Here is a 144,179-nt window from a genome sequence, read left to right on the forward strand (position 1 = left end):
TTATATTTTAAGACTCATTTCAAAGTAAAAGCTGAGTTTATTGTAAAATACATAAACTGATGGTGCAATAAAAAATCTTACAGTTGCGTCACAGGCACATAGCATTAGAGAGACGGTATCCACAAGCAAAACGTAAATTAATAAAAATAGATACTAATTGATACTTTCAGAAAGCCTTTGATAAAGTCCCACATAAGAGATTAGTGGGCAAAATTAGGGCACATGGTCTTGGGGGCAGAGTACTGACATGGATTGAAAATTGGCTGGCTGACAGAAAACAAAGAGTAGCGATTAACGGGTCCCTTTCGGAATGGCAGGCGGTGACCAGTGGGGTACCGCAGGGTTCAGTGCTGGGACCGCAGCTGTTTACAATATATATTAATGATTTAGATAAGGGAATTAAAAGTAACATTAGCAAATTTGCCGATGACACAAAGCTGGGTGGTAGTGTGAGATGTGAGGAGGATGAAATGAGAATGCAGGGTGACTTGGACAGGCTGGGTGAGTGGCAGATGCAGTTTAATGTGGATAAATGTGAGGTTATCCACTTTGGTGATAAGAACGGGAAGGCAGATTATTATCTAAATGGAGTCAAGTTAGGAAAAGGGGAAGCACAATGAGATCTAGGTGTTCTTGTACGTCAGTCACTGAAAACAAGCATGTAAGTATGGCAGTGAGGAAAGCTAATGGCATGCTGGCCTTCATAACAAAGGGAATTGAGTATAAGAGCAAAGAGGTCCTTCTGCAGCTGTACAGGGCCCTGGTGAGACCACACCTGGAGTACTGTGTGCAGTTTTGGTCTCCAAATTTGAGGAAGGACATTCTTGCTATTGAGAGAATGCAGTGTAGGTTCACAAGGTTAATTCCTGGGATGGCGGGACTGTCATATGTCGAAAGACTGGAGCGACTGGGCTTGTATACTCTGGGATTTAGAAGGCTGAGAGGGGATCTTATTGAAACATATAAGTTTATTAAGGGATTGGATACGCTGCAGGCAGGAAGCATGTTCCCGCTGATGGGTGAGTCCAGAACCAGAGGCCACAGTTTAAGAATTAGGGGTAGACCATTTAGAATGGAGTTGAGGAAAAACTTTTTCACCCAGAGAGTGATGGATATATGGAATGTTCTGCCCCAGAAGGCTGTGGAGGCCAAGTCTCTGGACGCTTTCAAAAAAGAGATGGATAGAGCTCTTAAAGATAGCGGAATCAAAGGTTACGGGGATAGGGCAGGAAATGGATACTGATAGTGGATGATCAGCCATGATCACAGTGAATGGCGGTGCTGGCTCGAAGGGCCGAATGGCCTACTCCTGCACCTATTGTCTATTGTCTATTGTCTAGAAAGAACACTGCTAGAACAATAAGAAAACAAAGTCCATTGTAGTGTAAAGTGGTCAAAGTAGTTATAGTGTTGCTATTCTGAAGTTGAAATTAGGATTGTGCATGTTGGTTCAAGAACTGAATAGATGAGGAGAAGTAGCTGATCTTGAACCTGATAGTGTGGAACTCCAGGCTTCTGCACCTTCTACCCAATGGTAGCTGTGAGAGGATGGCATAGCCTAGACAGTAGGGATCTATGATGAAACGAGTTGCATTTTGAGGTGCGCCTTGGGTAGATAGTACCATCCGTGGGGAGGGATGTGCACATGATACATTTTCAGTCAGTGCCTCATGAAAGTAAACAGCTTGCTCCAGGTTTATGAGGCTGGTAGCTGAGCCGTGTTATTAGCACTTACATAGTACTTTGATTACACAGGCATAAATAACTGTGTGGTACTTGAGACGCAGGATGAAGTATGCAATTGATCTTTGCACTTCCCAAACCTTGTACAACAATTGATTACACGCTTAGTCTAACTCATTGTCAACACACCAGTTCGATCTGCAGCTTGGCCACAACAGTTTATCTCTTTCACTAGAAACCAAAAAGCGGTCTGCAGCTGACACCTGTGAGAAATGATACAGAATCTGAAGTGACCCTTATGCACTTGATGTCACTTTCAAGATCAATTTACTGGAAGTGAACAGACATGAAAGCAAGACCCACAACAGTAATGAGCAACACTGTGTTTTGTCCAGTTTATCTAACGTGGGAATGCAACGAGTGTACCCATCAAGGAAATTCTGTCTGCTTCCTTGTGTGTTAAATTACATTGTATCTCTACCTCATCAATGATTTGAGATGCCATAATAATTATATCCAAGGTGTGCTCACTAGAAGGTATGACAAGTTTCAGGGTGGCCTCTCCTAATTTTTTTATTGTGTGTTAATTTCTCCTCAAACATGTTTAAACCAATCAGAATGAGACGAGCAGTTAAAGCCTGCAGGTGGAGAAGTTGGAAATTTGGAAATAAACAGAAATGAAATATGAGAGTTTAACTCCTTTAAAACAGAAGAAGGCAATGCAGGGCAATGAATGTAAGAAATAGATAAGAAAGAGAGAGAGAGAGAGAATGAAAGAGAGAATATCAGGGTTACTGCTCCCTTAATTAACTAAGATGTATTCTGAATGGTGGCATTGGAGGGGTTGAATGTGCTTCCAATCACTATCACCATGTCCTTCTGGTATTCACCATCTCACCATCACCTTCTGGTATTCTATCACTGACATGCAGAACTTATACTCATTCTATAATGTTTGCAGATCAGACCCTATGAAAAATGTGATGCTTTCTCTGTTTCTGTGCTGCGGACAGTCACCTTCACTGATGGCTGCATCTGTAAGCTTCCCCTGTGTTAAGTCATTCTCACAGGTTGGCATAAAAAGCATCATAAGATGTCCACTCAAGACTGCTGACACAAAACTCACTGAACTAAGCACTGTTCCATTCTGTTGCTTATTCTGCCAGCTAATGAAATCGTCTGCTACATTGGCTTTTTCAAGGCTGCTGTCTAAATTTACATCAGTTTAGTACCAACCACATCAAAGGATATGCAAATAAACTGATCCAATGAATATATATATATTTTTTTGCCAAGCCCAGGATGTAACCCACCGTAATGTATAAAATTAGTGCAATTCATCATTTGTTATTTCCAATCTATATAGTACTTTACTACAACTCTTAACATCTGCACATGCTTCCTCTCCATATTTACTCAAAATAATTTCCTCTCCTCACTTTAATTCTGAAAATTGCCTTTTTATACTTGTTACACTTCAATTACAGGCTTCTTTCAGAGATAGTGCAAAACTGCCTTGATTTTGTAGCTTTCAGCTCTTCATCCGAAACCCCAAGGAAATACTGTAACACCTTATGTGATAGTCTTGAATTGTGAACTTAATCCTTTCAATGTAAGTGCTATTGTATCTAACATAAATGCAAATGGATTGGAATATAAGTGAATTGATTCATTCCTTTTGCATTGGTAATGTAGCCATAAGAACAAATATAAAAAAGTAAAAAAAAATCTCTGATTAGCTACAGATTGAAATTGCTGAGAAACTCTAAGTTGCTGCAAATTCACTTAAGTAGTCAACATCCCAGAATTTTTAACTTATTCCTAAACTTTTTTCTTTCTTTCTAACATTACATTCATGAATGAAAGATATCGCTGATCTGTTTTAAATGTGTGCAAAACTTAGTCATTTTTCATTCAAATAATGTCATCTGTGAATCTACTAACAGCAATGAGAGCAATTTGCAAGATGAATTGGTGGGCAATGTGCCACTTTTAAACGATGAAACAGCTGTGCCCCTGCATTTATTTGATATTCCACATAACCCTGGCAACAAATCAAATAAAACATGCTCACTTCATGCATCATCTGCTATCTTTTTAACATTTATTCATGTGTATCTCCTTCCAACTTTGTACTCTTGACTTAGATGAGATTACTTCTCAGAGTCGCAGTAAACTTATTTATCAACCCAATTTATTCAAATAGGATCATATGCATTCACTCTCATTATCTTGTTGTGTGGAGTCTTCCACAAAAGACAATTTAGATGTTCAGCTTATATCTAAATGATCGATTAAAAACTGAGAGAATTAATGATTACTTTATTCCACCCTTTGATTAACAATTCTTTTTATTCTCTCATTTTCCAAGTCTGCTCTAATGCCTAATGAGGATACTCTCCTGCATTGCACCATTCATATATTATTATACGTTTCCTTTGGGTTGTTCTGTTCTGGCTTTAATCTTTTTATACCCAAACCTTCTTCTTTAATGCATCATGTCTTTTTCCATTTGTCTCACTGCTCACAACTTTTAATCTGTGTGGCAGAGTGACAGCTCTTACATCAGACCTAGCTCTCTCTATAGCCCATTGGAATTGCAAGGACAACGTTTCAGGTTCCACTGATTACAACCCAAATGATCCAGGAATGAAATGTCATTATATTGTGATACAGTCAGAGAAATGTGTCAGTGCTTGCACAAATGAACATTCTGGCCATTAGCATTTTGCTTGAAAATGTCACTGACGAATAAAAATAAACTAATTAAAACATTACCATTTACAAGCATTAAATATCTGAAGGTACATTTCCTCTATTGATTGTATTTCCTTAACTACTCGACATTAGCAGGAGAAAGATATTCATACCTGCGCCATCATTCAATAGTTGATCTTATATCTCAGAGCTATTTTCTTGCACTAATGCCATGTATCTTGATGCACTTTATGTTTAAAAATCTACGCAGCTCTGTAATTAATATTTCAATGACAGCATTGACACAGCTCTTAAAGAGAGAATTCCGAAAGATTCACCATCCTCTGAGTGAAAACATTATTTTCATCTCTGTCCTTCTGAATACTCCCTTATTTTAATAATTTGATCCATAGAAACATCAAAAACATCTTCTCATCTCTCCAGTTTAGCTCTGTAAGAACTTAGTATGTTTCAATGAGCTCAACTATATTCTTATGAACATATGAAAGTATAGTCTAGTCCACACAGAGTCTCCTCATACAATAAGTTTGCTATTCCAGAAATCAACCTTTGAACCTTCTGTGAACTCTAGATTTCCTTCATGTGAGAGATCAGACATACACATAATAGTGCATGTGCATTCTCATCCAGATATTAGATAAATGAAATGAGATATCCTCGCTCTGGTGCTCAAACCTTGCAACAAAAACTAGCCTATTTTTGTCTTCTTAATGGGCACATTAACATAAGAACAAACATATCTACTCATGTGGAATATGACTGAGCAACATCTCAACATTTTCTCTGCTTTTTATTCATGTACTTTGATGCTCCAACCTAATTTAATCTATTGATCCTGGTCTTAAAAATTCCAATTGACTCAGCATCCATAAAGTTCTGTAAATTATGGAATAAAAATACTCTTCACACAAACCATGTGCATTCTCACAGAAGCATTTCATTTTCATCATAACCAGTGCTCCAAGATTGAATGGGACACATACTGGAAATGGTAGGTTGTTGGTTAGAGTGGTATGAGAGTGGGAGCGGGTGTGCCTTGGTACAGGGAATTTGTGAAAGGTTTGCGATGTGTAAGTGTAATGATAGAGTAAGGAATGAAAGCTGCTCAGGTTACTGGTCTTCTGTCTAAATGGTGATTCTGCATGTTAATGGAGGTCTTTACATTAAGTGTATTGCCAGTTCAATCTGTCTGGGTTTTGGGAATCCCTTTAGGCATCAGATTATTCTCCAAGACTTTGGTAATCAGTTCCCTCGCTGGATGAGTACATGACCAGGGACAAGCTGTCATATGGGAGCACTGGGAGCGAACCCAAATGCAAGATGCAGTCATTGAAGTTCAAGGAACAGGACTAGGTTTGTCAAGAAAGCAAGGGAAGTGGGGAAGAAATGATGCTGGACATTGACACAGGCCCTGGACGAGACTAGGATACAGGAAACAACAGGAATTCTGCAGATGCTGGAAATTCAAGCAACATACATCAAAGTTGCTGGTGAACGCAGCAGGCCAGGCAGCATCTATAGGAAGAGGCGCAGTCGACGTTTCAGGCCGAGACCCTTCGTCAGGACTAACTGAAGGAAGAGTGAGTAAGGGATTTGAAAGCTGGAGGGGGAGGGGGAGATGCAAAATGATAGGAGAAGACAGGAGGGGGAGGGATGGAGCCAAGAGCTGGACAGGTGATAGGCAGAAGGGGATACGAGAGGATCATGGGACAGGAGGTCCGGGAAGAAAGACGGGGGGGGGGTGACCCAGAGGATGGGCAAGAGGTATATTCAGAGGGACAGAGGGAGAAAAAGGAGAGTGAGAGAAAGAATGTGTGCATAAAAATAAGTAACAGATGGGGTACGAGTGGGAGGTGGGGCCTTAGCGGAAGTTAGAGAAGTCGATGTTCATGCCATCAGGTTGGAGGCTACCCAGACGGAATATAAGGTGTTGTTCCTCCAACCTGAGTGTGGCTTCATCTTTACAGTAGAGGAGGCCGTGGATAGACATGTCAGAATGGGAATGGGATGTGGAATTAAAATGTGTGGCCACTGGGAGATCCTGCTTTCTCTGGCGGACAGAGCGTAGATGTTCAGCAAAGCGGTCTCCCAGTCTGCGTAGGGTCTCAGACTGGGAGACCGCTTTGCTGAACATCTACGCTCTGTCCGCCAGAGAAAGCAGGATCTCCCAGTGGCCACACATTTTAATTCCACATCCCATTCCCATTCTGACATGTCTATCCACGGCCTCCTCTACTGTAAAGATGAAGCCACACTCAGGTTGGAGGAACAACACCTTATATTCCGTCTGGGTAGCCTCCAACCTGATGGCATGAACATTGACTTCTCTAACTTCCGCTAGGCCCCACCTCCCCCTCGTACCCCATCTGTTACTCTTTTTAATGCACACATTCTTACTCTCACTCTCCTTTTTCTCCCTCTGTCCCTCTGAATATACCTCTTTCCCATCCTCTGGGTCACCCCCCCCCCGTCTTTCTTCCCGGACCTCCTGTCCCATGATCCTCTCGTATCCCCTTCTGCCTATCACCTGTCCAGCTCTCGGCTCCATCCCTCCCCCTCCTGTCTTCTCCTATCATTTTGCATCTCCCCCTCCCCCTCCAGCTTTCAAATCCCTTACTCACTCTTCCTTCAGTTAGTCCTGACGAAGGGTCTCAGCCTGAAACGTCGACTGCGCCTCTTCCTATAGATGCTGCCTGGCCTGCTGCGTTCACCAGCAACTTTGATGTATGTTACTAGGATACAGGGCCTGGGCTAGGACTTGACTAGGAAAGCGAGACCAGGACCAGGAACTAGGAACTAGGAGCTAGAGACTGGACAAGGACTCAGAACCTGGGTCTTAACTCGGACTCGGACCCCGGAACTAGGCGAGGACATGATGTGGCTACAAGACTGGACATGGCTTGGGTTCTTCAAGGCTTTCCTGGGCAGGACAAGGTACTCCTGGGCTGGGCAAGAACACGAAACCTTGACTTGGTCTTGGCAGAACAGGAACACAGAGACTTGGTCTTGGGAGACTGGATGCTTGGAGCTTTGGATGAGGACTGGACGCTTGAAGCCTTGGACGAGGATTGAACACTCGGAGCCTTGGACGAGGACTGGACGCTCGGAGCCTTGGTCTAGACCATGGGAGCACAGAGCCTTGGACTTGAGAGACAGGAACATGGAACACAGAGCCTTGGTCTTGAGAGACAGGAACGCAGAACACAGAGCTGGGACCCCTCCTTGGGAACAGGATGTAGGGTCGGAACTCATACACAGAATGCTGAACACAACGAGCCGGTTCCCAACACTAGGTAGTGGCAAACAGCCGGACCTACCTAGTGAAGGTGAGGACACAAAGAGACAGTTCCAAACAACAAAAGACAGTTTCTTATCTAGACACAGCAAGGCTCCAGTCTTGCTCTGGCGATAGAACTTGATAACAATACAGGCCAAGATGCAGGCAAGGGAACAGTCCAGCAAATGAAGCTGAACCAAGGAGCTATTTACGTAGCCAGCCCAAAATGTGACAGCACTGGTGAGTGTAATACTGACAAACCCCTGGACTTGGCAGGTGATCTACTATATTATATTCACCCTATTTTACATTCATTGCTGGAAACTTGATTTGCTGAGAATAAAATAGATCTGACTATTTTCACAGTTAGTCAAGAGAAGCAAAAAATGAATGGTAGCAGATAGAATATCTGAGGACGTCAGGTAGAATATTTAACTCATTTTCAGCACTATTCTTTAGAAAACAGATGTCAAAGCTTTATAGGAATTAATAGCTCAGTATCTCACTTAAGGGACTGAAAAATATGGAGAGACTAAGTACTAAGCTTATTTTTAGAACAAAGGAAATTAAGAGATTTTATAGTATAGAAGACCTGTGTGACTTTGATAAAATAAGGATAAAGAAATCTTTTGTGGCAGAAAGATCAGTAGCCAAGAAGACACAGATTTAAGATTATTAGCAAAAGAATCGGGGCAACATGAGGGAAAGGAACTTACGGTGATTTGCTGTGATCTGCAATAGGTGTAGAATCTGATTCAATAATATCTTACAAGTTAGAACTGGATAAAAGGTTAAAAGAATACTATTCATGTAGCTATGGGGAAAGACTACTTTATTGGACTAATGGTTTGAATGTCTTTCTAAGAGTCAGTCAATCCGGTGAAAAAAAATCATTATAAAAAATATTTGAAAATTATTTGTCTTACAGTGCCAATTCAATAGGCTGTTCCTCAATCTAACCATCATTTCCCAAAGCTCATCTTGATCTGCCTAGCAAAACATTTAGATAAGAAAGATCTATACTTCCAATTCCTTACACCATAGCAAAAATTATGGATAATGAAGTGAGAAAATTAACTTGGCTGCACTGTTGAATTATTCACATTGATCATTTCCCACTATTCAATTGCTTCTGGTAGATTTTTCAATAAACGCAAAGGCATTTTTCAATATTTGCATGCTGAATTTTTGTTTGGTACCAGCCTTGATATAAAGGTGTCAATTTTTTATAAAATGTAATGGTCTGAAGGAACCTACTTGGAGATCACAGGAGGCTCTGAAACAAGCATTATTCAATAGATACTAGTTCCTTAAGGTTGTTGTTATAGGCGGGTTGTGGGGCAGGGCTGACAGTGAGGATTAACACCCACTACCTATTAAATGCTCTCAATGGCGTGCATTCTCAAATAGTTTCTGACAATCAAGTCCAGCTCCTGACCTTCATGTGTGGCTTAGCTACTAAGCCCAGCGGAACCATTTCTACTGACAAGAGGAGGGGCAAAGGCGAGTTACTGGTGCCTTAAAACAGTTGCTTTAGGCAGATGAGACTCATCAGCCATGGTTGGTAGGTCATCTATGAGAAAGACTGTTATGATCTCAACCCTCTGCTGCCTTGTGGCTATACCCATTCATGGGGAAAGCTTTGGGACTAAACTCAGAGGAAAAATCCAATTTTGAGTTCAATACTGACTGGCAACTCCTGTAATGCAGCTGGTGCCAAACTGTATTGGTTTCTGCCGGACTTTCAATTCATCAGTTGTATGGAGTGTGGGAGCCTGCTACATGGGCAACAGCTTGCTCTCCACATCTACTGCCCTGGCTTGCGTATCACATAGACAGCTGGAAGGCAACATCCACAATCGTCCCTCACCATTGGACGGCCTCAATAGCTGCTGTTGGGCCTCATACAAGCATTTGCTTTATTGATGTCATTAATGAGAGGCTCACAGACTAATTTCAATAGAAAGCCTATATTCTTGCTCAGCATTTGCTTCAAAGGTCTTTAGTTTGTTCATTTGTCAGTTCTTGCAAATGAAACCCGTGAGTCTAACTGAAACATTTGCAAATTCCTTGTTGTTTAAATAAATTATATTTAGTTTTTATTTGGTCTCTATTCCCTTATATTTAGTTTTTATTGTGGTCTCTATTTCCTTAACCCGGCTGGTGGCATAGAGGCATCAGCGTCGGACTTTGGGACGATAGGTCCCGTGTTCGAATCCAGCTCCAGCCGGCTCTCCTGAACGCTTTCCGTCCGTGCTGGGTTACTAGCTGGTGATCTCCTTGGAAACTGACCCGGCAGAAGGCAATGGCAAACCACTGCTGTAACTTACCTTGTACACGGTTCCCCACTATGTCAGAGAGGTGTGGAGGGAAATCATCCGCTAATCAGAGAAACTCCGGATGCGACGTTCCTTTCTTATTTCCCTAACCTCAGCTCTTCCAATTGACATGGTTGAGTGAGAATCTGATAATCAAAGTTATGTTTTGCTGTGTTATTAGCTAAAGATGATGTTAAATAGCTTGCTTACTATTCACATTGGGATTAGCTTTCCATGAACAAATTAATGTTTTTCAGACTTAAAAAGAAGTGTGGTGATAGCTTGTCAAAACAGTGCATTCAACATGGTATATCAGCCTGAGGCTTTTCACAGGAGTATTAACAGACAGAATGTAACATCCGTCCAAATAAATAGCTATTGGCATATGTGGCCAAAGGTTTAGCCACGCAGAATTGTAACCTGAGGCTTCAGGAGCAGAATGAACTGGCCACTGATTATGAAAGAAAGAAAAATATGTTTATTTGATTTTACTTTAGTTAGTGATACAGCATGGAGTGTGCTCTTGTGGCTCATTCAGTCATGTTGCCCAAGCAACTCCACATCCCCGATTAAAACTAAACTTGTAAAATTAGTCAGCTCTATCATGGGTACCAGCCTCCATAGTACCCAAGACATCTTCAAGCAGTGGTGCCTTAGGAAGGTGGTGTCCATTATTAAGGACCCCACCACCCAGGACACGTCCTCTTCACTCAGCTACCATTGGAAAGGAGGTACAGGTGCCTGAAGGCACACACCCAGTGATTCAGCAACAGCTTCCTCCTGTCTGCCATCCGACTTCTCAATGGAACACTGAATCCATGAACACTACCTCACTACTTTCCTATTTCTGTTATTTTGCATGACTTATTTTAACTTTACTATTTAATAGACAAATATATACTTAATGTATCTCAGTTTTTTTCTCTATATTTACTTATCATGTAGTTCATTGTACTGCTGCCCATACAGAGAGCAAATTTCACGACATATGCTGGTGATATTAAATCTGATTCTAATCATGGGATAATTTACAGTGAACCGTTAGTCTGCCCAATATGTCTTTGGACTGTGGGAGGACACCAGATCACCCTGAGAAAACTCATGCGTTCTACGGGGAGAACATACAGAGACTCCTGAAAGAACGGCTTCGGAATTGAACTGTGAACTTTGGAACACCCGGAGCTGTAATAGCACTACACTAACTATCACATTACTGTTGCACGAAAACTAGGGAACACAATCTAGGAGTGACAGATTGGTAAATAGTACAGTCATTGGTAATTGGTTTGTTATTGTCACAGACACTGAGACACACTGAAAAACTTCATTTACTCTGTTAACAGAATGCAGAATATTATGTTACAGTTAGTTACAGAGAAAATACAGTGCAAAGGTCAAGAAAAGGTAGATCGTGAGGTCAAGAATTCATGAATAAACTCTTCTTAGGCTTCCAGCAGGGTACAGTTATCAATTTTAACTGACGTTTTGATGATTAACTCTGATATCTTCATCAGGGATGATGGCAAAGCATGTCTAGTTTGGTCGTATTTATACCTCTATCGTCCATTCCTCCTGATTGGTTATTCCTCATCCAATCAGGTTTACGCTGTCCCACTTTGTTTACAATCTTACTTACAGCGAGATTTTCATCTTTGTTAAAATTCTTTTTCTCTGGTTTTCTTTCAATGGCTCTTTCTCCAGGCAGTCCCAAAATCCATTAGTGTCTCACAATAACTTTGTGCTGTTGAAGTTAATCCAATGGTCATACTGTAAAGATGAAGCTACACTCAGGTTGGAGGAACAACATCTTATATTCCGTCTGGGTAGCCTCCAACCTGGTGGCATGAACATTGACTTCTCAAACTTCCGCTAATGCCCCACCTCCCCCTTGTACCCCATCCATTATTCATTTATTTATATACACACATTCTTTTTCTCTCCCTCCTTTTTCTCCCTCTGTCCCTCTCACTATACCCCTTGCCCATCCTCTGGGCTTCCCCCCTCCCCCTTTTCTTTCTCCATAGGCCTCCTGTCCCATTATCCTCTCATATCCCTTTTTCCAATCAACTGTCCAGCTCTTGGCTCCATCCCTCCCCCTCCTGTCTTCTCCTATCATTTCAGATACCCCCCTCCCCCTCCCACTTTCAAATCTCTTACTAGTTTTTCTTTCAGTTAGTCCTGACAAAGGGTCTCGGCCCGAAACATCGACTGTGCCTCTTCCTAGAGATGCTGCCTGGCCTGCTGCGTTCACCAGCAACTTTTATGTGTGTTGCTTGAAATTCCAGCATCTGCAGATTTCCTCGTGTTTGCGTCATTGTGAATGCAATGTTCTGCTACTGCCAATTTCTCTGCGTAACCCAAACAGATATACCTCCTGTGCTCTTGATACAGGTGTCTACTTTATGCCCCATTTGGAAAATATCCACTGCTCAGCATTCACAGAGAATCCTGTAAATGCTAGTCTTCCTGAGTCCCAGATCATCTTTGACCTGCATAAGCTGTGATTTGAGATTCCTTACGAATTTGTGAATGGTTATTAATCCGGTATGTCTCCTGGATCCTGGCGATCCTTCCAGAAACCATGGAAATATAGTGAAGACAGACAGTAGCAATAGATTCCTCCTCGTTGTTAGGTTTCCTGGTTTTTCCATTGGCCTTTTTAAGGGCCCAATTGACTTCCTTCTCCTTGTAGCCATTCTGCAGGAACATCATGCATAGTCATCTTATTTCCTCGTGGAGACGCTCTGGGTCTGAAATAGATTTTTTCACAGTTAATCAAAGCAGAAAGAACCATGTTACATTGGAAGCTGTGATGGTGGCTGTTATTGTTGAGGTATAAGTCCTTGTGAGTCAGTTTGCGATAGACGCCATCCCCGAGGTTACTATCCAGTTTCTGTTGTACTAGAATGTTCAGGAACGGGAGGCAACCATTTTTCTCTATCTCCATCCTAAATGTTTGGGTGTATGCTGTTCAGATGGTCATGGAACTGCCGGAGTGCCTGGCCACTCTACAAAGGAGTCATCAAAGTGGGGTCAGTTTCGATCTGGTGTCCTTGCTCACGAGCATTCTTATTAAGGACATCATGGTCCTCCTGTAGTTAGGGTTTGATAAGGGTACCATTGTCCTTTTTGAACACATCCTTACATCAACGTACTTCCTCTATACATGGATGGAGTGGCCATGGGATCGCTTTTGTCACTGGCTATTGCTAACTTTTACATGGAGGACTTTGAGGAGAGGGCACCGAGTTCATCGCCCTTATATTCCAAATGCTTCTTCAAGTAGGTTGATGACCCTTTTGTAGCGTGGCCTCATGGACTTCAGGCATTCCAACAGTTTGTACCAAGCTATGAAGCATTTGGATATGATACTTTCAAAATAATAGGAATAGCTGCATAAATAAATACTGGTGTATGTGAACAGAGCATGTTTACAGTGGAGGCTACTTAAATATAAGCTTTGGAAGCTAAAAAGTCAGTATTCGGCCTCTCAGTGGATACTTGTGTAATAAAGATCTCTTTTAAATATTTTACATTGTGTTCAACAATTCTATACTAAACACAAGAGATCTGCAGATACTGGAGATCCATAACAATACACACAAAATGCTGGAGGAAGTCAGCAGCTCAAGTAGCATCTATGGATAAGGATAAATGGTCGACAAATTTTACACGAAACACAGGCAAGCTATTTTAGCAGGTCAGATGTCTGTTGAAAAGGAAAAGGTCTCATTAACAGAAAAAGACTTGATGGGCCTAATGGCCTAATTCTGTCCCTATGTCTTATGTCTTGTGGTATAAATATTGGGACAAAGCAAATATAACATGGCCATGGGCAGTCTCGCATGTTTTGGTCAAATACACACACAAAAAAAACATTCTTAGGTATTTTGCACCATTGTGATATGAGAAAGGGCAGTGGGTAGTGGCAGGGTGGTGGGGAGCTGGCAGCTGGAAGGTCTGCAATAACAGATTAGCATCAAGGAAAGTTCTAAACTGGAAATTCTATCACTTGACATATCAGCAATAGTCACTGTCAAACTTGTCTTGATTGGGAATACTGGGAGTTACCCCATTGCACTCCCAAGGTACAGGAAAATCATAGTTTATAGTTCAGATAGAGTCTGGGTTTATTCCTAGAGGTTTTCAGAACTTTGATGTGAATTAATTGTCTTGACAATTGTGTTTAGTGGTCTTGTCACCTAACTTGTGCTCCCATTGTAAACCTGTACTCTATCAAGTGATTTGTGCGCACCCAGAACCTTGGTCGAGGGAGAAGAGGAACGTGGAACATAGAGCCAGGACCCCTCCTTGGGAACAGGACTTGGGGCCAGGACTCTACACAGAGTCAGGACCCCTGCTCGGGAGCAGGACATAGGGCCGGGACTCATACACAGAATATTGAGAGACAGATCTCCACTCAAGGTAGCGGCAAATGGCCGGACATACCCAGCAGAGGTGAGGGCACAAACAGATTGCTCCCAACACAAGGTAGCGGCAAACAGCCAGACCTATCTAGCGAAGGTGTGGACACAGAGACAGTTCCCAACACTAGGTAGCGGGAAATGGCCGGACCTACCTAGCAAAGGCATGGACACAGAGACGGTTCCCAACTTAAGGTAGCGGCAAACGGCCGGACCTACCTAGTGAAGGCGAGGACACAAGGAAACAGTTCCAAACAACAAAAGACAATTCCTTATCCAGACACAGCAAGGCCCCAGTCTTGCCCTGGCAGTTAAACCTGATGGTGTTACAGGTGAGGACACAGGTGAGGCTTCAGAAGGAAGGAGAAGGGAACAGTCCAGCAACTGAAGCTAAACCCAGGAGCTGTTTATGTAGCCAGACCAAAATAGGAATCATGTGCCTCAATTAAGACACACAACAGGGCAAGGGAAAACCGGGAATAAGGAACAATGGACCAGAACATGAACTGGAATGTGGATTTCATGGGCCGGATCATGACACACTGATATACACACAATGGCCTCTTTATTCTGTACTTCCTGTCTGAAATAAAGTGGCCACTGATTTTATGTTTGTAGTTTTCTGTTGTTGTAGCTCATCCACTTCAAGGCTTGATGTGTTGTGCATTCAGAGATGTTCTTCTCCACTCCACTGCTGTAACGCATGGTTATTTAAGTTACTCTCACCCACCTGTCTGGTTACTCTTCTCTAACCTCTGTCATTAACAAGGCAGTTTTGCCTACAGTACTGTTGTTCTGGATGTTTTTTCTTTAGAGTATCATTCTCTGTAAATTTTAAAGAACGCTCTGGTGAAAATCCCAGGAGATCCGCATTTTCTGAGATACTCAAGTCACCCTGCCTGGCACCAGCAATCATTCCACGGTCAAAGTCACTTGAATTACATAACTACATATCCTCCCCATTCTGATGTTTGGTCTGAACAACAACTGAACCTCTTGACCAAGTCTGTATGCTTTTATGCATTGTTGCTGCCACATGATTAGATGATTAGATATTTACATTAACAAGTAGGTGTAAAGCTGTATCTCATAACGAGATAATTGAGTGCATGTCATGCAATTTGTTGATTTTCAGCAGTAGTATGGTGCAAGACATAAAAGTACTATATAGGTTATGATAAGCTACAAAACAAATAGTGCAAATGACGATCAATGAATTTGTGTTCAAAGGTTAATGAAGCATTCAGAAAGCTGATGATGAAGCGTGCATCTAGAGCTCCCTACTGTGAAAGGTACTTTCAGCCACAACAGAGTCTAGAATTAGGGTTTTATGAAGTTGCAACATAACCTCCTGACCTTTAAACTCAGTGCCTCGACTAATAAAAGCAAGCCTTCTTAATCATTTTATTGACTGGTGTATCCATTTACAAGGAGCTATGAACTCGGATCCCAAGATCTCTCTGCTTAGTTATACTGTTAAGGACTTTGCCCTTAGCAATGTACTGTCTCTTTGCATTTGCCCTACTGAAGTGCAACATCTCACATTTATCTGGGTTAAACTCCATCTGCTATTTCTCTGCCCATATCTGCAAATGGTCTATACTTTACTCTGTCCCACCCTGTTACTTGTAAAAATGCCATCCCCTTCTCTCAATTCCTCCATCTCTGCCACATCTGCTCTCAGAATGAGGCTTTTCATTCCACGAAGGAGACATCTTCCTTTTTTAAAGAAAGTGGCTTCCCTTCCTCCACCATCAACTCTGCCCTTAAATGCGTCTCTCCCATTTCACGCACATCTGCTCTCACCCCATCCTCCCACCACCCCATTAGGGATAGGGTTCCTCTTGTCCTCACCTACCACCCCACCAGCCTCCGTGTCCAACATATAATTCTCTGTAACTTCCGCCATCTCCAATGGGATCGCACCACCAAGCACATCTCTTCCTTCCCCCCACTTTCTGCTTTCTGCAGGGATTGCTCCCTACGGGACTCCCTTGTCCATTCGTTCCCCCCATCCCTTCCCACCGATCTCCCTCCTGGAACTTATCCTTGTAAGCGGAACAAGTGCTGCACATGCCCTTACACTTCCTCCCTTACCACCATTCAGGGCCCCAGACAGTCCTTCCAGGTGAGACAACACTTCACCTGTGAGTCTGCTGGAGTGATATACTGCGTCTGGTGCTCCCGGTGTGGCCTTCTATATTTTGGTGAGACCCGACCCAGATTGGGAGACCGCTTCACTGAACACCTACGCTCTGTCCATCAGAGGAAGCAGGATCTCCCAGTGGCCACACATTTTAATTCCACATCCCATTCCCATTCTGATATGTCAATCCACAGCCTCCTCTACTGTCAAAATGAAGCCACATTCAAGTTGGAGGAACAACATCTTATATTCCGTCTGGGTAGCCTTCAACCTGATGGCATGAACATTGACTTCTCTAACTTCTGTTAGTGCTCCTCCTCCCCTTCTTACCCCATCGCTGATTTATTACTTACATATTTATTTATTTATTTGTTTGTTTGCTTATTTGTTTATTTATTTTTCTCTCTCTCTCACCTTCTCACAATAACTCCTTGCCTGTTCTCCAACTTCCTCTGGTGCTCCCCTCCCACCTTTCTTTCTTCCAAGGCCTTTCAACCCATGATACTCCCCCTTCTCCAGCCTTGTATCCCTTTTGCCAATCAACTTCCCAGCTCTTGGCTTCATCCCGCCCCCTCCTGTCTTCTCCTATTATTTTAGGTATCCCCCACCCCCTCCCACTTTCAAATCTCTTATTATCTCTTTTTTCATTAGTCCTGACGAAGGGTTTCGACCCGAAACATGGACTGTACTTCTTCCTATAGATGCTGCCTGGTCTGCTGCGTTCCACCACCATTTTATGTGCGTTGCTATACTTTACTGTGTTCTCTGTCAGTTTTCTACACTACCCAGAACTTCACCAATCTTGGTATAATCCGCAAATTTACTAACCCATCCATCTATATTTTCATTCCAATCATGACAAGCAGCAGAGATCCCAGCACAGATCCTTGCAGATCTCCACTAATTACAGACCTCCAGCTCAAATAAGTCCCTTCAACTACTACCCTCAGTCTTCCATGTGTGAGCCATTTCTGAATACAAACAGCCAGTTCACCATGGATCCCATGCATCTTAATCTTCTGGATTAGCCTCCCATGAGGGACTTTGTCAAATGCCTTACTAAAATCCATGTAGATAACATTCTCCAGCATAACCTTAGCAATCTCCCTCTTCCCCGTGTCAAAAAACTCAATCAAGTTGGTACGGCATGACCAGCTCTGCATAAAGCCATGCTGGCTCTCCCTAATTAGGCTCATATATCCTATCCCTAAGAATTTTCTCCAGCAATTTCCCTGCAACTGATGTGAAGCTCACCGGTTTACAGTTTCCAGGATTTTCCCTTGTTCCCTTCTTAAATAGAGGTACAACGTTAGCCACTCGCCAGTTCTCTGGGACTTCACCTGTGCCTAGAAGGAACACAAAGATACTGGTTAAGGGCTCATCAACATTGTATCTTGCCTCTTTCAATAACCTGGGGTAAATCCTATCAGGCCGTGGGGCCTTATCCACCTTAATACTCCTTAAGAGGCCTCCACCTTGACCTCTAAATATCCTAACGTATTCATAAACACACCACTGATCTCCTGGTGCTCCACATCCTTTTCCTTGGTAAATACTGAAGGAAATCATTCATTAAATACCGCACTCATATTCTCTGCATCCAAGCAAATGTTACTCCCTTTATCCTTGACATCCTCTCCCTAGTTACCCTCTTGTTCTTGATATATGAATAGAATGCCTTGGGATTCACTTTAATCATACTTGCCAATCACTTCTCATGGTCCCTCCTGGCTTTCCTAACTTCCTTCTTCAGTCCTTTATATTCCTCATGTGCTTTGTTTGTTCCTGACTTCTGAAGCTTTACATACTTCCCTTTCTTTTCTTGACTAAATTCATCACTTCTCTGGACATCTATCTTTCCATCCGCGTCCTTTCTTCTAACAGGAGCATACCTTTCCTGTACTCTGTGCAATTGATCTTTCAACACCCTTCACATCTCTGATACGGACTTGCCAGAATAAAAGTGTTCCCAATTAACTCTTCTTAATTCCTGCTTAATGTCAATTTAGTTTGCCCTACTTCAATTTAAAGCTTTCCTACAAGGACCATACATATCTTTATCTATAGATAAGGAGTTATGGTCAGTGTTCCTAACTGTTCATCCACTGAAAGATCAGTCACCTGCCCAAACTCATTACCCAACACAGAGTCCAGTCCAGCCCCTCTTCTCATTGGATTATCCACTTACTGATTTAAGAAACCATCCTTGATACACTTAACAAATTCAGCCCCATTTGAACTGCTTACACTACGAAGGTCCCAGATTATATGAGAGAAGTTGAAATCCCTCATGCCAACAACCCTATTTTTTATACATTTCCTTTATCTGATTACATATCTGTTCCTCAATGTCCTTGTCGTTATTAAGGGGTCTGTAGTACAATCCCATCAGTGTGATGCATCCCTCCTGTTCCTGAGTTCCACCCAAATGGACTCAGTGTCATTATTTCTCCTCTGAGTGCAGCTCTGATATTGTCCCTGGATAGTAGTGCAACTCCACCCCCTCTTTTACTTTCTCCTCTATCTAAGCACTCCAGCATGTGGCGAAAACTGCTCAGCAGATTACCAGCACCCAATTGCCCACAATTGAGAACATCTACTATAAACGCTGCCTGGACAGGGCGAAAAGCATTATCAGAGAAGCATCTCACCCTAACCATGGACTTTTTACTCTCCTCCCATCCGGTAGGTGCTACAGAAGCCTCCACTCCCGCACCAGCAGGCACAGGAAGAGCTTCTTCCCTGAGGCTGTGACCCAGCTGAACCTCACATCACAGCGCTAAGCAGTATTGCACCCATATTGTACTGTCTCAGTACTTTTATATTTGTGTGCTGTAGCACTTACTTTTTATTCGCAGTTATTTTGTAAATAACACTATTTTTTGCATTTCTGGTCAGATGGTAACTGCATTTTATTGGTTTTGTATCTGTACTTGGCACAATGAAAATAAAGTTGAATCAAATCAAATCTAATCTAATCTTTTCTAAAACTTCAAAAAAAGTTATATTAATCACCCATTCCTGCCCCTTTCTCAACCAAGTTTCAGTAATGGCTACAAAGTCATAGTACCATGTATCGTTCCAAGCTCTAAGTTCATCAACCTTACCCATAATACTCCTAGCATTGAAATATACACTCTTCAAACTATCTGACCCATCATGTCTGTTATTTCGAATGCACCTTAATAGTTTTCCTGACATCCACCTTCTGGTCCGATCCATCCCTTTCTGGCCTAGGGCTCTGTTTCCCGGCCCCATGCAAAATTAGTTTAAACTCTCCCAAGTTGCATCAACAAACCTTCTGGCCAGGATACCGGATCCCCTCTAGTTCATGTGCAACCCGTCCCTCTTGCACAGGTTACCCCTTCACCAGAAAAGGTTTTAATGATCCAAGAACTTGAAGCACTGTCCTCTGCAGCTACTCATTCATCCTTGCTGTCACCCCATTCCTACCTGCACTAACCTGTGGCACAGGAAGTAATCTGGAAATTACAACCTTGGAGATCCATCTCTTCAACCTCTTTCCTAATGCTATGCACTCACTGCATAGGACCTCTTCCCTTTTTCTGCAAATGCCATTGGTGCCAATATGCATCTCAAACTCTAGCTGTTCCCCCTGCCCTTCGGAATATCCTGCAGCCACTCCAATACATCCAAGAGGCAACACACTACTCTGGTGAATCTTTTGCAGCCACAGAATCTCCTTTCTGTCCCTCTACCTACAGAGTCCCCTATAACTACTGCACGGTCTGACTTTACCCCTCTCTGTTGAGGCTCAGAGCGCCACCAACCTGGCATCTGCTGCCGTGATCTGATGGGTCATCTCACTCCATCCCCCAACAGTATCCAAAGGGGTATACTTGTTGCTGAGCGAATGGCCACAGGGAAACCCTGCACTGACTTCTTCATTACCTTTCAGCTCCTGGTAGTCACCCATCTACTGTCTGAACCCTGTACTCTGGGTGTTACGATCTCTTCAAAAGTCTTGTCCATAATATCTTCAGCCTCCTGAATGATCCTGAGTACATCTAACTCCTTGACCCGGTCAGTGAGCGCTCAAGTTAGGTGCACTTCCTGCAGATGTAGCAATCAGGGAAACCGTCAGCTATCCTAAAACCCCACGCATGACAGGAGGAGCATTCAACCATACAGGAATATTCATGCAACCAAAGGAATTGTGTTACTTCAGGGCCAAGGTGCAAAACACAGTACCAACAGTCATACACAATACAAGGCACATATAAGATATCAGTCAAATAGAGTCACAGAGAAAAAATATATTCCAAGACCCTGAATCCATGAATGTTGCAGCAGTCTGCAGTTGAGCATAATACAGCTTGTCTTCTGCTGAGCGAACACTGGAGGGCAGCACCAACTCCAGCTTGGATGCTATGCCACTCCACCTCCGGTGGAGAGTATCGGCTCTGACACCTCTCTCCTGGACAGCTGTAAACAGAAGTCACTGTGACTTGAAGGCTAGTCCTCACTATAACCGAAGCCTCATAGCTCCCCAGCCATCTGCCAATAAATCAGTGAACTGGATGTGCAGCATTCCACATTAGCAACATCCAACAGGGTCTTACGATTACAGGAAAAATGACTAAGACAATCACTCGCTGTTAGAAGGGTGCTGCAGGGGGAGAGGGACCAAGTGCACACTTTAGATAAGTATTTGTAACTGGGTGTAACTGGGTCTTGTCCTATAAATAAATTGTTAACAGTGTTGTCGTGTGACCAAGTAGTTAAGGTCTAGTGATTTGAAGGTTGCTAGTTTGAGCCTCAGCTGAGGCAGCGTTTTGTGTCCTTGAGCAAGGCACTTAACCACACATTACTCTGCGACGACACTGGTGCCAAGCTGTATCGGCCCTAGTGTCCTTCCCTTGGACAACATCGGTGACGTGGAGAGGGGAGACTTGCAGCATGGGCAACTGCTGGTCTTCCATACAACCTTGCCCAGGCCTGTTCTTCTTTTATAAAACATATGTGGGACCAAAATCATATCAATGGGTTGCTACTGTCTATTTTTTGCTATAAACAATAAACACTTTTAGTTCTGCTGCACCTGAATCCAAGTTATACTCAATACTTACAGATGTTTCCAAAATAGCTAATCACAGATTTAATTTTTATTTTTATTTCAAGGATAGTCTTAAGCATGAAAAGTCAAAAGACTAGTATCCAAGTATGGCAAATAAACAGAAAGCTGATAGAATTTTATTGTTTAAGGCTGGGGGAATTAAATGCAAAAGCAGCAAGGATATGGTCCAGTTACCTACACATCGGAAGTATTGTGCAGAGTGCTGACATTCTGTTTAATAATTTGGAAAGTTTGAGTAGTTTTATGAGAAAAAAGATTAGACAGGTTAGGCTTGTATCCACTGAAGATTAGAATGATGAGAGTGGACTTGACTGGAATTTTGAACCCTGAGTGATCCTGATGGACTGGATATCAGGAAGATATTTCTTCTTGTAAGAGAATCTGGAAGTGAGAATTTCTGGTTAAAACCAAGGACTTGTTTGTGGGGGAGATGTATCATTCAGATACTGTACATGAATCTTTGGAACTCCTGTCTTCAAATGGAGCTGAAAGCACAAATCCCGAATATTTTAAAAACAATAATAGATACACTCAGTGGCAACTTTATTAAGTACACTTGTACAGCTGTTCATTAATGCAAATATCTGATCAGCCAATCATGTGCCAGCATCTCAGTGCATAGGAGCCTGCAGACATGATCAAGAGTCCTGCTAAAGGGTTTTGCCTCAAAACGTCAACTGTACTCTTTTCCTGGATGCTGCCTGGCCTTCTGAGTTCTTCCAGCACTTTTGGTGTGCTGCTTGGATTTCCAGCATCTTCAGATTTTATCTTGCTTGTGATCAAGATGTTCAGTTGTTGATCAGTCCAAACATGAGAATGGAAGAGAAATATAATCTAAATGACTTTGACTGTGGAATAATTGTTGGTGCCAGATAGGGTGGTTTGAGTATCTCGGAAACTGCTGATCTCCTGGTATTTTTATGCTCAGCAGTCTCGAGAATTTATCAATAATAGTGTAAATAACAAAAAATATCCAGTGAGCGGTAATTTTGTGGGTGAAAATGCCTTGTTAATGAAAGGGGTCAGATGAGAATGGCCAGACTACTTCAACCAAGCACACATTTTTCACTGGAGTGTGCAGAAGAGCATTTCTGAATACACAACACATCAAACCTTGAAGTGGATAGGGTACAGCAGTAGAAGACCACAAACATACACATGGTGACCACATTATTAGGTATCTAATAAAGTGCCCACTGAATGTCAATTCTTGATATGCAACAGGGTGAAAGGTTACTATCAACCTTCCCTCTAATGTGTAATGACCCGTGTGCACGAAAATCTTGTGCTGCGCTAATTTTTGCCCAGTGACAACAACTTATGCACTCTAAATTTTTAAGTGGAAGTAAACCTGAAGCTATTCTAAAGATGATGAACTACCAAGTCCAGTTTGTTGTTTATTGTTTCAAAAAACTTTGCTCTCTTCTGATTTTATTCATTTTCACACTGGTTCATTTGCACTCTCACAAACATATGTAGCAGGCCTGCTGTGGGTAATGAAGGATTTTCTCATCAGAGCTTCATATGTCCATATGTGATTTGCCTGTTAAATGACGCTTTAAAAAGTCAATTTTCCAAATATCACTCCACTTCTTCCCACTTGCAAATTCTCCAGCAAATTTTGCATCTCGCCAATACACACAGGTAACAGCAGTTTCTATATTGTACATAAATATTTCTCATAGCTGCACGGTCCAGACCTCATGAGCTTTCAGTGTAGCAGTTTCTACTGTTTCATTAAGCCATTCTGCTTTAAATGAACTGGCAGTTTTTTTGCGCTTCACGCCCTTTGCTTCTTTGGAATCCAACATAGTGAATCAATAACTTCTTCAATAAAAACAGTATGAATAAGCCAGTTCTAAAATCTGCAGACAAATCATCACAAACTCCAGGTTGTCAACACTGACCACATTAGAAACTAGAAAACTATGTGATTGTGTATGGTTGTGAAATATACTTAACATGCCAACAAGGTAGAGAGTGACAATCTTTTGAGTTCCGTTAAAATTCGTTTGTGCACTAGTAGCAAGGCCGGCTGGTGGTGCAGCGACATCAGCACTGGACTCCGGAACGAAGGTCCCCGAGTTCGAACCCAGTCAGGCTGCTCCCGGGCATGCTTCCCATCCATGCCAGGCTGAATGTCGAGATCACAACTCAGCCTCGTAAAAAAAAAGACTGCGCTGTGAGAAGGACATGGGGGACCACTCACAGGATCTTTCCTTCAAGACAACCTCTTGGAAATTGGTCGCCGACGCTCTGGTAGAGTATAGCACACAAAAAAAACTAGTAGTAAAATATATGTGCATGTGCGCGCGTGCACACCTCAATAGGTTCAATAGGTTCAATTCAATGTGAGAGAAATGTATACAATATACACCCTGAAATTCCTTTTCTTCACAAACATCCACAAAAACAGAGCAGTGCCCTAAACAATGAATGACAGTTAAATGTTAGAACCCTGAAGCCCCCCAGCTCCCCCCTCCCTACACATAAGCAGCAGCAAAGCATCGACCTCCCCCACGAGCAAAAAAACATCTGAACCCCCCACCGAGCACTCAAGCATGCAGCAAAGCATCAATAAGGACACAAACTTGCAGTACCCCAAAGATTACTTGTTGACCCAGTAATTCTATATACCACATGCTCTCTCTCTCTCTCTCCCTGATAAGGGAAAAAGAGACGCCACCATTTCACAGCGAGAGGGAATAATGGTTACCATATATAGATATCAACATAAAGTTGAGGGTATGATCAGGATTAGTATGATCTTATTAAATGGTGCAGGATTAAGGGGCAAAGTAACTCACTCCTATTCATAGTTTGTATGTTAAAATTAATTATTGAATTCTTTATCGTTTTCTCCAAATGTTTAAATGGAAAGTAAAGATGTTAGAAGAATCTTACTTAAGCGCTATAGATTGGTGCTTGATTTATATATGACTTCTTTCTTTGTTTTTCTTTTACTTGACACAATATTTGGATTTTGTAGGTTCAGGTGCATTGGGCTTATTAATCTGCTCAGCCAACAACCTCTGAATGTGATGCTTTTCCTGTGGCTTTGTCCAGTATTTGCTTCATGTGTTTTAACATCATCAAAGACTTTGACAAGACTCTAAGCTGCTCTTGTCTGACAGTTTGTGCTTCACTGCATCTGTTGTTGGGTAGGATAACTTTCTTAATGGCTTTTCTACATCAATAAAATTGAGTAAAGTGGTAGATTTAGGAGATCAAAACCCTGAGATTTAAGCAGTTTACTGTACAGTTACATTTGTTTTATTCTACTATGATTACATTTGTGTAATGGGAAGACACATTACAAAATGGAATATGTTATCCTAGACTTTCCTCCTGAATGTGAAATAACCAATTATGATAATCAAACATCTTTCCATGAAAAGTCCATCAATAATAACAATTTTGAAGAAAAATCATTTGACTTTCTAACATCATCATAAGCTGCATCATTGAGGTTAACCTGATATCTCCCTGAGTAAATCTGTGACAGTGTTTGCTGTCACCTGTTGAATGATGTACATTAGCTAAATCTCTTTCTGAATATATTCAGTATCATTTTTTCTCAATCATGTGATATGCTGTGTGTCAGAGGCTGCTATCTCAGTCCTTTTACGAATACATGCACAGACAGCTGAATCTGCTTATGTTGTTTTATTACTAAATCTAGCCTTTAAATATCACCCTACTTGTTGTAACCAGATGCATTAAATTCCATCTTTCTCTGTGATGTACCTATGCCCATTCCCACTCAAATACTGCTCCTTCATTACTCTGCTCCTGTTAAAGACATTCAGTTGTCAATCAATTGGCCTGCACTTCGTGATCCTTTTATTCCCCATGCAGAGCTTCGTATGGGAAGATGTGAAATTCTTTTAAGCTAAATTATTTCAACTACAGTAATTGTACATCAAAAACCTTTAATTTTGTCCAGTGAAAATGTAATAACTGCACTGAGATAGATCAGTTACATTGTGCAACTTGGTATCATTATATATTTTTTGTTATGCAGGAAGAAGCTGGATACTAAACTTAAATTTTTAACGATCTGAATCTTGATAGTGCAGGCATTGGGAAGATTTCACTTAAATGTTAAAAGTACAAAGTACAAAGTTATTAACATATACTATTAAGTTATTAACATTCTGTACCTAATAAAATGGCTGGTAAGTGTATGTTCATGGTCTTCTGCTGCTGTAGCCCATCCACTTTAATATTTGAAGCATTGTGCGTTCTGAGATGCTTTTCGACAACCAAAGTGTGATTATCTGAGTTACTGTCGCCTTTCTGTCAGCTTCAAAATTCAAAGTTCAAAGTAAATGTATTATCAAAGTACATATACTGTTTGTCACCATATGCAGCCCTGAAATTCATTTTCTTCCGGCATCCTCAATAAATCCAAGTAATAATACAATCAATGGAAGACTGCACCAACAGGATAGATAAGCAGTATGCAAAAGATAAACTGTTCAAATACAAAAAGAAAGGAAAAATAATAATTAATAAATAAATAAATAAGCAAATAAATATCGAGAGTATGAGATAAAGAGTCCTTGAGTGGGAGTCCACAGGTTGTGGGAACATTTCAGTGAGGGGGCAAGTGAAGTTTAGTGAAGCTATACCCTTTGGTTCAGGAGCCTAATGGCTGAGGGGTAATAACTGTTCTTGAACCTGGTGGTGTGAGTCCTGAGGCTTCTGTACCTTCTTTTTGCTGATAGCAGCAAGAAGACAGCATAATTTTGGTGGTGGGGTCCCTGATGAAATGGATACTGCTTTCCTGCAACAACACTCTATATAGAGGGGATGTGGTGGGGAGGTCTTTAGCCATGATGCACCAGGCGGTGTCCACTAGATATTGCAAGATTTTCCATTCAAAGGCATTGGTGTTTCCATACCAGGCTGGGACGTAAATATACTCTCCACCACACATTTATAAAAGTTTGTCAAAGTTATATATGCCATGCTGAACCTTCACAAAGTCCTAAAGAACTAGAGACACTGCTGTGCTTTCTTTGTAAATGCACTTATATGTTGGGTCCAGGACAGGTCCTCTGAAATGATAACACTGAGGAATTTAATATCACTGACCGTCACCACCTCTGAATCGCTGGTAATGACTGGCTCATGGACGACCAGTTTTGTCCTCCTGAAGTCAATAATCAGGTCCTTGGTCTTGCTGACATTGACTGAGAAGTTGGTGTTGTAGCACCACACAGCCAGATTTTCAATCTCCCTCTTATATGTTGTTTCTTCACGACCTGTGATTCAGCAGCTAGAACCAGTCTGGTCATTGACCTTTCTCATTAACAAGGCATTTTCACTCATAGAACAGCTGCTCACTGGATATTTTATGTTTTTCACCATTCTCTGTAAACTCTGGAGACTGTTCTATGTGAAAATCCCAGGAGCTCAGCAGTTTCTGAGATGCTCACACCACCTGTGTGGCACCATCATTTCTCACTCAAAGTCACTTGGATCACATTTCTTCTGCATTCTGATGCTAGGTCTGAACAACAACTGCAAAACTGGGCTGAGAAGTGGCAGATGGAGTTCAACCCAAATAAGTGTGAGGAGGTTCATTTTGGTAGGTCAAATATGCTGGCAGAACATAGTATTAATTGTAAGACTCTTGGCAGTGTGGAGGATCAGAGGGATCTTGGGGTCCGAGTCCATAGGACACTCAAAGCTACTGCGCAGGTTGACTCTGTGGTTAAGAAGGCATACGATGCATTGGCCTTCATCAATTGCGGAATTGAATTCAGGTGCTGAGAGGTAATGTTGCAGCTATATAGGACCCTGGTCAGACCCCACTTGGAGTACTGTACTCTGTTCCGGTCGCATCATTGCAGGAAGGATATGAAAGCCATAGAAAGGGTGCAGAGCAGATTTACAAGGATGTTGCCTGACTTGGGGAGCATGCCTTATGAGACTAGGTTGAGTGAACTCGGCCTTTTCTTCTTAGAGCGATGGAGGATGAGAGGTGACCTGATAGAGGTGTATAAGATGATGAGAGGCATTGATCATGTGGATAGTCGGAGGCTTTTTCCCAGGGCTGAAATGGTTGGCACAAGAGGACACAGGTTTAAGGTGTTGGGGAGTAGGTATAGAGGAGATGTCAGGGGTAGGTTTTTTACTTAGAGGGTGGTGAGTGCGTGGATGGGCTGCCGGCAACGGTGATGGAGGCAGATACGATAAGGTCTTTCAAGAGACTTCTGGGTAGGTATATGGAGCTTGGAAAAATAGAGGGCTATAGGTAAGCCTAGTAATTTCTAAGGTAGGGACATGCTCAGCACAACTTCGTGGGCCAAAGGGCCGGTATTGTGTTGTAGGCTTTCCATGTTTCTATGTTAACAGGTGAACCTCTTGGCCATGTCTGGATGCTTTTATACATTCAGTTGTTGCCTCATAATTGGCTGATTAGATATTTGCATTAAGGAGTAGGTGGACCTAATAAAGTGGCCACTGAGTGTAAGTTTGTGGTTAATAAACTAGATAAGGCATCTGAAGAACCTTCTTTATTTTGTGAAATTTTAGAATGTGATTGGCAGAGGTACACTGCAGAGGAATTGAGCTGTTTGTAGACGTTTATGTTAATGGGGCAAATCAAAGATATCTGACAGGAGGCTCACGCAAAACATGAACAGTGACAGGGTTCAGTTGATTTGTTTCAATACTTCATGTTCCAAACTATTCTGCGAACAATTGAAAGCAAATATGAAGTTAAGTTAGATCAGGTAACCGATAATTTTATACTAAGATACACACAGTATTCAGTCACTGAGTGACTTTTGAAAATTTTCTGCCATCGAGTAAATTCTTGGTTGATTTGTGCTTGAATGCATTTACTTGTTTTGTACCCATATCTCTCAGTGCCATCTCTAAACAAGAACTAGTAAAAGCTCTGCCATTCTCTGTCCTTAACAGACCCCAGCAACAAAATTCCTTTGGGAGAGAGAGTTTTAATTCTTATTATTTTGTGGTGGTGGCATCCGTTAGTCTCGCGAGACCATGGATTTGCGCCTGGGAAGTCTCTGTGCCGTCGCAATGAGGCGACGCTGGAGTGTCCTCTCCAGGGTGCAGGCCTGGGCGAGGTTGTATGGAAGATCGGCAGTTGCCCATGCAGAAAGTCTCCCCTCTCCGTGACACCGCTGTTGTCCAAGGGAAGGGCAAGGGCCGATACAGTTTGGCACCAGTGTCCCAGAACGAGGTTGAAGGCAACGTTGGACTGCCTTAGGGACTCCAGCTCCGGATTTGTCCTCAGGGTTTACTCCCGAAGCCTTTCCCATGAGCGGGAGTGGCCACAGGGCAGCGAAGGTTTTAATTCAGAGTTTTCCCTCTCTTAGATGGACTGCCTTCCCAGGCTGACGAGCTCCATCAACCTGAAGCACTGGTTTTAAGATGCCAGGACCTGCTTTCACCTCTTCGTCCCTTATTATTTTACATTATGCTTTTAATTAGTTAAAACCCTCATAATATAGTACTTGTCCTAAATGTGCAAATGGCAATGGATTACCCTACAGCTATGTTTTATTTGAAGAAAACAGTGATTACTGTAACTTATTAATAGCTTTTTAAACCAGTCTCAACATTTCTTAGATTAGGTTTAATGAAAGTAAACTGACTAATTTAGTTTAAATATTTTAAATTGATAAGGTTAAAGAAGGAGCAGACACTAATAAATAAACTAATTTTACTACTTCTATGTCTTTACCAACAGAAATATTAATCTCATTTGCCTTTTGAAGGAAGCATGATACAAACTCTTGGAATATTTCTGGTATCAGTGGCTCTGAGCAGGGATGTGGGTTTGTTTGCAACTGCAAGCTATTTCAATACAACGGGCTCTGGTGTTCTTCGGTGCTTATGAACCATAATGGATGCCACCTTTTCTGGATACTTCGAGAAGGTAGCATCCATCGTGAAACATAGAAACATAGAAAACCTGCAGCACAATACAGGCCCTTCGGCCCACAATGCTGTGCCGCACGTGTCCTTACTTTAGAAAATATCTAGGGTTACCCATAGCCCTCTATTCTTCTAAGCTCCATGTGCCTATCCGGGAGTCTCTGAAAAGACCCTATCGTATCCGCCTACACCACCGATACCGGCAGCCCATTCCACGCACTCACCATTCTCTGTGGAAAAAACTTACCCTTGACATCTCCTCTGTATGGACTTCCAAACATCTTATAACAGTGCCCTCTCATGTTAACCATTTCAGCTCTGGGAAAAAACCTCTGACTGTCCACACAATCAATGCCTGTAATCATCTTATACACCTCTATCAGGTCACCTCTCATCCTCCGTCGCTCCAAGAAGAAAAGGCTGAGTTCACTCAACCTATTCTCATAAGGCATGCTCCCCAATCCAGGCAACATCCTTGTAAACCTCCTCTGCACGCTTTCTATAGTTTCCACATCATTCCGGCAGTGATTCATTATACTTCATACTTTATACTTCATTGTCGCCAAACAATTGATACTACAGCGTACAATCATCACAGTGATATTTGATTCTGCTTTTCGTGCTCCCTGGAGTACAAATCGATAGTAAATATTGAAAATATAAATTATAAATCATAAGTAGAAAATAGAAAAGAGAAAGTAAGGTAGAGCAAAAAAACCGAGAAGCAGGTCCGGATACTTGGAGGGTACGGCCCAGATCCGGGTCAGGATCCGTTCAGCAGTCTTATCACAGTTGGAAAGAAACTGTTCCCAAATCTGGCCGTAAGAGCTTTTAAGCTCCTGAGCCTTCTCCCAGAGGGAAGAGGGATGAAAAGTGTGTTGGCTGGGTGGGTCGTGTCCTTGATTATCTTGGCAGCACTGCTCCGACAGCGTGTGGTGTAAAGTGAGTCCACGGACGGAAGATTGGTTTGTGTGATGTGCTGGGCTGTGTTCACGATCTTCTGCAGCTTCTTCCGGTCTTGGACAGAACAATTTCCACACCAGGTTGTGATGCACCCCAGAAGAATGCTTTCTACGGTGCATCTATAAAAATTAGCGAGGGTTTTAGGGATCAGGCCAAGTTTCCTTAGCTTTCTCAGGAAGTAAAGGCACTGGTGGGCCTTCTTGGCAGTGGATTCTGCTTGGTTGGACCAAGTCAGGTCATTTGTGATATTGACTCTGAGGAACTTAAAGCTTTTGACCTGTTCCACTTGTGCACCACCGACGTAAATGGGGTCGTGCAGTCGGCTACTCCTTCTGAAGTCAACAACCAATTCCTTTGTCTTGCTGACGTTGAGGGATAGGTTATTTTCTTCGCACCATGCCACAAGGTTCTTAATTTCCTCTCTGTACTCAAACTCATCATTACCCGAGATACGGCCTACAATTGTTGTGTCATCAGCAAACTTATATATTGAGTTCAATGGTAACTTGGCTACACAATCATGGGTGTACAGTGAGTACAGCAGGGGGCTGAGTACACAGCCTTGTGTGGCACAGGTGTAGAGGAGAGCTTGTCCCCTATGATGCGACCAGAACTGAGCACAGTACTCTAAGTGGGGTCTGACCAAGGTTCTGTACAGCTGTAACATTACCTTTCGGCTCCTAAACTAAATCCCATGGTTGATGAAGGCCAATGCACCATATGCCTTCTTAATCACAGAGTCAACCTGCGCAGTAGCTTTGAGTGACCTATGGACTCAGACCCCAAGATCCCTCTGATCATCCACATTGCTAAGAGTCTTATCATTAATACTATATTCTGCCATCATATTTGACCTACCAAAATGAACTACCTCGCACTTATCTGGGTTGAACTCCATCTGCCACTTCTCAGCCCAGTTTTGCATCCTATTGATGTCCTGCTGTAACTTCTGACAGCCCTCCACTCTATCCACAACACCGCCAACCTTTGTGTCATCAGCAAATTTACTAACCCATCCCTCCACTTCCTCATCCAGGTCATTTATAAAAATCATGAAGAGAAGGGGTCCCAGAACAGATCCCTGAGGCACACCACTGGTCACCGACCTCTATGCAGAATATGACCCGTCTAAACCACTCTTTGCCTTCTGGCAAGACAACTCTGAACCCACAAAGCAATGTCCCCTTCGATCCCATGCCTCCTTACTTTCTGAATAAGTCTTGCATCGGGCGCCTTATCAAATGCTTTGCTGAAATCCATACACACTGGATCCACTGCTCTACCTCCATCAATGTGTTTAGTCACGTCCTCAAAAAATTCAATCAGGCTTGTAAGGAACGACTTACTCTTGACAAAGTCATGCTGACTATTCCTAATCATATTATGCCTCTCCAAATATTTATAAATCCTGCCTGTCAGGATCTTTTCCAACAACTTACCAACCACTGAAGTAAGACTCACTGGTCCATAATTTCCTCCCTTTCTCAAATAAGGGAACAACATCCACAACCCTCCAATCCTCCGGAACCTCTCCTGTCCCCATTGATGATGCAAAAATCATCACTAGAGGCTCAGAAATCTCCTCCCTTGCCTCCCACAGTAGCGTGGGGTACATTTCATCCGGTCCCAGTGACTTAACCAACTTGATGCTTTTCAAAAGCTCCAACATATCCTCTTTCTTAACATCTATATGATCAAGCTTTTCAGTCCACCGTAAGTCAACCCTACAATCGCCACTATCCTTTTCCGTAGTGAATACTGAAGCAAAGTATTCATTAAGTCCCTCTGTTATCTCCTCCAGTTGCATTCACACTTTTCCACTGTCACACTTGATTAGTCCTATTCTCTCACATCTTATCCTCTTGCTCTTCACATACTTGTAGAATGCCTTGGGGTTTTCCTTAATTCTGCTCGCCAAGGCTTTTTCATGGCCCCTTCTGGCTCTTCTAATTTGATTCTTAAGCTCCTTCCTGCTAGTCTTATAATCTTCTAGATCTCTATCATTACCTAGTTTTTTGAATCTTTCGTAAGCTTTTCTTTTCTTCTTGACTAGATTTACAACAGCCTTTGTACACCACGGTTTCTGTACCCTACCATCCTTTCCATGTCTCATTGGAATATACCTATGCAGAACTCCATGCAAATATCTCCTGAACATTTGCCACATTTCTGCTGTATATTTCTCTGAGAACGTCTGTTCCCAATTTATTCTTCCAAGTTCCTGCCTGATAGCCTCATATTTCCCCTTACTCCAATTAAACGCTTTCTTAACTTGTCTATTCCTATCCCTCTCCAGTACTAAGGTAAAGGAGAAAGAATTGTGATTACTATTTACAAAATGCTCTCACCATACAGGATATGCCCTTTTACTACCAATGAAGAGGGTTATTGTTAAGGAACCTGAAGATACACACTCAATATTTTAGGAGCCATTTCTTCCCTCTGCCATCAGGTTGAATCATCCATGAACCCATGAACAAAACCCAACTATTTTGCTCCCTCTGTTTTTCACTTTTGCAATATTTATTTACTTATTTTTTACATTATTTTTGTAACTTATAGTAATTTGTATGTGTTACACTGTGCTGCAACTACAAAACAACAAATTTCACAACATAAGCCAATAATAATAAAATTGATTATGATTCTGATTTAAAAGTCAACTTTTCTTCGATAATTAGCTTATTCATTGTAATTATGCTCAATCTGGCTAATAGAGAGGACACGTTTTGAGAGAAAACTTTACTTGACTAATTTATTCAATTAGGTTATTGAATTTAACAATCTAACAAAATAAATATGGTTTTCAGCTTATATGATTAAATACTTCATTTCCAGAAAGTCACATGCTTAAATTCAGATCACTTTCAAAGAAACAAATTCCTTTTTATCAATTAAATGATCTTTTCCAGTTCTCCAGAAGATCTGCAGTAGAGAAGTGAAAAGCATTCATCTGCAGAAAGCTAATAACTGAATAGCCTGGCTAACTGAACCGCTCTCAAAGGCCTTCCCCACACTCCTTGTCAACTATACCTACACTCAGAGATCTTAAATTTCATGTATCAATGTTGTTTGCCAGATCTTCTTCACTTTGATAATAATTATATATTAATTAGATGTAATTTTTTACATTTTGTGATTAGTCATTCATTGCAAATGTTCTAAATGGCAATGGTGGCGTTTAAATGCCGAGCATCTTAAGGCACCAAAATAGATGGTTTGGGGCTTGGTCACAAGTTAAAATTGAACAAATATAATGTAGGAACTATAGTTTTATTTCTAATATGGGTGGTTCCAATGATGGACAATAAATCAGATCTAATGTTGGCTCGTATTTTAACAATGGCCTATGATCATCAAAGATCAAAGGACCTAGTAAGTATTAATACTTTGCCACCGCACTTACATCATTGTGATGCTAGAATATTTTAACATTGGGTTTATAAAATCTGTCATGTACCCCGTGATGGGTTAAAGAACCAGCAGAAATGAAAAACACCTTGGAGTCCGGTATTGCTGTTAACTAATGCTATTTTATTAGTCACTACGCAATACAGTAATAACATTCAGATATATCAAACAGGTTAACAATGATTTTACATATATATATGTGTGTGTGTGGGTGTGTGTGTGGGTGTGTGTGTGTGTGTGTGTGTGTGTGTGTGTGTGTGTGTGTGTGTGTGTGTGTGTGTGTGTGTGTGTGTGTGTGTGTGTGTGTGTGTGTGTGTGTGTGTGTGTGTGTGTGTGTGTAAATATAAAAACCAAGCCTCTTCAAGCCTAAGGGTAAATGGATACAGTCTTACAATGATGAGTAAAGTTCAGTTCAGTTCGTGGTATTGAGTTGAGTAGTGATGGAAAGAGAGAGGTGCTGTGGTTGTTCAAGTAAGCCAATGCTGTTGATTCTTCCCGTTATCCTCCAAAATCCTTTAGAAGTCACTGAATGTGACCACAATAAGTGGACTGTTTTCTGTGGTGGAGTTATCAACCCAGGCGAGGGTTAGACATACTAATAACTTCCCACCGGTCACACCTTTTCCACACTGAGAGAGACACTGATCGATCCTCCAAAAACCCACCTTTTTGTGGGCACAACAAAGCTCATCCAGTGTCCAAAATCATGCTGAACACCAGCTGTCCAAGTAGCTCCTCCCTTCTCTCTCTGTAGGAACTCAGAAACTGGCAGTGTTTTTGCGGAAATTCCAAACAAACTGTGAGCAGTCTTCACCTCTCTCTTCTTTAATAACAAGATATTTGTGCTGTACAGCTCTCTTTCTCTTTTTAAAAGCACAGTTCATAAGGGATAATTTAAAATCCCATCACACCTCCGTCCTTGTAGAAAAAATTTTGATGTAGGAGCAAAATTTTTAGTTTAACTGTAGATTATAAAGTTTGAAACAATACATGTATAATTTTCAGATAACAGAGCAAAACGTGTACAACTTCTAATTTAACATCTAGATAAACAATCAGCTATAATGTTGTCAGTACTTATTACACGTTTTATTTTCAGGTCATATTCTTGCAAGATCAGACTCCAGTTTAGTAACCTTCTATTCTTATCCTTCATCTTCGTTAAAAACACTAATGGATTATGGTCCGTGTAAACCACAAGTGGTTTCTGGGCAGGACAAACATAGATTTCCAAATGTTGTAAAGCCAGAATAAGTGATAACCCTCCTTTTCAACAGTGGAATAATTTTTCTGGTGCATATTAAATTTCTTTGAGAAACAAACTACTGGATGTTCAATGTCATCATCATCCTTTTGCAATAATACTGCCCCAGCAGCTCATCACTAGCGCCTACCGTGATTAAAAATGGTTTAGTAATATCAGGTGCTTTGAGCACAGGGTGATAACACAGAATAGATTTCAGAAGTTCAAATGCCTCCTGGCAAAGGTCACTCCATACAAGTCTTTCACTCTTCCCCAGGAGTTTTGTTAGGGGAAGAGAGATGTCTGCGAAGTTCTTACAAAACTTACGGTAATGCCCAACCATTCCTAGAAACCTTCTTAGAGCTTTCTTGCCCATCAGAACAGGAACCTCAGCAATAGCTTGAACCTTGGCCTGTACAGGAGCCAGTTGGCCCTGGCCTACTACATAGCCCAGATATGTAACTGTGGCATGGTCAAATTCACTCTTATCGAGGTTCACGGTAAGATTGGCCTTGGAAAGTCTGTCAAATAGTTTTTCTACTGCTGCAATATGCTCTTCCCACTTGTCATTCCAGACTACTAAATCATCAATATAAGCCCCTGTATTTTCCAAACCCTGACTTACTGAATTCATCATCTTTTGAAATGTCCCTGGAGCATTTTTCATTCCAAAGGGTAAACCATTGTACTCATACAGTCCAGATGGCAACTCAGATGCAGATATTTCTTTAGCCCTCTCCGTCAAAGGAACACCCCAGTATCCTTTTAATAGGTCACTCTTTGTGAGGTATTTAGCCTTCCCCACTCTATCAATAGTTATCCACTCTCTTTCCTTGTTCTTTCCTATTTCCAATTTCTTGTTCAACCATTTTACTTCTTTCTAAATTCATTCTGTAAGGATGCTATTTGATCGGTTCGGATTGGCCTGCAACTACGTCATGCACTGCAGCTGTGCACTGTCTTGGAATGTCAGGGAATAAATCTTCATAAATACCAATTAATACTTTCAATTGTTTATTTTCTGTGCAGGCTCCAAATGATGGACCTTGTTATTAATATTTTTCAAAACAATAATGTTTTTGAGTTTTTTGGAGACTACACTGAGTACATTAAAATTATCTGGTATCTCGGTACCAGGCCCTACAGCTTCATTTGTTTTCATAACAGTACTCACAGGTGCTATCCTATCAAACCAGTGTTCCATTTTAATTTGGGAGTGTTGCAAATTCTGCTTTGCAAGGTCACAAGCCTTGTTAAGCTTTTGTCGAAATTTCAAAACCTAATCCAACATACTGACACGTATTTTCAGATCAGACCACTGTTCTCTGAGTAGCGTCAAAGGTCCTCTGGGCCTGTGACCAAAAACAAGCTTAAATGGACTACACCCCAATGATTTTGAATGAAATCCCTAACAACAAATAAGAGTAGAGGAATCCTCTAATCCCAGTTGTTTCCATTTTCCACACAAATATGTTCTAATCATGGTCTAAGAGTGGAGTGGAACTGTTCCAAGGCTCCCTTGGACTCTGGGTGATATGCAGATGACACAATGTGCTTAGCTTCCAGTTCTCCAATTATCCCCTGGAATGTTCTCGAAGTAAAGTTACTACCCTGGTCATATTGAATTTCTTTGGGCAGACCTACCAGTGTGGAAAACTTGATGAGTGCTTTTATCACAGACTTTGCCTGGATGTTTCCGAGAGGCACTGCTTCATGGAACCTAGATGCAGCACACATAATTGTTAACCAGTACTGAAGACCAGCTGCAGTCTTTGGCCATGGGCCAACACAATCCACTATGAGCCTAGAAAAGCTTCACTGAAAGCAGGTATCGGTTTAAGTGGTGCTACTTGAATAACCTGATTAGGTTTCCCCACAGCCTGGCAGGTATGGCAAATTTTGCAATAATTCACAGTATCCTTTCTTAAATTAGGCCAGTAGAATTCATTCATAATCCTGTTCACTGTCTTTCTCTTTCCAAAATGTCCACCTAAAGGCATACTATGAGCCATGTTTAAAATTTCAGCCCTGAAAACCTTTGGAACCACCACCTGGTGCACAATAGCCCAATCCTCACTTGCAGGCACAGTGGTTGGTCTCCACTTCCTTATTAACACCCCATCCTTAAGATAATATCCTACTGACTCTTTCTGAACCTCCTCTTCTGTGAGAGCTGTCTCCTTTAAAGCCACAATTTCAGAATCTCGCTTCTGTTCCTCTATAAATTCCTTCCTAGATAAGGACAAACCTTTGTCATCAACCTTACTACCCAAATCCTGTTGTAACATGGAAGGTAGAGAAGTCTGTGACAAATCATCAGGATTTGAACCCCTGTTTTTGCTATCATGGGCTTCAAAATCCCCCTGCCCTGAACTATTTGCATCAGCAGACTTTTTAGCCATGCTTCGAGTGACTACGCAAGTAGGGTAAATATCAGCCTTTCTGTGTGGGTCATTAGCAGCAGCTTTGCTCGTTAGCTGAACTGCTGAATAAACATCACCTTGGATAGGTGTTAACCTCCCCCCAATGTTTACTAAACACAGCACTACCACCAGACTTACGAAAACCATGTGTATATTGTGAAAGATCCCAAACAATCAGTTTATTCCATTCCTGCAACCTTTATCTCAATTTGTCTCCATAGTAATCTCTGCAAATGGCCTCTCAAAACTAAACAATCTTTTTTCTCCACATCACAATCGTGAAAAGCGACTTCATAACCTTGAAGGTGTTTACATCAAATGTTAAAACAGAATTCAACAGAGTGGCACATACTTCTTTAGTAGGCCATTGTCCTGAAAGCAAGGTCAAAGGTCACAAAACCAATCCAACCTTCCCAGTACTTTATTCAAAAGTACAAAAACTACACTTTTCTCAATATCTTTAGTAACACTTACTTCACCAATTTTCATCTCATCACTAACTTTTAGAACACTGTCTAATACAAGTGACTGAGAATCCTTAATTTCCACTGGTAACAAGGTTAACCCCTTATTCACTGAAGCAAGCCCATCTGACGCAAAAGGACTACATTTCTTTTCAACTGAGTCAGATACCTCAGACCTTAAGTGAGCTTCAACACAAGGTTTAATACCCTGTGAATCCACAGGAACTTCAACAACTTGAACACAGGCAATCGGGACAGCTGCCTCTTCTAGGCTTTCATCACTTGTCCCAGTTTCAAATTCAAGGTTACTCTGATCCTACCAGCTACTCTCTGGGAAACTCTCATCCGGAGTAAACTCGACCTTGTAGGCTAAAACAACCTTGTCTCCTGTCTTAGCAGACCTCCGCAGGGTGACGGCATCCTCTCCATCTAGGAATGCCCTTACATCATCGGGGACACAATTTTAAATTCATCAATCAACACAAGCTCTTTCAAGCTGCAAAAATCAGCAGGGTCCAGCACTGGACCTCCCAGCTGCCACATCTCCCTCTCGAACTGTCTCTGTTTTGCTGCTTCTTCTCTCTGTTTTGCTGCCTCTTCTCTCTGTTTGTCTGCTTCTCTTGCCTCTCTCTTGAGCTGTTTTAATTTCAATTCATGCTGCCTTTGCTCTTCCTCAGCCTCCAGCCTGATTTGCCCTACCTGAAGCTGAATCTCAGCCTTAGTAAGTTTACCTCCATTGAATAACTCTAACACCTCCTCTTCAAACTTTCCCTTAGCTATGTAATGCTGGGCTATTACCGTCTGCATCCGAGCTTTCCTCATTTTAGTGGTCACCTTAACTTTTAACTTTTGAGCGATTGCCAAAAGTTGTCCTCCAACGCTTCAGGGGTTGGTTCCAACAGAAACCTCTCAACTCTAAAGTTTATTTTTGCTGTTTATCCACACAAACAAATCAAAAAGGATTTTCCCCAATCAATTCAAATGAGCCCCCACACAATTTGTTCAAATCCCGGACGCAGGCCCGAATTTTGTCACGTACCCTGTGACGGGTTAAAGAACCAGCAGAAATGGAAGACACCTTGGAGTCTGGTACTGCTGTTAACTAATGGTCTTTATTAGTAACTACACAATACAGTAATAAAATTCAGATGTATCAAACAGGTTAGCAATGATTATATATATATATATATATGTGTGTGTGTGTGAGAATATAAAAACCAAGCTTCTTCAGGCCTAGGGGTAAATGGATACAGTCTTACGATGATGAGTAAAGTTCAGTTCAGTTCGTGGTATTGTGTTGAGTAATGATGGAAAGAGAGAGGTGTTGTGGTTGTTCGAGTAAGCCAATGCTGTCGATTCTTTCCGTTGTCCTCCAAAATCCTTTAGAAGTCACCGAATGTGACCACAACAAGGGGATCGTTTTCTGTGGTGGAGTTATCAACCCAGGTGAGGGTTAGACACATTAACAACTTCCCACCGTTCACACCTTTTTCGCACTGCGAGAGCCAGTGATCGATTCTCCAGATCGATCCCCCAAAAACTCACCTTTCTGTGGGCACAACAAAGCTCATCCAGTGTTCAAAATCATGTGTCTATCTGTCTACCAGCTGACCTTCTATTTATCTCAGCATGCTGAACACCAGCTGTCCATCAAGTAGCTCCTCCCTTCTCTCTCTGTAGGAACTCAGAAGCTGGCAGTGTCTTTGCAGAAATTCCAAACTGTGAGCAGTCTTCACCTCTCTCTTCTTTAATAACAAGATGTTTGTGCTGTACAGCTCTCTTTCTCTTTTTAAAAGCACAGTTCATAAGGGATAATTCAGGATCCCATCACAGACCTCCATGGTATATTTGAGATTCCATACTACAGGCATTATGTTTCATACAATACATAAATGAATTACAGCCAAGTAAGCATTATGGGTTAGGTTGTGTTGTCAAAGTTACAATGTACATTTGGGTCAAGTTCAAGATCAAGTTTAATTATCATTCAAACATACATGAATACCCATGAATACAGCCAAATGAAACAACGTTACTGCAGGGTCAAGGTGCAAAACACTGTACCAACAGTTATACACAGCACAAGGCACAGATAGCATATACAAGATATCAGTAAAGTACTATCACACAGTAAAGCTACAGTCCAAGATCCTGAGTCCATGAATGTTGCAGGAGTCTGCAGTCGAACACAGTACAGCTTGTCATCGGCCAGTGAACACTAGTGGGAAGCATTGACTCAAGCTTGGATGCCAACCACACCACCTCCAGTAGAGTGCACTGACTACAACATCTCCTGCCTGGGCGGTGGCTTGAGGCGTAGTCCCCCCTACGACCGAGGCCACTCAGATCCTCTGCCATCTGCCAATAAATCAGTGAATCCAAATTGCAGCATTCCACATTAACAACGTCCAGCAGGGTCTTGCAATCACAGTAAAAGTGACTAAGATGATCACTCGCTGTCAGCCTGCACACTGCCTTCATGCACTAGTTTCTACAAAGCCCCTCTGACATAGGGAGTAGCATGATCCACACTGAAGCCAATGAGCAACTCACTGATAAGGTAGACCTGCAGTACTTTAAATTCTTAATGTCTAGCAGGGGTCTTGTGATCATAGAAAAAATATTAAAAAGGACAATAACACCTTAGGTTGACCCCATAGAAGCCACTGAGATTGAATGTTCCATCTTACTGAAAGCAATGTCTCTTGCCATTGCTGATGTCCAACAGATATAGAAACTTTTACTTTTGTTCCATTAGTGGGCATGGACATTGCTCACAAGTGTAGCATTTATTGCCCATCCTTTAGCTAAGTGGCTTGTTATATTATGAATAAATGAGTTTACACCTCCATTATGTTTCTGGGTGTTTGTTTTTAATATTCTTCCATCTAATCAAGTAAAGTGATATTTTGTTCTTTGACCTGTTCAATTAATGCGCAGCTGTCCACTACTCCTTGATGGGGAACTTTCAGCTTCCACGTAAACAAAAGATCAACCAAAGTAATTAAAAATCCAAATGAGCAAGAGAAAGTCTGATGCACAGATGAAGTATTTTATTGATAATTTTCTGCCAAATTTCCATTTTTTTTCCAGTAATTATATGAAATGATAAGTCGCTGTTGGCCATTGGTACAACAAAGTACAATGAGTCCGGTTCAATGGTTTGTTGGCGACACTGAGAGTAGAGGAGTTGCTTTGGTGCGGGTTGTTGTGCGACCAGGACTTCATGCTGCTGTTTCGTTGTTGTAGACACCCAGGAGAAGAGGTGCCGGAGGTAGTGTGGGAGAGGACAGAGGCTCAGTGGGCAGCCTGTAATCCATGCTGGGTTGGGAACTGGCTCTCCTGTCGGTGCTACTCCCCAGTGTTTGTTCCCTGGTAGAAAAGCTAGACTGCCTTCATCTGCAGCTGACCCAGCGTAAGATCAGAAATTGCTGCATGCTTTTTTCTTGCAGAAACATGGCTCATGTTCTCATTGCTACAATCAGGATGGAGGTATAGAAACCGAAAGGCACTCACTCAAAGATTTAGGAACAGCTTCTTCCCCTTTGCCATCTGATTTCCGAATGAACATTACCTCACTACTTTTTATTTCTAGTTTTGCATTACTTATTTAAATATATATATATACACACACACACTTATTATAATTTATGTTTTTTCCATTATTATGTATTGCATTGTACTCTGCCACAAAGACAACAAATTCCATGACATATGCCAATGATAATAAACCTGAGTCTGATTCTGATTCAGATTCAGTACAACATCCCCATGCACCATCAATCTTCCGGCCGTGTCATTCAGGGACTTATGCTAACATTAATTTGTGACTGTATGTGCTATTGTAACTTTATATGCTGTATATACTGTTTTGCAACTTAGCGCCAGAGGAATGATATTTCATTTAGCTGAATTAAGCTTTTTAAGTATATGGTTGAAAGACAATTAAACCTGATCTTGAACTTGAACTTGAATTGAACAGGTGAAAGATCATAAAGCAAAGGAGCTTAGAAATTGCTAAAGTAATCAAAACAAACTACCTTTAGAAAGCCTTTCGGTTGTTTTCAGATACTGAATGGACAATTAATGCCAGAATAGCAATTAAACATTGGAAATAAGCTAGAGAATGTTATCCAATAATTGCCAAGGTCTCCTGGTTTATATATATATATATATTCAATTGTCCTGTGATAAAATATGCAGTCATACTACATTCAGTGGCCACTTTATTAGGTACACTTGTATCTCTGCTTGTTAATGCAAATGTCTAATCAGCCAATCATGTGGGAGCAATTCAATTCATAAAAGTATGCAAACATGGCCAAAAGGTTCAGTTGTTGTTCAGACTGAACATCAGAACGGGGAAGAAATGTGATCTTAGTAACCTTGACTATGGAATGACTGTTAATGCCAAACAGGCTGGTTTGAGTCTCTCACAACTTGCTGATCTCACGGGATTTTCAAGCACAACAGTCTTTAAAGTTTAGAGAGAATGGTGCCACTATGTTTTGTAACTTCAAAACATTGAACTAATTCAAAGGAAAATGCGGGACTACAGGAATGTGGGTCCAACTGCGTGTTTACTTTAAGCAAGGTGTGCAGATGTAGCGTGTGGTAACGTGATGACGTATGCAATTCACGTATTATACATATAACTTGCAAAGAATGCTTAATCAAAAACATAATTTTAAGATTACTCAAATATTATTGAATTATTTAATATACAACAGGTGCTAAAAACAAAAAGTACTCTGAGTAGCAGTTCTGTGGGTGAAAACACCTCATTAAAGAGGGAGCTCAGAGGAGAATGGCCAGACTGGTTGAGCTGACAGGAAAGCAACAGAAACTGAAATTGCAGTGCAATACAACAGTCGTCTGCAGACGAGCACCTCTGAGTGCACAACACATCAAACCTTGAAGTGGATAGGCTACAACAGCAGAAGACCACAAGCATACTACCTTCGTTAGGTACAGGAGGTATCTATTAAAGTGGTCACAGACTGCACATGATGGTTGTATGTGGCAGAACAAACATTTCCATTATGGACCAGCCATGGGCGACTATTTATGTGATCTGAAATATGTGAAGGAAAATACAACACTAAAATCAAGAGTGGGCCAAAAGACTTAGAATAGAAGGAAGACCAGCAATCGGCGTTTTAGTCATTACTGGATGTAACCTGTCAGGGATTGCTGTTTGGGCCCTGAGAAGGTCCTAAGTCTTTGGTGGATCATGACTGGGGTCTGCTATTAGGCCCTAAAGATTTGGCTACTAGGGTGATCTTGGTCTCAGTCCATTAGTGAACTTTGCAAATATGATGCCAGTGCAAGGACAAAATGAAGTGTCAATCAAGAATATCGGGCAGTTGGGTTGGAGATTTAAGTAGGGTCAGGGGCCATGACATGGGCTGAAAAGGTTAGGTTTGAAGTAAGGTATTGGAGGGCAATGTGAAAGATGTTTGGTTGAGGCAGCAAGTGTGGTGTGTTGGGACAGTTAAAGGAAGAGATTGGAATGGCTAACACTGTGTGTGGGAATCCTGATGGATAGATAACTTCAGCCTAATGAGTTTTCTATAAAGCGCTGTCCTCAGAGAATTTGGTTGGCACTATGAATACAGCTGTGTTATAAATCATGCCATTTAGTGTCTGTGTGAGGTGGAAATTCTGTTGTTTGCAGGGTAATGCAAAATGGCTCTGAATGTGTTCAGTAACACGTTTAATTTCATCCAGACTGAAATTCAGCCACCTTCAACAGGACCCCACAACTAAGCACATCTTTCCCTCTCCACCCCTCTCCACTTTCCGCAGGGATCGTTCCCTCCTCGACTCCCTGGTCCACACGTCCCTCTCCACGGATCTCCCACCCGGCACTTATCCCTGTAAGCGTAAATGCTACACCTGTCCCTACACCTCCTCTCTTGCCACCATTCAGGGCCCCAGACATTCCTTCCAGGTGAGGCAACACTTCACTTGTGAGTCTATTGGGGTCTTCTATAGCATCTGGTGCTCCTGGTGCGGCCTCCTCTACATCGGTGAAACCCGACGCAGATTGGGGGACCGCTTCGTCAAGCACCTCCGCTCCGTCCGCCACAATAGACAGGATCTCTCGGTTGCGACCCACTTCAACTTTGCTTCACATTCCAATTGGGATATGTCCATTCGTGGCCTCCTCTACTGCCATGATGAGGCTAAACTCAGGTTGGAGCAGCAACACCTCATATACTGTCTGGGTAGTCTCCGGTCCCTTGGTATGAACATTGAATTCTCCAACTTCTGGTAATTCCCTCCCCCTCTCTTCCCCTATCCCTATTTCACTCTGCCCCCTCCTCCAGCTGCCTATCACTTCCCTCTTGGTTCCGCCTCCTTCTACTACCCATTGTGTTTTCCCCTATTCCTTCTTCAACTTTCCAGCCTATCCCCTCCCTGCTTCCCCTCCCCCACCCTTTGATCTTTCCCCTTACTGGTTTTTCACCTGGCACCTACCAGCCTTCTCCTTCCCATCCTCCCCCCAGCTTCTTTATAGGGCCTCTGTCCCTTCCCTCTTCAGTCCTGACGAAGGGTTCCGGCCCGAAACGTCGACTGATCGTTTCCACGGATGCTGCTCCACCTGCTGAGTTCCTCTAGCATGTTGTGAGTGTATTTTCAATCATACAGTATAGTGTTGCAATAAATAGTCTGCTTAATAAAATAATCAGGCCACTAAACAAGAGAAAGGACAAAATATAAGAATGAATATTCCCACAACCTGTTCTCAATTTACTCCTAAATCTTCCTCTTGCCTAAAACCTTTGCTTTTTGGTTATAGGCACCAAAGCAAAGCAGATGTGTTCATTATTATCTTTTCTTTCAACACTGTTCATATTTTCTTGTCTCTTCACAGACTTCTCTGCTCTTAGGAAAACAAACCCAGTCACTCAAATCTCTCTTCATGGCTGAAATATTCTATCCTAGGCAAATAGTATGAATGTTCCAAAGGCATTCAGCAGCATTCAAAAGACATTTGTAAAAGCATATAGATTGGAGGAGTTCAGAGGGTGACTGGCCAAACACAGGTAAATGGGCTTCGCATGGTGGGAACCATGGTCAGCAGAGACAATTTGGGACAAAGGGACTGTTCGCATTCTGTATTACTCAATTACACTATGGCTCCATTACATCATTATAATGTATTATCAATGTATAGTTTATATTGAAAATACTTAATTCTTTTAGAATGTATCTTCTGTTTCTTCTTCAACTGTTTTCAACATTTTTTCCTCACTGGCCCGGTGTTGCAACACCCAGAGTTGATATGAATTTCCACGATTGTTTGTTCTGGACATACTTAAAGATATTATATGGTTTGAAAATCTGTACTTACAAACGTTTGTAGATACGGTGTTGATTTTGAGTCCCAGAGAGATGAGTTTGAGCATTTTCTGTTTACTTCACGAGGTATCACAATTTTGGCTCATGGTCACTCATGCAATGGAAAAATCCAGCTGGTTTGTAAATGGTCTGGTTTATGGAAATAATTAAATAGCCTTTTAGACTTTTCAATTCAGTGGAGTATAGAAATTAATTACTTTCCACCAAAATTTACTCTTTTGAGAAATGTTATTAAATGGAAATATCCACTTGAGATAGATAGCCAGTCATTACTTTTAAAACTGAAGTTATACAATTACTACTTGACGTAGGTTTTCAGCGGTAGTTTTATATTGCACTGATTTTGAAAGATATGTCACTCATTTCTTGCAGGTAGTTTACTGCAATTGTCCTGCATTTCTAGGTTTCAGCAAGAAAAACAAACTAGTGAGAGTTTCTTCTGCTGTCTCTTAAAATGTTAAATTCAGTCATATCAGCTTGAAAGAATCAATCATTTCAAAGGTTAAAATGACTCACTTTTATAACTTTCTATTAACTAATCTGCTGAAAATTTTAATATTAGTTTGATTTTTATTTGACATTTATTGCTAGTACAAGTGTCATGTTATTAATAGTTTCTTCACTGTTCATCACAGATGAACAGTACCTTTAACCGTAGCTTTTATTAATCCTGCATTCCTTACCAGTGATCAGCATGATGGAATGTAAAAAAGACATCAAAACAAAAATTATTTCTGAGCTGTCAAATGCCAGTTGGATCCAATAATACTCAAGGCAAATGCCTGGCAGAGATGTGATCAATTTTGTTTCAATCTACTGTATGTTATCTGATTTTTTTTAAAGAAAAAGATATTGAAGTTTTATTTGTTACACCTACATTGAAATAGACAGAGAAACGCTTTGTTTGCATCAAATCAAACCAGCAAGGATTGCGCTAGGCAGACCACAAGTGTCACTACATGCCTGCAAATCACTACCCTAACCAAACTTTTTTGGAATATGGGAGAAATCAGAGCATCTGGAGGAAAGCCACATAGTCATGGGGAGAATATACAAACTCCTGACAGAAAATAGCAGGAATTGAAGACCAATCTTACATCTGGCACTATAAAGCATTACGCTAACCGCTACGCTACCAAGCAGCAGAGTGAATCTTCTGGCTACATTTTTCCTACCTTAGCTCCTGAGCAGATTCCATGAGCTGCATTTATGCAGCCATAATTTAATCCACCTGGACCTAATACTTTGGAATACTCTGCTAAAGTTCCCAAGTACCTCTCAATCATTTACCTCCTCTTAGAACCACTATGAAACCAACCTCTATTATCTAGACAAGGGTCACCTTTCTTAATATCTGCATTGTCCAGTTTATTCTTGTGATCTCATGAAGTAGAGTTTTCATTTCAGGGCTATGGAAAATTGCTTTTGATGACTGGGATGTTGGAATAAATGCAAGTTGCTGAAATTTAGTTATGAGTAGATACACTCAGCACTAACCCAGCACAGAGAACTAAGCATAAAAAAACGAAACTGATTGGCCCTCATTTCCCTCGGCTATCAGCCTCTGCATCAATTTAATAATGCTGAAAGTTTGGCAGGAAGGTCTCTGCTCAATTTCTGATAAAGATGAGTATCACTGTCAAAGATCATTAGAGGAGATTAAGCTTTATAATACCACAAGTGGAATGCCTCTGACCTCCTGGGGTAAAATTCCACCTCTATTCCTGCATGTAATTTAGTTTTATATAGTAATACAATTAAGTTATGTAGTGGTCAGAGATCATAGTTCCATCATCTCTTGTACTGTATATGTATGAGATACAAGCATCACTCGTACAGAGTTTCTTGCTGATGCTGCAGAATAATGTATACTCGATTGTATGTAGATCCTGTGATCATTGACTGTTGTTGTAGTTGAACATTTCTGTTAACAGTCTCTGAAGATATATTCTGGACCAGACATATTGATGCAATTACAAAGAAGGCATGGCACTGGCTACATTTCATTAGGAGTTTGAGGGGACTTGGTCTGTCATCAAAGGCTTTCCAAATTTCTACAGATGTTCTGCGGAGAGCATTCTAACTGGTTGAATCACCATCTGGTATTAAGGGGTGACTGCACAAGATCAGCAGTTTGTAAACTCAGCCAGCTCCATCATGGGCACTGGCATTCCCAGTATCAAGGACACTTTCAAAAGGCAATGCCTCAAAAGAGCAGCATCCATCATTAAGGACCCCCATCATTCAGGCCATGCCCTCCTCTGTTTGGTACTATCAAGGAGGAGGTATAAGAGCCTCACGACACACACTCAATGTTTTTCTCATTGTCCGGTCCGTTAACTACTCATTTCAGTTAATTTCCTTTTCCCCGTGTTCCACCGGGCTCCTTGATTAGGGCAGCTGATCTTCATCCGAACCGGCAGGATAAAAACCCCGGCTTACACAGAGGTGCAGAGCTGCCGGAACTCACCGGAACGCCGCTCTGGCCCCTCTGTAAAAAAAAAGTCAAAATAAACAAGCGGGGAATTTAACAGTGGCGGCATATTAGATAGAGTGAATTTTACAGAAGCGGGGGTTGGGGAGAGGAGATGGTGGTTGGTGGGGAAAATACCACTAATAACATTAGGATATTTGATCATTTTTGGTGAAATCCTGGAGCTGTGACTGTTCTGTGAAGTTCCTCCTTGCCCGACCCGTTGTCCCAGCATACCCTGCTGTAACCTCCGGCTATTTCACAGATCCTCGATCTCTCTCCAGCACTCGTTGTTTTAGCATTGTTCGCCGAGAAAATAAAAATCTTAGATCTTTTGCAAAGTGGCATGTCGCCTGCCGAAGTGGGCCGTCAGGTCGGTAAGAATGAATCGAGCATTCACACAATAAAGCAGAAGGAAGCTGAAATTCATGGAAGTGTTAGTGCTACCCCTACAACGGCAAAAATGGTCTCTCTGGTTTGTGATAAAGTGCTTGCAAAGATTGTGAAAGCATTAAGCGTGTGGCTAGAGGACATGTCACAGAAGCATATCCCTGTTGATGGCAAAATTATGCGTGAAAAAGCTCTTAGCCTCTATGAGCACTACTATGAGGGGGTTGAGGAGAGCGAGAGGAAGGAGCTTAAGGCTAGTAAGGGATGGCTGGCTAGCTTCGTAAAGCGCCACAGCCTCAAGAACTTAAAGATCACCGGAGAATCAGCATCGGCTGATGTACCAAGTATCCGATTATGGAGCCGATCAAAGTACACGCTTGAAGTCTCTCAGAAAGAAAATTGTTGATCACAAACTATCAAAAGCTCATACTGCTGCTCTAAGTGTTGAAAATATAGCTAGTGAAGATGCTGTTGGAAAATTATGTGACCATGAATGCTTCGTGTCTAAAGGCAAGTTGCTCAAATTTTTGCTCTGCATATTATTTAACTCAAAATAACAGACCATACACTGATCACTTTGGTTTATTGAAACTTCAAAAAAAAAATGGTATTGCCATTGGAATTGGACTGCATTCCCATACTAGCACTACAAAGATAATTAATCACATAGCCATTAATATGAAAAAGAAAATTTGTCAGCATATCAAGCAGATAAGTGGCAAATTTTCTGTTCTCATTGATGAATCAACAAGCCTGAGCATTATGACCACCTTAATAGTTTATCTGAAATGTGAAAGTGATGAGGAAGGTGATCCCTATTTTATGTTCTTAGATCTAATTGAACTGCCTGATCAGAAAGCTGCAACTATTGTTACGCATCTATTGATCTGTCTCAATAACCATGGATTTGATGCCTCTTAGTTGAAACAGAACCTTGTAGCATTTGTTAGTGACGGGGCGAGCGTAACGCTTGGTGTCAAATCTGGTGTTGCTACAATTCTCAAGGAACATTACCCTGATGTGATAATTTGGCACTGTCTAAATCACAGATTAGAACTTGCAGTAGGTGATTCGGTGAGAGAAGTTTATGGAATAAATCATTTTCAATCATTTATGGACCAATTGTACTCTGTTTGCAGGAGATCACCTCTAAATCAAAAGGAACTGTCTCTCAACTAGAACAACATATTTGCAAAATAGGCCATGTTCTGGGCACCAGGTGAGTAGCTAGCTCATTTCGAACAAAATTATGAAGCACTGTGTTTTCATTTTGAAAAAGCAATGAAGGGTGAAACAAGATCTGGGAGTGACAGGAAAACCTATGAAGGTTTGTTGAAAAGACTGTCTTCAGAACAGTTTCTATTGGACTTAGCCCTAATGTATGACACGTTGTATGAACTTGGTTTACTGTCAGAGTGTTTACAGAAACGCACTACTATGATTGTTTATGCAGACAAACTGATCCAACGGAGCCTAAGATCACTGCATGGACTGAAAGAACAACCTGGTACAAAAACTCTAGAAGCTCAAGAGGCAGTTGAAAAGGGGAAGTTTGGAGAAATTAAATTAGATTAGATTGGATTAGATTATGAGGACACTCAGTCCTCGTTTATTGTCATTTAGAAATGCATGCATTAAAAAATGATACAATGTTCCTCCAGAATGATATCACAAGAAACACAGGACAAACCAAGACTAAAACTGACAAAACCACGTAATTATAACATATAGTTACAACAGTGCAAAGCAATACCGTAATTTGATAAAGAGGAGACCATGGGCACGGTAAAAAAAATCTCGAATTCCCAATAGCCTCATCATCTCACGCAGACTGTAGAAGGGAGAAACTCTCCCTGCCATGAACCTCCAAGCGTCGCAAACTTGCCGATGCAGCACTATTGGAAGCACCCGACTGCAGTGGACTCTGAATCCGTCCGAAAACTTCAAGCCACAGACCAGCCCTTCGACATCGAGCACCGAGCACCATCCTCTGCCAAGCGCTTCGACCACGCCCTGGCTGCCGAGTAACAAGCAAACCTGAGGACTCGGGGCCTTCCCCTCCGGAGATTTCGGACCACACGGTAGCAGCAGCAGCGAAGCAGACATTTCAGAGATTTCACCCGATGTTCCTCTGTGCTCTCATGTCCGTCTCCACCAAATCAGGATTGTGCACAGCAACCTACTTGACAAATAACAGACATCACCACCAGAGTGGCAGCTGAAAGCTACATCGGGCCGCCATCTTCTCCTCTCCTCCAGTGGTGATTACTTTAACAAGCAACAACAAAATTGTCTCCATTAATTATCTACAGTTTCCTACTAGTCTTATAAATTATTTGCAGCACCGTATGTTCACGGCAACATCCTTGAAAGGTTCTCAAACTTCTAAACCTCAAAGTAAGTATAAATTGCTGCGAAATGAAATGTGTGTCTTTGATAAAGATAAGACCATAAGACATAAGACCGTAAGACAAAGGAGAAGAAGTTGGTCATTCGGCCCATCGAGTCTGCTCCACCATTTTATCATGAGCTGATCCATTCTCCCTTTTAGTCCCACTCCCCTGCCTTCTCACCATAACCATTGATGCCCTGTCTACTCAGGTACCTATCAATCTCTGCCTTAAATACACCCAATGACTTGGCCTCCACTACCTCCCATGGCAACAAATTCCATAGATTCAACACTCTCTGGCTAAAAAAGTTTCTTTGCATCTCTGTTCTGAATGGGCGCCCTTCAATCCTTAAGTCATGCCCTCTCGTACTAGACTCCCCCATCATGGGAAACAACTTTGTCACATTCACCCTGTCCATGCCTTTCAACATTCGAAATCTTTCTATGAGGTCTCCCCTCATTCTTCTAAACTCCAAGGAATACAGTCCACGAGCGGACAAACGTTGCTCATATGTTAACCTCTCATTCCCAGAATCATTCCAGTGAATCTTCTCTGTACCCTCTCTAACGTCAGCACATCCTTTCTTAAATAAGGAGACCAAAACTGCCCACAGTACTCCAAGTGAGATCTCACCAGCGCCTTATAGATCCTCAACATCACATCTTGCTCCTATACTCTATTCCTCTAGAAATGAATGCCAACATTGCATTCGCCTTCTTCACCACTGATTCAGCCTGGAGGTTAACCTTAAGGGTATCCTGTACAAGGACTCCCAAGTCCCGTTGTATCTCAGAACTTTGAATTCTCTCCCCATTTAAATAATAGTCTGCCCGTTCATTTCTTCTGCCAAAGTGCAGAACAATACACTTTCCAACATTGTATTTCATTTGCCACTTCTTTGCCCATTCTTCCAATCTATCCAAGTCTCTCTGCAGACTCTCTGTTTCCTCAGCACTACTGGCCCCTCCACCTATCTTGGTATCATCAACAAACTTAGCCACAAAGCCATCTATTCTGTAATCCAAATTGTTGATGTACAATGTAAAAATAAGCGGCCCCAACACGGATCCCTGTGGAACACCACTGGTAACTGGCAACCAACCAAAATAGGATCCCTTTATTCCCACTCTCTGTTTCCTGCCAATCAGCCAACGCTCTATCCACGTATGTAACTTTCCCGTAATTCCATGGGCTCTTATCTTGTTAAGTAGCCTCATGTGTGGCACCTTGTCAAAGGCCTTCTGAAAATCCAAATATACAACAACCACTGCATCTCCCTGGTCTAGCCTACTTGTAATTTCCTCAAAAAATTGTAATAGGTTTGTCAGGCAAGATTTTCCTTGAAAGAATCCATGCTGAGTTCTGACTATCTTGTCATATGCCTCCAGGTACTCTGTAACCTCATCCTTGGCAATTGACTCCAACAACTTCTCAACCACCGATGTCAAGCTAACAGGTCTATAATATCCTTTTTGCTTCCTTGACCCCTTCTTAAATAGCAGAGTGACATTTGCAATCTTCCAGTACTCCAGAACCATGCCAGAATCTATTGACTTTTGAAAGATCACCGCTAATGCTTCCGAAATCTCCACAGCTACTTCCTTCAGAACACGAGTGTGCATTCCATCTGGTCCGGGAGATTTATCTACCTTTAGACTATTGAGCTTCCTGAGTACTTTCTCTGTCGTAATTGTGACTGCACACACTTCTCTTCCCTGCCACCCTCGAGTGTCCGGTATACTGCTGATGTCTTCCTCAGTGAAGACTGATGCAAAATACTCGTTCACTTCCTCCGCCATCTTCTTATCTCCCATTACAATTTCTCCAGCATCATTTTCTATCGGTCCTATATCTACTCTCACCTGTCTTTTACTCTTTATATACTTGAAAAAGCTTTTAGAATCCTCTTTGATATTATACGCTAGCTTCCTTTCATAGTTCATCGTTTCCCTCTTAATGACCTTCTTAGTTTCCTTTTGTAAGCTTTTAAAAACTTCCCAATCCTCTGTCTTCCCACTAATTTTTGCTTCCTCGTATGCCCTCTCCTTTGCTTTAACTTTGGCTTTGACTTCTCTTGTCAGCCACGGTTGCATCCTTTTTCCATCCGAAAATTTCTTCTTTTTTGGAATATACCTGTCTTGCACCTTCCTCACTTCTTGCATAAACTCCAGCCACTGCTGCTCTGCCTTCCTTCCCGCCACTGTCCCTTTCCAGTCAACTTTGGCCAGTTCTTCTCTCATGCCACTATAATTTCCTTTACTCCACTGAAATACCGACACATCAGATTTCGGCTTCTCTTTTTCAAATTTCACAGTGAACTCAATCATGTTATGAACACTGCCTCCTAAGGGTTCCTTCACCTCAATCTCTCTAATCACCTCCGGTTCATTACACAATACCCAATCCAGTACAGCCAATCCCCTAGTGGGCTCAACAACAAGCTGTTCTAAAAAGCCATCTCGCAGACATTCTACAAATTCTCTCTCTTGAGATCCAGTGCCGACCTAATTTTCCCAATCTACTCGCATGTTAAAATCCCCCACAATTATCATAACACTGCCCTTCTAACAAGTCTTTTTTATTTGTTGTTGTAATTTGTAGTCCACATCGCTGCAGCTGTTTGGAGGTCTATAAATAACTGCCATCAGGGTCCATTTACTCCTGCAATTTCTTAGCTCAACCCATAAAGATTCTGCACCTTCCGATCCTATATCACCTCTTTCTAATGATTTATTATCATTTCTTACCAATAAAGCCACGCCTCCCCCTCTGCCTATCTTCCTATCCTTCCGATACACCACGTATCCTCGGACATTCAGCTCCCAGAGACATGCATCTTTTAGCCACGTCTCAGTGATGGCCACAATATCATACCTGCCAATCTGTAGTTGTATGACAAGATCATCCACCTTATTCCTTACGCTGCGTGCATTTAAGTATAAAACCTTAAGACCAGTATAAGGTACTTTTTGCTTTGATTTCACTGTAACTTTATTGCACTGCAACTCATCCCAATGGCTACAAATTTGCCCCATCACCTGCCTATCTTTCCTGACATCTTTGCTGCTCACTATCTTAGATTTATTTCTATTTTCCCCTTCTCCGCTCTATCATTCTGGTTCCCATCTCCCTGCCAAATTCGTTTAAACTCTTCCTAACAGCTCGATTAAACCTTCCCGCCAGGATATTAGCCCCCTTTGGGTTCAGGTGTAACCTGTCCATTTTGAACAGGTCATACTTCCCCCAGAAGAGATCCCAATTATCCAAGAATCTGAAGCCCTGCCCCCTGCACCAGTCTCTCAGCCACGTATTCATCTGCCTAATCCTACTATTCTTACCCTCACTAGCATGTGGGACAGGTAGCAATCCCGAGATTACTACCCTGGAGGTCCTGCTTCTCAGCTTCCTTCCTAACTCCCAGAAATCTCTCTTCAGGACCTCCTCCCTTGTCCTATCTATGTCATTGGTACCAACATGTACCAAGACAACTGGCTGCTCGTCCTCTCCCTTCAGAATATTTTGGACCCGATCTGAGACATCCCGTACCCTGGCACCTGGGAGGCAACACACCATGCGGGTATCTCTATCAGGCTCACAGAATCTCCTGCCTGTTCCCCTGACTATGGAATCCCCTACGACTACCGCATTCCTCTTCTCCCTCCTTCCCTCTTGCACGACAGTGCCAGGCTCAGTGCCAGAGACCTGGTCACTGTGGGCGTCCCCTGTCAGGTCATCCCCCTCAACAGCATCCAGAACAGGATATTTGTTGCTGAGGGGGACAGCCACAGGTGTGCTCTCCACTATCCGGGCATTTCCCTTCCCTCTCTTGACAGTGACCCAGTTTTCTGATTCCTGTAGCCTAGGGATGACTACCTCCCTGTAGCTCCTGCCTATCACCTCTTCACTTTCCCTGATAAGCAGTGCTGCAGCTTGAGATCCCTAACACGGTCTCTGAGGAGCTGCATCTCGGTGCACCTGGCACAGATATGGCCATCAGGGAGGCTGGAGTTCTCCCAGGATTCCCACATCTGACACCCTGAACAAAGGCATGCTACCTAATTCTACAGGAATGAAACAGGAAAAATAAGTCCACTCACCCACTTACCTCGCCATACAGATGAACTTTTTAAACTGTTAGCTCGTACCATTAGCTGTCAGAGCCTTGCTGCTCCTGTCTGTGCGGGCCAATTCGCGAAGGGGGGAGGGGAGAAAAAAAAGAGTTGGTGCCTCACTCTCGCCTCTTCCCGTTTACCGCTGTAGCCCGTTGAAGCCAAAGCCCTACACTCTGCTACCACTCACTCCGCTGCCTGCTCTGACAGCTGCCCTCTGTATGGGGTGGCCTCCTTTTGAAACTCTCCACGCTGTCCTGTTACATCACGCGCCTGCGCAGTCTCGTCCTTCTTGCACTCGAAGAAGTTTTTTAAAAAACTGCCTTCCTTCAGAATACAGCTCCCACGCAGCTCTGTTATCCTGATCCACAAGAAAGCCGTTGGAAGTAACCTTCCTTTTTAAACTCTCCGCGCTGTCCTGTTACGTCATGTGCCTGCGCAGTCTCGTCCTTCTTGCACTCAAAGAAGTTTTTAAAAAAACTGCCTTCCTTCAGAATTCAGCTCCCACGCCGCTCTGTTGTCCTGATCCAGATCAGATAACTGGCCTGCTGAAATACCGCCTAATTATGGAGAAGCTGCAATATCATCTCTCTGTAAGAGGTTTAAGCTTTCTCCTTGCTCTGTAAAAAAATGCATTCAGAGGTCATGTGGAGGATCGTGGATGTTGCGTCCCCCAAGATTTACGCCCATTACTGAGCTGTTAACAAGTTATTCCTATTAGTACTGCTGAGTGTGAGAGAGGATTCAGTACATGAACTTGATAATAACAAGAACACGCTCAAGAATTCTCATAAATCATGTATCAGCACTTAGGTTTGGTAAACTACATGGACCTCTTCTAGTTCAGTGGAATCCTGAGCCATATGCCACATTATGGCTGCAGTACCACAGATCAGCAGATGACACCAGGACAAGAGTTGCTTCAGACCCCCGAACACATATTACGCCTGACCCTTTTGTGGAAATTATTGTTAAACTTCTCATTGGTGACATCTGGTAAGTAGGTAATTACTTTTAAATTGGTAAAATACATGATTACCATCTTTTTCTTTACTTGCTTGATAATTATATTTATGAAAATTAGTGAGTGCAACGGTACAATACTTTGTCATATTATTAAATTAAGTATTATATGTTTTATTGTACCAATTATACACTGAAATGTAGTGATAGGCTATAATCTTGTTAATGTCTTAACTATCGCTATATTTCTCTGGAGCTCTGGAATTCATATATTTCTTTCATCTTGGTTAAATGCTTGACATTATAAGAAGCCCTATTCATATATATATATATATGTCACATCCAATTTGTGTACCTGCTCATTACATGAATCGGGCAAGGAAGTTACCCAGTACATGAAATGAAAAGGTATATAAATTGGGTGTGACATATATATAGAGAGGATATAGGAAATGGCAAGCATTTTGTCAACTCTGGTACCTAAAAAATTAGCACTGCACCCCTGGGCTTACAGCTACTTGGGACTGGTCCATCACTGTAGCCAGGACGGCGATGAATGTTCCAAGCCGCCAAGAATAAGGGACCGTCTTCATGAACTTCTCCATGTCAAGATTCGTATTGTTTGTTTTTGTCGTCTTGTGTCCAGCTGAGTGTGGTCGGCTGTTTTGCCGCTGCTCCAAGCTGGGATGCGAGTGGTCTGTCATCGTTTGTTTTTATCATCTGGTGTCCAGCTGAGTGTTGCCAGCCGTTTTACTGTTGCTCCGAGCCGGGATGCAAGTGGCCTGACGTTGTTTTATTTTCAAGGCTCCGAGTCCCAGTCCAAGTCAAGGCTTCGAGTCCCAGTCCAAGTGTAAGCTTCGTGTCCAGTCAAGTGATTGCTGGCCGTTTGCCGCTTCATGAGCTTCTCCATGTCAAAATACGTTTTGTCTGTTATTGTTTGGTTTAGTCGTCTCATTTCCAACTGAGTAGGTCCGGCCGTTTGCCGCTACTCCGAGTTGAGAATTCTGTCTCTTCGTGTCCCAGTCCAAGTCCATGCTCTGTATTCCAGTCATGTCCAAGTCCAGGCTCTGTGTTCCAGTCATGTCCAAGTCCAGGCTCTGTGTCCAAGTCAAGTCCAAGTCCGTCTTCGGGCCTGTGTCCCGCACTTGGGTCCGCTCCCTATGCCCCACTGCAGCAGTTTTAGGGACAGCTTCTTCCCCTCGGCCAACACAGAGCTCTGAATGGAAAATGAACCTATGTACACTACCAGAGCATTTTTGTGCCCTCTTTTGCACTACCTGCTTTAATTTATTTTTATATATTCTTCTTATTATAATCTTTAGTTTTCTTTTATATTATGCTTTGCATTGTACAGTGATTGTAAAAAAACAGATATCATGACATATGCCAGTAACATCAAACCTGATTCTTATTCAGATTCCGAACTTGCCAGCAGAACCCAAAGTCTACCTCAGGATACATTGCTATTGTCCACACGGTTTCTGGAGTTTTCTAACACACACTGACAGTGCAACAGGAGAAAACTGAGGGAAAGTATATGTTTCCTCCTTTCAAGGTGCTGATTCTCCATTTAAGAAATTGTGATACCCTCCAAAATGGAAGGACATATGGCCTAGAACATTATAGCTTACCAACGTTTGATCTGCCTGTTTATTAGTGTGAGACTTCTTCACCCACCAGGTAGAAATAATGAGTGACTGGGTCATTAAATGCATAGGAATTAGTTTTAATATAAAAGTGAAGTAAGAAAGATAATGGAAATATGGAAATAGTGGAATCAGCTAAGAACATAAATGTAAATATATAGGTTGCTAAGCACTGTGCGTGTATTGACAGCAAAACAAAGGAAATGATGACTCAGGCACAAACAGGCATCAAAGGTAGATGAAGGGTGTGTTGCCAGCTGTGTGAATCATTCACATCCCAAATGGACAGGATGGTTTTCCTGCCTGATGAAATCCTTGACATGGAAGGCAATGGTAAAAATGTGCAGACATTGAAGCAGCACTACAGGACCATATAAAAGCAATATTACAGTAATCAGTAGAGTATTGCACACTCACTAACTTCAAAGCTCTGCTGAAAGCTATGGATGTTTTGCTTGCAGAGGTAGCTCAGAATACTTCCACTTAGTCATTTCAAAGAGCTGAGAGCTATAAATTCAGAACACACAATAAAAATCATCGCTCTCAAACAGCTATCAAGTTTTTATGACTTTGGAAAGCTTTAGATTGTACACCGAGAAGTATACTCTTCTGTGCCCCAAGAACAAAGAGAAGCAGGCAAATTTGTTAAGAACAGAAATAATTAAATTGGAAAATTGGAGATGACAGCTGGGAATGGAAGCAAATTCTCACATATGACAAGATATAAGTCAAAGAACCAAAATTTTGTATCAGATACAAGGGTAGCATCATGCAGCCTTAAATAGATGTACCACTGCTGTAGATATACTGAGGTAGACACTCTTCATAAATGTGTCCTCTTAACTTCTTTAAGGAAGAGTGCTATTGCAGGAAAGCAGCATCCATCATCAAGGAGCTCACTATCCAGGCTATGTCCTCTTCATGCTGCTGCTATCAAGAAGAAGATACACGAGCCTCAGAACTCGCACCACCAGGTTCAGGAACAGTTACTACCCCTCAACCATCAGGCTCTTGAATCAGCGGGGATAACTTCACTCGTCCCATCATTGAACTGTTCCAACAACGTATGTATTCACTTTCAAGGATCCTTCATCTCATGTGCTTGACATTAATTACTTATTTATTTAGTACTATAAGAGCATTAGATATCGGAGTAGAACTAGGCCACTTTGGCCTATCGAGGCTGCTATGGCATTACATCATGGCTGATCCATTTTTCCTCTCAGCCCCAGTCTCCTGCCTTTCCCATGTGTCACTTCATGTCTGACTAGTCAAGAATCTATCAACCTCTGCCTTAAGTATACATAAAAACTTGGCCTCCACACCTGCCTGTGGCAATGAATGCCATAGATTCACCACTCTCTCGCAAAATAAATTCTATTTATCTCCACTCTAAAAAGATGGTCCTATATTTTGAGGCTGTGACATCTGAACTTAGACAGCCCTACCATAGGAAACACCCTTTCCGCATCCACTCCATCAAGACCTTTCACCGTTCAATAGTTTTCAATTAGGTAACCCCTCAATCTTCTAAATTCCAGTAAATACAGGTCCAGAGCCATCAAATATTCTTCATATGACAAGCAGTTTAATCCTGGAATCATTTTTGTGAACCTCCTCTAACCATCTCAAGTTTCAGCACTTCCTTTCTGAGATAAGGAGCCGAAAACTGTACACAGTACTCCAAATGAGGCCTCACCAGTGCTTTATAAAGTCTTAACATTACATCCTTGTTTTATATTCTTGTCCTCTTGAAATGAATCAATTCTATCATCCAAATCATTGACATATAACATAAAAAGAATCGGCCCCAACACATACCCCTGTAGTCACCGAGCACAGCCAGAAAAGGCTCCCTATATCAGAGAAGTAATTCATTAGATGTTAAACATTATACTGCCACTTTGCATGTTTGCCATTTAGATGTAAAAGATCCTCCAGTATATTTTTAAAGAACAGTAGAACAGGCATTTGGTATCAACGTCTCCATGCATTTGAACAAGATCAATGGCATTCATTAAAAGGTTAAATTCAGGCTAAGATTTTGTGACTTCTTTATTTCACTCTATATTTATGACATGTAAAATAATTATTCACAGTAGTTATTTTTTCATTTGTCAAGCAAATATGAACTGCTAATTAGGAAGGAGATTTAGCATTGCTGTGGTATAGAAGCCTTTTCTCTGCTTGCTTTCAGCTGTCTGGGCACTAAGTACAGCAGCTGGGACATTATGTTACAACTGTACACAGTGTTGGTGAGACCATACTTTGAGTATTGTGTGCAGCTCTGGTCACCCAACTACAGGAAGGATGTCATTAAGTTGAAAACGGTGCAGAAAAGATTCACCAAGATGTTCCTGACTCTGGGGGGCTTCAATTATAAGGAGATTTGCTGAGGTTTTTTTGCCCAATGCTTGAGAGTTTGAGGGGTGAATTTATAGAGATCTATAAATTCTGAGGGGCATAGAAAAGGTGAGTCTTCACGGTCTTTTTCCCAGGAGAGAGGAATCTAAAACTAGAGGGCATTAGTTCATTGTTGTTGCAGTAAACTGAAGTAAGCACCTTTGTATGTAGAGCCTGGGATCTATGACTAAATTAAAATGAGAAGGCAAAGATTTAGACCAGGGGTTCCTTACCTGGGGTCCACAAAACCCTCATTGATGGTAAGGCTCCATGGCATAAAGAAGGCTAGGACCATAGATCATAAACAATAGGAGAATTGTAAAAGAGATATGAGGGGCAACTTACTCACACAGATGGTGGTAATTATATACAACGTGCTGTGGCAGGAAGTAGTCGAGTCAAATACAATTTACAATGTTTAAAAGGTATTTGGACGGTATAAGCACAGAAAAGGTTTAGCAGGACATGGGACCAAATGGGACTAGCTTAGACAGACATCTTGATCTGCATGGATGAGTTGGGCTGGTTGCCATGTTGTATAACTCTATTCTCTTTACAAGGACTTGATGTCGAAGACCATCAGGATGGCTTTGAGATCAGAGCTTCAGGGTACCATGTTCCTGATGCCTGGTCACCACTTCTGGCCCTCTCGGCCACTCTGAGTACAATAGATCCCAGGAGTGTTGCAGTGGGTATCAGCAGGATGATGGAGAGAGTGGAAATGAAAAAGTGTGGACAGTGGATCTGATCAAGCAAGCACAAGACAGATTTTCACTTTGCTGACCCTGGGATCTTGCTTTGTGCTCTTGAGCAACGGTATTTTGTACCACACAGCCTAGAGATCAAATAACTTGGCATTATCTATAAAATGCACTGGAAACCCCCATAGGTTTAAATCTTTCTTTGTTTTATGCACTTCTGCAGCACATTCTTTATCTTTTTATTCTCTGGATTCTGCAAGAGTATAAGAAAATCCAAAAGGGACTTTGGATTAACTTCTCTTTTCTTAACTATTAGTATTTGGAACAGGATAAATAACTGCTGCAAAGATCATCTGAAGTTGTTGCATAGACACCTTGTCATGAATACAAAGCAAATCCTTGGTCTGCTTTAAGATTTTACCTTCTTGTGACACCAAAATACGTTCCCATTTGTTTTAATTGGTATTCAATTTCTGTTATTTTTCAAACAATTGTTTTACATATGATAATTAAATCTTGCCATTTGCTCCTCAATCTTTTTTTTCATTTACTTGGTTCCAGTTATTTTTATTTTTATTCCGCTGTGTCATGTTTAACAGGGAAAATTCTCCACCTTCTTCACTATAGCTGTGAGTTCTCATATGTTGAACAAATGTTCACTGTGAAGATTCAATTAGGGGTCATGTACCCCAAGTACAGTTTAACACTGAGAACACAATAAGAGTAACAAGATATATCAGTTCAGCTAAACAGAGGGAAAGCAATGCAACAAAATATATCTGCCTGTCTCATAATTTTCACAAAATGCCCAACCCAGTGAAGAACTTGTGTCTCCCCTTGTTAGGCATATTCATTTGAGATGGAGACACTGAAATTATAATGGCTCATTTGCCAGGTAATTTTGTACTATATAAAGGAAGGTTTACCAGGTGAGGATTTAACTTCCAGATGAAGAGTTTCAACCCAAAATATCGGTTATCTATTTCCCCATAAAAATGCAGCTTGATCTGCTGAGTTCTTCTTCCAGTTTGTTTTTGCTCCAGATTCAGATATCTGCAGTTTCTTTTGTCTCTGAGGAGTTCACTTCTAACCAGTTTGCCTATTTGAAGGCAATGTATATTGTACCTTGGGCTGATGTGAAATAAAACTCTTAAGAGACTGCAGACACTGGTATCTGGAGCAACATGTGAGAAGGTGGAGGAACACTGTGGCTCAAGCATCTATGGAGGAAAATGAGCAATTAACATTTTGAGTTGAGACTGATTATCTCGACCCTTCCTCTGATATGATGTAAGTATGTCCTGGAGCAATGCAATGTATTGAGCAATTACTAAAGCTTGAAGCTTTGAATAGCAGGAAAACAACAGAGCATATGCATGCCAAGAACCATTAATACCCTTGTCACGGAAATACAGTGTATATTCTTGGTAGAATGTAACATCTTGAAGTATAGATTTGTTTGCCTCAACTCCTCTGAACTGAAATCTTCTCCTACAGCAGTCAACAGTTTTGCTTCAAGGGTGCTTTCAGAATGATGTTTGGCTCAGTGAAAAAGAATAAAAGGAAAATCTGATATAGACGATCCTGAAGGTCTGCACATTGACAGAGACAATAATTTATCTGGTAACCTTGAAGGGGAAATAATCTGATATCTTCAAGCAGTGCTCAGACAGAAGAAAGTATTTCCCTTACATATTTAAAATAGTATGTCCAACAATAGCCTCACATCTTGTCAGGGTTTTAATGAAAAGAGCTCAATGCTCCAAGTGTTCAAATTAGTTCTGAGGATCAAAATCCGCCAAGCTATTACAATTTTTCCACTTGCTACCGAAACATTCATTACTAAGGATTTGTATAGAAGATGTAAACCGTTGGCTCCAATAAAGTCTGACTGAAGTGCTTGGAATCATTTCCCACAAAGCAGATTAACTAGGGGTCCTTCTGAGGCCCATCTCATTCTGACCACAGCAAGATAAGATTTTTAAAATTACTTATTTGAATATACCGTAGAATTCGGCAGTGCTTAGCAGGGCTTCTCTTTGTCCTGCTTAAAATGATTTAACACTGTCAGCTATCATCTTCATCCATCCCTCTGCTGCTTTCTGTCCTGTCTCCCCGCTTTTCCTAATTTTCCCTCTCCTCCCATTTAAGATGCTGTCATCTCATGTGTCACCTGATCACCTCTGTACCGTTGGTTCAATACTGATATGGCCATCATCTTCACATTGCCTGCAGGCAGACCACAGATGTTTGCAATTCATTAATCCTGTTCTGGTTCAAAGATTTATCTGCAAACCAATTTTTAGTCCATATTGGACTAGAAATATTGTATAGGCACCCTAGCACTTCTAAGGTATTTGAACAAAAGTAATTGTCAGTGCTTATTATTAAGTGAAGTTTAAATCAGAAAGGCTCGCTACTAAAAGCCAGAGGGATTAGGGAAGAAGATGGGAGATCAATGAAATTTTCAGTGATGTTTCTGTCATATGGAAAAACAAGTGATATGGATCAAAGGTGTATAGATGAAGTCAGTGCAATTAAATTCTAATCTGATAGATTGGCAAAACACACTCAAGGGTATAATTGCCCACTCTGTAAAACCCTACTGAGGTCGCTGTGTCTCAGAGAGAAAAGTGATTATATAGATTTAGCACAAAACAGGAGCTGCTTGGGTTACAGTAAGTTGTGAAAGGTTTTAAAATTGAATAATTGCTTTGGAACTACATGCAGGCAGTGTTTACCAAATGAATATGTTAAAAAGTTGCCTGAATGATAATTGCATTGCAGTGAGTCAGGATGAATTGAATTTACATGTGAAATAAATTATGAAAATATATTGGTAGCATTAATCATGAGACTTAATATTTGCCAGTTCATCAATTGTGACTTTCTTTACAGCAATTTTCTTCAAAAATATTCATCCATGACTTACTGTCAAGCAACAGTAGGGCTAAGTTATTTATGCCCAATCTTAATAGGAGCTTCAGATAATCATTCAGTTCTCTATTAAATTTGCTCAAAGTTTGGCTTAAGGAATGAGAAAATCAGAGCGGGAGTATTCACTAAGCCCTTCAAGTTTGACCCAACATTTAAATGTGATCATGGCTGATCTATACTGGCCACAACTCTGCTTCTATACCAGTTCACCATAACATGTAATTTCTTGGCTTTCATATATTTTTCTCTCTCCAACTTAAGTATATCTACTAATCTGGAATCCTCTGACCTTGAGTTTGGAAAATTCCAAAGGTTCATGAACTTCTGGCTGTAGAAATTACCTCCATTCCCCATCAAAGGCCTCAAGGACCTCCATTCCCCATCAAGAAGGCCTCAAAGCCCTTCGCTACTTTCTGGATAATAGACCTCACCAGTTCCCTACCACCACCGCCCTCCTCTGGTTGGCGGAACTGGTTCTAACATTCAATAACTTCTCTTTTGGCTCTTCCCACTTTCTTCAGACTAAGTGTGTAGCTATGGGAACTCGAATGGGCCCTAGCTATGCCTGCCTCTTCATTGGTTATGTGGAACAGTCTGTGCTCCAAACCTATTCTGGTACTGCTCCCCAGCTTCTCCTTCGGTACATTGACGACTATATTGGTGCTGCTTCCTGCACCCATGCTGAGTTCGTCAATTTCATCGACTTTACTTCAAACTTCCACCCAGCTCTTAAATTCACTTGGTCTATCTCAGACACTTCTCTCCCCTTTCTCGATCTCTCGGTCTCCATCTCTGGAGACAGACTGTCCACTGACATCTCCTACAAGCCCACTGACTCTCATAACTGCCTCAACTATACTTCTTCCCACACCGCCACATGCAAAAATGCCATTCCCTATTCCCAGTTCCTCCATCTCCGCTGCATATGCTCCAAAGATGAGGTTTTCCGTTCCAGGACATCTCAAATGTCCTCTTTCTTTAAGGATCGTGGTTTCCCTTCTGCTGTGATCAATGATGCCCTCACCTGCATCTCTTCCATTTCCCGCACTTCGGCCCTCACCCCATCCTCCCGCCACCACAACAGAGACAGAATTCCCCTTGTCCTCACCTACCACCCCACCAGCCTCCGGATCCAGCACATTATCCTCCGCAACTTCCGCCACCTTCAACAGGACCTCACAACTAAGCACATCTTTCCCTCACCACCCCTCTCCGCCTTCCGCAGGGATCGGTCCCTCCATGACTCCCTGGTCCACACGTCCCTCCCCACGGATCTTCCACCTGGCACTTATCCCTGTAAGTGCAAGTGCTACACCTGTCCCTACACCTCCTCTCTTGCCACCATTCAGGGCCCCAAACAGTCCTTCCAGGTGAGGCAACACTTCACTTGTGAGTCTGTTGGGGTCATCTATTGCATTTGGTGCTCCCAGTGCGGCCTCCTCTACATCAGTGAAACCCGACGCAGATTGGGGGACCGCTTCGTCAAGCACCTCCACTCCATCCACCACAACAGACAGGATCTCCCGGTAGCCACCCACTTCAACTCTGCTTCCCACTCCCATTCAGATATGTCCATACATGGCCTCCTCTACTGCCGTGATGAGGCTAAACTCAGGTTGGAGGAGCAACATCTCTAGGTAGTCTCCAGCCCCTTGGTATGAACGTAGAATTCTCCAATTTCCGGTAATTCCCTCCACCTCCCTTCCTCTATCCCTGTGTCACTCTGCCCCCTCCCCCAGCTGCCTATCATTTCCCTCATGGTTCCGCCTCCTTCTACTACCCATTGTGTTTACCCCTATTCCTTCTTCACATTTCCTGCCTATCAACTCCCTGCTTCCCCTCACCCACCCCTTTATCTTTCCCCTTACTGGTTTTTCACCTGGAACCTACCAGCCTTCTCCTTCCCACCCTCCCCCCACCTTCTTTGTAGGGCCTCTGCCCCTTCCCTCTTCAGTCCTGACGAAGGGTTCCGGCCCGAAACGTCGACCGATCTTTTCCACGGATGCTGCCCGACCTGCTGAGTTCCTCCAGCGTGTTGTGAGTGTGGCTGTAGAAGTTTCTAGGCATCACAATTCTAAATTGCAAACCCCTGATTTGTAGCACCTGCTCCTTATTCATCCACTGGCGAAAACATCCCAACATCGACCCTGTCTGGCCCCTTATGTTTGAACACGGTCAACCATCATTCTTTTAAACTTCAAGAAATGCGGAACAAACTGTTTAGCCTCTCTTAATAGGCTATCCCTTAACTTACTCTGTGAATCTCCTGTGCCTCCCATGCTGCTATGTTCATTTTTAGGCAAGGGGGATCATTATTGTGTACAATGTTCAGGACTGTCCTGACCAACACCCTGTACAATTGTCACAAAACTTCTCTATTCTTAAATTCCAACCCCTTTCAAATGAAAGCCAACCTGCCATTTACCACCTTAGCAAATTGCTCCCCATGCTTGCTGACATTTTGTGATTCACGTACTAGAACAGCTAGATCCCTCTAAACTTTACTCATTTGCATTCTCTCTATTTAGATAATAATCTACCCTTTTTGTCCTCTTATCAAAGAGTATGCCTTAATTCTTTCCCAAATTAAATCTTGTTTGCCTGGTTTTCACCCACTCACTCACTCTAGCTATATATCATCTTGCATATCACAATATCCTCATCACAAAATGCCCTTCCACTTGTTTTCATTGAATTGGCAAACTTGGAGACTTTACACTTCATTCCCTCCTCACTTTCCCCTCCTTCTGGCTCACTGTTGAAATACATGAGGTTGACAATTTTTCAGAGCAGGAAACTTTAAAATTGCCACAGAAAAATGCATTCTGCCTATTTCTGTCTTAATACTCTGGAATCTGAGTGTTATTTTCTGTCAGTTAATATTGCAGGTCCTTAGAGTTAACTACTTAACATTTCATTCTTGTTTTAATTGGAGGGAGGAGAAGATGGTGGCTGTATGCAGCGCGCACGGCCTGTCCGGTGAAACGATATCATCTTTGTTAAATAGGGGCCGTGCACAATCCTGATTTGATGGAGACGGACGTGAGAAGCACAGAGGAACATCTGGAGAAACTTCTGAAATGCCTGGATCACTGCCGCTGCTACTGTGCGATCGAGAATCTCCGGAGGGAAGGCCCCAAATCCTTGGTTTTGCCTGTTGCTGGCAACCGGGGCTGGGGTCGAAGTGCTAGCAGAGATGGTGCTCGGTGCTCGGTGTTGGAGGGCTGGTTGGAGGCTCGAAGTTTTTGGACGAACTGAGAGTCAGACTGTGGTCGGGTGCTTCCAAGATGCTGCATCGGCAAGTTTACGGCACTGGAAGCTCATGGCAGGGAGAGTTTTCTTCCTCCTACCATCTGATGAGATGTTGGGACTTTCGAGAGACTTTGAGACTTTTTTTACTGTGCCCATGGTCTGTTCTTTTATCAAATTACAGTATTGCTTGCACTGTTGTAACTATAAACAACAGGAATTCTGCAGATGCTGGAAATTCAAGCAACATACATCAAAGTTGCTGGTGAACGCAGCAGGCCAAGCAGCATCTATAGGAAGAGGCGCAGTTGACGTTTCAGGCCGAGACCCTTCGTCAGGACTAACTGAAGGAACGCAGCAGGCCAAGCAGCATCTATAGGAAGAGGCGCAGTCGACGTTTCAGGCCGAGACCCTTCGTCAGGACTAACTGAAGGAAGAGTCACTCTTCCTTCAGTTAGTCCTGACGAAGGGTCTCGGCCTGAAACGTCAACTGCGCCTCTTCCTATAGATGCTGCTTGGCCTGCTGCGTTCACCAGCAACTTTGATGTATGTTGACTGTTGTAACTATATGTTATAATAATGTGGTTTTTGTCAGTTTTTCAGTCTTGGTCTGTCTTGTGTTTCTGTGATATCACACTGGAGGAACATTGTACCATTTCTTAATGCATGCATTACTAAATGACAATAAAAGAGGACTACGTGTCTTCATAATCTAATCTAAAAATTGCTGGTAGTAATCTCACAAATTGTAGAAATGTATACAAAATTTAGTGTGTATCATATTTCTTTTGCTAACCTTGAGTTGATAGTTGGCAAGTACAAAATGACATTGAATCAATGGTCTAGGAACACTTATGTAAAGAACAGTGAGTTTAAATGTATATTTAAAACAATAATCAGAATCAAATTTAATATCATTGGCACATGTGGTGAAATTCGTTAATTTCACAGCAACAGTAGAATGAAATTAATGATAGATAAATGTAGAGAAAAAAAGCTGAGTTACATTAAGTATATATATCTCTATTAAAGAGTTAAGTTAGATTAATTATACACACACACACACACACACACACACACAGATGGATAATTGTATATAAATAGATAGATAGAGAGAGAGATAGATGCTGCCTTTTTGAGGCAACACTTCCTGAAGATGTCCTCAATGCTGGAGAGGCTGGTGCTCATGATGGAACTGGCTAAGTCTGCAGCCCTCTGAGACTTCTTCCGATCCTGTAAAGCGGCCCCTACATACCAGATGGTGATACAACCAGTTAGAAATGTTTCCACAGTACATCTGTAGAAATTTGCTAGAGTCTTTGGAGACATACCAAACTTCCTCTGTGGATATGAGAAAGATTGTTATGAAATGCCACAAATTGGTTAATGATTAGTTCTTTTCCACAGTCAGTGTTTCATCTATAGGAACTTAACATCTGTCTCAGAGTCAAACACGAAATTGCTGAATGTGTGTCAGAAGTTTCAATTAAATTTTCCATGTATAATTTTATCACAAGGACCGTATTAATGAGTTTATTTATACACCTGATATTCCACTAAACCTGGTAGAGACAGATAGGCAAAATTTAAACCATCTCTTTATGTGGTTAACAATTTCATAAAACTTCTAGTTATTCAGAAATACGGAACAGTAACAAGTCTTTTTGGCCTAATTACACCCATGTGACAAATTAACCTACTAGCCTATGCATCTTTGTAACATAGGAGGAAACTGGAGCTGGTCACATGGAGGACAGACAAACTCCTTACGAACAGTGGTGGGAATTGAGCCCCCATTGCTGGCGCTGTTACACTCTTATGCTAACCACTGTGCTAACAGGCAACCTTAAAAGTTCAATATGTTAAGTTTAAATTTTGACATTTAACTTATTTCTTTTTCTCGCATTTAAAAAACATTTTTTTTTGTTGTTCCTATGTGTGTCATATGGAGGTGGCTGGGAACGGACCCAAGTGCAAGACACAGACACTGAAGTACTAGGGACAGGACTAGGATACAGGGCGATGGCAAGGATATGGACAGGAACACCAGGAACCTGGAACAGGACTGAACAAGAGAGCTAGGAGCCCAGGCTTGGACTCCGAGCCAGAGACTGGACAAGGACCCAGTACCTGGGTCTTGCCTCTGGATCGGACCCCAGAACTGGGCAAGGACGAAACTTGGCAGGCAGGCAGGACGAGGCTGGAATCTTCAGGCTTGAGGCTAGAGACTAGAGACTTGGCTTGGCAGGAGGCAGGAGGCTGGAGTCTTCAGGCTTGAGGCTAGAGGCGAGAGACTTGGCTTGGCTTGGCAAGAGGTTAGAGGCTAGAGACTTGGCTTGGCAAGAGGCAAGAGGCTAGAGGCTGGAGTCTTCAGGCTTGGGGCTAGGCAGGAGGCTAGAGTCTTCAGGGTCAAGGCTAGGCAAGAGATGAGGCGAGGCTTGGCAGGAGGCTGGAGGCAGGAGACTTGAGGCGAGGCTGGAGGCTGGAGGCAGGAGACTTGAGGCGAGGCGAGGCTGGAGGCTGGAGGCAGGAGACTTGAGGCGAAGCGAGGCTGGAGGCTGGAGGCAGGAGACTTGAGGCGAGGCGAGGCTGGAGGTTGGAGACTTCAGACGAGGCTTGGCAGGCTACTCCTGGGCAGGGCGCAGTTCACCTGAGCAGGGCGCGGATCGCCTGGGCAGGGCGCAGATCGCCTGGGCAGGGTGCGGATCACCACCCGACAGAGGCAAGGGACAGGAAGAGACAGAACCAATCCCAGGTAACGGCAAGACGGCCTGGCTTACCTGGGTCGAGGCAAGGGACAGGAAGGGACAGAACCAACCCCAGGTAACGGCAAGATGGCCTGGCACACCTGGGTCGAGGCAAGGGACAGGAAGGGAGCTAGGTACAGGGTGGCTCCAGGACAAGACTACAGGTGAGATGAGGCGAGAGTTACCGGCAAGACAAGGCAAGGCTTCTGGCAAAGCAAGGCGAGACGAGAACTTCAGGCGAGGCAAGAGTTACCGGCAAGACAAGGCAGGGCTTCAGGCGAGGAAACAGAAGGCAGAGCAAGGGATACAAGGAGAAAGGACAAGGACAATCCAGCAGCCATGCCTGGGTCTCTGAAGGTATTTATGCAGCCAGCCCCAATGAGCATCAGCTGCCTCAATTAGCTCAACAAGAACAGAAACAGGGTAGATAGGAAAACCTGGAGCAAGGGTCGATGGACCGGACCGTGAACCGGAATACGGACTTCATTGACCGGACCATGACAATGTGGCAACAATCAGCCAAGTGAATTTACATTTTCTTCTCACCCATGCACTGATAATATTCAAACCGATTGGGAAAGATTAGCTTAATTCATTCATATTTATCCCAGATACCCACCTTCCTTTGCAGTTTCAACAGATTCTCACTGCACATATATTACAAACCTTTATGTCAACGTAAACCTGAGAAGTAGAAGCAGGATTAGGCCATTCAACCACTTGTGCCTTCTCCACTAATTGATGATAACAGGAATGGACTAGTTGGGTTGAAGGTCTTTTTTCATAGCAATAATGCTCAATAAGTTTGAAGCTGATGGTTTATCTCTGCAGCCCTTTCCAGAACTAATACTATATCCTTTGATTGCTTCAGTGTTCAACATTCTGTTGGAGGCTGACAGAGCGGGTTTGAATAATGGGAGACACAGGTAGATGTCCTACCTCAAAACTTTATGATGACAAACAAAAGCAGATGCTGGTTCAACAATTTATGATGATATACACGGGTAAGTACCCTGCCACAGAGGTTGGTGTTGGATCCATTGTGTTTCTCATTATATGTTAATGATCTGGAAGACAGAATTGATGGCTTTATGGCCAAGTTTGTGGATTATACAAATGTACTTGGAGGGGCAGTTGGTTTGACGAAGCAAGGAACCTGAAGAAGGACATGAACATATAAGAAGAGTATTGTAGAAAAGTTTATCGTCATGTATTTTGCTAGAAGTGATAAAGGCATAAACTATTCTTTAAATGTAGAGTTAATTAAGACATCAGAGGTGCAAAGAGGCTTAGGAATCCTTGTGCAGGATTTCCTTAAGGTTAACTGCAGGATGAGTCGGTGGCAAGAAAGACAAATCCAATGTTAGCATTCATTTCGAGAGGACTAGAATATAAGAGCAAATATACAATGTTGAGGTTTTATAAGACTTTGGTCAGATCGCACTTGGAGTATTGTGAGCAGTTTTGGGTCTCTTACCTAAGAAAAGAAATGCTCGCATTGGAGGTTCATGAGAACGGTTTTGGGAATGAAAGGGCTAACATATGAGAAGCTTTTGATGACTCTGGGCTTATACTCACTGGAGTTAGAAGAATGAGGGGAGATCTTACTGAAACTTATCGAATATTGAAAGGCCTAGATAGAGTGGATGTGGAGAGGATGTTCTCTATAGTCGACCAGAGGGCACAGCCTCAGAATAAAGGGATATCCAGTTAGACCAGAGATGAGGAAGAGTTTCTTTAGCTAGAGGGTGGTGTTTCTGTGGAGTTAATTTTCACGGATAGCTGTGGAGGACAAGTCATTGAGTATATTTAAAGTGAAGGTTGATAGTTTCTTGAATAGTTGAAATGTTATGAAAAGATGGTTGGAGAATGAATGAGGAATAATAAATCAGCCATGATGGAATGATGGAGCAAACTGATGGGCCAAATGTCCTAATTCTGCTCTTATGTCTTATGGTCTGAACACATCGTGATGGCATTCACGGATGAATGCCCTGTTCTAATAGATTATGACCAATTTTGTCTATTTGTTTCCTTAATTGTACTATCCTTACAATACAGTCCTAATACTTGCTTACATTGTTCCCTTTATTTCTATCTTGAGCTTATCATCCATCTCTCCTTTCTTTCCCTGTGTGTTGCATATTTTTGTTGCTTCTTCGTATTTTTCAGAGTACCTTGTAATTTATAGCAATAAAAATGAATTCTAATTTTTTTAATGTGACTGCAACTGTTCTGTATGCTTTTCTATTTTTAGTGAATAGACCTCTGGCTTGAGATTTGTCAGGTTATCATCATTCTCCTTTCAAAATAAATATGAGATATTAAACTGACAGCATCGCTTTTCACGGGCCATTTGCTTAGGCACTATTAATGACTATAAATGTTTAAATACCCAACTTCAATTTGCATCTTTGTAAATTATCTAACACTGTCTTTGTGAAATTTATTTCATTTGCACATTTTAAAATGAATGAAAATTGTTTGAAGACCTAATGTATTTATCAGTGCAGGGACTGACATAGTCTGAGTCAAGGCTGCATTACAGGTTGACCTTTGAGAAATTGTTTGTCTTCGTTAAGAAGATATGAAGTGAGTCAGATGATGGAGTAGTCACAGGATCTCAGAATTAAGGTCAGTGCTGGCCATGAAAGAAGCTATATCAGGCAATAGGCAACTAACAGTAGAAATAGAAGGTACAGTATAGAGGTTGAAGTCCAAATGGCAAGAGAGTGTACCTAAGTTGAAGGCTGTCTGTACTCCAGTGGGAAAGAGGTCAGGACAGACCAATTGGACAATGATATTATGTTATAGTAAGGCTGCCCTTGTTAGCTGTTAAGGATTATTATACATTTTTTTCTAGGCATGTATGAATAGAAGGAATGAATAACTCTCTTAGTGAACACATAAGTGTGGAACTAATAGTGAAAGTCCTTAAGAATAATTTTGATTTGTATAAATTAAGAATGGAGGTGCAGAACAACTTCAGAATTGTAATACATTGAACAGGACAAAGTTGTTGATCAAAATTCACATATTAATTAGTGAACAACAGGAATTCTGCAGATGCTGGAAATTCAAGCAACACACATAAAAGTTGCTGGTGAATGCAGCAGGCCAGGCAGCATCTCTAGGAAGAGGTACAGTCGACGTTTCAGGCCGAGACCCTTCGTCAGGACTAACTGAAGGAAGAGTGAGTAAGGGATTTGAAAGTTAGAGGGGGAGGGGAGATCCAAAATGATAGGAGAAGACAGGAGGGGGTGGGATGGAGCCAAGAGTTGGACAGGTGATAGGCAAAAGGGGATACGAGAGGATCATGGGACAGGAGGTCCGGGAAGAAAGACAAGGGGAGGGGGGGGAACCAGAGGATGGGCAAGGGGTATATTCAGAGGGACAGAGGGAGAAAAAGGAGAGTGAGAGAAAGAATGTGTGTAAAAAAATAAGTAACAGATGGGGTACGAGGGGGAGGTGGGGCATTAGCGGAAGTTAGAGAAGTCAATGTTCATGCCATCAGGTTGGAGGCTACCCAGACGGAATATAAGGTGTTGTTCCTCCAACCTGAGTGTGGCTTCATCTTTACAGTAGAGGAGGCCGTGGATAGACATGTCAGAATGGGAATGGGATGTGGAATTAAAATGTGTGGCCACTGGGAGATCCTGCTTTCTCCGGCAGACAGAGCATAGATGTTCAGCAAAGCGGTCTCCCAGTCTGCGTCGGGTCTCACCAATATATAAAAGGCCACATCGGGAGCACCGGACGCAGTATATCATCCCAGCCGACTCACAGGTGAGGTGTTGCCTCACCTGGAAGGACTCTTTGGGGCCCTGAATGGTGGTAAGGGAGGAAGTGTAAGGGCATGTGTAGCACTTGTTCCGCTTACACGGATAAGTGCCAGGAGGGAGATCAGTGGGGAGGGATGGGGAGGACGAATGGACAAGGGAGTTGCATAGGGAGCGATCCTTGAGGAATGCAGAGAGGGAGAGGAGGGAAAGATGTGCTTAGTGGTGGGATCCCGTTGGAGGTGGCGCAAGTTACGGAGAATAATATGTTGGACCCGGAGGCTGGTGGGGTGGTAGGTGAGGACCAGGGGAACCCTATTCCTAGTGGGGTGGCGGGAGGATGGAGTGAGAGCAGATGTACGTGAAATGGGGGAGATGCGTTTAAGAACAGAGTTGATAGTGGAGGAAGGGAAGCCCCTTTCTTTAAAAAAGGAAGACATCTCACTTGTCCTAGAATGAAAAGCCTCATCCTGAGAGCAGATGCGGCGGAGACGGAGGAATTGCGAGAAGGGGATGGCGTTTCAACCGTCTCGACTTCACCGCACCTTGTCCCCATTCCAACCTCACTCCTTCGGAACGCTCTGCTCTCCACTCCCACCGCACTAATCCTAATCTTATTATTAAACCCGCTGATAAGGGGGGTGCTGTTGTAGTCTGGCGTACTGACCTCTACCTTGCCGAGGCACAGCGACAACTCGCGGATACCTCCTCTTATTTACCCCTTGATCGTGACCCTACTAAGGAGCACCAGGCCATTGTCTCCCACACCATCACCGACTTTATCCGCTCAGGGGATCTCCCATCCACTGCTACCAACCTTATAGTTCCCACACCTCGCACTTCCCGTTTCTACCTCCTACCCAAGATCCACAAACCTGCCTGTCCTGGCCGACCTATTGTCTCAGCTTGCTCCTGCCCCACTGAACTCATTTCTGCATACCTCGACACGGTTTGATCCCCCCTGGTTCAATCCCTTCCGACCTATGTTCGTGACACTTCTCACGCTCTTAAACTTTTCGATGATTTTAAGTTCCCTGGCCCCCACTGCTTTATTTTCACCATGGATGTCCAGTCTCTATATACTTCTCTCCTCCATCAGGAAGGTCTCAAAGCTCTACGCTTTTTTTTGGATTCCAGACCTAATCAGTTCCCCTCTACCACCACTCTGCTCTGTCTAGCGGAATTAGTCCTTACTCTTAATAATTTCTCCTTTGGCTCCTCCCACTTCCTCCAAACTAAAGGTGTAGCCATGGGCACCCGTATGGGTCCTAGCTATGCCTGCCTTTTTGTTGGCTTTGTGGAACAATCTATGTTCCGTGCCTATTCTGGTATCTGTCCCCCACTTTTCCTTCGCTACATCGACGACTGCATTGGCGCTGCTTCCTGCACGCATGCAGAACTCGTTGACTTTATAAACTTTGCCTCCAACTTTCACCCTGCCCTCAAGTTTACCTGGTCCATTTCCGACACCTCCCTCCCCTTTCTAGATCTTTCTGTCTCTGTCTCTGGAGACAGCTTATCCACTGATGTCTTCTATAAGCCTACTGACTCTCACAGCTATCTGGACTATTCCTCTTCTCACCCTGTCTCTTGCAAAAACGCCATCCCCTTCTCGCAATTCCTCCGTCTCCGCCGCATCTGCTCTCAGGATGAGGCTTTTCATTCTAGGACGAGGGAGACGTCTTCCTTTTTTAAAGAAAGGGGCTTCCCTTCCTCCACTATCAACTCTGCTCTTAAACGCATCTCCCCCATTTCACGTACATCTGCTCTCACTCCATCCTCCCGCCACCCCACTAGGAATAGGGTTCCCCTGGTCCTCACCTACCACCCCACCAGCCTCCGGGTCCAACATATTATTCTCCGTAACTTGCGCCACCTCCAACGGGATCCCACCACTAAGCACATCTTTCCCTCCTCTCCCACTCTGCATTCCTCAAGGATCACTCCCTATGCAACTCCCTTGTCCATTCGTCCTCCCCATCCCTCCCCACTGATCTCCCTCCTGGCACTTATCCGTGTAAGCGGAACAAGTGCTACACATGCCCTTACACTTCCTCCCTTACCACCATTCAGGGCCCCAAACAGTCCTTCCAGGTGAGGCAACACTTCACCTGTGAGTCGGCTGGGGTGATATACTGCGTCTGGTGCTCCCGATGTGGCCTTTTATATATTGGCGAGACCCGACGCAGACTGGGAGACCGCTTTGCTGAACATCTACGCTCTGTCCGCCGGAGAAAGCGGGATCTCCCAGTGGCCACACATTTTAATTCCACATCCCGTTCCCATCCTGACATGTCTATCCACGGCCTCCTCTACTATAAAGATGAAGCCACACTCAGGTTGGAGGAACAACACCTTATATTCCGTCTGGGTAGCCTCCAACCTGATGGCATGAACATCGACTTCTCTAACTTCCGCTAAGGCCCCACCTCCCACTCGTACCCCATCTGTTACTTATTTTTATGCACACATTCTTTCTCTCACTCTCCTTTTTCTCCCTCTGTCCCTCTGAATATACCACTCGCCCATCCTCTGGGTCCCCCCCCTCCGTCTTTCTTCCCGGACCTCCTGTCCCACGATCCTCTCGTATCCCTTTTGCCTATCACCTGTCCAACTCTTGGCTCCATCCCTCCCCCTCCTCCTATCATTTTGGATCTCCCCCTCCCTCTCCAACTTTCACATCCCTTACTCACTCTTCCTTCAGTTAGTCCTGACGAAGGGTCTCGGCCTGAAACGTCGACTGCACCTCTTCCTAGAGATGCTGCCTGGCCTGCTGCGTTCACCAGCAACTTTGATGTGTGTTGTATTAATTAGTGAAGTCATTGCCAGTGAAGTGGTTAACCTTTCGTGCTGCTGTAGACAAGACTTAGAAGAAATGAAGGAAATAGTTTCAAACAACAGTTTATGAATTGTTTATTTTAAAATTTCCCCTCTATCCAATAGAATAGTGGTCCCCAACCTCTGGGCCGCGGACCGATACATTGCTGCGAAGCATTCAGGGGTGCAGCGGTAGCTGAAACGCACCCAGCACATCTTTAAGAAAGAAGCCAAAGTAAACAAGCTAATTAATTACATGCCATTAGCTTGTTTATTTCGCCTTTTTTCTTAAAGATGTGCTGGGTGCGTTCTGGCTACCGCTGCACCCCTGCATGCTTTACGGCCCGGAATTTGGGGACTACTGCAATAGAGCATAGAAGATAGAAGCACAGGAACATGTCCTTTGGCCTACAATGTTGTGCCAAACCACTTAAATCAAGTGATTTATCTATCTATTTATATATTGATTGATTGAGATATGGTGTATAATAGGCCATACCGGACCATTGAGCCATGCTGTCCAGCAATACACCAATTTAATCACAGCCTAATCCAGGGACAATTTACAGTGACCAATGAACCCATCAACTGGTATGTCTTTGGACTGTGGGAGGAAACCGGAGCACCCAGAGGAAACCCGTACAGTCACAGGGAGAACGAATAAACTCCTTACAGGCAGTGGCAGGGATTGAACCTGTAGTATAAAGCGTTATGGCTAACCACTCTTGTACCATGCCGCCCTGGTGGTGAAATGACCAACTGATCGCTTCTGCCTAACAAAACCTTCCTGAACACCGTTGTCAAACTTTATTCCATCTATTCCTTTTACAGCATGGGAGTCTCAGTCAATATGTGGAAAGTTAAAGTCACTTATTATAACAACTTTATGTTTCTTTCAACAATCTATGGTCTCTCTACAAATGTGTTCCTCTAATTCCTACGGACTGTTGGGTCTTCTGTAATATTGCCCCATTAACGTGGTCATACCTTTCTTATTCCTTGGTTCCACCCATAATGCCTCACTAGTTTACAATATATATTAATGACTTGGATGAGGGAATTAAATGCAGCATCTCCAAGTTTGCGGATGACACGAAGCTGGGTGGCAGTGTTAGCTGTGAGGAGGATGCTAAGAGGATGCAGGGTGACTTGGATAGTTTGGGTGAGTGGGCAAATTCATGGCAGATGTAATTTAATCTGGATAAATGTGAAGTTATCCACTTTGGTGGCAAAAATAGGAAAACAGATTATTATCTGAATGGTGGTCGATTAGGAAAAAGGGAGGTGCAATGAGACCTGGGTGTCATTATACACCAGTCATTGAAAGTGGGCATGCAGGTACAGCAGGCGGTGAAAAAGGCGAATGGTATGCTGGTATTTATAGCGAGAGGATTCGAGTACAGGAGCAGGGAGGTACTGCTGCAGTTGTACAAGGCCTTGGTGAGACCACACCTGGAGTATTATGTGCAGTTTTGGTCCCCTAATCTGAGGAAAGACATCCTTGCCATAGAGGGAGTACAAAGAAGGTTCACCAGATTGATTCCTGGGATGGCAGGACTTTCATATGAAGAAAGACTGGATGAACTGGGCTTGTACTCGTTGGAATTTAGAAGATTGAGGGGGGATCTGATTGAAACGTATAAAATCCTAAAGGGATTGGACAGGCTAGATGCAGGAAGATTGTTCCCGATGTTGGGGAAGTCCAGAACGAGGGGCCACAGTTTGAGGATAAAGGGGAAGCCTTTTAGGACCGAGATTAGGAAAAACTTCTTCACACAGAGAGTGGTGTATCTGAGGAATTCTCTGCCACAGGAAACTGTTGAGGCCAGTTCATTGGCTATATTTAAGAGGGAGTTAGATATGGCCCTTGTGGCTACGGGGGTCAGGGGGTATGGAGGGAAGGCTGGGGCGGGGTTCTGAGTTGGATGATCAGCCATGATCATAATAAATGGCGGTGCAGGCTCAAAGGGCCGAATGGCCTACTCCTGCACCTATTTTCTATGTTTCTATGTTGCTATGATTTCTCCAGTCTGCCGTGACTGAGCACTGCCATGGTATTTTTCCTGACTAATAATGACACCCCGCCCCCTTTAGTTATTCCTGATCTGTCAAGTCTAGAACAACTGAACCACGGAATATTGAGCTGCCAGTCCTGCCCCTACTGCAACTAGTAAGTCCCACTAATAGCTAAAATATCATAATTCCAAGTGTTGACCCATTCTCTAAGATTATCTTCCTTTACTATAATACTTTTTCCATTGAACTATATACAGCTCAGAACATTAGTCACACCATGCCCAACCTTTTGATTCCTGATCTTGCCTGGTGTCTTTCCATTTTTCGCCACAACCACTCCACTATCTGTTCTGGTGCTGTGGTTCCCACCCCCCAAAGCTCTAGTTTAACACACACCCCTCAGCCCGCCCGGTGGGATTTGCACTAGCAAAACTTTCCGTTAGGATATTAGTCCCCCTCCATTTCAAGTGCAAGCCATCGCTCCTGTGCAGGTCTCACATTCCTGGGTAAAGAACCTAATGATCTAAAAAGTCAGGCATCCTCCCTCCTTCGCCAACTCCTTAGCCACATGTTAAACTGTATGACCTTCCTACTTCTGGTCTCACTAGCACGTGACATAGGTAGCAAGCCCGAGTTCACAGCCCTAGAGGTCCTGTCCTTTAACATACCACCTGAATCCCTGAATTCACTTTGAAGAACCTTATCATTTTACCTACCTGTCTCATTGGTAAGTACATGGACCATGACCTCTGGCTACTCACCCTCTCATTTAAGAATGCTGAGGTCTCGATCTGAGATGTCCCAGACCCTGGAACCAAGGAGGCAACATGCCATCTGGGAATCTCATATATGTCCACAAAACCTCCTTTCTGTTCCCCTAACTAAAAAATCCTCTATTACCACAGCTCACCTCTTCTCTCCTCTTCCCTTCTGAGTCACAGAGCTAGACTTAGTGCCAGAGACCTGACTGCTGTGTCCTTACCCCAACCATATCCAACTTGTTGAGGAGGAAGGCTACAGGTGTTCTCTGCACTGTCTGCTTAACCATTTTCCCCTTTTGACTACAATGCAGTTTCCTATGTCCTGCACCTTGGATGAAAAAACCACTGTGTCCTATCTATCACCCTGTCAGCCTCCTGAATGATCCAGAGTTCATCCAGTTCCAGCTCCAACTCCTTAACACGGATTGTTAGAAGCTGCTGCTGGACGCACCTCTTGCAGGTGAGTTTGTCAAGGACACTGAACGCCTCCTTGCCTTCCCACATCACGCAAAAAGAATATGCCCGGCACCCCTACTGTTCTAACCGTGCAAATATAAAGAACGAAACAATGTCTAAACTGGAAAGAAAATCTACCTATAATCTACCTCTCACTCAATCCTTTCCTTGCTAAAGCCTCAAGCGACCACTGTAACGCTGTCCACTCCAGCAATGGCCGCTCCACTTGCCCCTGCCTTATTTCTATTTGTTCTTGCCAATCAATTTCAATCACTGATTGGCCACTGTTCAAACACCATACGGGCATGAATCGATGCCTTATGTACTCAGTCGGCAAAATGGAGCGAGCTACATCCTCTCACACTAACAATCACTGGTTGGCTGTTCAAGCACCACGCTGCCACGAATCAACAGCCTCTACCATTCCACATGTAACCTGTCCTCCTTAGATTCTGATTATTGACATCAAGACTTATGGCATTATTCTATCACTTATTTATTGGACGTGAACGTATGTGAACTGATAAATAAATCTGTTGATGATATAAAAAGATGGTGCAACTGTAGGTAATGACAAAGCATACATAAGGACATAGATCAGTTGAAAAGTTAGATGGAGTGAAAGGAGATGGAGTTTAATCCAGACATGCTTCAGGACGTCAGGTGCAGTAAATGACAGAGACCTCAGGAGTATTGATGTTTCGAGGAACCTTGGGTATAAGTTTATAGAGCACTGAAAATGGTGTTGCTGCTGGATTGTGTAGTGAAGCAGGCTTTCAGGATACTTGTCTCCATGGGCAGTGGCACTAAGTATGAGCTGAGATATGTATAGAATGGAGGGCTTTACTTGTAAGAAGAGATGGAATAGGTTGGGTTTATTCTTTTCTCACTGGAATATATGAAGCTGAGGGGTGACATGATAGAGGTTTATAAAGGTATGAGGGGTACAGATAGGATAGATAGTCTGAGCAACATTCACTAGATTCTAGAGTTCTTCTAGCACTTAGTGTGTGTTGCTCAGCATTTCCAGCATCAGCAGATTCTCTGGTTTAGAGATAATCAGAGCCTTTTTCTTAGGGTGGGGAAGTTAGAAAGAGGAGCCAGGTTTAAGGAGAAAGGGGAGAGGTGTAAACAACATCTGAGCATCCAGTTTTTCAGGCAGATGGTGAGGACTGTATGGAATGAACTGCTAGAGGAAGTGGTAGAGGCAAACATGATTATGGTGCATAAAACATATTTGGATAAGTTCATAAATAGGAAACTTGAGGGATTTGACCTTAATGTGAGCAATTTGGATTAGCATGGATAAGTATCATGATTGGAAAGTATGAGTTAGGTCTCAGAACCCATCTCTGTGCTGTATAATTCCATGACATTTTCATATTTTATACCATATTTCAACAAAAAATGTTTTGATATGTATCTGTAATTTTGCAGCTGTAGTTCTGCAATTGGCTACTTCAGTTTGTAGCAACACTTTATTGTGCTCAATTAGGTCAGGGGAAGCAATACGCTACTGGTGCAAAGGATTGTTTAACTAGGTTGACTCTGCAGTGAAGTACTGACAAATCTCTGAGCAGCTGTAGGTGCGGTACTGGAGAAGAGATGCTAAACTGCTTGTTCTCTCAGATGTATGAAAGAGATGTCATAACACTATTGAAGAATAGGTGGGATCCCTTAAATCCGAGACTAATATTAACCTTGTAAATTACTTCACGAAAACAGATTAACTGGTTACTCATCTCAATGTGATTTGTGACATCTTGCTGTTCTCGAATTAACTCTGTATTGTAGCAATGCTTTAGAAATACTTGACATAATATGATGATGCAGAAATGCTATATAAATACAAATTGTTTTCTACACCTTACAGAATATTTTAGCCAACATAATGTATTTTTGTCTTTGCTCATACATTGAACCTTTTAGACTTAGTTTTCATTGAACAGTTGAAATATTTGGAGGTGCTGAATGTCTGCAGACTTTATAATTCCCGATTGAGATAATCATGCCGTATTTCTTGACCTTTTTATCGTTCTCTCAGAAATCTATTCATTAGCTATTAATTGCCAAAATGCTAACCTGGCTTTTCCCTTTGCAGATATGCGATGCATTTTCAGCAATTTCCTCTTCAAAGTAAAGTTCCCAGCATTTTCAGATTTTCCTTTTTATCTTACAGACCATTAAATCAATTAAGTGGTTTTACATAATGTCTGCATCATCCATCTCTTCTTTTGTGGAAGTGACTCATGATGATTGCTCCCATCTTATAAAAGAATTTGTTTTTCCCTTGCTTTTCAGAGGTGATTGGAAGTTCCGAACATGATATTAACTTGTCTCATTTCTCTACAACTCACAGCCATTGAAATAGGATTTTCATCATTTTCTGCTTTGTTGTACTTTGTCCTGAAAGACATTCAGAATGATCCAAAGAAATGCAGAATAACATAATTTTCACTTGGGTAAGAATTCAAAGTTATCTTTTTTGATTATTTAAAAATGCAAGGTACATTGGAGATATCTAATTCATTAGGATAGGTAGAACTACTGTGGTCATTCGAGCTGAGTATGATATTCTCTTAATGAGTTGTCTATTTATCGGTCCTCAGGTGGCTGTCGAATCTGACCTGGGCTCCACATAACTAGAATGTTAGAGTGGATTACCTTAGTGGAGAATGTCTGTGTATGACATTGTTTAACATGGGGAGCCTGATGCATGGGCAGCCACCACAGAGGGTGGTCCCCTGAGCAGACCGTCCAGTTCATCTGGTAAATTGTCTCATCGCCAGACCTCACCAACAGGCACCAGGACCTCGCCTGGCTGGCAGTGAGAGGGGCCCTCCCAGTCAGAGCCCTCCTGTACGCCCGAAATGTCACCTCCACAGCCCGCTGCCCACGGGAGGACTGCAGTGAGGAGGAGTCTGTGACCCAACTCTTTGCACACTGTCAGTTCGCAGAGAGGGTGTGGAGGAGGATGGATGGGCTGGTGTCACATTTCATCCCCAGTAGCTGCGTAACAGAGGATTCCGTGATCTACGGGCTGTTCCCGGGGACGCATACGGAGACCAACATCCGGTGCTGCTGGCAGATCATCAACTAGGTGAAAGATGCTCTTTGGTCGGCCCGAAACTTGATGATCTTCCAGCACATGGAGACGTCCGTGGCAGAATGCTGCTGACCGGCACATTCTCGGCTGCAGGAGTATGTGCTGAGGGACGCGCTGAAACTTAGTGCAGTCACCGCAAGGGCCTGGTGGGGAAGGACCACAGTTTAGGGTTCTTCTCCCGCAGGAGTGGGAAAAGTTGGATGGCGGGGAGTATACCCCTCAACAATGGTGTGGTAAGGTGAACCAATGGATTGCCACGTGGGTGGCCAAAAGTATGGATATGTAGAGACCATAAGGGAAACATATGTAAGGGCTTGAGAGTCATTGAATGGTTTATTGTATATAATTTTATTTTTGAATAAAGTATATTTTGGAAAAAAAAAGTCTTTGACAGATTGGGCTCAGGGTCCAGTGGCATAGAATGCAGGATAAATGGGGACCCTCCACTACTGTAACCTTCCTCTGCCTTCATACTCATTGTTATGTGTCATCATCTTCTGCCACCTCCAACGTTGATGTCTTTGTTGGATCTCTCTTTTGTCTGGAAGCTCCCCCTTCACCTTACTGCCATGGTTGACGCTACCAAGAGCTAAATGGCAGATGGTAAACTCCAGGCAGCATTGCTGTCAGGACCTTAGGAACTCACAAATCTCTCCACTATGACAAGGTGACGATCCTCAGGGGTGGCACAAGCAGCTTATTTTCAAAACATCAATTGTAGTCTTTCATTCAATGTGCAAATCCACCTCAGTTTGTGTTAAATGCTGCAATAAATATCTTGTTTGAAATTCAGGAAGTTTGTGTGCTGAACTTAAATATTCTTATTGTCTTTGAAACAGTAATGCAGAATCTTCTCTGTGTGGGTTGATTTTGAATTATGAAAGCTTTTTGTTATGTAAAACTAAACATAAGGACATCACATTGTGGTGAATTGCTGGAAGTTGTGATAGGTATTGCACAGTTTCCTCATGAAGCAGCCTACATGATTGGAATTCCTATGCAAACCTGGAAATCCTAATCATCTGATCTTTGCCGGCAATTTAGAACTGCAGTCTGATTTTGGATTTTTCTTGGAGCTCCCAGGATTATTCTGAACTTGTACTGGGAAATTTGCCTGCAGAAACTGAATTGGCTAGACCACTGCCAGAATAAACTTTGAAATGGAAGAAGGAAGAATGTTTCCTTTCATTCATATAGATAGGAAAGGCTGCAAAGGAGCAAAGTCTGATTTTCAAAATAACTAATTTTATTTAAATTGTTTTAATTAGTTAAAATAGTTCATCAGTATTTTAGATTATTTTTGAAAGCAATGAATGTTTTAATTTTAATTGCTTGATTTTTAAATGTTTTGATTTCTTTTATTATTCATTTTCTGGGGTCTGTGCATGACTAGCAAGTAAAGCATTTAATACCCATCCTCAATTACAACTAAGAAGGAGCTGAAGAACTAAGATCTTAAATGGCTGCAGTTCTCCTTTCGAAGATTCAGTGCCTGTGCTGTTGGGGAAGGAGTTCCAAAACGCCACCCAGAGGCAACAAAGGACCAACAATACATCACAGTATCTGGATGGCCATTGAAACTTGGAGGCAGGGCTGCAGGAGTTGGTGTTCTTATTGGGAGAGGACAGGATTTTGGATGTTGCTGTTAGTGTAGCCTGTGTAAGTAACTGTGTATTTTGTATACAATCATCACTACAGCTACCCTGTGGTGGATGGGGTGCCAGTCATGCAGGTTGTTTTGATCTGGATGGTATTAACCATGTTGAGAATTTTTGGAGCTGCTCTCTTCCAAGCAAGTGGACAGTATTCTAGTCTGGCATACTGGTACAAGTATATCAAATGGTTTCACACCAGATTCCAACAGGCTTTCGTCTTATTCCTTGTAGAAAGTGGAAAGGTCTTGTGGTTTCAGGAGGTGAGCCACCTCAAGCCTGTTCTTGAATTTACGACACTTATATGGCTAGACAATGGTGACACACAAAATGTTAATGCAACATTTGGGCTTTGTGATTGTCATTGCCTGACACTTGTGCTCCAAATGTCGTTTGCCACTTCTCAGTGAATCTAGGTCTTGCTGCTGACTTGGACTGATTCATTTGCTGAATATCTGAAAACTGAATTGATAATGTAATCATCAGTTAACATCTCCATTTCTGACCTTATGAAAGAAGGACTGTCATTGTTGAAGCAGTCGAATATAGTTGGACTAAGGAAACAACCCTAAGGAAATTCTGGGGCTCTGATGATTGACTTCCAACAACCAAAAACATTTTCCTCTGTGTTGGATATGAGTCAGCCTGATCACTAGAGCTCTTTCTCTTTGATGCCTATTGACTTCAGTTTACCCATATGCGGGGGATTGTTGCCTTGACACCAAGAGCATTTTCTCTTCAGTCACCAGTGAAATTTAGCTCTTTAGTCTGTGTTTGGATCAAGGTTATAACAAGGTCTAGTTATTGATGGGTAAGTGACATTTGATAACTCTGTGGAAAACTGTGTGGTTACCATGGTAGCGTAGCAGTTACAGGCTCGGGGCACCTGAGTTCAGAGTTCAATCCTGGTGTCCACTATAAAGAGTTTGTATGCTTTTCCTGTGGAATCCATGGGTTTTCTCTGGGTGCGCCTGTTCTCACCCTCAGTCCAAAGGTGTACTGGTTCATAGTTGAATTAATCATTGTAAATTGTCCTGTAATTTGGTGAGGTTAAATCGAGGGATGCTGGGAGATTCAGCTGGATGGCTGGAAGGGCCTATTCTGCACAGTATCTCTAAATAAATAAATTAAACAGTCACTACTTTACTGATGATTTAGCATCAGTTAATTCAGCAGTAATTAGCTAGATTGGATTTCTCCTGTTCTTTTTTGCACAAGATATGCCCTGAGAAAAACTTCCATGTAAGAATTACGATTTTTTTTTATTGTCATATGCACTGAGGTTCAGTGAAAATCTTGTCATGCATACTGTTCATACTGATCAGATCATTGCACGGTGCATTGAGATAGAACGAAGTAACACAATAATAATGCAGAATAAAGTATTATTAGTAATTCTTAGAGACAGAGTATTTAGATTTAAAAGTGCAGAATGATTCTAATAGAAGTAATGAGTGGATCTGCAGGCAGCAGCTTACAAATAGTTGTCATGCTCTAGCACCATCTTGCCACAGCATCTGTCGGGTAGATTCCGATATTATAATCTTATGGGACAGCTTGGCCAGAGGCAATGCTAGTTTTGGAATCCAAATTTTTGTAGTACAGCCGGAAAATTGTCCAGTCCCAAAGTGCTTGGTGTATCTAGTGCTTTTAGCCATTTCTCGATAGCACCCATATCAATATTTCATTCAGCGAATTCCGAAAATGTTCACATTTTTGACAGGTTTTACGGCCAGTGGTAATGTTTAGGTTGTAGGTAGAGTGACGAACAAGGCATATGAATATGAAAGTTGATATTTTATATTGCAATTTAAAAACAACAGTGATTAGACTGGTCTTGGAGTGCTATGTGCAATTCTGATTGTACACTAGAGGAAGGAGTTGGTTGTACTGATGACAGTGCAGAGGAGATTCACTAGGATGTTGCATGAATTGGAGGACATTGGTTATGGGGATAGATCAGGGAGGCAGGAGTTTTCCTTGGAGCAAAGGAGGCTGAGGTGTAATCCAGCAGAGGTATACAAATTTATAAGGGGCATAGATAAAGAAGACATTTAGAATCTATTTCCCATGGTTGGAGTAGCAACAGGGAGACATTTTAAAGATCAAAGGATGAAGATTTTTTTAAACACTGTATGGATGATATCTGGAATGTGTGGCCAGAGGAACTGGAGGAGTCAGGTATGATTTCTATGCTTTGGTATCATTTAGATACGTGCTTGAATAAGTAAGGCACTGAAGAATATGGTTCTAATGCAGGCAAATGGAATTAGTGTAAATGGACAGAAAAGTTAACATAGATGTTACTAGCTAAATGGCCTGATGCTATGCTATATATATCCAAGTTTTTTTAAAATCTTTCATGGGCCGTGCTTGCTGTAACAACAGCATCCACCATTATTCACAAGATGACGAAAATCAGGTAGATACGTGCCATTACTCAGTGAACAATAGCAGATCATCAGTACTTGAAGCCTAGCACAAACTAGCCAGAATGTCTGATATTTCAAAAACACTGTGGCTCGTAAGTAGAAAATGTCAAAAGTTACAAGCAGAAATTGCAGCACTTTTCAACACATACTGCAGCTCATCACCAAGTGCAGACAGCACTCTGCCAGCAGAAATTCCAGACCATTACTTTGCTGTTAATTCTTATTCCTTCCATCTCATACTAATTCTTATGCTTTTCAAAAATAAAGAAGTAACGATATTTTTAAAAAGTTAAATAGATTACTTTAAATAATATTTCTTAATTATTTCTGCAATCTATTGCTTCCCATATGAGTTTTTCATTCTTGTATCTCTGGTGTATGACTTGCAGTTCTCAATTGAACATCTAGAGCAAATATTCTGATCCCCGAACAGCAGGACATGATTAAATAGCTACTCTCCTATCACCTGGTCTCAGGGTAATTCTGTGTTCACAGAGAGGATTGGTGAAAGAAATGTATCACGTAAGTTGAAATGGATAGATAATGAGTGGTTGCGGGTTGTACACTCCCTGTGGATGATCCCTGCAACACTCTCCAGCGTCCACTTGGAACTTTTCAATCGTATTGAGATTTTTCTATGAAGATCACGTAACAGCCTTTTTCAAAATGACCTTTTTAGACAGCTTAGTTTAGCCAGGTCTTAGCCTTTGTTAAAATATTAGAAAAGAAATGTGCGTTTTGATTTCCTGAGGAAATATCCCACACACACTTTCAACGCTTTAGAAATGTACGAGCATGAGAAAAGCCATTAGGTAAAATGATCTTGGTTGTGATTAGGGTTGGGGTTAGGAGAATTCCCTGGTAAGCATATTAGCTGGAATTTGACAGACAATCACTCTTTATTTATTCCCAGGATAAAGACCACACTTATTATCAGAGGCAGGTTGATTTGTCATTTGTTGCATTAGGGATATTATGTGTGCGAAGATAGTGGTGGATGCGCAAAATACCAAAGTCAAAGTTAAGAAGACTTGCAAAGTACAGAAGACAGGGGTTGAGGCCTTTGAAAGATTTAATTATGAAATTTAATTTTGAGACCTTGGGAGACCTGAAACTGATGCACATAGGTGATGGCAGAAGTGATGTATGATAGAATATTGAGAACAGAACTTAGAACGGGTTCCAAAGGGAGGGAATGGATGGGAAGCAAACCACAAATGCTTTCAAATTATCAAGCCAGCGGGTAACAGAAATATAGATTTTAAAGAGAATGGAAATATCGCTTCCTGTAATGGGGAAACATATTACAGCACTACTATGGCAGTGTTGCCATACTTTTTGCAACACAATCATTAACAAAACTTCATTAGACACACATAACAAAAAAACCTCTTGACACTAAGAGGAACATGAATCCGGATCTCCAAATTGGCATAACTCCCTCATTAAACTTTAGAGACTGGTCAACTTGTCATGTGGCTCTTTCGAGTTATGTGACCATAACCGTGCAAATTGCCTGCTGCATTTCCCCTCACATGTAAAGTAGCTGGCACTGGTTGTACACTGGTACTCCGCTTAATGATATCTTGTAGATTGCTCTTGATCCTCTAATCTGAACATTCACTGTTTCCATTTTCACATCTGCTCAAATTTTCTGTTGCTGTGCTAGGAACTCAGCATGATCTCTGCTGTCTGCCAGAACTCCCCCAGGATGGTTTATTTTTTGTTGCGAAATTTCTGGGTTGGGGAAATCCGTGAAGCCAAACAATTTGTTTTTTTTTTCCTAAATGGTTTAACTTTTTGGGCCAAGAAGGGAAATTTTGAAATTGTATTTGTGCTGATAGCATAATTTCAGTCCATGATGAATGAGAATTGAAATCTCTCCCTGCACGCGTTCCCTCGCATGCGTTCCCATTTGGGTCTTCTCACCTGTCCTTCGTCACTCCTCCAGCAACACTTATCATTGACCTGTCTTTGAACCCCAGCTTGACCAGAGATCCAAAACTTGATCTCTTGTCCTTACTCGGTTTTCAGAATCAGAATCGGGTTTAACATCACTGGCATATGTCATGAAATGTCATAAATTTCTTTTGGGACAGCAATACATTGCACTATATAATAATAAAAACTATACATTACAATAAGAAGTAGAAGTATAGAAATTAAATTAAAAAAGTAGTGCTAGAAATACTGAGGCACTGTAATGTTCACGGGTTCATTGTCCATACAGAAAATTGATAACAGAGGAAAAGAAGCTGTTTCTGAAACATTGAGTGTGTGCCTTCAGGCTCCTATACCTCCTCCTTAAAGGTAGCAATGAGAAGAAGGCACGTCCTGGATGATGGGGGTTCTTAATGACAGACATCGCCTTATTGATGCATCACCTTTTAAACGTGCCCCAGGTGCTGGGGAGACTACAGACCCTAATGGAGCAGACTGAGCTCACAACTTTCTGATGTCTCTGATCCTGTGCAGTGGCCCCTCCACAGCAGATGGCGATGCGACCAGTTAGAATGCTCTCCATGGGACATCTACAGAGATTTGCAAAAGTCTTTGGTGACCCACCAATTCCTCTCAAACCTCTGATGAAATATAACTGCTGTTGTGCCTTCTTTGTAATTGCATCAACTCTTTGGGACCAGAATAGATCCTCAGGGATGCTGACACCCAGGAACTTAAAATTTCTCACCCTTTCCACCGTTGATCCCTTGATGAGGATTGATGTGTTTTCCCTCGACTTTCCCTTCCTGAAGTCCACACTCAATTTCTTAGTCTCGAGTGCAAGGTTCTTGTTGTGACACCATTCTACCAGCCGATTTTCCTGACTCCTTGTCACCATCCGAGATTCTGCCAACAGCGCCTGTGTCATCAAAGTAGAGGGCATTTGAGCTGTGCTTCATCATGCAGTCATGGGTGTAGAGAGAGCAGAGCAGTGGGCATGCATCCTTGAGGTGCATGGGGAGGGGATATTACTTCAGTTTCCCCATCCAACTTTAAGGCTATGTCCTTTAGTATTTGACAATTCTACCCTGGGAAAAAGACTACCCCATTTATACCCTTCATCATTTTATAAACATTTACCAGGTTGCTTCCTCAGTCTCTAATGTTCCAGAGAAAACAATTCAGATTTGTGCAGCCTTTCCCTATAGCCAATAATCTTTAATCCAGGTAATAACCTGGGGTACACAATGAATAAACTCTTCTTGAGCTTTCAGTCAGGTGCAAGTATTGATCTTAACCATTGTTTGGATGACAAACTGCCATCTTCATCAGTGATGATGCCCGGGTATGCCTAGCGGTGGTACTTACACTCCAGTCGTCTGTTCCTCCTGATTGGTTAGTCCTCATCCAATCAGGTTTCCGCTGTCCCACCTTGCTTACAATTGAATTTCAGTTCTTACTTAGAGTCAGTCCTTCGTCTTTGTTAAAGTTCTTTTTCTTTAGTTTTATTGCAATGGCTTTCTTCACCAGACTGTCCCAAAACCATAGGTGAGGCACAGTAGTTTTGTGCCATGAACGTCAATCCTATGGCTATTGTGAATGTAATGTTTTGCTACCATCAATTTCTCAGGTTGCCCAAATGGATACACCTCCTGTGCCCCTTGATGTGGGTTTCCATGGTGCGTCCCATCCGGCTGATGTACACTGACCCCAGAGCACATAATGGTCTGTTGTGACATGGCGTCCCTGTTCACGACAGTTCCCATTCAGGACAGCTTGGTCCTCCTACAGTCAAAGGTTGATAAGGATACCATTGACCTTTTTGAATACACCCTTAAATTAACATACTTCCTCTTAAGGGGAACTAATACGAACAAACGGATAGAGCGGCCATGGGGATCACCCTAATCGCTGGCTATTGAGTTCATTGCCATTACACCTGAAATGCTTCTTCAGATATATCGATGGCACCTTCGTAGTGTGGCTTCATGGACTCCAGGCACTCGAAGAGTACCACAACCATCTAAAGAGCATATATCTAAGCATTCAGTTTACAATGGAGATGGAGAAGAATGGCTGCCTCCCATTTCTGGATGTTCTAATGCAATGGAAACCTGATGGTAGCCTTGAAACCCTCTCACTCAGACTTATACCTCATTAACAGCCACCATCACGCATCCCAATGTAGGGAGATACTGGTGGGGTTGACGGCAGAGCAGAGGTGGCTGGAGTTTCTGGGAGTAATTAACAATGCTCAGGATTGTTATGTCCCACAGAAGAAGAAGTATTTAAATGGCAGGGGAAGGCAACCGTGGTTGACAAGGGAAGTTAAGGATTGCATAAAAGCCAAGGAAAGGACACATACTGTAGCAAAAGTGAGTGGGAAGTTGGATGATTGGGAAGGCAAATAAAAAAAACTATAGGAAGGGAAAAGATTAATTATGAGAGCAAACTAGCCAAAAGTATAAGCCAGGATTCTATAAGTTTTTTCAGTTATATAATGAGTAAAAGGAAGGCAAGAGTTGATATTGGATCACTGGAAAATGATGCTGGTGAGGTAGTAATGGGGTACAAAGAAATGGCAGATGAACTAAACAAGTACTTCGCATCAGTCTTCACTGTAGAGGACACTAGCAGTGTGCCAGAGGTCCGAAAGTGTCAGCGAGCAGGAGTGAGTGCCACCTCTGTGTGACAGGAGAGCACCCATCATAGTACAATAGCCACTGATTTATTATTTCGTACATTATTATTGTACAGTATTGCAAATGATTGCACATTGGTAAATTATCATTGTGTATATTATTCTGTACGGTACTTTATTATTAGTTAAGTCTGCACACTGCTGTGTGGTTTTAAATGTTTTAAATGTAACAAAAGAATTTCTCATTTGGGGTCAATAAAGTACTTACTATTATTATTATTAATAATATATGAGGAGCGTTTGTCAGCATTGGGTCTGTACTCGCTGGAATTTAGAAGAATGTGGGTGGATCACATTGATCCCTACCGACTAGATAGGGTGGATGTGGAGAAGATATTTCCTATGGTGGGGTTGTCCAGAACTAGAGGACACAGCCTCAAATTTGAAGGGTAACCTTTTAGAAGAAAGGTAAGGAGGAATTTTTTTAGCCAGAGAGCAGTGAATCTGTAGAATGTTATGCCACAGACAGCTGTGGAGGCCAAGTACGTGGATATATTTAAGGCAGAAGTTGATCATTTCCTGATTGGTCAGGGCATCAAAGGATATAGCGAGAAGGCAGGTGTATGGGGTTGAGTGAGATCCGGGATCAGCCTTGATGGAATGGCGGAGCAGACTCAATGGGCTGAATGGCCTAATTCTGCTCCTTTGTCTTATGGTCTTTTGGTAGAGCGGTTCTTTCTACTTTAATTAGCCATATGAAAATTAATTTGGACCCAGAGTGTCTTCACAAGGAAATAAGACAGTTACACACGACATTGCCTGGATCCTGAAGAAATACTGGGTTAATACCATTCACAACCCCATAAGGAAGCTCAAATCACAGCTTATGCAGATCAAAGATGACCTGGGACTCAGGACAGCTGGTGTTAACAGGATTCCCAGTGAATGCAGAGCAGAAGATATCGACCAGATAAGCTGCATGAAGGAGAACAGGAATTCTATCAGTTTGGGTTACCTGAAGAAATCAGTGGTAGCAGAACATTTCATTCGCAATGTCCATAGGATTGGCTGGAAGCCCGAGAAGAGTTTATTTGTAGCCTGGTGTACTTCTGTGCACTCTCTAAAACCTCCATATTCCTTCCTATAATGTGGTAACTAGTGAGCCATACACATTGGTTGCATATCGAATGTATGCTAACTGAAGCTTTATACTGCTGCAAAATGACTGGTCAGCTTTCATATCTGATATCCTGACTGAGGAAGGCAAGTATACTGTAGGATTCCAAAGAAATCCTACAAGACTGAAAGAAGCTGCGGAGGGTCATACTTTTAGTTGGCTCCATCTTGTGTACTAGCCTACAAACTACCCAGAACATCTTCAAGGACCGGTGTCTCAGAAAGGCAGCGTCCATTATTGAGGACCCCCAGCACCCAGGGCATGCCCTTTTCTCACCGTTACTATCAGGTAGGAGGTACAGAAGCCTGAAGGCACACACTCAGCGATTCAGGAACAGCTTCTTCCCCTCTGCCATCTGATTCCTAAATGGACATTGAACCTATGAACACGACCTCTTTTTAAATATATACTATTTCTGTTTTTGCACGATTTTTAATCTATTCAATATATTTATACTCTAATTGATTTATTTATTTATGCTGTGGCGACCCACTTTCTGGCACACACGAACCGGCTCACAACAGCGCGCGCAGGCAGAGGGCCGGTCCCAAAAAGGGCGCCAGGCCATCTTCACCAGCAGGGGGAAAATCCCGCGTGCAGAAAGGGTCTGGGAATATGCATTCCCCACAGCGATCCCGCCCCAGGGAGGGCGGGAACGGGAAGGCTTTATAGCAGACCGCGAAGTTTGAATAAATCTCTTTCATCGCAACTCTAACTCACCGACTCCGTGTGGTTATTCTAGCGCTGTGTGTAGCACATCGCCACAATTGGTGACCCCGACGGCCCAAACGATATTTGGACCAGAGATGACCGACGCTGCATCTGTTCACGCAGTTTCGTTAAAACTGCCAAGCTTCTGGACGCTGCGACCCCATTTATGGTTCGAACAAGCAGAAGCTCAATTCCACATTCGGCAGATAACCTCGGAGTCCACTCGCTACTACTACGTGCTGAGCTCCCTCGACCAGGAGACTGCTGCACAAGTTGAGGAGTTTATACAGTCGCCCCCGGAGGACGGCAAATACACAGCATTCAAAGCCCTGCTCATAAGGACTTTCGGACTCTCACGGCGCGAACAAGCACGCCACTTAATGCACCTGGATGGGTTGGGAGACAGGCCGCCGTCAGCATTAATGAACGAGATGCTGGCCCTGGCTGAAGGACACAAACCCTGCCTCATGTTTGAGCAGGCGTTCCAAGAGCAACTGCCCGAGGACATATGCCTGCTGCTGTCCGACGCAGATTTCAGCAACCCCCGGGAGGTGGCGGCCCGAGCAGATGTGCTGTGGAATGCCAGGAAAGAGAGAGGGGCATCCGTCGCACAGATCACCAAGCCGCGTGCCCAACGACAGACCAGACCAGGCCCGGCAGCAGAGCCTACAATACCCAACGATGGGAGTGAGGAGTCCAACGAACAATGGTGTTTCTACCACCAGCGGTGGGGCACAGAGGCCCGCTGCTGCAGACCACCCTGCAAATTCCCGGGAAACGCCAGGGCCAGCTGCCGCTGATGGCTACGGCGGCTGGCCATCAGGACAGCCTCCTGAACGTCTGGGACAAGTAGTCGGGACGCCGCTTTTTGGTAGACACCGGAGCGGAGATCAGCGTCTTACCTCCAACGAGTTACGACACCCGCAACAGAGAACCGGGACCCACCCTGAGGGCCGCTAATGGCAGCACAATATGAACCTACGGCACCCACATGGTATGGCTACAGTTCAGCTCCAGCCGGTTCACGTGGGACTTCACACTGGCCGCCGTGGCCCAACCACTCCTGGGGGCGGATTTTCTACGAGCCCACAGCCTGCTGGTCGACTTGCAAGGGAAGCGATTAGTCCACGCCAAGACTTTTCAAACATTCTCCCTGGGTGAAGCTAAGTTGCCGGTCCCACACCTGGACTCCATCACGCTGTCCGACGACAAATTCACCAGGGTCCTGGCGGATTTCCCATCAGTACTGACACCGCAGTTCACGGCAGCCATGCCCAGACACGGAGTGCAGCACCACATCCCGACCCAGGGACCACCCCTCCACGCCTGTGCTCGAAGGCTTCCCCCAGACAAGCTCCGACTGGCGAAGGAGGAGTTCAAGAAGATGGAGGAATTGGGGATAATACGACGGTCCGACAGCCCATGGGCCTCCCCCCTTCACATGGTGCCCAAGGCAACGGGGGGCTGGAGATCATGCAGTGACTACCGCAGACTGAACGAGGCTACAACGCCAGACCGCTACCCTGTGCCACACATTCAAGACTTTGCAGCAAACCTACATGGCGCAAGGATCTTTTCCAAGGTAGACCTCGTCCGGGGATACCATCAAATCCCAGTATATCCGGACGACATCCCCAAAACAGCACTTATCACCCCGTTCGGACTTTTCAAATTCCTCCGAATGCCGTTTGGTCTAAAGAATGCCGCACAGACTTTCCAGCGGCTAATGGACGTGGTGGGACGCGACCTGGACTTTGCATTCATCTAATTGGACGACATCCTCATAGCAAGCAGTAGTCGGCAGGAGCATCTGTCCCACCTCCGCCAGCTCTACTCCTGCCTGAGCGAATTCGGCCTTACAATCAACCCAGCCAAATGCCAGTTCGGACTCGACACCATCGACTTCCTGGGCCACAGGATTACTAAAGACGGGGCAACCCCGCTGCCCGCCAAGGTAGACGCGGTCCGCAACTTCCCCCGACCCAACACAATCAAAGGCCTGCAGGAATTCGTGGGTATGGTGAATTTCTACCACCGTTTCCTCCCCTCAGCAGCCCGAACCATGCGACCCCTGTTCACTCTAATGTCGGGTAAGGGCAAGGACATTACCTGGGATGAAGAGGCCGCAACCGCTTTCGTTAAAACCAAAGAAGCCTTGGCAAACACTAGTGCACCCCAGAACGGACGTTCCTACTGCCCTCACGGTGGACGCATCCAACACAGCAGTCGGTGGAGTGCTGGAACAACTCATCGAGGGTCGCTGGCAACCCCTGGCATTCTTCAGCAAACACCTACGACCACCTAAACTCAAATACAGTGCTTTCGACCGGGAGCTATTGGCACTATATCTGGCAATTCCGCATTTCAGGTACTTCTTAGAAGGTAGGCCCTTCACCGCGTTCACAGACCACAAACCGCTTGCCTTTGCGTTCATGAAGGCGTCTGACCCCTGGTCGTTCCGCCAGCAGCGACATCTGTCCTACATCTCCGAGTACACGACGGACATCCGGCATGTCTCTGGAAAGGACAACGTTGTGGCGGACGCACTATCCAGACCTACCATACAGGCCCTGTCCTGGGGGGTGGACTGTGCAGCGCTGGCAGAGGCACAGCAGGCAGACGCTGAGATCCCCAGTTACAGGACTGCAGTCTCCGGTTTGCAGCTCCAAGACCTCCCCATAGGCCCAGGTGAGAGGACTCTACAATGTGACGTAGCTACCGGCCAACCCCGCCCCGTCGTCCCAGCAGCCTGGCGCCGGCGGGTTTTCGAGTCCATTCACAACTTAGCGCACCCCTCCATCAGGACAACCGTCCGGCTGGTCGCCAACAGGTTTGTGTGGCATGGACTTCGTAAGCAGGTCAGTGAATGGGCCAAAACATGCACGCAGTGCCAAACGGCCAAGGTGCAGTGGCATATCAAGGCTCCGCCGCAGCGGTTCGAACCCACCCGCCGGAGGTTTGACCACATCCATGTGGATATCGTGGGGTCCCTGTCAGTGTCACGAGGAGCGCGGTACCTCCGAACTATGATAGACCGGTTCACCAGATGACCAGAGGCAGTCCCGCTCACCGACACCACCTCCGAATCCTGCGCCCGAGCACTGATCGCAACCTGGGTAGCCCGCTTCGCGGTACCGGCCCACATAACCTCCGACAGGGGCGCCCAGTTCACCTCCAGCCTGTGGTCGGCTATGGCCAACCTTTTAGGATCGCAGCTACACCACACAACTGCCTACCACCCACAGTCAAACGGACTAGTGGAGCGTTTCCACTGTCACCTGAAGTCAGCTCTAATGGCCCGCCTGAAAGGGCCTAACTGGGTGGACGAGCTTCCCTGGGTCCTGCTCGGAATCCGCACGGCGCCCAAAGAGGATCTGCACACCTCGTTGGCCGAGTTGGTGTACAGCGCATCCCTGGTAGTCCCAGTAGAGTTCATACCAGCCCCAAGGGGGCAAGAGGAAGAACCCACAGCAGTCCTGGACAGACTACGTGAGAGGCTCGGTAACCTGGCCCCCATCCCCACTTCACAGCACGGACAGAGCCCGACCTGCGTACCCAAAGACCTGCAGAACTGTAAGTTTCTTTTTGTACAACGGGGTGGACACTGGGCACTACTACAGCGGCCCTACGAGGGGCCGTTTAAGGTGATCAGGAACAATGGGCCCACATTCGTGCTGGACGTTGGGGGGAGAGAGGAGGTTTTCACGGTGGACCGACTCAAACCGGCCCATGTGGACTTGGCGCAGCCGGTCCAGGCTCAGGCACGGCGGCGCAGGGGCAGACCTCCCAAACAGAGGCCGATCCAGACTGTGGACATTGGGGGAGGTATCGCCGTTTCTGGGGGGGGGGGGGGTTATGTGGCGACCCACTTTCTGGCACACACGAACCGGCTCACAACAGCGCGCGCAGGCAGAGGGTTGGCCCCAAAAAGGGCGCCAGGCCATCTTCACCAGCAGGGGGAAAATCCCACGTGCAGAAAGGGTCTGGGAATATGCATTCCCCACAGCGATCTCGCCCCATGGAGGGCGGGAATGGGAAGGCTTTATAGCAGGCCGCGAAGTTTGAATAAATCTCTTTCATCGCAACTCTAACTCACCGACTCCGTGTGGTTATTCTAGCGCTGTGTGTAGCACACCGCCACAATGTATTATTATTATTATTATTTTCTTCTTCTATATTATGGATTGGAGTGAACTGCTGCTGCTAAGCTAACAAATGCCACGACACATGTCGGTGATAATAAACCTGATTCTGATTCTGAAGTAATGAGAACATGAAGCACAAGATACATCAGGATGATAGGCATATGTAACATGGGCACTTAAATAATCATAAAAAACTTACATGAACAGGAGATTAAATTAATTGCAATAGTTAGGAAAGTGAATTCATACATTTTAGCTTTTAAGTGGTATGTTGGTGAATCAATGTGGTTATACACTACTGTGTTTCTATTATTGTGGAAAGAGAAAGGATTAATTAATAATCAGGTAGTAAAGGGATCTTTGGGGATGAATTATCATGATATGTTAGAAAATTAATTTAAGCATGGAAGAGATTGATTTTAATCTGAATCAAACTTATTAAATGTAATAAAAATATAACTAAAATATGGGAATTATATAAAACAAACTGCCAGAACTTCAAATCTTAAAGACAAATAGGAAATGCTGGAAAAACTTAAGAAGTCAGACAGCATAGGTGGTTAGAGAAAATAGTCGATGTTTCAGATCCTTTAAAGAGTTGTAGATCTGATATGTTCACTGTTTCTGTTTCCACGGGTGCTGCCCAGTTTGCTGAATTTTCAAGCATTTCTTTTTTTTTGTATGAAGATATGAGGCTTGAGTTGAATACAGCAGATTCGGAAGCTACTTTAAAAAGTGCAATGAGCAGTACTTGACATTAAAAAAAGGTTTACAAAAAATATGTGTTCTTTTAAGGTACAAAGTCCTGACAAGAAAATTGGTCCATTCATAGCTCGCAAAATAATTAAAGATTATATCAAAAGAAAAGTTTAATAATGCTGTCAAAAAGAACAGTAGGCCTGAGGACTGGAACTTTTCCAAAACTCAGACAAGGAGGACAACATGTTGATAAGAAATGGAAAGTAGAATAAGAGTAACCCTGTGAGAAGCTAAAATCCGACAGTTAGAGATAGACATGGGAAAAAAGGTTAGCAAAAGTTAATGTGTGCTCTTGATAGACTAAAACAGGAGGAATTATAGTGATAGATGAGGAAATTGCAGAGAGTGAGATATATCAGTTAGTTGAGTGGGGTCACAGCAACAACCTTGCAGTCAACATCAGCAAGACCAAAGAGCTGAGTGTGGACTTCAGAAAGGTTAAGATAAGGGAACACACACCAATCCTCATAAAGGGATCAGAAGTGGAGAGAGTGAGCATTTTCAAGTTCCTGAGTGTCAATATGTCTTCAATATCTCTGAGGATCTAACCGAGATGCAATATATTGATGCAGCTATAAAGGAGGCAAAACAGTGGCTATATTTCCTTTGGAGTTTGAGGAGATTTGGATTGTCAACTAAAATACTTGAAAATTTCTACAAATATACTGTGGAGAGCAATCTGATTGGCTGCATCACCGTCTGATATGGAGGTGAGAGGCTACTGCTCAAGATCGAAGGAAGGTGCAGAAACATGTAAAATTAGTCAGCTCCATCATAGGTGCTAACCTCCGTGGCATCCAAGACATCTTTCAGGAGAGGTGCCTTAGGAAGACAATATCCATCATTAAGGATCCCCACCACCCAGGATGTGTCCTTCTCACACCGAACCATCGGAAAGGAGGTACAGAAGCCTGAAGAACAACTCCTTCTCCTTTTCCTCTGCCATCCAATTTCTAAATGGACATTGAACCAATGAACACTACCTCACTACTTTTTAAAATTTCTTTTTACGTGCACTACTTATTTAATAGACATATATACTTACTGCAATTCAGTTTTTCTCTATATTTATTTATCATATATTTCATTGTACTGCTGCTGTAAAATTAACAAATTTCATATGCCAGTGATATTAAACCTAATTCTGATTCTGAGATTGAAAAACTATTTCAAACACAAGAGATTCTGCAGAGAAAATTCGAGAACCCGATGGAAAGTTTGAATATTTTGGACTTTATTCCCTGGAACATAGGAGAACAAAGGGAGACGATAGGGGTATGCAAAATTATGAGGGGTATAGATAGGGTAAATGCAAGCAGGTGTTTTCCACTAGGGTTGGGTGAGACTGCAACTGAAGGTCATAGTTAAGTATGAAGGGCGAAATGTTTAAGAGGAACGTTAGGGGTAATTTCTTCACTCAGAAAGTGGTGTAAGTGTGGAATGAGCTGCCAGCAGAAGAAGTGGATATGGGTTCAATTTCAAAATTTAATTTAAATTTTGATAGGTATATGGATGGCAAGATATAGAGGACTATAGTTCAGATGCAGGTTGATGGGACTAGGAATTATAGTACTTTGGCATGGATTAGATGTGCCAATGTATGTGTGTGTCTGTACTGTAGTAGTGTTCTATAATTCTATGACTTTGTGTTAGAAGTCTAGAGCAGCATATAAAAAATGCTGGAGAACTCAGCAAGTCAGGCAGCATCTGTGGAAGGAAATAAACAATCAACATTTTGGTCCGAGACCTTTCATCAGAATTGGAAAGGAAGAGAGCAGAAGTCAGATTAAAAAAAATAAGGGTGAACAGGAAGGACTAAGGAGGGAGTAGGGAAGAAATTATCAGAAGTTATAGAAGTTGATGTTCGTGCTATAAAGATGGGCACTGCTCAGGTGAAATATGAAGTTTTGCTCCTCCAGTCAGAGCTTGTCTTCATTATGGCAATAGAAGAGACTATAGACAAGCACGTCAGATGGGAATGGGTAGTTGAATTGAAATGGTAGTCACTGGGAGATCCTGTTATTTGTGGTGGACAGAGAGAAGACACTCAACAACGTGGTCCTCCAGTCTCTGACTGGTCTCACTGATGTTGAAGATATTTTATGTCTGTTATCATTGTATAAGACAAAATAATGTCTTGTAAGTTGTGGAGAAAAATACTGAGGGAAAGATCTCAAAAAATAGCATTATTAAACAAAATTGAGTTGGAGAAATAAATAGGAAAATAAATAAAAGCTCTAAGAAATGATGGCCTTCATTCCATGATTTTGAAAGAGGAAGCTGTGAAAAAATTAGACAGAAGTGATTTTCTTCTTCCAAAATTTTGTAGATTGATACAATTTGGAAGCTTGTAAATGTACCATCAGTATCTGGGAAAGGATATAACGAGAAGAGGGAACTATAGATTAGAGCCAATTTTTAATAAACATAAATTTGTTGGTGCAAGAAATGAGTGTGCTCAGCACTTCTGACTAACATACTGGGTTGAGGCTGTTGAAGTATCTGTCATTGCCGATAATAAAATAAAATAATTAAAGTAACGGGGCCCAGAACACATGCACGCACTTACGACTCGAGCATACTTTTTAATTTAATTTGTGCACAAAAAGAAGTGCATGCACCCCCGTAACCAACACAGCAAAGCGGAATGCTGTGTATCATCATGTTAAATAAACCTCAATGAGACTGACCCAGACTGAAATTAGAGCTGCCATGCTCATAAGGTATTTTCTACAGGTTCAGTCTCAAAGTTCAGATCAAATGACACAGGAGCAGAATTAGGCCATTAGGCCTATCGAGTCTGCTCTGTCATTCTATCGTTAATTGTTTCTATGTCTGAACTAAAGAAGGCGGAGCTTAGGAATGTTAATGGCACCTAACGGTGACTGCTTGCATCTATGGAAACAGCTTTATTTCTGTCTTTAATATCTCTATTTTTTCCTTTCAGGGTTCTTTTGAAGACCCTGACCTGGAGTTACATGCTGACTATGGTTCTTTGTGGGAATGGGACCTACTCTCGGGGTTCCACGATCAGCCATAGTTGTTCGGCAGGCCAAAGGCTCGGCCTAAGAGTCCAGCTCAAATTTGGAAGCCTACGATCTTGGGGCTCTGGAGATGGGCAGATCGAGGGTCAGTGTCATGACAGGAGACCTGTGTGTCATCAGGGGAGTCGGGTTATCTGCTGTGTGTCTGGAGACCTGGGATCTTTGCGATCTTCTGGCACAGAGCTCGTAAAAAGCGACGTAACGGACTATTAACATCATAAACTAGTGAGTTGTTTGTTATGTCTGCCTGCTCACTGGGAAAATGGAGACACCTTTTCCTCCCTTCTTAGGAAGAGAGGGAACCTGTGGTATGTCGAATACCGGGGTGAAATGCAAAGCCTTTGGGTAACTGCAAGTCTGTGTCTTTGCTATTGTTTTGCTCATGCTTGAGTGCTCGGTGGCAGTGCCGATGCTAATTTTTGACAGTGGGGGGAAAGGGGATTGTTGCTCGCTGCCGCTTACACATGGGGGGTGCTGGGGGGGATTTTGGGGTTCTAACATTTAACTGTCATTTATTCTTTGGGGTACTCCTCTGTTTTTGTGGATGGTTGCAAAGAAAAAGCATTTCAGGATGTATAATGTATACATTTCTCTGACATTAAATTATACCTTTGAAACTTTGAACATACAAAGACAAATGATTATAGATGTGGACTTATAGCTGGAAGTTGCTGGAGAAGCGACTTTCTCTGAACGTCTGTACTTTAGGGAGCCCCACACAGCAGCCAATTACTTCTTCCAGGTGCAATTTCAGAGGCAGCAATTATCAAAAGAAAATAAATTTCCACTTTCCCAATTACTAGTCAAACCTCCAGTAGTTTTCATACATAAGTGCTTTTATAACTCTCAGTCTTCTCATTCTCATCTGTCTCACCTCAGGATGCTTACTGGTGGTCCACTGAGAGAGACCTCATATGGCACTTGTGCTTTACCAATGCATTGTGGAAGTCAAGGGAAGCTCTACTGGCAAAATGAGGATTGTCTTTTCATAAAGACAACTTGCGTTCCCTATGGCTGTAATACAGTTGCTCCAAAAGAGCAGATATTCATGGTCATCTTGACATCGTCTTGCTATGATTGTCCTTTGAACAATGGAGGACAGTGCTCTCCACCTCACATCCCCTTCCCATCAAAGTAACATGAACTCTTTCCTCATCTTTGGAAGACTGCTGGACAGATTCTAGGGTGACCCATTAAGGGTTATTTTCTGAGGTGAAAGCTACGAGAATTGTGAACCATGATATCCTCCATTCCTGAAAGTGGTTGTGTGACAATGCTCTTTTGGATGAGGGCAGAAAACTGTAGTCCCTTTCAAAGCTTCAGAACTAGAATTAGGTTTATTATACCTGTCATATAGGATATGAAATTTGTTGTTCTGTGGCAACAGTTCAATGCAAAGACATAAAATTGCTATAAATTACAAAATAAATAAATAGTGCAAATAAAACAATAATGAGCTACACCTGGATCATTGATTCTGGGTCTTACATGCTTTCGTATGTCCTCCCTGATGGCAGGAACAAGAAGAGTACATCTCCCGAATGGTGAGGGCCCTTAATAATGGATGTTGCCTTTTCAGGCATCATTTCATGAAGATTGTAAGACTCCCATTGAACAAGCAGCCTTACTACCTCTTGATAGTTAAGTGTCAAGAGATATAGTGTTGGATGTAATCAGCAAAATATGTGGAGGGGGTGAAATGATGGTTTGTACTGAGAAAAAAAGGTAAGAGTTACCTTCATTCTCCAACATTGTTGTAAAATCATGAAAGGTAGGAGACATTCTCATAAGATTACAATGGATCTTTCAACACTGAAAATAATATCTAGCACTTAATGTGTTGTCAAGCATTAAATAATCTTAGACCCATATTTCATATTAAAAGTGCTTCTTTTTGCAGATTTTTTTCTTTATTTTTACTGGATGATATCCAAATTTACAAATCCACAGAACAGAACTAGATCAAATTCAGCCATGAGGTTAATATTTCATGTGTGCTGAAAGTACTTGGTTCATAGGCATTGACATGACCATAACTTGTATAGGCTTCACTTGAGTCTGACTAATCAATTCAGTCAGACTGGAACCTATGAAATGTCATTCTATTCCATGTTCAAGTTAGAATATAATAAATTATTTACCGGAATATAATTTGTAACATTTTATCTGAGCTTTCCATAGCCTGTCAGTGAACTCTTCTCTGCACCAGTCTAAACGTTCCTATTTGGTGTAGGTTTAATCTCAGCCTACCTGTATGCATAGTTTGGATTCGCATATTAGCTGCGTGGCATGTTCAGTTGCTTGGATGCTCAAAGTTTAAAGTCAATTTATTATCAATGTACATATATGTCACAGTACAACACTGAGAATCATTTTCTAAGAAACACAGTAGAATCAATAAAAATCTTCCCCAGCCAATGTGCAAAGGACAACAAACGGTAAATATAAAATATACTAATAAATAAATAAACAATAAATATCAAGAACATGAGATGAAGAGTCCTTGAAAGTGAGTCCATTGGTTGTGGGAACATTTCAATTATGGGACATGTGAAGTTATCCCCTATGGTTCAAGAGCCTGAAGGTTGTGGGGTAATAACTGTTCCTGAAGCAGGTAGCATGGGTCCTGAGGCTCCTGTAGCTCCTTTCTGATGACAGCATTGAGGAGAGACCATGGCCTGGCTGATGGGGCTCCTTGATAATGCATGGTGCTTTCCCGTGACAGTGCTCTGTGTAGATGTGTTCAATGGTGGGGAGGGCTTTACCCATGATGGACTGGGCTTTATACACCGCTTTGCGGAGGCTCTTCAATTCAAGGGCATTGGTGTTTCCATACAAGATTGTGATGCAACCAGTCAAAAAACTCTCCACTGCATATTTATAGAGGTTCATTAATGTTTTAGATGACATGCTGAATTTTCCCAACCTTCTAAGAAAGTAGAGGTGCTGTCGTACTTTCTTCATAATGGCACTTACTTACTGGACCCATGACAGATCCTCTGATATGATAACACTGAGGAAGTTAAAGCTGCTGACCTTTTCCACCCAAAGGGAGCTGGCTCATGGGCCTATAGTTTCCTCCTCCTAAGTTAGTAATCATCTCTTGGTCTTGCTGACATTAAATGAGAGACTGCTTTTGTGGCACTGTTCTGCTAGATCTTCGTTATCATGATTCATCACCACTTTAGATTCAGCCAATGACAGTGGTATCGTCAGCAAACTTAAATATGTCATTGCAGCTGTGCTTAGCCTCACAATCACAAGTGTACAGCAAGTAGAGCAGGGAGCTAGGTATACAGCCTTGTGGTGCACCTGTACTGATGGAGATAGTGGAGGAGATGTTGTTGCCAACCCAAACTGACTGAGATCTGCAAGTGAGGAAATCAATGATCCAGTTGCACAAGGAGGTATGGCAGTCGAAGACTTGAAGCTTTATTGAGTAGTTTTGAGGGGGATGATAGTATTAAATATTGAGCAGTAGTCAATGAAGAGCATCCTGTTGTATGCACCTTTACTGCCCACATGTTCCATAGTTGAGTGAAGAGCCCATAAAATGGTATCTGCTGATGACATGTTGTGACGGTAGGCAAATTGGAGTGGATCCAAGTCACTTCTCAGGCAGAAGTTGAAATGTTTCATCATGCTGGATGGAAGTACTACTGGATGACAGTCACTGAAACAGGTTACCATGTTCCCAAGAATGGGCTATAGATTATCTCTCTCACAGTTATATATCTAGTTGAAAGAAATTCAGATCATCTCTGCCTGATATTTATTTCTCTCTCACTTACAGTTCACTATTGTACTTTCACCCTGACAGCCACAGAGTTATAAAGAAATACAGAGTGGAAATGGGCTCTTTGGCTCAAGTTGTCCAGGCCAACCAAGATTCTTGTCTAAACTAGTCCCATTTGTTTGTATTTGTCTGACATCCTTCTTAAGCTTTCCTATTCATGTACCTGTATCAACTATTTCTTCAGGCAGTTCATTCCAGAAATGGATCACCCCTTGGATTAAAATCTGTCCCTCCAGTTCCTATTAGACCTCTGCCCTCTCACTTTAAACCTATGTTCTCTAGTTCTATATTTCCTAGCCCTGACAAAATTATTGTATGCATCACCCTTCCAGTGGCTCTCATTTATATACTATAGTCCCATACTACAGTCTCATTTTCCCCTACGCTCCAATGAAAAAAGTCCAAGCCTGCTCTCCAAAGCTCCGTTCCTCAAGTCCCACCTACATCCTTGCAAATCTTCTCTGTACTCCTTGCCACTTCATGGTGTCTTTCCTAGAGTAATGTGATCTGCACTGAATGCAATATTGCAAATACAGTTTTACTGCCATCTTCTGCAACTGTTATATTACGTCCCAGCTTTTACTCCTGTACTCTGCCTGGACTGGTGAATGACTTCTTCACCACCCTGTCTACTTGTAAAGCCTCTTTCAGGGTAACCACGTATTGATCCAAACTTTAAGCTTAATGCCCTGATCTTCTTATGACTGGCTTTGATATCACACATTTAACAGTTTATCTCTATCTTTAAGTTTTGAGTCCAGCGACAGAACTGGATCTCGCTGAGCTGTACAAGTTATGTCCGGCACAGCATTCAAGAGGTCAAAGACTTCAGAGAGAATAAGAACATAAAAACAAGAGAACAGGAGCAGGCAGAGGCTATATGGTGGGGGTGCAGACTCAATGGACCACTCCTATATCTTACCATCAAATAGCCCCTCAAGCAGGGGTTCCCAACCTTTTTCATGCCATGGAACCCTACCATTAATTGAGGGATGTGTCGACCTCAGGTTGAGAACCTCTGCCAAGCCTGATCAATATGATCATGGCTGACCCGAGCCAGGTCTCAAGTTTGTGTATTTTTGTCATAGCAATACATACATAGGCTATAAATGCATTGAAGATGAGCTTTTAGTGCATTGCAAAAAGAGGACAAATATTTAGTTAACATAATAGAACTAGTCGAGTTTAAAGCAAGCACTGGAACTGGAGTCCTAGTGGGCAGAGACGAAGTGCCAAGACCAAAGATGTAGCAGATGGATAAGGAGCAATGGAACGGGAGCTCTCTTAAGTGATCAAGAGTGCAGGACCTGGAGCTCCTGTGAGCAAAAGGGAACTTGGAAACCAGGGTCGCAGTGATTGTTTGGAGAGTATGGGAATTGGGGGCCTGTGAGCAGAAAGAGTACATGGGAATTGTAGATCCTGTGAGTAGAAGAGAGCACGGCAATCTGGGTCCAATGAGTGGAAAGTGCAAACATCATCTGGTGAGCAGAATGAATGATCATATAGCGGATTATTGGCGTTTCACTTTACATCAGGGGTTTCCAAACTTTTATATGCCATGGACTAATACCATTAAGCAAGGGGTCCATGGACCCCAGGTTGGGAGTCCCTTCCTGAGATCATTGTGAGTTATTAAAGGCAAAGCATAAACATTTTTGAAGGATCAAGGAATTGAGGGTTACAAGGACTGGCACAGATAGGGACATGGTGACATTGTTTATTTTGCACATTTGAATTTTTTGTTAAGTTAAGTTTATGCTAACAAATATTCCTGGATCATTGTAACAATACACTTAGTGGCACTTTATTAGGTACATCTGTACACCTGCTCATTAATACAAAGATCTTATCAGCCAATCACATGGCAGAAACTCAATGCATAGAAGCATGCAGACATGATCAAAAGATTCATTTGTTGTTCAGACTGAACATCAGAATGGGGAAGAGATATGAACTAACAGACTTTGACCATAGAAAGTTTGTTGGTGCCAGATGGGGTGGTTTGAGTATCTCAGTAACTGGTGATCACCTAGTGTTTCATGCACAATTCTTTACAGTTTACAGCAAGAAACAACAAACACCAACTGAACAGCAGTTCTGTGGGTGAATATACCTTGTTAATGAGAGAGGTCAGAGGAGAATGGTCAGACTGGTTCAAGACGACAGGAAGGTGCCAGTATCTCAAATAGTCAAACATTTCAACAGTGGTGTGCAGAAGATCATCCGTGAACGCACACCATATCGAATCTTAAAGTGGATGAGCTACAGCAGCAGAAGATCATGAATATACACTCGTTGGCCACTACTTTAGGTACAGGAGATACCTACCAAAGTGACCATTGAGTGCATTTCCCTGCTTCTAAATTCTAGACCTCTTGGAATAAAGTCCAATATGGCATTTGCCTTCCAAACTACATGCTATACCTGTCTATTATTCTTTTGCCATTCATACACCATAAAATTTAAATCGTTAATTTCCAGGTCTGTGTTGAAGAAAGGCAAGAAATTTTCATTATTAAAATTATTTGTGAGTTGTTTAATTCTTTAATCATTCAAAAGACATTTTTTTAGATTTAAAGCTGAATTTATTTTCTAACAAAAACTATAACTGTATGAGTTTGTAAATGTTTCTGAATTTCAAGTGCATTAAAAAAAATGATAACTCTAACTGCTGGCAATGGTGGCAGATAGGGCTTTGTTGGCTGTTGAAGCACCAGTGGGTATATCAGTTTCTCTATTGTATTGTTCAAAGTGTGAATCAAATCAGGAATGCTAAATACTGCCCTATATTAGGAGAGTGAATGGAGCCCATTCAGATCCTTTACTACTTCACCAGACTATAATGACTTCTTTAAAGTCTACAACAATAATATTTCTGAAACGTATTTTGATATATCTGTTAAGTTTATTTTATATTTTGTCCAGACTGAGGGGTTGCCTTTTTATTTTACTAGATTAGTATGTCAAGGCACATGTATGATCCTTAAATTGTGGAATAATCATACTCCTGTTAACATGAAAACAACTTACATAACTTTTACAGTTGCAATATCTCTGGTGATGTCAATCCTTATTGAAATTATCGTTGTTTGTGTATGGTTTCTATGTGTGTCTCATTAAAATTCACTCTTGTCACCTCTACAATCTCTGTACAAGCACAACATCGTCATGCAGCAAAAAATGATCAACTGCATTTGTACTTTCTTTCCTTGGTTTGCATTCAGCTCTAACTTTGTACTTGTAACTTCAAGCTCGATCACATCTGTCTCATGTTGAACACTTTCACATTGTCTAATGATGTGAATAAATGAGGATGGAAGCTACTTTGAAGAATATTTACAAAGTAAACTGCCTGCTGCATTACCTCTGACACATAATTTATATTAAAAACATCCTACTATTCTGGTACATAGATAGTCCCTTCAGAGCAAAGAGTGTTCCTGCACAGAAGCAGACTCTTCAGCCAACCATGAGTAACTACTCTCAGTATATGGTAGGAAAGCTGATGAACAGAGAAAATATGGAGTTATGTCCATATTCTGTGGAAGAAGCAACATGGACAGATGGAGTGTGATGAAGACAGATGGTATGCTTAGCTTCAGGCCTAGAATATAAAAGCTGGGGCATTGGGTTGCAATTTTACAAAGAATTGGTTTGACTGCACTTAGTATGTGGATTTCTTGTTGCTAGATTTTAGGAAGAAGGTGATTGTTTTGGAGAGCGAAGAAGAGGTTCTCCAGGGCATTGTATGCATTGGAGGGCTTTAATTATGAGTAGAAATTTGAAACTGGTTTTCCCTGGAGTGAAGGTGAATGAGGCATGACCTGATAGTATGGCACTGTGGCTCAGAAGGGAAGGAGGGAGAAGAGGAATGTGGTAATAATAGAGGAATAATCAGGTGATTTTGTGGACATGAAAAAAACTCCAGGATAGTATGCTACACACACAAAATGTTGGAGGAACTCAGCATGTCAGGCAGCATCAATGGAAATGAACAGTCGAAGCTTCAGGCCAAGACCCTTCTTTAGGACTGAGAAGGAGGGGAAAAAATTCCGGAATAAAATCATGGTGGGAAGGGAAGGAGGCTAGCTGGAATGTGATAGGTGAAGACAGGTGGGTGGGAAAGGTCAAGGGATGGAGAAGCAAGGGTTTGATTGGAGAGAAGAGTGGACAATAGGAAAAAGGGAAGGAGGAGGGGACATGGGGGGAGTAATAGGTGAGAGGAGGAAAAAGATTAGAGTGGGGAATAGAAGAAGGGGGAGGGGGGGCAAATTTGTTTACCAGAAGGAGAAATCTGTAGTCATGCCATCAGGCTGGAGGCAACCCAGATGTAATATAAGGTGTTGCTCCTCCACCCTGAGGGTGGCCTCATCTTGGCACAAGAGGAGGCCTCTGACCAAAACATCGGAATGGGAATGGGAACGGGAATCAAATTACTTGATGGTAGATAGTGTCGAGGTGCTCAACAAAGTGGTCCCCCAATTTACTACGGCTCTCAGCAATGTACAGGAGGCTGCATCGGGAACACTGGACATAATAGGTGATCACAGCAGATTCACAGGTAAAGTGCTGCCTCACCTGGAAGGACTGTTTGGGGCCCAGAATAGAGGTGAGGGATGAGGTGTATGGGCAGGTGTAGCACTTAAGCCACTTGCATGGATAAGAGACTAGTGGGGAGGAATAAATGGACAAAGGAATCACAGAGGTAGCAATCCCTGCAGAAAGTGAATGGGGGTGGGGGAAGGCAAAGATATGTTTAGTGGTAGGGTATCTTTGGAGATAAAAGAAGTTACAGAGGATAATGTGTTGGATGTGGAGGTGGATAGACTCAATTTCAAGGGAATCTCTGGCCGTTGACTGGACAAAACAGAGAAGGAACATAAGTTATCAGGAGCCTGCAGAAGCCCAGTATAAATGGTAGAAGAGTGCAGCATCTTTCAGTTTATCCCCTTAAATTTCCTTTCCCACCTGTGGTAGAGTCTACTCTTCTACTATGGCTCATCAAAAACCTCTGAACGAAGAGTACTGCCAAAACAAGTCATCCTCAGTCCCAAGGATTGCCTAGGTAAGAAGATGAAGATTAATTTTAAGAAAAACACTGTCAACGTGTTGGGTAAAGACAAGAAGGACTCTATCACTATTACGGTGTCAGGAAGATGGGGCGAGCGCAGGTGTTCAGGAAATGGAGGAGTTGTGGGTGAGGGCAGCATCAGTAGTAGAGGGAGGGAAACCCATTCTTTAAAGAAGGAGGACAGAATGGAAGGCCATGTCCTGGGAACAGATGCGGTGGAGGTGAAGAAACTGAGAAAAAGGAATGGCATTTTTGAAGGGGATGGGGGGCGGGGGGCAAGAGGTATAGTTGAGATAGCCATGGGAATAAGTAGGTTAGTAAAATATCTTCGTTGACAGTTTGTCTCTAGTGATGGAGACAGAGAGATCGAGAAAGAGGAGGGAGGTGTCAGAGATGAACCAAGTGAATATAAGGGCAGGGTGAAAGTTAGAGGCAAAGTTGATAAAAATGACAAGCTCAGCATGGGTGCATGAAGCAGTGCCAATGCAGTCATCAATGCAGCAGAGGAAGAGTTGAGGAATATAATCAGGGAAGGCTTCGAACATGGCCTGTTCTACATAGCCAATGAAGAGGCAGGTATAGCTGGGGCCAATACGAGTGTTCATGACTGCCCCTCAAGTCTGGAGAAAGTGGGATGAGCCGAAGGAAAAGTTGCTCAAGGTGAGGACAAAGGTGAGAGCTTAAATAACATGTTGCCTCCCAAGTGCCAGGATCTTGGGCATCTCCAAATGGGTCAATAGCTTTCTTAATGGGAAAGGTGAGCAGCCAGAAGTCGTGGTACCTATGACCTGGGTTGGGAAAGGGTTGAGGTCCAGAAGAGCGAATATAGGCAGCTAGGTAGGAAGCTAAAAAGCAGGACCTCAAAGGCAGTAATCTCTGGATTGCTGCCTATGCCATGCACCAGTAAGAGTAAGAATAGGATGATTTAGCAGATGAATGTGTGACTGAAGAACTGGTGTAGGGGCAGTGTTTCAGATTTGTGGATTTTTGAGATCTCTTCTAGGTCATTTATAACCTGTACAAGAGGAACGGGTTACATTTGAACTTGAGGGGTGGCAAATAAGCTTACGGCAGGTTTGCTGCAGAGCTGAGGAGGTTTAGAATAGTTTAGCAGGGGGATGGAAACCAGAGTGATAGGTCAGAGGATGGGGCAGTTGATGTAAATGTAGATGCAGCTAGTAGGGCAGGAATTCCCTACTTTTTTATGCCATGGGCCCCTACCATTAACTGAGGGGTCTGTAGACCCCAGGTTGGGAACCCTTACTATAGTGAGAATGTTAGGAAGGATTGACAGTGGAAAGGACACAAATACAGTCAGTTGGATGGAATGAAATGTATTTATTTTAATGCAAGAAGTATCAGGAACAAGGGTGATAAACTTAGAGCATGGTTCAGTACATAGAACTATGATTACAGAAACTTAGCTGTCACAAAGGCAGGAATGGTTACTGGATGTTCCAGGGTTTTGCTGTTTCCAAAAGGGCAGGGAAGGCGATAAAAGAGGTGGGGGAGTGGCATTCCTAATCATGGGATAGCTTGACCGATACTAAAAGGAGGACATCCTGGAGGGATGTGTGAGTGAGTGAGTGTGGATGGAAGTAACAGTCAGGAAGGAAAATCAGTCCATTCGGAGTACTCTATAGACTCCCCAATAGCAATGCAGACAGTGAGCTGCAGATCCGGAGGCTTAAGAAAGGGGATATGGTAGAACCTTTGAAAAATATTAGGATAGGTAACTCCCCAGGGTCAGACAGATTATACCACAAGTAGCTATGGGAAGCAAGGGAAGAGAGTGCTGTTCATTTGTTTGCTGATGACCTTTGCATCCTCACTGACCACAGGAATAGTGCAAGAGGATTGGAGGGTCGCAAATATTATTCTTTTTTTCCAGAAAGGTAATAGGAATAACTCTGGGAATTATAGACCTGTGAGCCATACTTCATTGGTGTGAAAATTATTGCAGTGGATTCTTAGAGACAGGACTCACGAGCATTTGGAGAAGCATAGTAAGCATCAGAATCAGGTTTAATGTAACCAGAGATGATGTGAAGCTTGTTGTTTTGCGGCAGCAGTACATTGCAATACATAGTAACAAAAACCATAAATTACAATATGAAGTATATGAAAAAAAAATTAAATCATTTGTGCAAAAAGAGAAAAAAAAACTGTTCACATAGGTTCATTGTCCATTGAGAAATATGATGGCGGAGGGAAGGAAGCTATTCCTGAAATGGTCAGTGTGTGACTTCAAGCTCTTGTCTCTCTGTCTTGATAGTAGCAATGAGAAGCATGTCTTGGGTGTTGGGAGTCCTTAATGATGGACGCCGACTTTTTGAGTCACTGCCTTTTGAAGGGAGGCTAATGTTCACAATGGAGGTGGCTGAGTTTACAGCTATTTGCAGCTATTTCTGACCATGTGCAGTGGCCTCTCCATACCAGACAGTGATGCAACCAGTTAGAATGCACTCCATGGTCTACTTATAGAAATTTGTGAGAGTATTTGGTGACCTACCAATTCTCCTCAAACTCCTAATGAAATATAGCTGCTGTTGTGCTTTATTTGTAAATGCCCAGGGTAGATTCTCAGAGATGTTGACACCCGGGAACTTGAAATTGCTCACCCTTTCCACCTCTGATCCCTGAATGAGGACGGGTGTGTGTTCCCTCACTTTACCCTTCCTGAAATCCACAAACAATTCCTTCATCTTACTGAATTTGAGTGTAAGATTCTTGCTACAACACCACTTAACCAGCTGATCTATCTCCCTCCTGTACACTTCCTTGTCACCATCTGAAGTTCTGCCAAAAATAGTTGTTTCATCGGCAAATTTATGAATGTCATTTGAGCAGTGATAGCCGTACAGTCGTAGGTGTTGAGAGAATAGAATAGTGGGCTAAGTACATATCCTTGAGCTGTACTAGTGTTGATTGTCCACGAGGAGATGTTATTTCCAATCCATACAGACTGTGGTCTCCCAGTGAGGAAGTCAAGTATCCAGTTACAGAGGCCTAGGTTTTGGAGCTGTTTGATTAGAACTGATGATATGATTGTGTTGGACGTTAAGTTGTAGTCAATAAATAGCAGCCTGATATAGGTATTACTATTGTCTAGGTGATCCAAGCCTGAGAGGAGAGTGAGTGAGGTTGCATCCGCAGCAAACCTATTGTGGCGGTAGGCAAACTGCAGAGGGTCCAGGTCCTTGCTTTGCAAGAGTTGGTTCTAACCGTGACCAAGCTCTCAAAGCACTTCATCACAATGGATGCAAAGATGTGAGTGCCAGTGGGCGATCGTTGTTGAGGCAGCTTACCCTGCTCTTCTTGAGTGCTGGTATGATTATCTCCCTTTTGAAGCTGTGAAACCTCTGACTGTAGCAATGAGAGACTGAGGATGTCCTTGAACACTCCCACCAGTTGGCTGACACAGGTTCTCAGAGCCATTAGGGCCTGACGCCTTGTGAGGGTTCACCCTCTTCAATGATCTCTGAGGTAGAGATTACAGGGTCACTGGATGCTGCTGGGCATTGCATAGGCATAGTTTTATTCTCCCTTTCAAAGCATGCACAAATGTGTTGAACTCTTCTAGGAATGAAGCATCACTGCCATTCATGATGTTAGCTTTCACTTTGTAGGTAGTAATGGCCTGAAAAACTGCTGGAGCTGATGTGCATCCGATTCCATTGCTAACTTCAATAGAGTTAAGATAGTTTTCTGCAGATCATACTTGGACTTCATGTATAGTTCTGGATCACTGGTCTTGAATGCCACAGATCTAGCCCTCAGTAAATGACAAATCCGTTGGTTCATCCATGGCTTTTGGTTTGTTTATGTCCGATATGCTCTCAAAGGCACACACCCATCCACACAGCTTTAGATGAAGTTGGAAACGATTGTAGCATATTCATTCAGACTCAAAGATGATTCCCTGAATATTGTCCAGTCCACCCACTCAGAGCAATCCTCTAACACTCCTTCACCCCCCTTGACCATACCTTCTTGGTCCTCACCACTGTTGTTGCAGTCTTTAGTCTCCGGGGGTAGAAGAACAGCCAGGTGATCAGATTTCCCTGGTTAAAAGTGTATTTCTACTGCTATGCTGTTAGGCATTTTATTTTAGCAGTTTTATGCAAATATAATGTGTTCTGTTAATTGAGCTTCATATACTGGTGTTTTGGCTTCAGCTGAGATAAGGGGCTATTTGCCTAACTTAGGAACATTGTGTCAGCCAGTTGGGTTTGCCCAGTGGGGTACTATGGAACAATCGAGAGAGCTGAGTGGGATCAGATTTATGAAGGACAATAGCCCGGTTTTGGGTCTTTTGTTGGTAGGAGCTGGAAGACGAAGGCGGTGTGGAGCACAAGGGAAGATGCTCAAAGAATCCCACCTGAAGGAGAGACCCCGCTGTAAGAAGTGCTTTGTGCAGTTGAATGGTTCTGAGGAGGAAGTGCCAATACTCCTGAGTTAGCCGGTTCAGTCAAAATGGTCTTTGAGGGAAGTTTGAACTGTAGCTGGTGTCTTTCATGCAGAGTAGCTGGTGTCTTTCATGCAGAGTGTGAGTGCTCAAAGTGAAGCACCTGACTTCTTCAGAAACAAGCTCCAATGTTTATGTGCATATTAACCTAATTGGCCTTTTCTTATTAGCTGCTTGCTAAAGTTGAAACATTGTTAAATATACTTCCTCTTTAATTTTATGTAGGTGTAACGTTTGTTACATCCTGGCAAATGATAATTTTGCATGGGGCAACACTTACCATGCATTCACCACAATTTTTGTTCCCTCATCGGAACATTCGAACTTTCCTGTTTGGTTGAACCTGAATCAGACCGACTCTAGGTGTGCGTTGCTTATTGAAAGTGGCCTTCTCATCATTACCATGCAATGCTGAGTCACATGGCTGTTCGCAGAGGTAGCTAACGAGCACTTGGATTGGGATGTGGAAGTGAGGTTCAGTAAGTTTGCAGATGATACAAAGGTGGTGTTGTGAATAGTGTTGAACGTTGTTGTAGGTTACAATGGGACATTGATAGGATGCAAAGTTGGGCTGAGAAGTAGCAAATACATTTCAATCTGGAAAAAAATATGTATTATAATACACATTAGAAGATCAAACTTGAAGACAGACTACAGGGTTCATGGCAGCATTCTTAACAGTGTAGAAGAACAGTGGAATCTTGGTATCTATATACCTCAAAGTTGCAACACAAGTTGACAGGGTATTTAAGAGGCATATGTTGCATTGGCTTTGTTTAGTCAGGGGCTGAGTTCAAGAGCGGTTTGTAATGCTTCAGCTCTCTAAAACTTTTTTCGACACAATTTGGAATATTGTGTTCAGTTTTGGTTGCTTCATTATAGGAAGGATGTGGAATCTTTAGAGAGGGTGCAGAGGAGATTTAGTAGGATGCTGCCTGGATCAGAAAGCAAGTATTCTGGAGATAGGTGGAGGGAGCTAGACTTTTCTCTTTTGAGAAAAGGAGGGTGAACGGTAACTTGATAGTGGTGTACGAGAAAGTAAGAGGCATTGAACCAGTGGACAGCCAAAGACTCTTTTCCAAGGAGTAAGTAACTAATACAAGGGGGCATAATTTTAAGGTGATTAGACAAAATTTTAGAGGGGGATCTCAGAGTTAGATTTTTTTTCAAAGAGAGTGGTAAGTGCAAGGAATGCATGTAGTGGTAGATTCAGATACATTAGGGATATTTAAAAGCCTCTCAGATAGGCACATGGATGAAAGGAAAATAGAGGGCTATGTGGCTAAGATTAATCTTGAAGTAGGTTAAAGGGTCAGCATAACGTTCTGGGCCAAAGAACTTGTATCGTGCTCAAAATTTCTATTTTCTATGTAAAATAACAAGGAGTTATAAATTCCTTTGCAGTCTAACCTGCAGGAAGAACATTCTAACACAGAATAAAATCGAACAGAAGGTGTCAGTTTGCTGCACTGTGAAGGCTATGAGTTGTGGCTTTGCCAACATCAAATGACCAATCTGTATATTTCAACATGCTACGGGGAACCAACAAGCTTTCTGATGAACTTTTACTGAAGGAACTCCAAGAGAAGCTATCAATACAAACTATCTATTTTGCTCTCAGAATCCTTGAGTTCTGGCTGTCCACAAGACTTAGTGCAGCCAAGTCTAGATTCATCACCAAAAGCCTTTGGAAGCATTAATACTATATTTATTGCTGGAGTCAAGTCCATTCATCATCCTTTTTAAATGCTTATAAACAAAGAACCTTTTCTTTCAAAAGAACTTTGTAAGATATAATTAAACATCAAGGAGAGTGATACTTAGTTAATGACACTAGACTGGTTCACTAAGTAGACTGATTCACAGATTGAAAGCAAACAGTGTGAAGACTGTGTGATCAAGTGGAAGAAATTGCAAATCTGGCTACATACTGAATGTCACTGCAAAGTCATCTGAGGTATTTATCACATGAACTGAACTTAATTGTCACATGTGATTTATGGAATTGTATTAAGATAAATGTGAGTCTGGCTGGTAGACAAGGCAACAGTTCAAGCTGAGTTCCTAGAAACCTGGGAATCAACAGTTTTGAAGCCTGTGAGTAAGGTCATGTAAACAGGTCAAGGAATAAGAGAAGCTGTGAAAATGACTGACAATAGAGTTTGACTTTAGGATACGTATCAATGTACTGCTGTGAGAAAAGGTAACTGCTCAGTCACCAGAAGATGTACCCAAATATAGCATTGATGGATTCCATACAGAATAAGTTTCTTCCACTGTATTCTTAATTAATTTACTCAGGAGGAAGAAGTTTGTTGAGCTGCAGAAAACATTATATATGTGGGAGTCAGAATTATTTTATTTTTGTTGCTGCAGCTTTCTTCTTGCTTTCTATTATCTGAGAGATGAATGTCTCTTATGTTACATCCTTTGTTAATCCAGTTCTTTCAGTATATACATTTCCTCCTTTCACAACTTGTAATACTAAATTTTGGCATTAATACCAGGTACAAACTTTGAGTTCTTATGTAAAAATGCTCAGATTTCTTAAGCGAATAATTTGCTGTCAAATAAATTGCTTAACATTTCTGCTAAAATAATGAAGGAGAGTTTATCTTGAAGTGCCAAGTTTTCTTTTATTATCCCCAATAAACAAACATTATAGTGTATTTCATGTTTGCTGGTGGAGATAGTACTAAATGTGAAATATCAACTGACTTCTCAACGCTTAGACTATTTGCATTGCTATTCCTGATTCTCCTTGTCAAATACATTTCAGGTAGTTTGCAGTCTTGAACCTGTTATGTTCAGTTTTGAGAATAATATTGTGGTTAATACATACCTGACTCTATATTTAGGATCTAAGCTGTTGAAAATGTTCTTAGGCATCTGTTCATGACAGAATTGGGATCCTGTACAGATCTCAGAAAGAATCTTCACTTTTTTAAAAATTTACAACCAATAGCAAAATTTCTTATATTTTTCAAAAATTCATCTTCTTTATATGTAATGTGCTCCCCAAACTTTATTGATAACTTCCAGAGACATTTATTTCTATTAAAATGTGTTTTATTTATTGACTTTTTTATCTAGAAGGATCTCTTCTTTATATTCTATAACTTTTCTTTGCCACCGTTCATGTCTGAAACTCCACCATGGACAGTACCAAGCCTGGCTATGACAGGAGGAAAGTTGGGCATAGGGCCAGCAACCCCATCCCATAAAAACCTAGAGCTACAGAAAAGCCAACAGAAGCTCCAAAGACCTCATCCCTGGGAGAGGAAGGAGACACCAAGAAGGTGGGCTACATCAGGGGACAACTTGAGAGATTGGTCCAGGATAGTGGACTCTGGCCCATTATGGATGATATGTTGCTAGTAAAACTTTGTCTCTGTTTGCATTAAATGTTATCTCACCAAATGCAATGTGTGTTTCTTCACCCATCATGCAAACCCTGAATGTTAGTGTTATCCACTCAATCTGACCTTAGTGAAGGAGTGTGACTTTGCCAATGGACTCAGAGGGAGTGGCGATCATTAGTCTCTCCTCAAGCCCTCATTGATATCATGAAATGTACCTCTGCCAGCATACATCTGTCATGAGAAGATCTCTGCATCTTCTGCTAGAGGATTTGTGCTTCTGGGCCAGACTCCTGTGAGGAAAGTCATCCTGGAATTGAGACAATAATTAGATGTTGTTCCTTCATTGCCTGATTATTTTTAGCCCATGACTCACCCTCTCTCATTTTTTATGCTTTTACTCATTTTTTCATATTTTCTAAGAAATTGTTTTTGATCTCCCAGTTGTCTTTCCTTGACCTGTTATATATTCCAGTTTTTTTCTTTTAGTTATGCTTTTACATTGATTGATTTGCATACTTGAAAAAGAAATCATCCTTTAATGATCATTAATGGAAAACCAAAGTCCAACACATAGGTTTCAATTCACAATGTTTAATCCTTTTTAATTGCTTTCTAACTCTGATTGTGTACCCTGATTTTTAATTATAGCAGTGTTAATCTTTAAAAAAATGTCATTTACAATACCATGGTTGACATTGCTTCATTTAAGAATATAATATTTTAATATATTTTCAAGGATTAGTTGTTGACAGAAAGATGATGAATACCTTCAAATTTTTTTTCAGGGTAGTGTGGCAGGAATGATGTAACAGCACAAGACCAGCAGATGGGGAGTTTCATTTCAGCCTGGCACAAAGACGAATCAGCTTTGTGATTCAGTTAAGCAGAAGATGTTCTTGCACCCTGTAGTGCACTCTATTAATGTAACCCCCTTCTCCATTAACATTCTTAGCTGACACCCTTCGAGGCCTGTTCCAGACAAATGGAAAGGGCTTCATGAAAGTTATTGACCAACTTTCTTCTGAAGTCAAACCCAATCATAACTTAATTCTGACTGCAGGTTCAAGCATTTGATAACTTGCTTAATTGAATCACAGCAAGGCTTCTGCTCCTTCTCAAGCACTTTGTATGAACTGTGATTCATTAATTTTTACCTACTACACATTTTGTTTGGTCTATTATTTTACACATTATGGCATTGAATTTTATCTACCATCTGTTCGCCTAATGATCCAACTACCTTTGGAGGTCCTTGGTTCATTTTTTAAAAAATATACATAATCTGCGTTTCCTGGTTTGGTGTCATCTAGAAATTTGACAACCTTGCAAAGTGATTTGGAATTTTCATCAATTAAACAAATGAGAAATAAATAACAATGGTATACTCTGTAAGTCTGTGATGAGTCTATTAGTTCATTGAAAAGGTGGTTTTAAATACGAGGTGCAGCGAATGGTGTATCCTTTATATTGAGAAAACTTAATGAATTACTTAATATAGACATATTGCCATACGTACAACAGAGTTTCAGTAGGCACTCTTTTGTATACAAGTAAGAACAGCCTCTGCATTTTCAACTATTGAATGCTAACAACAATTTGGATTCTATGTGGAGAAAAGCAAAGTATTGTGGATGCTGGGAATCTGAAATTGGAACAGAAATTTCAGAAAAGGCAGTATCTATGAAGATTGAAGAAAGATTTTATTTTAGTCTGGTGATACAACTTCAGAACTAAAAGTATGTGTATTTGAATTTGACGAAAGTGACTTAGAGAATTTTAAAACAATCCATAAGCAGAGATTTTATGAGTTCATGCTCATTCCTGTGTCCTCCATGGGCTCGGATCGAAAAAAATCATATAAATTCATCTTATAATCAATTTCCCTTCTTCCAGATTGATATAGGTAGAAGTTTATCTCTAGTCAGTAGGTATGTATTAAACTTTCTATCTTGCCTTTCGAACTTAATTCCACAGAAGTCAGCAGAATGAATTTCCAGGGCAGAATACAATGCACTGATGCGTTAATATACAGTGTATTTTGATCAGTGAGTTTCCAGACAAGAATATTTTTAACGCATCAGTAGTTTTAGTATCTCTTACTTTTGTCTGCAATAACTTATTGCTAGATTGCTTCTAACCTTTCACCTATCATCTCCCCTTGTACCTAGGGCGGGCAATCAACATCAGACTTCCTAAGGCTCAGCCCCTTATCATTTTTCTGTGACAATCTTCTTTCAACCATTGTACTTCTATTTAAAAAAAACAGATGATATTTGCAGCCAAAGGCTTGTTTGTATATGTAGAAAGCATGAGAGCCAAAGTTCTGCCAATGTTGACTTTATCTCTTGCTAAGGCATGCATTTTCACTGAGGCTATTTCCTAGGAATTTGCTTATGCTTCCAAATTACAGCTGAACTACCTTTTAACCAAAATGATGAATTCTTTACTTGCCATTATACAGTCAATGGATTGTTCTATAATTCAATACCTTTACTGCAAAGCTATTAACACTCAGTGGTCACTTTATTGCATATACCTGTACACCTGCTCGTTAATGGAAATATCTAATCAGCGAATCATGTAGCAGATGTGGTCAAGAGGTTCAGTTTTTGTAAGGACCGTACATCAGAATGAACACGAAATGTGATCGAAGTGCCTTTATCCATTGGTGTGATTGTTGGTGCCAGATAAGGTAGTTTGAGTATCCCAGGAACCGCCACTAAACTCCTAGGAATTTTGCGCACATGGAATCTAGAGGTTACAGAGAATCGTGCAACAAACAAGCAAAAAATATGCAGTGAGCAGCAGTTCTGTGGGCAAAATTGGCTTGTTAATGACAGAAGTCAGAAGAGAATGGCCAGATTGGACAAACTGACAGGAAGGTAGCAGTAACTCAAATAAGCATGTGTTACAACAACGGTATGCAGAAGAGCATCTCGGGATCCACAACATGCGGATGGGTTACAGCATCAGAAGGCCACTGTACCTAATAAAGTGGCCTCTGAATATATGGGTAAATATATTACGATTATTTCATCTAGATTGTAATTATATGAATTAATTTGTAGACAATTGAATCACAGTTTCAAATTCTAACAAGACTAATTACTTAATAACTTTTATTGATGTGATGAGGGTTGACACAGGGGGAAAGTGTAGTTACAACAGTAAGTACAGAGATTAAGAAATAATATGACATATGTACATTAAGTCAAAGAAGAAGACAACAGAGATGTAAAGGAGCAAGCAGCACTAGACAAAATGATGTACTTTCCCGATCTGAGTTTCAGAGAAACCCATTCAAGTGTCTCCTGTAGAAAGTAACTTAGTTGAAAATTGCTGGAGCAATTTGCTTGCCTACTTTCTGGAACACTTGATGGAAACATAATTTAAAATGAATCATACAAACATATAACACAATGTATGACTGTAGTGTGCCCTTTGAAGAGAAAAACATTTAGGGTGACAAGGTAACAGAGGTAAAAGATAGTGAGAAACAGTATTGTGAAGGAAAGAGAGAGCAAGGAGAGATAACAACAGAAATAGAGTCAGAAAACCTCTGGTGATGAAAGATTTGGCTCAGATAGCTATATAGAAACAAAAAGGAGGAAAATTAAAATACAATTCATAAGCAGGTGATAAGTCATATCAGATTAAAACATTTTCATTCAAATAATCATGGGAATGGATTACAGTCCTGAAACTTATAAATGCTTGTAAATTGTATACTGCTTGTGGAAAAAATGCTCAGAAATAATTCTGTGTGGATCTGGAATTGGATTGCAATGGAGAGGGTATCATTCTGTTCTGGTTGTGTGGACATCATGGCATATCCCCAGGCAGTTAGAACCAGAGAACCATAGAACATTACAGCACAGAAACAGGCCTTTTGGCCCTTCTCAGCTGTGCCGAACCATTTTTCTGCCTAGTCCCACTGACCTGCACCTGGACCATATCCCTCCTTACACCTCTCATTCATGTACCTGTCCAAGCTTTTCTTAAACTTCATCTGGCAGCTCATTCCACACTCCCACCACCCTCTGTGTGAAAAAGCCCCCAACCCTAATGTTCCGTTTAAACTTTTCCCCCTTCACCCTTAACCCATGTCCTCTGTTTTTTTTCTCCCCTAGCCTCAGTGGAAAAAGCCTGCTTGCATTCAGTCTATCAATACCCATCATAATTTTATATACCTCTATTAAATCTCCCCTAATCTTCTACGCTCCAGGGAATAAAGTTCTAAGCTATTCAACCTTTCTCTGTAACTCAGTTTCTCAAGTCCCGACAACATCCTTGTAAACCTTCTTTGCACTCTTTCAACCTTATTAATATCCTTCCTGTAATTTGGTGACCAAAATTGTACACAATATTCCAAATTCCGTCTCACCAATGCCTTATACAACCTCACCATAACATTCCAACTCTTATACTCAATACTTTGACTTATAAAGGGCAATATACCAAAAGCTCTCTTTATGACCCTATCTACCTGTGACGTCACTTTTAGTATCTGTATTCCCAGATCCCTCTGTTCTACTGCACTCCTCAGTGCCCTACCATTTACCTTGTATGTTCTACCTTGGTTTGTCCATCCAAAGTGCAATACTTTGGAAATTTCTTCAGTTGATAATATTTACAAATGGATTTGAACAATGTATTTTAGACTGTTAGACTAGATTAGATTATGAGGACACCCAGTCCTAGTTTATTGTCATTTAGAAATGCATGCATTAAAAAATGATAGGATGTTCCCCCAGAAAGATATCACAGAAACAGAGGACAAACCAAGACTAAAACTGACAAAACCACATAATTATAACATATAGTTACAATAGTGCCAAAGCAATACCGTAATTTGATGAAGAGCAGACCATGGGCACGGTAAAAAAAGTCTGAAGTCTTATAGCCCCATCATCTCACGCAGACGGTAGAAGGAAGAAACTCTCCCTGCTATGAACCTCCAAGCGCCGTAAACTTGCTGATGCATTGGAAGCACCTGACCGCAGCTGACTCTGAGTCCATCTGAAAACTTCGAGCCTCCGACCAGCCCTCCAACACCAAGCACCGAGCACCATCTCTGCCAAGCGCTTCGATCCCGCCCCGACTGCCAAGAAACAAGCAAAGCCGAGGACTCGGGGCCTTCCCCTCCAGAGATTCCGGATCACACAGTAGCAGCGGCAGCGAAACTGGCATTTCAGAAGTTTCACCAGCTGTTCTTCCGTGCTCTCACGTCTGTCTCCATCAAATCAGGATTGTGAACGGCACCCTACTTGACAGAAAACAGATATCATTCACTGGAGTGGCCACTGCCAGCTGTGTCGCGCCGCCATCTTCTCCTCCAAAGGTTGGTATAGTTGCCACATTTCATTAGGGTCTGGTAGAGTCTATTAACCTGTAAATAAATAAAAGTATCTGGAAGTGAAATAGTTAATCAGGAATAATAAATATAGCTAACATCTCTACTGCACTGTGGAAATTCATTCTAATCTCTATTATAAAAGTGAAAAGCTCCATTAGTTGCTTATGTGATTGTACACTACATTTTAGTCAAAAGGCAATGCAATGAGTACCAATTCCAATTTATCTATGTGCCATCAATTGGACCACATCTCTGATGATGGCTACACCAACACTGATTCTATCCATATAACTTAGCCTGAAAGGTAGACAGTAAAAGCACATAGGTGAGGGGTGGGTGTTGGTGGTGCCTGGATGTGAGATGTCTCCCATGAGGAGGAACAAAATAGCATGATGTTAACGTGACACGTATATGAATGTAAACCAGTGCAACACCTCTGGACGACTGAAAGATCATTAGTAGTTCTACTTTGGAATCAGAAGGTAGTTTTGAGGAGTGCATTCTTGCAAACACAATCTCTTTAACCTGGTAGTTCCACTTTCCTAGGCTGAAGACCAGTATCATTGACCAGATGGCTAGCTCAATATGGAAATATCCCAATAGACTTTGATAGCTGGTAATACCTGAGGCAGAACCTTACTAACTGCAAAATAAACTTCTAATCATTAAAGATAATTAAAAACTATTAAGATTGAAGCAAATTTAGCACAATTTGCAAATTGTTACTTTCAAGTAATCACATTAACTAAAAAACTTATTATAAATTAAAAACAAAATACAGAAAAACAAATCGATTTTAATGATAGAACTTACCGTCCCCATTTTCTCTTGGCTACAAAGTCAATAGAACTCATTAGGTCTTGGATCAGGCTCAGAGTCAAACTTGCCCCAGGAACAGAAGGCAAGCCCTCAGCATAACAGCTGGGGATTTCAGCAAGACTAAATTTTGACACTAGAGTCCATATGGAATTCACCAGTAGAGCAAACTGACAGGTTCAGCCTTGTGAATTCACCAGTGATTTTCTGATTTTTGAGTTTCAAACTGTGAGCACAAAAGGATAAGATGCATCACGGGGAGAAGTGCTTCTTTTTCCAATAATAGGACACTGATGCACTAGCATAGTTCAAGAAAGGGTAGGTACCAGGAGTGACAATACAGGGATAGGGGTGTGGGATTAAGAGGGCAAAGCTGGTAGAGGCTAAATGGACTCCTCTGTGCTTTCAAAGTCAATAGTACTGTTGGCATGCGTCTTCCCCATTGTTCTAAACTGACATTTTTAAACATACCTGTCAAATCACCTGTAAAGAAGAAGACTGCTTGCCAAATTCGTTGCTCCCCTTCTTTTTCTAATAATGCAAAAGTTAGAGACAATTTTGTTGATTGTTTAAAAATTAATTTCTTCAAATAAATTTAGCATTGTTGTCCAGTGGCCAATGAGTGTATGTTCAAGGTGTCTGCTGCTGTAGCCCATCCATTTTAAAGTTTGACAATTTTAAGATTCAGAGATGTGCTTCTGCACAATACAGTTGTAATGTGTGGTTATCTGAGTTACTTTTTCCTTCCTGTTAGTTCAAACCAGTCTGGCCATTATCCTCTGACCTCTCTAATTAAGGTGTTTCTGCCCAGAGAACTGCTGCTCCCTGTTTTTTTTTAATGTTTTACCCACCATTCTCTGTAAACTCTAGAGACCGTTGTGCATGAAAAGTCCAGGAGATCAGCAGTTTCTCATACTCATAGCAGATAATGTGCAAATGTCTCAGGTACCCAAGCTATATATGTATATGCATATATATGTGTGTGCCTTAAAATTTTTGCGTTGCACTATATATATATCTGGGTGGAAGTGAATTAGTGCCACAAACAGGTTTTGATTCAATAACCATAAATTAACCATTCTTGCATGGCTGATGATTAAGTGTTCCACGATAATTCTATGTTAAATGTGATAGACAAAAAGGAAATGGAAGTATAGCAATAGAATGGATGCATGCTATGTTAAGCATGCCAAGATAATGAATTTGGCAGGGAGGTGGAAATTGGTGTGACAGAGCTGAGGTTGGGATAGTTGGTTTACAGAGACAGTATGTAGTGAGATTGCTAGCAAGAACAGGCTGATGATAGGGCTAAATTGCTATTCATGGGATGAGTTGCAATGTTAAAGGAGGACAAAACCAAAAAGGGTGAATACAGGACTGAAGGAGTTACATTTGAATGCACACAGTATACAGAGTAAGGTAGCTAAATTTGCAGCACAATTACAGATTGGCATGTGTGACGTTGTGGACTTCACTGAATCTTGCTGAAAGAAGATTATAGCTGGGAGCTTAACGTCCAAAGATACACATTGTATAGAAAGTACAAGCAGATAGGCAGAGGGGGTGGTGTGGGTTTTTTGGTAAAAAATTAAATCAAATCCTTAGAGAGAGGTGACATAGCATCAGAAGGTGTAGCATCATTGTGGGTAGAGCTAAAAAACTGCAAGAGTTATAAGACCCTAATGGGAGTTATATACAGACCTATGAACAGTAGAAAAGATATTAGCAATAAAATACATCAGAAGCTAGAAAATGGACGCCAAAAGGACTATGTTACGATACTCATGGGGGGATTTCAATATGAAGGTTGGGAAAATCAGGTTGGTGTGCATCCCAAGAGGGACTTTGTAGAATACCTACAAGATGGCTTTTTTAGAGCAGCTTGTTGTTGAACCAGCTAAGGGATCAGCTATTCCGGATTGCACATTGTGCAATGAACTTGAATTGATTAGAGAGCTTAAGGTGAAGGAATACTTAGGGTTAAGTGATCATAATAAGATAGAATTCATACTGCAATTTGAGAAGGAGAATCTAAAGTCAGATATATTAGTATTACAAAGGAGTAAAGGGAATTATAGAGGCATAAGAGAGGAGTTGATTGTTAAGGATGTGGTTTCAGTGTACTTGGAGGTACATGATAAAATAAGCCAAAGCCAGCATCATTTCCTTAAGGATAGATAAGGGAGAATTAGCGGATGTTGTGTCCTTGGATTTTCAGAAGGCCTTTGGCAAGGTGTGGCGCATGAGGCTGCTTGACAAGTTAAAAGCCCATGGTATTACAGTAAAGATACTAGCATGGATAAAGCAGTGGCTGCTTGGCAGGAAGCAAAGAATGGAATAAAGGGAGCCTTTTTTGGTTGGCTACCATCAACTAGTGGTGTTCCACAGGGGTCTGTGTTGGGACCACGTCTTTTTTATATTATATGTCCATGACTTGGATGACAGAATTGATGGTTTAATGGCCAAGTTTGTGGATGATATGAAGATAAATAGAGGGGTAGGTAGTGTTGAGGAAGTGGAGAGGCTGCAGAAGGACTTAGAAAAATTAAGAAAATGGGCAAAGAAGTGGCTCATGGAATACAGGAATTGTATGGTCATGCACTTTAGTAGAAGAAAAAGAAGTGTAAATTGTTTTCTAGATGAAGAGAAAATTGAAAAATCTAAGGTGCAAAAGGACATGGGAGTCCTTATGGAGAATTCCCAAAAGGTTAATTTGCAGGTTGAGTTGGTGGTGAGGAAGGCAAATGCAATGATAGCATTCATTTTGAGAAGACTAGAATATAAAAGCAAGGAAGTAATGTTGAGGCTTTATAAGGCACTGGTGAGGCCTCACTTGGAATATTGTGAACTGCTTTCAGCCCCTTATGTAAGAAAGGATGAGCTGACATTGAAGAGCGTTCAAAAGAGGTTCATGAAAGTGATTCCAAGTTTGAAAGGTTTATCAAATGAAAAGTGTTTGATGGCTCTGTGCCTGTACTCACTGGAATTCAGAAGACTGAGGGAGGATCTCAATGAAACCTATCAAATGTTGAAAGGCTTCATAGAGTGGATGTGGAGAGGATATTTCCTATGGAGGGGAGTCTAGGACCAGAGAATGCAGCCTCAGAATAAAAGGGCATCCATTTAGAATGAAGATGAGGAGGAATTTCTTTTTACAAAGGAAGGTGAATCTGTGATACAGGTAGTGGTAGAGGCCAAGTCATTGGGTATATTTAAGGCAGAAGTTGATAGATTCTTGATTAGTCAGTGCATGAAGGTTTACAGGGAGAAGGCAGGATACTAGAGCTGAGAGGGATGATGAAATGGTGCAGTAGACTCGTTGGGCCAAATGGTCTAATTTTGCTCTTATATCTCATGGTCTTATAGTCTTATAATTCTATGTTAAATGGGATACACAAGAAGGAAATGGAAGGATAGCTCATCTTATAGAAGATGGGATAGAGGCAGCAGAAAGAAAGGTGTTTAGTTCCAGAAATCAAGAACAGAATCACTTATTAGGAGTTGAGCAGCAACTAAAGACTGAAACTATCGGTGGGGGTAATCTATAGATGCTCAGACAGTAATGTACAGCATGGGAGCATGTGACAAGCAAATGCAATTCGGGATCCTTCATCTACATATCAATCATAAATTTTAAATGCCATAGATCATTAGAAGCCATTGAACTATGTGTAGCTGGAGGGAGATTTGAAGAAAAGAAAGCAATGTAGTTGTGACATTCAGTGCGCTACAGATTGTTTGATAATTAGGCATTTGGCAAGGGACAACAAAAAGAAGTTAAGTTTAAGCAGAGTGGCCGTGTGTTAATGAGCCAGTATTAGAGTGGGAAATTGAGGTTTTGACTCAGAGGCTTTGACATGTAGATGAGGAGGTTCTAGGTAGATTTTAGGTAACTTCCTTTCTTATCACTTAATTAGAGCAGTGGGAATGCCAGGCAGGGTAGTGGAAGGCTCCTCTTGTGATCTGGCAGGGAGAACCCTCAGTGCGCCTGATGACTACGCCTCCAAGAAATGCATCCCTTTGCAGCTTCATCCACACCATGTTAGAGACCTGAAGCTGGAGCTGCATGACCTCTGGATCATTTAGGAGGCTGAGTGGATAATTGACTGGTGATACAGTGAGCTATTTACATCTAAGCTGCAGGACGCAGGTAACTGGGTGACCATTGGTTGAGGAGGTAGACAATAGACAGCAAGTGTAGGGTACCCCCGTGTCCATTCCCCTCATTAACAGGTATATCACTTTGAATACTGTGGGGGTGGGGTATGACCTAGCAGAAGAAGGCTACAGGATCAGGTCTCTGACACTGAGTTTGGCTCTGTGCCTCAGAAGGGAAGGGAGGAAAAGAGGTGAACTGTAATAAACTGTAATAATAGGGTATTGAATTGTTGGGGGGACAGATAGGAGGTTCTGTGGATAAGAATGAGATTCCCAGATGGTATGTTACCTCCTAGTTGACAGAATTAGGGACATCTTGGATTGATTTCAAGCCGTTTTAAGTGGAAGAGAGAGCAGCCAGAGTTGTCATCCATGTTGGTATCAATGACGTGGGAAGGAAAAGTGATGATGTCCTGCCAGGTGTGTTCAGGGATTTAGGTGCAAAGTTAAAAGACAGAAACTCCAGGGTTGTGATCTCGGGACTGCTACCTGTGACACATGTTAGTGAGGCCAGGAATAGAAAACTAATACAGATTAACACATGGCTAAGGAGATGGTGCAGGAAGGAGGGCTTCAGATTTTTGGATCATTGGGTTCTCTTGCAGGGAAGACAGGATCTGTCAGGATCTGTACAAATATGATGGTTTGCTGGAGGGGGAGCAATGTAATTAGAAAACATAGAAACATAGAAAACGTACAGCACAATACAGGCCCTTCGGCCCACAAAGCTGTGCTGAACATGTCTCTACCTTAGAAGTACCTGGGCTTTACCCATAGCCCTCTATTTTCCGAAGCTCAGCCATCCAGGGGTCTCTTAAAAGACTCTATCATTTCCACCTCCACCACCACGGCCGGCAGCCCATTCCATGCACTCACCACTCTTTGCATAAAATAATTACTCCTGACACTACTTCTAATAATTACTCCTCTGTACCTACTCCTAAGCAGCTTAAAACTATGGCCTCTCGTGCCAGCCATTTCAGCCCAGGGGAAAGCCTCTGACTATCCACATGATCAATGCCTCTCATTATCTTGTCACTATCAGGTCACCTCTCGTATTCCGTCGCTCTAAGGAGAAAATACCGAGTTCACTCAACCTATTCTCATAAGACATGCTCCCCAATCCAGGCAACATCCTTGTAAATCACCTCTGCACCCTTTCTATGGTTTCCTCGTCCTTCCTGTAGTGAGGCAACCAGAATTGAGCACAGTACTCCAATTGGGGTCTGACCAGGGTCCTATATAGCTGCAACATTACCTCTCGGCTCTTAAACTCAATCCCATGATTGGTGAAGGCCAATGCACCATATGCATTCTTAACCACAGAGTCAACCTGCGTAGCAGCTTTGAGTATCCTATGGACTCGGACGCCAAGAACCTTCTGATCCTCCACACTGCCAAGAGTCTTACCATTAATACTATATTCTGCTATCATATTTGACCAACCAAAATGAACCACCTCACACTTATCTGGGTTGAACTCCATCTACCACTTCTCAGCTCAGTTTTACATCCTATCAATATCCCGCTATAACCTCTGACAGCCCTCCACACTATCCACAACACCTCTAACCATTGTGTCATCAGCAAATTTACTAACCCACCCCTCCACTTCCTCATCCAGGTCATTTATAAAAATCACAAAGAGTAGGGGTTCCAGAACAGATCCCTGAGGCACACCACTGGTCACCGGCCTCGATGCAGAGTATGACCTGTCTACAACCACTCTTTACCTTCTGTGGGCAAGCCAGTTCTGGATCCATAAAGCAATGTCCCCTTGGATCCCATGCCTCCTTACTTTCTCAATAAGCCTTGCATGGAGTACCTTATCAAATGCCTTGCTAAAATCCATATACACAACATCTACGGCTCTACTTTCATCAATGTGCTTAGTCACAACCTCAAAAAATTTAATCAGGCTCGTAAGGTACGACCTGCCATTGACAAAGCCATGCTGACTATTCCTTACCATATTAAACCTCTCCAAATGTTCATAAATCCTGCCTCTCAGGATCTTCTCCATCAACTTACCAACCACTGAAGTAAGACTCACTGGCCTATAATTTCCTGGGCTATCCCTACTCCCTTTTTTGATTAAGGGAACAATATCCGTAACCCTCCAATCCTGCAGAAACTCTCCCATCCTCACTGATGATGCAAGGAATATTGCCAGAGGCTCAGCAATCTCCTCCCTCGCTTCCTACAGTAGCCTGGGGTACATCCCATCTGGTCTCGGTGATTTATCCAACTTGATGCTTTCCAAAAGATCCAGCATATCCTTTTTCTTAATATCTACATTCTCAAGCTTTTCAGTCCACTGCAAGTCATCCCTACAATCACCAAGATCCTCTTCCGCAGTGAATACTGAAGCAAAGTATTCATTAAGTGCCTCTGCTATTTCCTCCGGTTCCATACACAATTTTCCACTGTCACACTTGATTGGTCCTATTTTCTCACGTCTTATCCTCTTGCTCTTCACATACCTGTAGAATGCCTTGGGGTTTTCCTTAATCCTGTTAGCCAAAGCCTTCTCATTGCCCCTTCTAGCTCTCCTAATTTCATTCTTAAGCTCCTTCATGTTAGCCTTATAATCTTCTAGATTCCTATCATTACCTAGGTTTTAGAACCTTTCGCAAAGCATTTCTTATCATTACCTGGTTTTTTGAACCTTTTGTAAGCAATTGTAGGAAGATTTGCTAGTGTTTCATTGGGGAGAGGGTACGCGGAGGCGGGTTTAAACTGAAGTGCAAGAGGATGGGAACCAGAGCGCTGGAGCAGATAGTGCAATAGATGAGGGAATTGATTGTGTTAAGCCTTCATAAAAAAACAGGAATCGAAAAGTTGAGTATGGTGAGAATAATATTTTGAGTTGCATTTATTGTATGCAAGGCAGATGAACTTAGAGCATAGATCAAGAGGGGCAGGCTTGAGAGCTCAGTGTTCCATTGCAATGTACATGATAGAGCCAGAGGGTTTAAAGGGGGAGGGATGGCATTATTAATCAATACATAGTGGTCCCAATTAGAAAGAATGCAATACTGGATCTCTTTTTAAGGAATGAGATATGACAAGTGACAGAATTGTGTGTAGGGGGAACACTTTGGATCTAGTGATCATGATGTCATTTGTTTCAAGATAATTATGGAGAAGGATAGGTCTTATCCTCTGGTTGACACTAAATTGGAGAAAGGCCAATTTTGGTATCATTAGAAAGGACCTGGGACAGGCTGCTTTCTGGCAAAGATGTGCTTGATAAAATGAAGGCCTTCAAAGTAAAATTTTGAGTTTTCAAAGTTTGTATGTTCCTGTCAGAATAAAAGGCAAGGCTAACAGTTTCTGACTTTCGAGAGATGTTATGGCCGTAGTTAATAAGAAGAAGGAGGTGCATAGCCAGTATTGGCAGTAAGGAACATATGATACTTGAGGCGTATAAGAAATGCAAGAAAATATTCAAGAAGGAAATCAATAGGGCAAAAAGAAGGTTGCTCTAGCAGACAAGGTGAAAGAAAACCCCAAGGGCTTCTACAGATATATTAAGAGCAAATGAATAACAAGGGATAAAATTGGTCTTCGTGAAGATCAAAGTGGTCACCTATGCATAGAGTGGAAAGAAATGGGGAGATCTTAAATGGAGTTTTTGCACCTGTATTTACTTGGGAGATGGACATGGAGTCTGTAGATGTGAAACAAAGCAGCAGTAACTCATGAACAATATATAGATTACAGAAAAGGGTTTTTTGTTGTCTTGAGGCAAATTAGGGTGGATAAATCCCTAAGACATTACATGGTGTTCCTTTGGATCTCATGGGAGGCTAGTACAGAAATAGCAGGAGCCTTATTAGAGATATTTATGTCCTTAGCCACAGGTGAGGTGTAAGAGGATTGGAGGATAGCTAATGGTGGTTCGTTGTATAAGAAAGGCTCTGCAAATAAGCCAGGAAATTATAGGCCAGCAAGCCTGACATCAGTAATGGGTAAGTAATAGAAAGGTATTCTAAGGGATGGATATATAAGTATTTGGATAGACAAGGACTAATTACTGGGTAGTTAACATGGCTTTGTGGATGGTAGGTCTTGTCTAACCTAACTTAGAGACCTTTTCAAGGTACATACCTAAAAAGTTGGTGAAGGAAAGGCCGTGGATGTTATCTGCTGGACTTTAACAAGGGCTTTGACATAGGCCCACATGGGGAGTTCGTCAAGAAGAGTCAGTCACAGGCATTCAGGATAAGGTAGAAAATTGGATCAGACATTGGTTTTGCAGGCGAAGACAGAGAGTGATAGTAGATGATTGCCTCTCTGGCTGGAAGCCTGTGACTAGTGGTGTACCACAGGGATCAGTGTTCTGTCCATTATTGTTTGTCCTACAGACCAATGATCTGGATCATCAATTCTGTGGATGATTCCAAGGTTGGGGGAATAGTGGACAGCAATGAAGACTATCAAAGCTTTCAGCGGGATCTGGACCATGTGGAAAAATGGGTTGAAAAATGGCAAATGGAAATTAAACACAAAATAATCTGCAGATGCTGTGATCAAAGCAACACTTTCATTATGCTGGATGAACTCAGCAGGTCGGGCAGCATCAGTTAGAAACGATGAGTCGATGTTTCAGGCCGGAACCCTTCGTCAGGACTGAAGAATGAAAGATGGAGAAGGATTTGAAGAATGCTTGTAGTTTCAGTTGAAAGACCAGTAATTTGAAAGACAAAGGGGTCGGGGAGGGGAAGCATTGACGTCATAGCCCTGAAAACAATGGGTAGTAGAAGAAGGAGGTGGAACCATGAGGGAGCTGGGGGAGGGGGTAGAGTGAAAGAGGGATGGAGGAAGGGAGGGGGAGGGAATTACCAGAAGTTGGAGAATTCTATGTTCATACCAAGGGGCTGGAGACTACCTAGACGGTGTATGAGGTGTTGCTCCTCCAACCTGAGTTTAGCCTCATCATGGCAGTAGAGTAGGCCATGTATGGACATATCTGAATGAGAATGGGAAGCAGAGTTGAAGTGGGTGGCTACCAGGAGATCCTGTCTGTTGTGGTGGACGGAGTGGAGGTATTCAACGAAGCGGTCCCCCAATCTGCATTGGGTTTCACCGATGTAGAGGAGGCCACACCAGGAGCACCAGATGCAATAGATGACTCCCAACAGACTCACAAGTGAAGTGTTGTCTCACCTGGAAGGACTGTTTGGGGCCCTGAATGGTTGCAAGAGAAGAGGTGTAGGGACAGGTGTAGCACTTATGCTTACAGGGATAAGTACCGGGTTGGAGATCAGTGGGGATGAAATGCGGATAAAGGAGTCGCGGAGGGACCGATCCCTGTGGAAAGCGGAGAGGGGTGGAGAGGGAACGATGTGCTTAGTGGTGGGGTCCTGTTGAAGGTGGCGGAAGTTGCGGAGGATAATGTGCTGGATCCGGAGGCTGGTGGGGTGGTAGGTAAGGACAAGGGGAACTGTCCCTGTGGAAAATTAATGCAGATAAGTGTAAGATGTGCACTATGGGAAGACAAACCAGAGCAGGACTCACACATTGAGTGGTAGGGCACTGCGAAGCGTAGAACAGAAGGATCTGAAAACAGATTCATAATTCCTTGAAAGTGATGCCACAGGTAGAGATGTAAAGAGTGCTTTTGGTGCATTGGCCTTCATATATTCAAGTACTTAGTGTAGGTGTTGGTATGTTACGCTGAAGTTGTATAAGACATTGCTGACTTCCTTCATAAGACTTCCTTATGCAGTAAAAACACTGATAGGTAACACTGAGCTCATCCAGACACTGAACATGCTTGGAAATGGGGTGTCTTACTTCCAACTTGAAGAGAATGTCACTGTTCCGTGTCTCCAAAAGCTAGCAACAGTCTCCAACCAGAGAGTTGTACTTCCAGCCTCCATCAAGCCTCATGCCTTCACCAATCTTGCATGGGACAATATCGATAGACGTGAGGAAACTCTCACTGGAAAGGGTACATTACATAGAGTCAATGGCATAGTGGTACAGGCCAATGTCTATAGACCACATCTGCCAAGAGCTGAGCTTCAACACATTGAGAAACTGAAGCAGAGATCAGTCACCATTGAGGATCAAGAACTGGAAGTGTATGTAGCAGGTGCACATGTGGGCCTACAGCCTCTCTCAATCAGGGAACACTGTGTCCAGGAAACCAAGGAAGCTGCTCTTCTTGCCTGCAAGAAGAACCTCGTGTGGACACTTGCAAGGCAAACAGATCCAGAGAATCAGACAATCCCAAGATGGACTGGTTTTAAGATCAGCACCAAGGACCAAGAACCAATCTCACAAGATATTGTTGGGTATCTGTCAACCATCTTGTTGGGTATCTGCCAACCATCAATTCACCAGCCATAGAGTTGACTACAGTATTTGAAATCCTGAACCAATCAGAGCTAATCAGGAAGGAACTTCATCTAGAAACAATTATGGTAGTCATGGATCAAGCACTCTATGTAAAAGCCACTGATTTTGCCTGGAAGCACAAAGAGTGCTTCTCCAACATTCTTCTCAGGATGGGGACATTCCATTACATATGTGATGCTTTAGCCATCCTAAGAAAGCGATTTTGGGATGCTGGTCTAAAGGACATATGCATAGAGGCTGGAATTGTTGCAGAGGGGTCCATCAATGGAGTCCTTGATGGTAAACACACGTAGTGATCTGCTCAGAAGACACAGATGTCTTTATCATGTCTTTAGCATTTTGTGACAAGATTGAGGTCCATTTTTTCCAGAAGTGTGTCACTAGAACCCGTACAAAGCTTGTAGACATCAGGAAGGTTGCTGCCACTGTTGGCATAGAAGTTTATAGGGCTCTCATCGGGTTGCACGCATATACAGAATGTGACACTGTAAGCGCTTTTGCAGGCAAAGGGAAGACAAGTGCCCTAAAACTTCCAACCAGCAACAGGGCACATTCTTAGAGTTGGGTCAGGAATAGGACCTCTCCCCAGAACTGATGGACAAACTGGAGGCATTTACATGTCTCCTTTATGCCCCAAAAGCATCGACCACCAAGGTCAATGAGCTCAGGTATCACCTTTTCTGTGCCAAAAAAGGTGAAATCGAAAGTCATCAACTCCCACTATGCAAGGACTGCTTAACAAAACAGGTACAGAGAGCCAACTACCAGGCTGGTATATGGAGAAGATGTTTGGAGAAGGACACACAAGTGCCAAGCCACATAAAGCTACCACTGGTGCAATGCTATCACATATTTTCTAACTCTAGAGATGTATACCTTGCCAAAAACCACTGTGAGCATTATTCTCCTCAGATGGTACTGACCAATCCTACTGGCTCGTAGACTATACCAATAAGGTTGAAAGAATGCAGAGGAAATTTACAATGGAGCTGCCAGGACTTGCTGATCTGAATTATAGGGAAAGGTTCAATAGATTGGGACTTTATTTCTATGTGTGTAGGAGAATGAGGGGAAATTTGATAGTAGTATGGAAAATTATGAGGGTATTGATGGGGTAGATGCAAATAGTTATTTTTTCCAATGAGATTGGGTGAGAATAGAACTAGAAGTTAACACTCAATCTTCAGATCTTTGAGGTGGCAGGACATGCTCCCAACAGCTCACGACCAGCCGCTTTTTGAAATCCCAAGGATGCGGCCGAGAAGATGAACGAGCCTTCACGGTTCTGAGGATGAGCTGCTTCTAAGCTGGTGCCGCTGACTGAAGCATCATGGGGAAAAAAACAGAATATTGGGAACAGCGGATTGGCCGTCGGGCTCTTTACTCATCGAACAGTGTGCTTGCTTTCTCTCTCCCAGTGGGGAAGAAATTATTGCTGATTCTCGAGTCGGAGAATGCTGAAGAAATGATGTGACAGACTTTATCATTGCAAATAAGCAAGTTGTTTTGTTATGTCTCCCCTCTCGCTGTGAAAGGGGACACCTCCCTTTCCATTCATTAGGGAGAGAGAGAGAGAGCCTGTGGTATCTCCAATTGTCAGGTGAACGATTAGGTTTTGTTGTACTATAGATCATGGTCTTTCTTAGGGGCTTTGTTTTTGCTGGCTTAGTGGGTGGCAGGTGCTGATGCTTTTTTGCTGAATTAAGTTGGGGAATGGAAGGGTCGTTGCTTTGCAGCTGCTTGTGTGTGGGAGGAGTGAGTAGGGGGACTTTGGGGTTCTAGTGTTTTTACTGTCACTCATTCTTTGGGACTCTTCTGTTCTAGTGGAAGAACAAGAGTTTCAGAATGTATATTGTATACATTTCTCTGATATTAACTGGAACTATTGAACTATTGATATATTTAAGGGAAGCATGAGGGGGATCTTCTTCATTCAGAAAGTGGTGAACATGTGGAATGAGCAGCGAGCACAAATGATGAATGTGGGTTGGATTGCAACATTTCCGGGAAATTTGGATAATGCTTGGATGGAAGGCTTATGGAGGGCAATGGTCTGGGTGCAAGCCAATGGGATTAAGCAGAATAATAATTTGTCATGGACCAGATGGGCCTAAGACACTGTTTCTCTGTTGTAGTGTTCTATAACTTCTATGACAATAAGGCCAGAGTTTCCCAGCCTTCTTTAGCCCAATGCCCCCTTAAAGCACCATCATACTTTTCAACGCCCCTCTTAGGCACAATATATTTTCCAGCGCCCCAATAATGTAAAACCATGTTTATCATATGCTAACATGAGAAAAATGATTCTGCTTTAATTTTTATTTGTCTTTAAACCTAGCTTACACAGTACCTGTGCACTGTACAGTAGCTTCGATATCAATGCATTCCTTGAACTTGATGATTTTCAGCAAGAGTTGAATTATCTGATTCAAGTTGTGACGGCAAAAACCTTAAGTCCCTGCGCGTAACAATGTCCAAGTAGTTTCTGTTTTTTGGGAGTACATGTTTCACTGTACTGAAGCCTCTTTCAGCAAGGTAGGAGGATGGAAATGCAATGAAGAGCAGTTTGGCTCATCTCCAAAAACCAGGAAACTCTGTATGACAGTGTAGCCACATACCACAAAAGCAGACATTTTTGAAAAGCACTTTTGCATCTTCATCATTCTGATTTCCGATTTTTTTTCTTCTTGCCAGTTCTCTTTCCTGTTCTTCCACCTTGCAAATAAATGGGTTAATCACTCAGTCCGGAATTTCGAGACCATTCAAATCATTGAATTGATTCTGAAAATCCTTCTTCAGTGACTGCATGTATAAGTAGTACTCTTGCAAATTATTGTCTGTGAAAGAGAGTGCCATACTTTCCATGCAGGGAAACTGTCAGAACATTCTTCTCCCAATGCTTTGCTATATATTTCCAATTCTCCAATAAAAGTGGACACTGCACTTTTCACCTGGATTAAACTGAAAGTCACACCCTGCAGTTTCATATTCCGAATGTTCATTTTGTCATACAGATCTCCACATAGAAGTTCAGTCTTTTGTCGACTAAGCCAAAATTCAACCACAGTGTCAAAAAGATCAAAGAAATGTCTCAGCAGCAGCCTTTTAACAGCCAATGCACTTCACTATGAAGAAGCAAGTGTTCCAACTCTTCATCATTATCTTGACATTTCTGGTAAAATATTCTGCTATTTAATGGATGAGCTTTAATTTTGTTGATAACAGATATTACAAGAGATTGCATGAAAAAAAATACTGACTGGGGTTTTTGGCTGTGAGATATTGATGATGAATTACACAATGGATTGCAAACAGACTTGGGATTTCTTTTCTCATGAATGCCACTAGATCAGCATGGTGACCTGTCATATATAGAAACATAGAAAATAGATGCAGGAGTAGGCCATTCGGCCCTTCGAGCCTGCACCACCATTTATTATGATCATGGTTGATCATCCAACTCAGAACCCTGCACCAGCCTTCCCCCCATACCCTCTCATCCCCCTAGCCACAAGGGCCATATCTAACTCCCTCTTAAATATAGCCAGTGAACTGGCCTCAACTGTTTCCTGTGGCAGAGAATTCCACAGATTCACCACTCTCTGTGTGAAGAAGTTTTTCCTAATCTCAGTCCTAAAAGGCTTCGCCTTTATCCTCAAACTGTGACCCCTCGTTCTGGACGTCCCCAACATTGGGAACAATCTTCCTGCATCTAGCCTGTCCAATCCCTTTAGGATTTTATACGTTTCAATCAGATCCCCCCTCAATCTTCTAAATTCCAACGAGTACAAGCCTAGTTCATCCAGTCTTCCTTCATATGAAAGTCCTGCCATCCCAGGAATCAATCTGGTGACACACATCAAAGTTGCTGGTGAACGCAGCAGGCCAGGCAGCATCTGTAGGAAGAGGTGCAGTCGACGTTTCAGGCCAAGACCCTTCGTCAGGACTAACTGAAGGAAGAGTGAGTAAGGGATTTGAAAGTTGGAGGGGGAGAGGGAGATCCAAAATGATAGGAGAAGACAGGAGGGGGAGAGATAGAGCCAAGAGCTGGACAGGTGATAGGCAAAAGGGGATATGAGAGGATCATGGGACAGGAGGTCCGGGAAGAAAGACAAGGGGAGGGGGGACCCAGAGGATGGGCAAGAGGTATATTCAGAGGGACAGAGGGAGAAAAAGGAGAGTGAGAGAAAGAATGTGTGCATAAAAATGAGTAACAGATGGGGTATGAGGGGGAGGTGGGGCCTTAGCGGAAGTTAGAGAAGTCGACGTTCATGCCATCAGGTTGGAAGCTACCCAGACGGAATATAAGGTGTTGTTCCTCCAACCTGAGTGTGGCTTCATCTTTACAGTAGAGGAGGCCGTGGATAGACATGTCAGAATGGGAATGGGATGTGGAATTAAAATGTGTGGCCACTGGGAGATCCTGCTTTCTCTGGCGGACAGAGCGTAGATGTTCAGCAAAGCAGTCTCCCAGTCTGCATCGGGTCTCGCCAATATATAAAAGGCCACATCGGGAGCACCGGACGCAGTATATCACCCCAGTCGACTCACAGGTGAAGTGTTGCCTCACCTGGAAGGACTGTTTGGGGCCCTGAATGGTGGTGAGAGAGGAAGTGTAAGGGCATGTGTAGCACTTGTTCCACTTACACGGATAAGTGCCAGGAGGGAGATCAGTGGGGAGGGATGGGTGGGACGAATGGACAAGGGAGTTGTGTAGGGAGCGATCCCTGCGGAATGCAGAGAGGGGGGGGAGGGAAAGATGTGCTTAGTGGTGGGATCCCGTTGGAGGTGGCGGAAGTTACGGAGAATAATATGTTGGACCCGGAGGCTGGTGGGGTGGTAGGTGAGGACCAGGGGAACCCTATTCCTAGCGGGGTGGTGAGAGGATGGAGTGAGAGCAGATGTACGTGAAATGGGGGAGATGCGTTTAAGAGCAGAGTTGATAGTGGAGGAAGGGAAGCCCCTTTCTTTAAAAAAGGAAGACATCTACCTCGTCCTAGAATGAAAAGCCTCATCCTGAGAGCAGATGCGGCGGAGACGGAGGAATTGCGAGAAGGGGATGGCGTTTTTGCAAGAGACAGGGTGAGAAGAGGAATAGTCCAGATAGCTGTGAGAGTCAGTAGGCTTATAGTAGACATCAGTGGATAAGCTGTCTCCAGAGACAGAGACAGAAAGATCTAGAAAGAGGAGGGAGGTGTCGGAAATGGACCAGGTAAACTTGAGGGCAGGGTGAAAGTTGGAGGCAATGTTTATAAAGTCAACGAGTTCTGCATGCGTGCAGGAAGCAGCGCCAATCTGGTGAACCTTCTTTGTACTCCCTCTATGGCAAGGATGTCTTTCCTCAGATTAGGGGACCAAAGCTGCACACAATACTCCAGGTGTGGTCTCACCAAGGCCTTGTACAACTGAAGTAGTACCTCCCTGCTCCTGTACTCGAATCCTCTTGCTATAAATGCCAGCATACCATTCGCCTTTTTCACCGCCTGCTGTACCTGCATGCCCACTTTTAATGACTGGTGTATAATGACACCCAGGTCTCGTTGCACCTCCCCTTTTCCTAATCGGTCACCATTCAGATAATAATCTGTTTTCCTATTTTTGCCACCAAAGTGGATAACTTCACATTTATCCACATTAAATTGCATCTGCCATGAATTTGCCCACTCACCTAACCTATCCAAGTCACTCTGCATCCTCTTAGCATCCTCCTCACAGCTAACACTGCCGCCCAGCTTCGTGTCATCCGCAAACTTGGAGATGCTGCATTTAATACCCTCATCCAAGTCATTAATATATATTGTAAACAACTGGGGTCCCAGCACTGAGCTTTGCGGTACCCCACTAGTCACTGCCTGCCGTTCTGAAAAGGTCCCGTTTATTCCCACTCTTTGCTTCCTGTCTGCCAACCAATTCTCCATCCACATCAATACCTTACCCCCAATACCGTGTGCTTTAAGTTTGCACACTAATCTCCTGTGTGAGACCTTGTCAAAAGCCTTTTGAAAATCCAAATATACCACATCCACTGGTTCTCCCCTATCCACTCTACTAGTTACATCCTCAAAAAATTCTATGAGATTCGTCAGACATGATTTTCCTTTCACAAATCCATGCTGACTTTGTCCGATGATTTCACCGCTTTCCAAATGTGCTGTTATCACATCTTTGATAACTGACTCCAGCAGTTTCCCCACCACCGACGTCAGGCTAACCGGTCTATGATTCCCCGGTTTCTCTCGCCCTCCTTTTTTAAAAAGTGGGGTTACATTAGCCACCCTCCAATCCTCAGGAACTAGTCCAGAATCTAACGAGTTTTGAAAAATTATCACTAATGCATCCACTATTTCTTGGGCTACTTCCTTAAGCACTCTAGGATGCAGACCATCTGGCCCTGGGGATTTATCTGCCTTCAATCCCTTCAATTTACCTAACACCACTTCCCTACTAACATGTATTTCACTCAGTTCCTCCATCTCACTGGACCCTCTGTCCCTTACTATTAGATACAGAACATTTTTTTTACTGCAACAGAACTTTGAGTGTTGACATTAGACACATTGTCATTTGGTTTCACCTCACACTGTTTGGTCACCTGCTCTATATGTATTCAAAATATGTCTTGGAATTTGAGAAACATTGCCTGATGGAACGTGAGACATATATTCACTTGCTGCTGCAACATGACCTTCAATGTAACATGTTTGGTTCAACCATTATTCTGTATCCTGTATGAATGCATTGCAATAGCGATCAATGTTTGAAAAACATTGGTTCTTTTTTCTTGTTTGGCCTTGGGAAGTAATGAGATTTCCATGTGATGTTGCATAGCAACCGTTTCACAGAGATTAGACAAGTTCTCAAGATGAGATCGCATTTGTAAGGCATTTTCTTTAATTTTCATAAGATCATTAATTTATGGCATTAAACCTATAATTTAGTTCACATTTGTTTCATTCTCCTTTTGAAGACTTTTTATTATATTAGCCTTAGCTTCAGCTTTAAATTCTCTTTTGCAAGTCCAACTGTAGGGTTTTTGGCGCCAATTCCATGCTTTAATGCACTCGTGTTGCTTTCTCTAGTTGAGCAACTTGCAATTAACTCTTTGTTCGTTTGCAGTATTGGCAATATTTGATCCAATAAATGTAGGCAACAAACAAACATAGGCATCCACAGTACTTAATCGAGACTGTTGTAGTTCATCCATGCAATCTTTAAATGCTTGCCATTGCATATCCACTATTTCTTGGTGCTCCATCTGTTGCACAAGAAATTATGTTCCTGATCAGAATACTTTGATCCTCAATATACATTCTGAGCTTGATTTTCCATTGTTATTTGTTTTTAACTTTTTACAAAAGAGAATCTCATCATAAACTTTTCAATTTTTGATAAACCATTAGGGTTTTCAAATGCTTCTTTCATCTTCTGGAACTGAGTAATACCATAGGTAGCCTTTTCAGGGTGTCTTTTACAAAATTCTTCCTGTAATCATGATGGGTTCATGGGTTCAGTAGACAGCGCAGTATTACAAATAAGAGACAGAGGGTGCCCCTGATCTGACAGGAATGGAGTAAAACCATACTCCAGGTATGTAACATTGTATTGACGCACTTTCTGTAGTTTCTGTTTCTTAGCAGGATTCGAATTCAAGGCTTCACTGCCTTCAGACATAGAGATTGTGCCATGCATATTTATCCATTATTAACGAGGATAAATTAAAATGAAAAAAATAACACAAACTGGGAATGCTTATTGGATGTTGATGCCGGCAGCGCATTGACATGGATGGAACGATGGTGTGGCACACAAATGAACAGTGAGGCGAAAAAAGACAAATACAACAGCAAAAATTATGTTGCCAAGGATTCAGTGCAAAATCTGAATGTTAGTTAGGGTAGAGCTGGTTTTCGGCCATCTACCTTTATACTATGCAGTACCAGTTAGCGCAATTGACCAATCATATAAGGTCTCATAATCCTCAAAGATGGTTTTTGGCCGCACTTATGATGCCAAAGTTGCTTTGAACACCTCAAGAGGAATCCTCGGGTCAGCAGGTTCACTGATTTGCTCTGTTTTACGGTTTGGTTCTGACCTGCGCTGTATCATTTTCCATTAATCTGTAGAGAAAGTTGAGAGGGTGTACCTGACTTACAAACTGTTAGATTGCATGAACTTGTTCTGTGCCATGAGTCAAGGGCACCTGGTTGCTAGTTTATGTATCCCCAATAATGTCTTTTGTTTGGTAAGGTCGGATGAGATTGCCAAGTTTCAGATGCGTTGTGATGACAGGTGCTCACCGTCTGTAGACCAGTGCCTCTGTTCCAGTGCCTCATACTTTTTTTTTTGGAAGTGCCTACTCTACTAGCAGTTGGTCAGGTCTCGTGCCTCAAGTTAGGGTGCTGCTTACTCCCACCGCCCCCCCCAAGAATCCTCAACACCTCCCGACGTCTTCTATTTCTCCCTGAAGACATGTAACTGCCCCCTTAGGAGGATGGTACCATTCCCGTTGGGAATCGCTGTATTAGACAAAACAGACAAGCAGAACTCATGTGAAGGGCAAATCGTTGGAGTGCCTAAGAGGTTTCCATGATCATTTTGTTGTGAGGAAGGAATTATTTTTCATGAAGTGTGGTTGTATGACAAAGGGTTATCTAATAATCTGATGGCTATGGAGAGGTTGGGAGGAGTAATCATAACATTCATATCAGAATTGAAACTGATTTGGTTCAATCTGAAACAATGGTCTTAATTTTAAAGAAGCCAAGATATAGAAGTATGAGGTGTGACATTATAATGGTAGGTTGGATATTTATATTGAATGATATAGAAACACACAAAAGCTATTAGTTGAAGAATGAATGCAGTTCACAACAAATCATGTTGTTTAAGGGATAAAATCCTAACATGATAAACAAGAAAAGTTAAGGGCAGTATTAGTTTAAAGGAAAAGGTTAATAGCATTGTTAAAAAGAGCAATAAGTTCAAGGAATAAGAAAATTTGAGAATTCAGCAAGCTGGTCAAGGCATTGATAAGGAAAAGGTAATGGAAAGGGCAAAGCCCAATGGATAAGGCACTGGCTTCCTAAGCCAGTGATTGCGCACTCGTGTCCCACCTGGGGTGGTGAATTTTTGGGGTGCCACGGCAGTGTTGCAGTTATCGCAGCATTATTACAGCTCAAGGCGTTAGAGTTCGGTGTTCAATTTCAGTGTCATCTGAAAGGAGTCTGTATGTCCTCCCTGTGGAATGAGTGGGTTTTGCCCGGGTGCTCTGGTCTCCTCCCATGGTCCAAAGATGTACTGGGCAGGTTAACTGGTCATTGTAAATTATCTCATGATTATGTTAGCATTAAATCAGGGTTGTAGGGGGCTGCGGGGCTGTGTAACTCAGGGAGCCGGAAGGACCTATTCTGTGCTGTATCTCCAAATAAATAAAAACAAAATAAATAACTGGAGTATGAGAGCAAGTGAGCAATGATAAAATATAGGCAGGTTATAACAGTTTCTGCAGATACATAGAGAGGGAAAAACAACAAAAGTTAATGTGGATTCTTTGTAGACTGATACTGGAGTAACTTGGAAAATGGAAGTTGCAGAATTTTTAAAGATATATATTTTGTGTCTGTTTTTATAGAAGAAGTACAGAAAAATCTTCTGGCAATAGTCGGGGAACAATAGATGTAGATTGAATGACAAGCTGAAAGAAACTAGCATGAGTGAAAAAAAATAGCTTTGGTAATGGTGATGGGAACGAAAGCCAATAAATTCCCAGGACCTGATGACTACATTGTACAGTAAATTTTTGAAAGAGGTAGCTGTGCAGATAATGTATGCACTCATTGACATCTGTTCAAAATGGTCTTCATGTTAAAATATTTTGCACAG

The sequence above is a fragment of the Mobula hypostoma genome, chromosome 17 (genome assembly GCF_963921235.1).
Source record: "Mobula hypostoma chromosome 17, sMobHyp1.1, whole genome shotgun sequence".
In the NCBI taxonomy this organism is placed as follows: Eukaryota; Metazoa; Chordata; class Chondrichthyes; order Myliobatiformes; family Myliobatidae; genus Mobula; species Mobula hypostoma.